The sequence below is a fragment of the Lotus japonicus genome, chromosome 5, assembly GCF_012489685.1.
Source record: "Lotus japonicus ecotype B-129 chromosome 5, LjGifu_v1.2".
Taxonomy (NCBI): Eukaryota; Viridiplantae; Streptophyta; class Magnoliopsida; order Fabales; family Fabaceae; genus Lotus; species Lotus japonicus.
The window spans coordinates 49,227,297-49,371,475 of NC_080045.1; the positions used below are offsets into that span (position 1 = coordinate 49,227,297).

At 37.6% G+C, this 144,179-nt stretch overlaps 10 protein-coding genes, 1 long non-coding RNA gene, 2 other non-coding genes and 1 pseudogene across 14 annotated transcripts in view; 9 read left to right on the forward strand and 5 right to left on the reverse strand.

Annotated features, from left to right (window-relative positions):
* The window catches only part of LOC130718632 (peroxidase 47-like), a 3,675-nt gene extending 1,067 nt beyond the window's left edge, over window positions 1-2,608 (forward strand). The window contains exons 2-4 of the mRNA XM_057569249.1: window positions 938-1,126; window positions 1,250-1,412; window positions 2,045-2,608. Coding sequence (XP_057425232.1) covers window positions 938-1,126; window positions 1,250-1,412; window positions 2,045-2,424 — 732 coding nt within the window. The 3' untranslated portion in view covers window positions 2,425-2,608. The remainder of the gene's footprint in view (window positions 1-937; window positions 1,127-1,249; window positions 1,413-2,044) is intronic.
* Window positions 2,609-7,869: 5,261 nt separating this feature from the next.
* On the forward strand, window positions 7,870-8,619 carry LOC130719702 (uncharacterized). The gene has a single exon (XM_057570313.1). The coding sequence runs from the start codon at window positions 7,870-7,872 to the stop codon at window positions 8,617-8,619; it is 750 nt and encodes a 249-aa protein (XP_057426296.1).
* Window positions 8,620-13,371: 4,752 nt separating this feature from the next.
* LOC130718473 (zinc-finger homeodomain protein 2-like) lies at window positions 13,372-14,677 on the forward strand. The gene has a single exon (XM_057569071.1). It carries the CDS (start codon window positions 13,761-13,763, stop codon window positions 14,541-14,543), a length of 783 nt encoding a protein of 260 aa, XP_057425054.1. The 5' UTR covers window positions 13,372-13,760; the 3' UTR covers window positions 14,544-14,677.
* Window positions 14,678-17,569: 2,892 nt separating this feature from the next.
* LOC130720637 (ribosomal lysine N-methyltransferase 3) lies at window positions 17,570-22,875 on the reverse strand. The gene is made up of 5 exons (XM_057571307.1): window positions 22,798-22,875; window positions 22,317-22,689; window positions 21,202-21,398; window positions 20,330-20,582; window positions 17,570-18,435 (listed from the first exon to the last, which is right to left on the reverse strand). Exons 1-5 carry the CDS (start codon window positions 22,806-22,808, stop codon window positions 17,785-17,787), a joined length of 1,485 nt encoding a protein of 494 aa, XP_057427290.1. The 5' UTR covers window positions 22,809-22,875; the 3' UTR covers window positions 17,570-17,784.
* Window positions 22,876-24,481: 1,606 nt separating this feature from the next.
* On the reverse strand, window positions 24,482-24,553 carry TRNAG-UCC (transfer RNA glycine (anticodon UCC)). The gene has a single exon. It is a non-coding gene; the product is annotated as a tRNA-Gly (tRNA).
* A 1,853-nt stretch (window positions 24,554-26,406) lies between these two features.
* TRNAG-UCC (transfer RNA glycine (anticodon UCC)) lies at window positions 26,407-26,478 on the forward strand. Its single transcript has one exon. It is a non-coding gene; the product is annotated as a tRNA-Gly (tRNA).
* A 1,050-nt stretch (window positions 26,479-27,528) lies between these two features.
* LOC130721087 (uncharacterized) lies at window positions 27,529-30,557 on the forward strand. 2 transcript variants are annotated; one of them, XR_009013338.1, is made up of 3 exons: window positions 27,586-28,666; window positions 28,970-29,086; window positions 30,119-30,557. It is a non-coding gene; the product is annotated as an uncharacterized LOC130721087 (long non-coding RNA). The 2 variants fall into 2 exon arrangements; XR_009013337.1 differs by having other exon boundaries at window positions 27,529-28,666; window positions 28,970-30,557.
* Window positions 30,558-35,241: 4,684 nt separating this feature from the next.
* On the forward strand, window positions 35,242-52,443 carry LOC130718280 (uncharacterized). Its single transcript, XM_057568814.1, has 12 exons — window positions 35,242-35,393; window positions 36,073-37,526; window positions 37,933-37,940; window positions 38,713-38,894; window positions 41,548-41,608; window positions 41,710-41,808; window positions 42,487-42,581; window positions 42,890-43,003; window positions 43,541-43,608; window positions 51,540-51,650; window positions 51,775-52,006; window positions 52,109-52,443. The coding sequence occupies exons 2-12, from the start codon at window positions 36,172-36,174 to the stop codon at window positions 52,217-52,219; spliced, it is 2,436 nt and encodes an 811-aa protein (XP_057424797.1). The 5' UTR covers window positions 35,242-35,393; window positions 36,073-36,171; the 3' UTR covers window positions 52,220-52,443.
* Window positions 43,638-51,533, forward strand: LOC130718278 (uncharacterized). The gene has a single exon (XM_057568812.1). The coding sequence runs from the start codon at window positions 46,690-46,692 to the stop codon at window positions 50,338-50,340; it is 3,651 nt and encodes a 1,216-aa protein (XP_057424795.1). The 5' UTR covers window positions 43,638-46,689; the 3' UTR covers window positions 50,341-51,533.
* A 655-nt stretch (window positions 52,444-53,098) lies between the features above and the next one.
* LOC130718279 (uncharacterized) lies at window positions 53,099-54,356 on the reverse strand. The gene is made up of 2 exons (XM_057568813.1): window positions 54,095-54,356; window positions 53,099-53,658 (listed from the first exon to the last, which is right to left on the reverse strand). Exon 2 carries the CDS (start codon window positions 53,651-53,653, stop codon window positions 53,258-53,260), a length of 396 nt encoding a protein of 131 aa, XP_057424796.1. The 5' UTR covers window positions 53,654-53,658; window positions 54,095-54,356; the 3' UTR covers window positions 53,099-53,257.
* Window positions 54,357-61,254: 6,898 nt separating this feature from the next.
* On the forward strand, window positions 61,255-61,784 carry LOC130719703 (uncharacterized protein At4g04775-like). Its single transcript, XM_057570316.1, has 2 exons — window positions 61,255-61,428; window positions 61,512-61,784. The coding sequence occupies exons 1-2, from the start codon at window positions 61,255-61,257 to the stop codon at window positions 61,782-61,784; spliced, it is 447 nt and encodes a 148-aa protein (XP_057426299.1).
* Window positions 61,785-73,109: 11,325 nt separating this feature from the next.
* Window positions 73,110-74,237, reverse strand: LOC130718698 (uncharacterized). Its single transcript, XM_057569326.1, has one exon. It carries the CDS (start codon window positions 74,167-74,169, stop codon window positions 73,270-73,272), a length of 900 nt encoding a protein of 299 aa, XP_057425309.1. The 5' UTR covers window positions 74,170-74,237; the 3' UTR covers window positions 73,110-73,269.
* Window positions 74,238-83,502: 9,265 nt separating this feature from the next.
* LOC130721565 (DNA (cytosine-5)-methyltransferase 1-like) lies at window positions 83,503-90,793 on the reverse strand (annotated as a pseudogene).
* A 29,848-nt stretch (window positions 90,794-120,641) lies between these two features.
* LOC130716994 (uncharacterized) lies at window positions 120,642-136,828 on the forward strand. The gene is made up of 22 exons (XM_057567070.1): window positions 120,642-121,257; window positions 122,261-122,311; window positions 123,106-123,196; window positions 123,297-123,438; window positions 123,559-123,658; window positions 123,737-123,814; window positions 123,917-123,976; window positions 124,096-124,200; window positions 124,342-124,452; window positions 128,312-128,353; window positions 128,539-128,658; window positions 128,737-128,921; window positions 129,992-130,281; window positions 130,553-130,674; window positions 130,820-130,862; window positions 130,948-131,039; window positions 133,177-133,225; window positions 134,041-134,111; window positions 134,253-134,372; window positions 135,186-135,283; window positions 135,859-135,904; window positions 136,382-136,828. The coding sequence occupies exons 1-22, from the start codon at window positions 121,084-121,086 to the stop codon at window positions 136,430-136,432; spliced, it is 2,241 nt and encodes a 746-aa protein (XP_057423053.1). The 5' UTR covers window positions 120,642-121,083; the 3' UTR covers window positions 136,433-136,828.
* Window positions 136,829-144,179: the final 7,351 nt, after the last annotated feature.

Genomic DNA, 144,179 nt, shown 5'->3' on the forward strand with positions numbered 1-144,179 from the left:
ATAATTAGTGCAATATATATGATGGAATGATGTGATTCCATAAGAAATGAGAAATGGAAATAAAATTTAATGTATATAAGGTGTTTGTGTTGTTCGATGTCTATAGTAAATCACTAAATTTGTGGTGACATGTGAAACACTCCAAGTGTCTCGATACTCACTATTCTGACGGTTTTAGACTGCCACAAAGTGAAAAAACTTTGAAAAAAAGATAATGAAACACGTTTTGTGATGTAAGTGTCATGGGTGTTTATAACCATATAAGATAGTTCACTGATCATTTTTTTCACTTAATAGTGGTGGCCACTCACAAACACCCAAATTTGTGACGGTCTTAGACCACGATAAAGTAAGCAGTAGTGAGTAAATTTAAATATTTTCACTTTTGTGTTAGAAGTAGTTGTCTAAAGTAATAAATCATATGGTTACCCAATCTTTAATGTTTTGCTCATCTATATTTTTGCCACTAAATAGTCGTGACCACTAGTTGTCATCCTACAATTGTGACAGTCTTTGACTGCCCTAGAGTAGTGAAAAAAATTTAACTTTTCATTTTTGTGGCGGTTTTTAAATGATATAAATGTTGATATCTAAAATCGTCTTTATTGTTTTGTTCATGTATGAATCATACCTCCACCACTTATAAAAATATATGAGGAGAAAAGAGAAAATGAGAGATATGATAGTTGATGTGATAACAATAAAAGAAAGGAATAAAAAAATGTGAGTGAAAATGAAATGAAAAAGAAAGTAAATATTAGTCCTCATCTTTATTCATTCTAATTTGTTCTTACAACCTGAGTCGCCAACATGTCAAAGTGGTTCCTCAACTATTTCTTGTCGCTAACATGTTCACCACTGAAAGATGACGTACGTTCATGTTTCTCAACTAGTTGCATCCATAAAACATTGAATTTGTTTGTTTTGTCTACTATAGGGATGTGATGGGTCAATTCTGATAGACTCCACTAAGGATAATACAGCAGAAAAGGACTCCCCTGCTAATTTGAGCCTGAAAGGCTACGAAATCATAGATGAAATCAAAGAAGAGCTTGAAAGACAATGCCCAGGGGTGGTTTCATGCGCTGATGTTCTTGCTATGGCTGCAAGAGATGCAGTTTTCTTTGTAAGATATATACTTAAACCACTGTTTTTTTCATAAGTTCATTATCCTTAACCCCCTCGTGATGTAAATATGTAATCATGAATTAGTCATTGAAATTTATGTTCATCATGAATTTACAAACAGGCTGGAGGCCCAGTGTATGACATACCAAATGGAAGAAAGGATGGAAGAAGGTCCAAAATTCAGGATACTATCAACTTGCCATCCCCTACCTTCAATGCTTCTGAGCTAATTAGACAGTTTGGGAAACGTGGCTTTTCTGCACAAGAGATGGTGGCTCTTTCCGGTAAGCATATGCCTATAATTTAAGGAAGTGATGATACATAGACATACAATTTCTAACCCACACCCTTCATAAATATTATTTTATGGCGGCTTTTAACCTCCATAGTATTTTATGGTGGTTAAAATATATATGATAAGAGATAAAATCTGAAATAAAAGCGATATGTTTGAAGCGTTTCTTGTAAAATGAATATGTATATCAATAACTTTTTATAATTTAACGATTAAGTTTTGCTTTCTTAACAATTTCACATAGTAGACCGTGGGAAAGAAAATCTAAATTCACAAGTCGATTAAAAGGGTTTATAAAATTAATTTCAGGACATAAAGAAACATTTTTGTAAATAATGTATACTACATTTCATAGTAAGAATGATTCAAGGATAAAAAATAATGTGCGTCATGTTTTACTTGTGACACTGATGACACCTGCAGTTTTGGTTTCTAATTACCACAAATTGTATAGTATTTTCACATGTTGTTGGTGTCGCAAATAAAATGATGTACATAAATCATAATTGTTCAATGATATACCACTTTTTAATATGGTACAATATAAAATTGTCATTGTAATAAGTGTTTAGTGCAGTAAACGCTAGCTTGAATATGATATTTTGCACTTGGATTATGCAGGGGCTCATACACTAGGAGTGGCAAGGTGTGCTTCTTTCAAGGACCGATTGAGCCAAGTGGATCCAACTCTGGATACAGGTTTTGCCAAGACACTGTCAAAAACTTGCAGCTCCGGCGACAACGCGCAGCAGCCGTTCGACGCCACGAGCAACGACTTTGACAACGTTTACTTCAACGCTTTACAGAGGAAGAATGGGGTGCTTACATCAGACCAAACACTGTTCGCTAGCCCCCAAACTAGGAACTTTGTGAATGGTTATGCATTCAACCAAGCCATGTTCTTCTTTGATTTCCAACGAGCAATGGTGAAGATGGGCCAGCTTGATGTCAAACTTGATTCCAATGGTGAAGTGCGAGAAAATTGCCGCAAACTAAACTAATCTATTAATTAGGTTCGTGATTGTTTTAGCTTTTACTTAAGGAGGCAGACTCATGAAGCTTTTTATAAGTTGAAAGTACATCCTATGCCACATATAATATAAATGTGTGTATGGTTTTGCTCTATACTGCTTTACTAAGGTGTACTTGTGTTTATAGTACTAGTAATCTACAAGGTACATTTTATGTGTATGGTCTCCTATATATTGCCTTTTAAGATCGATTAACTTTCCTTCTCGTTTGGATTGGTGATGACACGTAATTCAAAGCATGATAAGTCTATAAGGTACTCTTTATAGTTTACTCACTGAAATAATTATGAGGTTTTGTAGGGCAAAACCAAACATTTTTCTTTGGTGCTTGTTGTGGTACCTTAAGCCGGATTAGGATGTGGTACCCAAAATGGGTTGGTTTAATAATAAAGACTCATGTATTGATTAAAATTTTGATTTTGTTATATTATTATAGTAATGCAGTGTTCCATTCTTAGGGACAGCGATATGCGAGTTGTGTTTTCTGAGCTTTGTTCATCCATTAATCATGATCATTTTACGCGCATCTCCAACACCATCATTCGTTTCCACCACTCGTTCATTTTTCATTAAGAAATGAATTTCATGAGATAAAGTCAATTGATAAGTGAAGTAAAATATAAAGATGTAGTATACTAGTATTTACCTTGAATAATATGATAATAATCTATTAAATTACCTAGTTCGGGTGCCACACCAAAAAATAATTAAAGATACCACAGAATTTACCTTTTTCTTTTTGATGACTTAAGCGCAGCATTTAAGACTGCAAGATACAAATTTAAACATTGAAACCATTAGACATAAAACTATTACATTTAGTTTAACATCAAAACTAGAAATATATTTTTTCAAATGGGTTCGTGTGATGATCTTGCTTTGAGAGTAAGAACGTGAGAGATAATGATTGATGATGACCGAGCTTTTTCAACATTTCTAAGTGGCGAGAGAGAGTATGAGAGAGAGTGTGGCGAGAGAGAGTATGAGAGAGAGTGAGTGGATACAGGTACAGGGTCAGAGAAAGACGACGGCAGAAAGAGGGCTATTCTTCAAGGGGTCTTTCAAGGGTGCAGCTCACGAAGAGGAGAGGAGGAAAGATCTAACTACGTTCTTCTTCTCGAACGTACCAGAAGGTTGGGCTGAAGGAAGCTTATGGAGGCTGTTCCAGAGATGGGGTCGCGTGTGGGAGGTATTCATTCCGAGAAAGAAGAACAAGCAGGGCCAGAGGTTCGGATTCGTTAGATTTCTTGATGTGCAAGAGCCAAGGAATTTGGAGAAACAAATGAACAGCATCATTAGCGGGAGCCTGAATATGTACGTTAATCTTCCAAAATATCCAAGGGGAAATATGGAAGTGTTCATGAACGAGCAACGTGGTGGCGGAATGGAGAGGATGGCATTTACAGGGAGGGCACGTAGCGCTCAGTTGACATATGCAGAAGTGTTAAAGCAAGGGAGGCACAAGCAAGAATATGGAGAAAACAAGGGATACAAGGAGTGGAATAGGCAGGTAGCTGGTCGTAATCGGCAGACGAAAACCAGGTGGACTCCAAAGAAAAAACCAGCTTTGTTGGACGAAGAAGAGTGGAAAGGGCAGGTCCTCCAAATCCAGAAAAACAACCTAAGTTGGCTTATTAACAGTTGTGTGGGAACTCTTCTTGATCCGCTGAAGCTAGAAACAATACAAGAGACTTTCAGGCTGGAGGGATTTCACTCAATCAGAATCAGGCATTTGGGGGATAATGTAGTTTTGCTAACAGATATGGAAGGAGGTAACGTAAAGGAATTATTGGAAGGGGCAGAGGATTGGTTGGAGACTTTGTTTGAAGATGTAAGCCTTTGGTCACCTGATACAACGCCGGGTAGAAGATTGGCGTGGTTGAGGTGTACTGGTATACCTCTTGATGTCTGGAATGACGAGTGTTTTCAGCAGATGGTGGCAGGGGTAGGCACATTCCTATGCATGGACATCAACACAAGGTGCTATGCAAGACTTGACTATGCACGAATCTTGGTGAGGACGGGGGTGTCGGATCCGATAGCTCTGATCAAGCGGGTGAAGATCAATGATCTTGGGCTGACAGTCAGGTTGATCGAAGAACTTGGAGATGAAGTGATTAATCAATGTCCTTGTCACAAAAAGGGGATTGATTGGGAGTCGTCTTCATATAGCTCAGGTTCATTGAGAAGCCATGGAACTTTGAAGGAGGATCATGAATGGGACCGAAATTCGCTGCCTTTCGACTTGGAGATGGAGGAGTCGGTTCACGGCAGCGGACACGACGGCGATCCTTTTCCTGGCGGAATTCGGGAGGATGTGGGGGATGAAGAGGGGGGCGATCATTGGGGTTCCCAAGGACATAAAGATGATAGTAACATTAATGAGAAAGTGAACTCAAATGATGGTGGTTCAGGGCTCAAGGTAGCGATTCCCCAGGAGGTTGGAAACGTGATATCAGAGATTGTAACAAGTGCGCAGGGCGTAGGCGAAAAAGCAGTCGGCGCTGAGGTGAGTATGGATGCACGTGACCTTGAGGTGGAGAAAGTTAGCTCTGTTGAAAAATTGGGGTTAGTTTGTATTCAAGAGACTAAGAAGGAGTTAGTAGATCATAGGTTTTGTAAGTCTCTGTGGGGGTCTGAAAATGTTGAATTTGTTGTAAGACCAGCTACTAATACAGCGGGGGGTTTATTAATTATGTGGGAAAAAGGGGTTTTTAGGTTGTCTAACTCGTTTCAGGGGGTGGGCTATCTAGGTGTAAAAGGTTTCTGGGGAGATGATAGTGAACCGTGTTACATTATTAATGTGTACTCTCCATGTGCCTTATCGGATAAAAGAGAATTATGGAAGGAGTTGCTTGAGTTGAAGATGTCAGAAGGGGATGGGGCTTGGTGTGTCTTGGGGGACTTTAACGCGGTTAGGGAAAAGGAGGAAATAAGAGGTCGGGATAACACCGAGCCACAAGGAGGGGGTGAAATTAGGGAATTTAATGAGTTCATTGAGTCTATGGAGCTGTTAGATATCCCAATGGTCAATAGGAGATTTACTTGGTATAGGAGCGGGGGACATGCTAAAAGTAGAATTGATAGGTGTTTAGTCTCGCTGGAGTGGCAGATGAGGTGGCCAAATTGTGCCCAATTTGTTCTTAAAAGGTCGGTGTCGGACCATTGTCCATTGGTCTTGAAACAGGTTGAGACTAATTGGGGGCCAAAACCATTTAGGAGTCTGAATGTTTGGCTGGATAATCCATTATTTGTAAAAATGGTAGGCGAAAAGTGGAATGAGTCTGATGTTCAGGGATGGGGAGCGTTTGTTCTAAAAGAAAAATTGAAAAAATTAAAAGGGGAAATAAAGAAATGGGTCAAGGAAAACTTGAGTGATACCATGGAAGATATAAAAAGAACAGTAGATGAAATTAACAAGATAGATTTGGAGGATGAGAATGGGGGAGTGAGTGATCTAGAGCTATCTAGGAGAAAAGAGCTAATTGCAGAATTTTGGAGGTTGTCAAAGTTGAATGAATCTGTTTTATGGCAAAAGTCTAGATGTAGGTGGGTTAAGGAAGGGGACAGGAACTCTAAATATTTTCACGCAGTAATTAACAGAAGAAGAAACTTAAATTCTATACCGGGTATCAGGATGGGGAATGAATGGGTAGAGGAACCTAGTAGAGTTAAGGAAGGGGTGAAAGAATATTTTGCTGATAGGTTTAAGGAATCTAGCTGGCTTCGGCCTAGGTTAGACGGGGTTGGGTTCAAGTCTTTGAGTGAGGAGGACCGTAGGTTTCTAGAGGGACCTTTTGACCTTGAGGAAATAAAATTAGCGGTATGGGAGTGTGAGGGAAGCAGGAGTCCTGGGCCTGATGGTTTCAATTTTAAATTTATAAAGAGGTTTTGGGATGTGCTGAAAGAGGATGTTGCAAGAATGCTAAAGGAATTCCATGCTCATGGAGCTCTCCCGAACGGATGTAACTCCTCTTTTATAGCGCTAATTCCAAAGGGCGAAACTCCGGTTGGTATGAATGATTATAGGCCTATTTCTTTAGTGGGGTGTATTTACAAGATTATAGCGAAAGTTCTAGCAGGGAGAATTAGGAAGGTGATCAGTAGGGTCATAGAAGACAATCAATCTGCTTTTGTAGGTGGTAAAAACTTGCTGGATGGGGTTGTAGTAGCAAATGAGATTGTGGATGAGGCTAAGAACAGGAAAAAGCCGTGTTGTCTCTTTAAATTAGATTTTGAAAAGGCATACGATTCTGTTTCTTGGGTCTTCCTTTATTACATGTTGGGTAGACTGGGTTTTGGGGATAAGTGGATCAGCTGGATTAAATGCTGCGTAGAATCAGGTTCTGTGTCTGTCTTGTTAAATGGAAGTCCAACTAGTGAATTTAAAATGGAAAGAGGCTTAAGACAGGGTGACCCGATTGCTCCTTTTTTATTTCTGATTGTGGCTGAGGGTTTAGGAGGGATGTTGAGGGAAGCAGTGAAACAGAGGGTGTTCTCGGGATATAAGGTGGGAGAGGAAAATATTGAAGTATCTCATATTCAGTATGCAGATGATACTTTAATTATTGGGGAAAGTACATTGGACAATATCCATACTATCAAAGGTATTTTGCGATGGTTTGAATTGATTTCTGGTCTAAAGGTCAATTTTTTCAAAAGTAAGTTGACGGGAATTGCTGTGGAGGAAAGGGTGGTGGAACAATATGCAGGAATTTTGAACTGCAAGGTCATGCAGATTCCCTTTGTGTATTTGGGGATCGAGGTGGGTGCAAACCCAAGGAGGGCGGCCACATGGGAACCAGTGATCAGGAGGGTGAAAAAGAAATTGACCCCTTGGAAGATGAAGCACCTCTCTTTTGGCGGTCGTCTTTGCCTCTTGAACTCGGTACTTAGTTCTATCCCTCTCTTTTATCTATCTTTCTATAAAATTTCATTGTCTGTTGCTAATAATATCAGGAAGTTGCAGCGAAGATTTTTGTGGGGGGGAAGTGAGGATGTGAGGAAAATTCCATGGGTAAGTTGGGATAGGGTGTGTAGGCCAAAGGATCAAGGAGGTTTAGGGGTGAGAGACATTGTAGCGTTTAATAGGGCCTTGTTGGGTAAGTGGAGGTGGAGGTTGTTGAGTGAGAGAGATAGTTTGTGGGGAAGGGTCATCGGGTCGAAATATGGGGCTAAAGTATGGGTTGGTGAAGAGTCATGTTTTGGGAAAGGGTCAAATTGGTGGAAGGATCTAGGGATTATAGGGGAGTGTAGTGAGGGGGGGGCTGGATACAAGAAAATATAAAGAGGGTAGTGGGGGACGGAAGTTCAGTGGGGTTTTGGGGAGAGTGTTGGGTTGGGGATGAGTGTCTAAAACAGAAATTTAATAGGCTGTACAATGTGTCTGTGCAAAAGGATTCAACAGTGGCTGAGATGGGGGAATGGGGGGTGGCTGGGTGGGATTGGAAGCTGCGGTGGAGGAGAAATCTGTTCGTGCATGAGCAGCATATTTTTGATAGTTTACTGCAGGTGATTTCTTCAGTTCAGATTCAGAGGAACGTGAAGGACTCATGGCTCTGGAAGTGTGAACTAGAGGGGAGATATTCAGTGAAATCAGCATACTTGGCTCAATTCCCTCATGTTGACAGCAACATTTTTTTCAAGGAGCTGTGGAAGGGTTTGGCTCCTTCCAAGGTTATTTGCCTTGCGTGGAGAGTTGCTCTCAGAAGGCTGCCAACGTTGGATAATTTACTCAGGAGAGGAGTGGCTGTGGACAGCAATAGAAATGGTGCATGCTTCTTTTGTTCTCAGCAGTTGGAGAGTGCTGGACATCTTTTCTTTGGATGCAATGTCTCATATAGGATATGGATGAGCTGTTATGGATGGTTAAGGGTGGAAACAGTATTACCAATTGACCATAACATTCACCTTGCGCATCATGAAATGTGGGGAAGAAACAAAAAACAAAGGTTGTGCTGGAAAACAATTTGGCTTGCTGCTATTTGGAGCATTTGGGTTCACAGGAATGCAGTGGCTTTCAAAGGCGAACAAGTAAATTTGGAAGAGGTAGTGGATATGGTGAAATTGAGGTCTTGGTTGTGGCTCAAATCTTTGATGCAAAGCTTCAAATCATCTTTCTACGAGTGGGACAAGGAGCCTCTGATCTGCATGATGGGGAGCTAAGATTTACAATAATTATATCTTCCTTGGCCTTAAGGGATGCCCTTCAAATGGGCTGGTGCTATTGTATAGCGATGAGCTATTAGTATAGCTCTCTACAAACCTTCTGCATGCTATGTCTGTTATGATTTTCGTTTTTTCCTTGGCTGCCTGTGGTTCTTATGTTATTAGAACATGGGGGTCATGAACATTGTAATCTCTCTTCTTGCACACCTTGTGCTGTTTTATGCATCTTTTCTTTGGCTTGTCAAAAAAAAAATCATTTCTAAGTGGCAATTTGTCCTCATATGTAATTGAGATCCGTTCCCTCCGATATGAGTAGTCCTTCACTCACATAGTTATTGAGTATGTGTCATATATATTATCAAGACTGGTCGCCTCATATATTAATTAAGATCTGATGGAAGAGATAGCTTAAAATTTAAAAGTTTGGTTGTGATCGAACAAGTCATATTCATTGATTGCATGAATATCTTAGAAATCTTCTCATATATTTGAAGAATCCAAATCATGTAAATGAAGGATACCTAGCATTCACCATGCCTGCTCAGCATGCACTCCCCTCTTCTCAACTCTACACTGCTTCTCAGTTCTCATAACTCTCACAAAATTTAATATCTTATCCTTCAACATCAAGTTCATTGAGTGCGAGTTCTCTATAGGTTCCGTCAAAAAAAAAAAGATAAGCCTGTGCTGAATCCAATTTTGTAGTGATTTTTGTTTTCTTATTATCAAAGGGGCTAAAAGCCCGGAACTACAAAGAAAACTAAATTTTAAATATCAAATACTAGAAGTATCAAACATAAAAGGCACCAAACAAAAAGAAGGAAGTACATTAACTTTTTGTCTATGTAAGCAAGGCTCATTCTTATGCAAAAGCATCCGTCACAAAATTAACCTCTTTCATTGACCAAAAAAAAAATATTTAACCTCTTTCTAAATCTGCTTTCAATATATATGAGGATCTTTGTATGTCGAAGTATTGATCTCCCTAACGAAAGGGGCACTAGAGCTGGAAATTCGGCATCCTTTATCCAGGAATCTGATAGCTAGATCAGAGTTTTGACTCAATTAAGATCTTAGAGCATCTCCAATGCTAGTTATTAATTATTAGTTCTTAGCACTATTCATGTGAGTTCGTATTGCTACATGTGTTTAAGCAACTCTCAAACAATTTTGCTCTAATAATGAGTTCTTAATTCTTACCACTATTCATTTGGTCCTACCAACCACATTATTTATACTTTTTATTTTCATAAAGTAATAAAACAAAACTCATAAAGTAATAAAGTAATGGGTTAAGTCATATTGGTCTCTGTCTTTGTGTCGCCGTCTGAACCAGGTCCCTCCCCGGAAAATTTATTGATCTGGGTCTCATTTATGAAATGTTTTTGGGGCAGATCCTCGCCGGAGGGCGGAGCTCCGGCGAGTGCATATGTGGCATGCTGACTAGCTTTAATGAAGTGAGGTGGAATTAAAAAAAAATAAAAATTCAAAAATAAAATTACACCTCAAATTTTTAAACACAATTAACATAATCCTAATTAAACCCTAACTTCATTAACCAAAACTAATTCCCCCCCCCCACTTCACCCAGGACCTTGATTTTGCTTCTTCTTCTTCATACCTAGGACCTTGATTTTGACGAACCCCAACTTTTCTAATGAGTAGGCAAAGCTATTTTCCCCAATTTCCTTCATACACAGCAGCAAATTGCTCCTTTGCTCCTTTCACAAACCCTTTCAACATCTCCATCATAAAGAACCCAAATTTTATTTCCTTTCATCCCAAAAGTAGAAAAAATCCAAACCCAGATTTTCCAGATTTCACAAAGAGAACGATTCAGGTTGAAACAGAGAATGGGGCGAGAGAGAAACAGGGGATCGACGCCACCATCACCACTTCTGGGTCTCAATATCCTGGGTTTCTTCTTCCATGGCCACCACCACCGCCACTTCTGGAAGCACGATGGGTCTTCTCTCGAACTGGGACGAAGCAGATCGATGGAGATCTGAGTTGGGGATCTCCTCCGAGACCACGCCCTTGCTCCGCCGTCTTCACCATCGCACACTCTAGTTCTGGACGCTCTGAACCTTCAGTTTGGGTTGGGTTTTGGACGCTCTAAACCTTCGATGCAAGTGGGGTTGGGGTTGGGGGACCGATTGCAGGTGGGGGTTGGTTGGAGAAGAAGAAGATGAAGGAGGAAGAGATGAAACAGTTTTGGGGTTTACTCTGCTTGCTGATTTTTCAATTCACATTTTTCAGATTTTATGGATTTTGGGGGATTTATTTTTGTGGGTTGGTTGTTGTTTTGGAAAATGTTAATTTGTGGGTAAATTTTCTGGGTTTGGAGGGAGTGGTTAATCTTGATTTTAGGGTTCTTTAGTGTGAATCTTCATATTAATTTGGGAATTGATAATTTTGGTTAAGTGAGGTGAATTGGGTTAAGTTTGGGGGGGGGGGGGGAATTAGTTTTGGTTAATCAAGTTAGGGTTTAATTAGGATTATGTTAATTGTGTTTAAAAAATTGAGGTGTAATTTTTTTTTTGAATTTTTTTTAATTCCACCTCACTTCATTAAAGCTAGTCGGCATGCCACATATGCACTCGCCGGAGCTCCGCCCTCCGGCGAGGATCTGCCCCAAAAACATTTTATAAATGAGGACCCAGATCAATAAATTTTACGGGGAGGGACCTGGTTCAGACGGCGACACAAAGACAAGGACCAATATGACGCTTAACCATTAAGTAATTTAGATGAGAGAAAAATAATAATTTTTTATGGTAAGAACTCAAAAAAGTAAAACTTCTTATATAAGAATTGAGTTCTTATTTTTAAGAACTAAGAACTCTATGTCAGCAACTCCAATGGTTAAAAACTCAGTTCTTAGTTTTTAACTAAAAAATAAGAACTAAGAACCTTACATTAGAGAGGCGAGAAACCATTTCCTTTAGCAATCTTAATGCTGTGTACAATTCTCCAAATTTTAGCCTGACTTAATTTGTCGTGATTGGTGCTTAAAATGACTCACAAAATTTTGGCATCTCAAACATATGCTAAATCACGATGACTATGTGATGATTGGTCTCAACATTAATCATATCATCGTATGCCGAAAACAAAAGAAGGAAATCAAGATTAGCCGCCAAGAAAATCTACAGCCACCATTACATAACAATGTTGTATGCTTTTCCACACCATTGATACAACTATACAAGGATCATGGAAACATCAATCAGTGCCTATGACAATCATGATTAAAACCTAATTGTATTTTAATCTCCTTAGATTTTTGGCATCCTAAGCTCTAAGCTTGAAGTATTAATCTTACAAAGTTAATTTCATTATAGGGCTCAAATTAAAAAGTTAATTACTTTCTGCGCGTGCGCCCCACTTCAAAGTATTATTATCAGTACTGTTTTTCCACTCAGCAAGATCTAGCAATTTCTTTCATCCCATCAAAATGTAGCCAAAATAAAAAATACTCAGAACATCTTTCATATCAATGTAATTCATGAAACTTGTTGAATCAAAGTTTGGTGTTGTTGTACGGGTACGCCAAAATTGGCAGAGTACCCGTATCGGGTACGTACCCGGTACGGGTACGCAGTGGGTACGCCGTGGGTACGTACCCAAAAGTATCGCCAAACAAAAAAAACTGGGTACGTTTTGGGTACTCTATGAGTACGTTTTGGGTACATCGAAGGTACGCCGGATAAGTTTTTTTTTTTTAAATGAAAAATGTTCAAAATTATGTTGTTATGTAGTTTTTATGTAATTTTAAAAATTAAAAAATTTATTCTCAATTTATTCAAAAGACCAAAACCTAATTTACATTTCACTCTTTCTAACATACGGCTGCTATGAAGAATGAAGAGAGAGAGTCGCTCACGTTCTTCTTCCTCTCATCCTGCCACCATTGAATCCACCGTTCTGTGATGGCTTTCATGTTGGTCTTTGATATGAGTATTAGCCAAGAAATACGAGCATTGTACATTAGGAGATTTGATATTTTTAATTAATAATATTGTGGTCGAAAACATTTTATTTCAAATATATATATATATACCTGTTTTTTCAAAAAATGCCGTACTTCGTACCCGTACCGGTACCGTACCCGTATCCATGCAACATTGTGTTTTACTATATATTAAGCATATACTACTAGAAATTTGTTTATTACATGCGAAATTTCCAAATTTCAATTATGCAAATGAGAAAGTAACAATGATTTATGAGAATAAATCATTGTAAAGACTTCACTATTAAGCTTGCAAAATTTCAATAGCCAGGACTTTGAAATTGAAAGTGATATCTGCCTTTTACACTAAATTATTACTTTTAGAACTTTGGTATACCGATGGGGAGAAGTAGGGACAACCAACCAAATCTAGGACAGTCTAACCCTTTAAAATAATGCACTTGTTGAAAAGCAATGGACAATCTTTTCTTCTAATAATCTCCTTCATCTTCCATTAAATCTTGTTCTTTTCTTATTTTTGTTTGGTAATGCTTTTATTAATGTAATCTGAACACTTTTCAAAAGAGACAACTCCTTTCCATAGGTGTCTAACAGTGAATGCAAAGCAAAGCAAAGCAATAGTATGCACTCTAGCTTTTTAATTGTCCCTAATGACATAAACTCTGCTTTCATTATTTATTCTAATTAAAGTCTCTGATCTCTCTTGTAGACTTACTCATAGAGACAACAGATATCTAAACCATTAACATCAGAGCTATTTTTCTAGCCATGTGACCAATAAAATAGTATTTTGGCTAATCCTCCCCCTCTTTAATTCATTTTAGAATTTAGGTTAGACCTAACTCTACTCTAAAAGCTAGTTCATAGTTCTACTCTTTATAAAGATTTATTTGGTCATACCTTTAGTTAATACAGGGCTTCCTCACACCTGGAGTTTGACATCTGGAGCAGGAAGTTTGCAAGACTAATTAAACATCTGCGAGTGGTACATTTATCGATCATCAAATAAACGGATTTAGGGTATGCTCTCTACCATCTTAAAATTCGGGCTAGGCTTAATTGTTCTCCAAAAGTTATCTCAAAGATGAAATTGTTCTAACCTTTATAAAGGCTTCTTTGGTCATATTCCTAGTTCTACTCAATGTTATAGATATAGCATACCATGTCATATGTTGCTTCACTTGCAAAATTCACAACCGGGACTTCGCACACTTGTTCCATTAACTTTAATTTCTTCATAATAAGCTCACCCCCCCCCCCCAATATATCAGTCATTTCTTCTTATCTCAGTTTCCATCCAAGGCTTCCCTTTGTTCATTCTTTTATCATGAATAGTCACACATTTGTAGAAGCTTCTAAAGACATGGAGTGTAGCGATTTTCATGTTGACAAGAGCCTAGAGAAAAAGATAATAATAAGTTACAAGGAATGTCTCAAGAACCATGCAGCTGCAATTGGCGGCAATGCAACTGATGGATGTTGTGAATTCATGCCTGCTGGAGATGAAGGCACCCTTGAGGCTCTCAAGTGCTCAGCTTGCAATTGTCACAGAAACTTCCACAGAAAAGAGGTAGATTCTGACTCCAATATCCCTTCTCAACATTATGTTCTTCCACTCCTTCCCATTTTGGCTCATTCATCTCTCAACAAAAGTGGGTCAATTAGTCCTTCTGATCAATCTGATGAGAAGGACTGTGACTATGGGATTAAGAGGGTGGAAAATCCAAAGGAAAATGTGAAGAAGAGGTCAAGAACCAAGTTCACGCAAGAACAAAAGGAGAAGCTGTTGGGTTTTGCAGAGAAGGCAGGGTGGAGGATACAGAAACTAGAAGAATCTGTGGTTCATAAGTTCTGTCAAGAGGTTGGAATCAAGAGAAGAGTCCTCAAAGTGTGGATGCACAATAACAAGAACACTTTTTCCAAGAGAAAACTCTCCACTACCTAGCTAGCTAGCGTGAGACAATTTTAATTTCCTTTTGGTCATTGCCATTTATCCTAGATTTGTTTTTGTTTGTGTTTTACTAAGTTATCCTTCCTCTTGTTTCATTTATATTCTATTTTGAGAGGATTATATATGTTTGAATGTTTTTTGGTCATGCATCCTTGCATGATCCTTCTCTGTTCAATTTGGAGAGCATGATGTCAAGCAGTTTAGAGGGTGTGATATATCCAATTATTGGTAGCAAAGTTGTTGGTTATGTTAATGTCATTATACAGATGTAGTAGTCTTACTATTATCATGTTTCTTGATTGCTGTCAACTGATTGGGAAGAAATTATTGGCTGTACAGCATTATTTGCTATTGAAGATGTATAGTATAGCTTGAAGAGTATCTTGCAAAAGACATATGTATTAATGGTGACTAGAACCATTTTACCAAGAAAAATGTGGTTCTTGTTTGATGTGGGTTTTCAATGAGCTACAAAACACACTATTGTAAAGGACTCTAATGTTATGTTGCATTAATGTGTTCATCCTCCTCAAATTACAAATTATATGTATATTTCTTGTGATTTATGTAGTTCTATATTTTTTTTATAAGCATCTGTATGTATTTTTTTATAAGCATTAATGTGTTCACCCTCCTCAAATTACAAATTATATGTATATTTCTTGTTATGTTGCATCTAGTTCTATAATGAGTAATGCTTTTTTTTTTTCGAATGTCACCACCCGCCTAGAAAATAGTTGCATGTCTCTCTAAAAAAATGTTTTTCTCGATATTCAAACTTATGCTTTCATCCTTACTGAAGTCTAGCTTACTTACCACTAGATCAACACCTTGTTGATTCTCATCAGTAATGTCAATAACACTCACTTTAACATTATGTTTTCATCATTCATATAGATTTGGGAAAGTACTTCAACATAACTTTACAAAAAGAAACGAGTGAATCACAATTTTGGTCCTTAAGAAAGTAGGCACCGGTCATATTAGTCCCTAGAGATCATTAATGGTTAAAAAAATCCATGTAAGTGTTGACGTCGGTCATAGTAGTCCCTATCTAAGTTTGGCCGTTAGTCCCTGGAACGGAAAGTGCTCATGTGTCACGTTATGTGCCACGTAGGTTTCAATTTAGTCCCCGACGTTATCAATTTAGTCCCTAGGTAATTAATTTTAATTAAAATAATGAGTTAAAAAAATAAAAATACAAGAATAGAAAATCTTAATTAAAAAAATAAAAAATAAGGCAAATAATTAAAAAATCAGATGAAAACTTAATAAAAAAAAATAATCACATCATCAACTTCTTCCAAAGCTTCAACAAGTAGATTTAGTACAAAGAGAACAAAGATAATTAAAAAGCAACATCAAAGGAGACTAAGAATTAAAGTGCAGCAAAATGAAACTAATAAAAGGAAGGGAACGAATGTTGTAGCAGCTTCAGCAGCATCACGTCCCTCACATATTGGCAAGTCCTGTGTGTTGTACTTGAAAGCCTCTCCATGAAATTCACATCAACACAACAAAACTGCACAAAAATTAAATTAACTGCACCCCAGAAAAAAAAAGACAAGTGCAGCAGGCCTTAGCTACAAAATTCCTCACAACAAGTGTCAGCCGAAAATTACCCAAGAGGCAATTGTGTCATCCATCCAATTTGTCACAACACCCTGCACCGGATATGAAGTATCTGCAACCCAGAACACAAAACAAAAGCAGCAATCCACAACTCCCAAAGTCCCTCACAGCCATTGCCAAAAGACACATACCATGGAAGCATTTTACCTTTCCATCCAAAATGTCCACAACCCATCCTCGCTCAGAGAGAATATCAGAACCCCAAAACCCATCATCTTCCTTCAACAGCAAAAAAAAAATCATAAAAACAAAAACATATATCAAAAAATAGAACAGTGGAAGATGAAGGAGAAAAGCCATTGAAACCCAATCCCATCAACACTACCACCACACCGAATCGTCTCCTCCATCGATCTGCCTCCAGAACCAAACTCACCCCAACTTCATCTTCTTCAACAGAAAGGCACTAGATCTGACCAGTTGAAATTGATAAAGTTAGCATCTTTTTGTTGAAATCAGTGAAGGGTATTCTCTGGTTGAAATTCAGAAGATAAGGGAGATAAATTGGGATGATTAGAAGAGGAAAGCCTGTAGATTGGACCCAAATTTGAAACCCATCTGCTTGAGAGCAAGCTTGAAGAAACAGAGTCCACAATCCGCGACCCTTGACGAGGCTGAGTGGAGGCTTTGGATCGGTGGTGGCTGGTCAGCGGTCGCTGTAGTGAATCGGTGGCGGCTGGGTGGCGTGGAGGCTTTCGGGAGGGGATGGGTTTGGGTTAGGTTTCCAGAAGATGAAGATGATGAAAAGGATCTGGGGTTTTTTTTATATTATAATTAATATTTAAAAAAATATGGTTAATTTTTTATTTTTTGTAATTCATAATTTTAATTAAATTTAGTTTGAATTTTCTATTTTTTTTATTTTTTAACTCATTATTTTAATTAAATTAATTACCTAGGAACTAAATTGATAACGTCAGGGACTAAATTGAAACCTACGTGGCACATAACGTGACACATGAACACTTTCCGTTCCAGGGACTAACAACCAAACTTAGATAGGGACTACTATGACCGACGTCAACACTTACGGAGATTTTTTTAACCATTAATGATCTCTATGGACTAATATGACCGGTGCTTACTTTCTTAGGGACCAAAATGGTGATTCACTCAAAAGAAACATTTTTACTCCCGAAAAAGTACCTAGCAATTTAATCCCTGATTTAAATTATATTTCCATTTTTTTCTTACATTATTCAAATTCATTATATATAATCCTTTTGGCATGTTCCCTGCCCTTGTCGCTTTTCGCATAGGGATTAACACAAAACGAGTTCGAATATCGAATTTTTAAAGATCAATATACCATTTTTCTAAAATAATCAATGTGCAAGAAGAAAATATATCAAATAAGAGCGTGCAAGAAAGTAATGATCATCAACAAATTATAAAAAGGCAAACGGTTCATTAAAAACTAACAAAAGGAAGCGATACAAAATTTGTTAGCTTGATCCAAAACCAAACGGCACAAATGAGAGGTAGCTTTGCTACTTCACATAGGCCAAAGACTCAAGTCATAAAATATAAATAAATGAGACATGTAACAGAATCTCAGGGGGAAAAAATTGAAGAAAAATGCTAAAAAAGAATCAACTCTCTTTCAGTCTTTCTTTGTTGTCCTTTTCAACTTCTTCCTTGCAGAACTATGATTAGTGATCTTAGATTTATGTGACTGTGAAGCATAACTTCTGAGTTTTTGAAGGATCTTCCGTTCACTAATGCGCAGCACCAAAGAATTATACAGCTTTCTCTCACTTACTGAACTACACCTTCCCAATGCCTCAATATCATCTTCCATTGATTTTGAACCATAGAGACTCTCCCTCATATCGGCTAGCGACAACAGAGCATTACAAACTTCTTTAGTCAGCACAGATTTCTTGCTCATATTAGAAAGACTTGTTTCACTTGATTCATGACAATTTCCAGCAACTGATACTGATAGGTCTAACTTATGGTAGGCATCATCTGGTAATAGCATGATGTATAATAAAATGAGGAGTTCAGTCTGTGGTTCTCCATCAAATGAGATCTCAAAATATTCAGAGTTTTCACTGTCACTTGCAGAATAGCCTAACCTTCTCCAAAGGGAGACTCTTGTTCTACATTGGCGGTCGGAGAACAAAGACGAACACCATTGAAGTACCAGCTCCAAATCAATGTTCACAATATCAAATAGATTATCTTGTTCAGTAAATCCATATCTGTGAAGCAAAGCAGCATTACCCATTATCCCGTAAGTATTAAACACCTGAGTGGCAAGAGGAACCCATAATGAGTGACATAATTTTGCTAAGAGTTTAGTGAATTAGATAGTGATTTTTGTGGTCTCAACAATAGAAATTTATGTGCATTTGGAAGAATTGGGTAATTTCCTACTTTAATTTTTCATGAATCAACAATTCCAAAAGCTCAAGCTATTGAATGAAGACATGTGAATGGTTTTATATTGCATTTCTAACACTCTCATCACCGAAGAGCTCATTTGGCATGAAGTGTGGGTCTGCACAAGCCCACCTACATTGTACTGAGATTTAACATATTATTATTATTATTGGTAAATAATATTTCTATTTTAATATCTTGAAATTATATAGGTATTGACATATTCATAGACTTAAACACGGTAATGATTTAAGTGTAAAAATGAACTTATAACCTATTTAAATACCAGATTTGGCTGACTCACTTTAGAGGGTAAAGTAAGCATCAAAACCATTAACAGTGATTACCTGCTGCTTTCATAAAGTCAATAAATAACTCAATCAATGGTTGCCATGCTTATTTTACCCACTACTCACTTTAGAGGAGCCGGACCCTTAAATACCTCAATATGAGGTAACATTTTAAATAAGCTTTCAGGTCTTAATAAGTCAAACACAACTTCATTTATTCTCACTCTATTTATTAACATATATATAATCATGTTAGCGTATTTATGAACAGTTTCATTTTATTCTATTTTAGTTCATTAGCCTATAAGTTTGTTGGTCTATTTAAACATAGGTTTGTTGGTCTACTTAGTTTCTCATTATGGAACAGGCCTTTAAATAGGCTGGCAGGTCAGACCAGGCTGTCTAGAAGATCAGGCTAAGCCTAGAAAAAGCTTATGACAGATAACAAGCCAGACTCAGACCTCGAATTTTTAAGCAGGTCGGACATATTTACACAAAGCCTAGCTCAGCTCAGCCTATTTTCACCCCTAACAATGACGAAGAACGACTGATGGCAGAAGAATTATCAACACTGAACCGAGAGCATCACAGTGGAGGAGGAACAACACTTTAGAAATTGAAGGAGAAGGAGGAGGAGGCGGGACAGGGGATGGCAAAGGTCCAATAAACGGAGGACAAAGGCCCCGGAAGCAAAGGAAAACAATGGCGGTGTGAGATTGTGTGGGGCCCATGGGTCTGTCTTTGGGTAGGAAACCCTAAGAAAAGGGTTTTAAAAAAAGTGAACAAAAGGACGTGGTTTTAGATTAAAAGTACCCAAGGAGTACCCTGCAAAGTACCCAATAAATTTTTTAAATTTAAATCTGGTACATACCCACCGCGTAAGCAGGGCATATAGTACGTGTATGGGGCCAAAAACAGGGTACCCGAGCTTTAGAGATTCTAGCCCTAACTTCTATAGAACCTCTTTGAATAATTTGTTCTACAGTTTTATTGCACTTTATATTGTTTTAGTTCATGGTTTCACATTTAACTCTTGTATTTTACAATTTAGTTCTGGTTTTAGAGGTCAACCTTTGTTTATTGTTTGATTCAACTAGTGATATCTTTGTTGAGTTTCTAATACCTGTGGGACGATACTCATATCCACCATTGCATTACTAATAACGATTGGTGCGCTTACAGCTAGCCAATTAGTCACCAAGTTCTCTACCCCTGAGTATTAAAGTGTCTCCAATGGAAGAATAAGAGATCACCACGTCAAAGATAATTATATGTAATATATTGAATGAAGAGTATCATCATGACTAGGAGGTCATTGAAAATTTCAAAATGAAACAAGAACCATGTTTCCAAAACAATAAATAGGATATAAATAAATAAACATACACTACTCTAAGGTTCATTTCTATGAAACTAGGCAAGACTTATGAGAGTAAAGAAAACCCACATAACATGAAGCAAAATCCGTACCTCAGCTCCACTGCTGACATCTTTTATCATAATCATCTCTAGTATTGAAGCATCACCCTCAGTAACTGAAGAACACTCCGAGTCACTACCAATGCAGTTACCTACTTGAGCAGGCTCTAACTCAGACATATCTACAGAGGAATTTTCAGCCAACTCTTCATCAACAATGCCCTCATCAACATCATCGTCAGCATCATAGTTAGAGGGCATAGCAGTAAAATGCACATCTTCCGCACCCGTTTTATGATTGAATCTAGAGCAAAGGACGGTATAGACATCTTTAGAGCATGATAGCTTTCAGATCAGGAATATAAACATATAATATCACTATATGCAGATAAGAGTTTCCGACACACAGTCTCTCAAGGAATTTTTTTACTCATAAGTTTAAATTAATTACAAGATCAATTTAAACTCAAATAAGTCACTACCCCAAAAAGGTTAGACAAAAAACATTCTCATTTTACATTTGCAGCATATGGTTCATCCAGGAAAAATAGGGGTGTTATAGATTTGATTAACATCAGGGAATATTTTACATGTATATTAGAAATGCTAAGTAACTAAAACAAGACACCCATAGACTAAAATAACTGTTAGAACAGCATATATATGATAACTGTTATCCAGTTGTGCTTGCTTTGCCCTAGAAAGGGAATCTGAATGGTAGTCTGACATGAAATTGAGCAACCAACTGAAATGAATAAATCATGCATGTTTGAGATCTTGGGAGTCAAGTTGGCAGAAAAGAGCATCTTAAAGACTTAAACTCATCTACGAACTTGTATTTTAACAAGGGTAATAAATAGCAAATAAATGGTAATCTGAACCTGGAAAATAAAACCACAGTAATCACCAGAGGCTTTACTTACAGATCTGCTAAAGGGACCATGCCAGAACCATGGTAATCATCTATCTCGAAACCTCGCGAAGTAATAAGACTTTTGGCTGCAAAGTATTGTTCTACGCTAAAGAATTCTGGGTTAAGCTCTGAAGGTGCTAAATCCAACAGAGGCAGAATATTCTCTTTCCAGTCCTCATACATAAGAGTTTTGTCTTCTTGCACTGTCTGCCTACAATGGCAAGAGATCAGAAATCTCCATGAAAGGACAAGCACATAGTTTTGTATTTTGAAACACTATATTCAACTTTAGTCCCAAGGACTAAAAGAACAGTCATAAATAGAAAATTATATACTGTGCCACTCAATTTTTTCTGATATTCTTTCGGTTTATTTCCCTCTCAGTCAGCAATAAGCATCATAAGGTAATTAATATGTATCCTTTTCTTTTCTAAAATGCTTAAACTCCCTTTCAATGGACTTAATTATGAAATATAACATAATGCAGATTTCAAATGAACTCCAGCCATAGCAAATAAAGAACAGTAATTAAACTACAAGATTGTTTGACAGCATTCAAAATATAAGATTCCAATGGACTCTGGAACACACAAATCAAAAGAAAAACAAGGCATTCATAGGGAGCCGAATTAATTATACTTAGTGTGTGTTTGGTTCCCTGGTGGTGAACCTCATAATCAACTCTCACTAAGTAAAATCACTTTTGGATGACAATATAGATGTTTGGGAGTCATCTTGAAGAATTACTTGAATCAATTCTAATAGAAGCTGGAGAGAGTAGATTTTGCATTGGACATAATCAATTATGAGATTTTACAATTGGATTAGACAAACATTTCCATAAGAAAGTCATCTTTTTCATAAATTTATCCGAACATAGATCGCTTAACTTTCAACTCACTTCTACCATAATCAATTATAGCAAAATCAATTATGACAGCGTCAATCCAAACACACTTAAAGACAAAAAAATATGTGAAAACTCATTCAAGAAACAAGCATTATCACCATGCCATTATCTGTTAGCAAACAACAGACCAAAGTATATACTGTCATAATTCTATATGGTCAATTTTATTCCATCCCTCAACATTAGTATAGTTCTACAATATATATAAGGTATACCTGGTGAAGCTCAGTACCACACAAAAGGTCATTCACTTCATTGAGGGTCCAAACCAAAGGCAAGCACTCTTGTTGAGGCAAGACTTGAAGGTAGCCATACCAGGGTGAGTCCCCACCCAAGCTTCTCTCATACATGATGGCAACTGCTAATCCCAAATGACCACCCAAACCAGCACCTTCAATGATCTCACTTGCCCCACTAGTCTTGATGGTGAGACAAGCTTCCTTTGGCATCTTGGCCACAACCTCACCTTCCTTCAACTGGCTCAAAGCTCTCACAGCTATTCCCTCTTCTGGGGTGTCCACAAACTCCAGTGAGTCGCTCCACTCGAATCCATTGGACTTCATCCATCGCTTGAATGCCCTCAAACGCCTAAGCAGAGAGAAAGAGAGTTCAGAAACAGAAAATGCATGCTCCATGTACATATATATATATATATATATATATAGAGAGAGAGAGAGAGAGAGAGAGCATGTGTACCTGGTAGCCATAGGTGGAGACTGGAGAGAAACACTGTCACTGTGAGTGAGTTTAAGGTTTGGAGTTTCCACTCCTACTACCAATGTTGAGGATTCAACCTATGCGGGTATGGGCATTTCATGGCCCAAGACATGAAACCACCATTGAGTTAGGCAGAATACATTAGGGCCCAAAAGGCCCAATTTGGACCAATGGAACTTTGAGTACTTTGGGAAGAAAAAAACCTAAAATGCACACTTTTATATAACGTTTTAAAATTATATCTTTGCCGACGAGTGGTTAGTTCAGGTTTCGATAGCGATTAACGAGGTAAAGCTAAATATAGATGGGTGCATCATAGTGAATAGGCAACTGATTGGTTATGGTGGTCTCTTGTGTAATGCCTTTATTGTCTGGTTCGGTGTTAGAGTATCCACATTTATCTCGCATTTAAGAGTCATGTTGATTGATATTGTTGATACTTCTAGTCTCTTGTACAGGGGGAAGAAAAATTCACTAAAATATTTATGCAAACATATCTGAAGGAGTAGAAAAATTAAAAGAATTTATAGGTTTTTTTAATAAGATTGAAGCCGCAAAGAGAAAAATTAGAATGAAGAGAGAAATGAACGATAAAGGTAAAGGAAAATAGTAAAATTAAGGAAACTGTGTCCTTATATTAATTCTTTGCCTTATGAAAAGGAAGTAGAAATCATGGGAGATTGATTAGTACAAAGAATGAGACTCTTTGTGATGATGATTGCATCAATATATGGAATAGGTAATTGGTAAAAATATTATTCTATAGCTGTGAGCCTGGAAGCAAGGGAAAGAAATGCATGAACATTAAGGAAGAGACTAGGATTGGTCTTTGATGGTTCTTATGAGGAGGAAATTCCAGGTCTGATGCGAAATATGCAAACCAACTTATTAAATTAAGTCGGTGATTTTTGTGTTTAGAGACGAGGCGTCAGGCGAGGAGTAAACGTAATGGCAAGATCATAGCATTAGGTTTTTTTTAAGGTAAATATTTGAGGGAGGACTTTGTGCGAGAGGTGGTGTTTGCTTTATGTACTTTTTAGGATAAGTTTTTACTTTGTGGGGTAGTCTTGTTCAATGGACATAGACATTCGATTATAGTGATGCTAAAAAAAAGGGTTAGCAAAATTATAAAAAAGGGTAGGGGTAGATTGGTCACAAAATACAACGTTTCTATATTTTGTATGAATTATGAAAAATTATTTTAGGTACATTTTAGGTACATTTTAATAATTATGAAAAATTATTTTAGATATTTAATATGAAAGACATGATGAACTTTATATAAATATTAACTTGCAGAGAGAAAATCATAGAAAAGTAAAAATGGGTAATCTGTGAAAGTTAATCATTTCTTTTACGAATTTATTACTAGTTACTACTTTTTTTAATTAAAGATAATTAGGTATTTGTGACTTATATATAGGAAAAGAGGGAGTAGTTATTAGTTATTTAATGTTTTTTGTTTCAACAACATCTGTCAGGGTGCTGGTTGCGAGATTTTGGTTTATGATTTCAAAGCGGTTTTAAACTAATATATAAAACCACAAAAAATGGTTTTGTGATTATTGGATTTTAGCTTCAAGAACATGTAATTCACTGCCACCACCAACTTCCACGACTACCACTGCCATCATTGCTAATACCACAAAATATAAAACAAATTTGCGTTTGCCGGGAGTCGAACCCGGGTCTATTGCTTGGAAGGCAATTATCCTAACCGTTGGACTACAAACGCTTGTTGATTATAATTTGAGTAAATTTATTATGAAGTCTCTACAAATATTTTTTAGAAATAAACATGGATTACAACGTTTCGATATTTAGGTTATGGAAATTTATTTTAGGTATATTTTATTTCCAAAGAAATAGTTACTACATATATTTTATTTCAATCACATCAGCTTTTTAATTTAGTTTTGTTTTCGAAAATGATATATATATATATATATATAAAAAGTTGAGATATATCCCCTCTCAACAAGGTACAGTGACCAAACTAGTAAAAGCCAGTAAAATCTCAGCCGCAACAGCAAAACCTCCCACTACAACAAAACCTCCCAAGAATCTCCTAACCCCCGCCCCCCACAAGCTCAGTACAAAACCTCCCAAGAATATCTTGTTTCAGAATTAACATTCTAATGATATTTATAAAAATTAAAAGTGATTTAATGTCCATTGTATGTACATTTAGGAAACATTCTAGGAACTCAATTAAATGATGTGGCATCCTCTTATTGACTAATATTCTTAAAAATCCTACGTATGTATAAAATAAATAAAAAGTAGAGTTGATTCAAGTATAATTGCCACACTACAATAATAATCGTTTAGGGCAAATAATCGGCACCGCAATTGGCTGTGTGGCAACTCCTCTGAGCTTCTTGCTCTACTACAAGGCATTTGATGTGGGAAACCTGCATGGAGAATTCAAAGCACCGTACGCGCTAATTTACAGAAACATGGCGATTATAGGTGTTCAAGGTTTCTCAGCATTACCCGACCATTTCTTGCAGCTTTGCTATGTGTTATTTGTTTTTGCCATAGGAGCAAACATGGTGAAAGATTTGTCACCCCAGAAGATAGGGAAATGGATGCCATTGCCAATGGTCATGGTTGTGTCATTTCTGGTGGGGGCGTACTATGCAATCGATATGTGCATATAAGAAATCCTACAATTTCAACTCATTCTTTGGGCAATATACATCAAAGGGTTTTCAATTTGTTTTTAGTATTGAAAGAACTAAGAGAAGTGTTAACAAAAGAAATTAACACTCTCATAGAAGTATCAAGTTATATTAAAATTGTAATTTTTTTTCTACACGTGTGTGTGCACGCGTGCGTGTTGTGTGTGTGTGTATTGTCTATAGTGTCAATCCATGTGACAGTTGCTACTGCTAAAAGTAGTTTTTCAAAATTAAAATTGCTCAAGTCATATCTAAGGTCAACAATGCTATAAGATAGATTAAATATGTTAACTATTTTATCTATTGAAAGTGAAATGTTTTAATTATTAAACTCTAATAAATGATTTCCTAGCTCAAAAAACTAAAAGATTAATATAAAAAATTAATAATTTATATGATATATTATGTCTTCTAAGATTTCCTTAAAGAAAGTCACTCTAACATTTTCGTCTTAGACCCCAAAATGTCTATACACGACCGGGCTAATATGAAGTAGGAACTGAGAACAATTGTAAACTAGGACCATTTAAGTTTAATCACAAAAATGATAAGTTTATTACTGGATGACAGAATTTGGTACTAACAAAAGCTACAAGTAATGGATAACATTTTGCTGTTGTGGCTGAGATTTTACTGGCTTTTACTAGTTTGGTCACTCTACCCTGTTGAGAGGGGATATATCTCAACTTCCTATTTATATATATATCATTTTTGAAAAAAAAAACTAAATTAAAAAGTTGATGTGATTGAAATAAAATATATGTAGTCACTACTTCTTTGGAAATAAAATATATCTAAAATAAATTTCCATAACCTAAATATCGAAACGTTGTAATCCATGTTTACTTTCTAAAAAATATTTGTAGACACTTCATAATAAATTTACTCAAATTATAATCAACAAGCGTTTGTAGTCCAACGGTTAGGATAATTGCCTTCCAAGCAATAGACTCGGGTTCGACTCCCGGCAAACGCAAATTTGTTTTATATTTTGTGGTTTTCAATTAAAAAAAGTTGTTGTGGACTTTGTAAATTCAATGTCATCACCGTTGTAAGACATATTTTATTAATATTACTCAAGGATCGTGATGGTAGCGGATGAGAGGCGGAGGTGGATGTTACCTAGAGGCAGTGGGTGTTTGTAGTGGTGAATGTTGGATGATAGTAGGGTGATAGTGGTGGTGGTTGTGGAGATTAATGATGGTGTTTGTTGGCCCTTTTCAGTTTTAATAATTCTCAGGTCTGATTTTAGTAATGTTGCTCATGTATGTCCCCAAATGATAGCTTAATATTACTTTTCGATTTCCGCATATTTTATCACACATTTTAGTAATATGAAATACTTTATAATCATGTTTATATATTTGAATTAAAAATATTAATCCTAGTGTTGGTTTACAAATAGTTTGCAATTAGGTGGTCGGTCGTGCAACCTGTAAGACCCCGAAATAAATAACTAGTTTATTTATTTAATTTCATTATATTAAATAATTGAGTGTTTATATTCTATTATTTTAAAGTTATTTTCCTGACTTGATTGTAATTAGGAATCAAGGAAATCATTTAAATGATAATTAATTTTAAAATATTTTATTTTCTATAGTTTCATTGAAATAGAAATAATATCATTAGTCTTCTTATTTTTAATAAGCCATAACTTCTGTTTTATTCAATAAACTCAATTCAACGCTCCGTGAGCTATCTGACAATTGTCTTTTCTCTCAAATGATGATAAGTACCATTGTCATTTTTTTATAATGTATACTTAGCTTATACGCATAATATGACGACGTCATATTCGTTCTAATTGTCTCACAGTTATTCTTTAGCTCAGTTTCTACTTATTTCTTAGTTTATGAATCATTTTATTTTGCTCAAAGTGATTCAAATTTATATTTCACCATTTCATAGAGTTCCTCATAATTTTTGATATAGTAGTATATCATCTTTATATTTTTCTCTTAACTCTATGAGTTAAATCATTCAGTGTCTAAATCAATTAGTACCGATTTACAAAATATCTTCTCAAAATATCTTCAACAAATATCTCACCATCCTTATCCCTCCACCTCATGATTCCTCTCTCCTCACCATCAGCCAATCCGTTTCTTCCCCTCTCTTGCAGCAGACCCATTTTCTTTCTTCTTCTTTTACATATCATGTTTTCTTCTCCTTTCATATTCAAATCTGTTTTCCCTTTCTTTCTTATGCTAAACACATTTTCCTTCTTCCTTTTCTCCTTATTTCTCCTAGCTGCAGACACGTTTCTTCTTCTTCATGAGACAACCACGCACACTTCTTCCTCATCACCATGTCCATTTCTTTTCTTCCTTCAACGTGCGACACACACCCATCACCAGCTCCTTCTCTCAAGCTCCTTTCTCTTTGTTGCAGCACCACACGCACAACCCCTCATCACTAAAAACCCATTTTCTTCTCCTTTCTCCTTGGCAAGACCAGCCACGAGACCATCATCGCCACCATGCCACACTTCTTCCCCATCACCATCTTCAACTAATCCTTCCTCTCATCACCACCGTATCTCCTCTCTCAATGGAGCAAGCCACCACGAGCTTCTCCTTCTTCACGTAGCAGCCACCATGAGACCACCATCAAAATGGTTTTATTTTTTCCTTCAACGTGACCGCACCACAACCAGCCGCCAACACCTCCATGGAAGCAACGTAGAACAGAGGAGAACGACATCGCCAACTTCGCCCTTCATTTCCGGTGTCCTCGGGCCTCTGTTCACAGCGAGGTTAGTACGGTTGGAACCCTTGCGACGTCCACAACAAAACCCATGTTCCGAATCGTCATTCCGCCGCCGTCGACCGCTGCCGCTGCCGCCTTTGAAGCCGATTTCCGGTCAACTCCGGCGACCGATGGAGAAACGGAGTGCACCACGACGATCATTACCGCGAGGAGAGCAATAGCCCTCAATCAATGTCAGTTTTGGACAACTTTTTTCGGCGAGTTCCGCCGACCTACAATTTGACTTTCTGAGCAAACTCTCGACTTTTGGGGGAAACAGACATCGCCACTGAGTTCCTGACCGCGAAAGAATAAAGAACCACTATCTCTTTTGTGTCTCCGGCGACAATTCCTCTGTCAACCACCGCGAACCACAACTTTCTTCGCCGACAAGCTTTCAGAACTTGGATTTCGTAAGCCTTCAACCTTTGTATATGTTTTAGCTTCGGACAAGCAAGGTTTAAAGAAAAATAAACCCTTTCGTTGTTATTGTGAAAATCGAAGTTTAAAAGTTGATTAGTGAAGAGTTTTGATTTATTTTACAAAATGATTTAAATTTCAAAAGAGTTATGTACTCTATTATTTTGTTGTAACTGTTGACTGAGAAAGAGTCGTCTAAATTGCGTGTGCTTCGAGTCTATTGTCTAAAGTCGTAGTTAAGACCTTGAGTTAGTGGGTTGACTTAGTTAGTGATTTCGTTAAGTGTACTTATGAAGGGTACGAATAACGGGAGCGCTTGGCGACGAAGTCAAGGAATAAAAGGAAGCGAGCTGACACGAGAAAGCAAGATGTGATTGGATTGGAGTTGCAGTTTAGGAAGGAAATTGGCTAAGGTAAGGGTAACTCAGTTTTAGCGCGTCTTTGAGTCTTGCATGCTTTTATCGCACTGCATGCGTTTGAGATGAAGGTGTTTAATTTGATTGGCAATTGATTGAAATATTGGCATGTTTTGCAATGTTGTATGCTTGCTTATGTTGAATGTTTCTGAGGCTTGTGCCAAATGTTTTCTAGAGGCTTCGACCGAGTGAACTTATTGAGACGTGTGTCTCTGTTTTCTGAGAGGCTTCGGCCGTTTACTGGTTTCTGTCATTACTGCTTTCTTGTGGATGTTTTGATTGCTGTCGTGGTTGATGTTGGGATGGATCACATACTAAGTATATGCTAAGTAGCTATATGCTGTGTTGATATTTGTGCATATGCGTTGTTGGGTTATACTGTGTGGCCTGCGTGGCGTACTGTGTGGCCTGCGTGGCATACTGTGTGGCCTGCGTGGCGTATTGTGGGGCCTGTGTGGCATACTGTGTGGGCTTTGTGCCGTTGTGTGGAGCATGTGTGGCATATTAAGTGGCATTCAGGAGTTATCATTCTCCGTCTGTCCCGTCTATCAGGGGCGTTATTAAGTGGCATTCAAGAGTTATCGTTCTCCGTCTGTCCTGTCTTGCGAGACGCTTTTGATTGGACCTGTCTTGGTAGTAACACATAGTTGTACTACAGGGCACTTATATTGAGGATTGTTGATATCTGATTTAATGTTATGTTGTTGAAGTTTGTTGATATCTGATTTGATGTTATATTGTTGAGGTTGTTGATATCTGACTAAATGTTATACTGTTGAAGTTATTATTATCTGATTTAAATCTGTTGTTATGTTGCTCATACCTGATTTAAATCTATATTGTTGATATCTGATTTGATTTTATGTCATTGGATATATGTCATCATCTATTTGGAATTAAGTTGCTAGCTTATGTGCCATGTTATGCACTTAAACTTTAATAACATGCTTTTCCCTTTTATACGTGGTAATTGCATGGAGTTAACCCTTTCTGTTTGCTATTTGTTGCTTGGGCGCTTAACGCTATTAGGCGATGGAGAATCTTCGATGAAGGTTGGCCTTTGTGCGAGTTCGAGATGAGGACTTGAAGAATTATGGAAGACTCGAAGAATAGAGTCGGGTGTAGGGCTAGAGCCTTGGGTTAGAGAGCTTACTGTTATTGGTTTAAGCTTGCATAATGATTTTATGAATTTATATTTGAGGTTTCGGGTAGGTTCCGATGCATTGCTTTCCTGCGGTTCCCCGATGTGGAGATCGTAGGGAGTATTTCGGATTTATGGTGTCATTGCATAATAGGATCTTTGTTGAGTTGTTTCTATTGGTTAGGTTTTGTAGGTTGGGTGCTTTCGGGTTTACCTTCGGGTACTTGCCTTATTCAAGGCTCGATGTAAATTTATTTACAGTTGAGAGTATGAGTGACATGTTTTGAAAATACTTTGAAGAGAAAAAATAATACTCGTGTTTATGAATCCTTTTGGAAAACATTGCATATTTATTTTAGTATGTTGTTACCGTTACACCCTGAAAATCGGGGCGTTACACAACCAACGTAACGAATTTTTAATCAAGCAATTACTCGAGGAATAGACTATGTTCCTCAATGCAGGTTCATAAGACACTCCAAAAATCTCTTAATAATTTCTATTGAAAAGTTGTTTGTAAAATAAGTCTACTGAGCTAACATAATGAGTAAAATGAACGAATAAAAGGCTTAAATGGTTAAAAATAAACGCATGAAAGCTGAATATTTAAAGTGCTTAATTGGTAAAGGCTTGAAATGCTATAAATAAAGTAAAATGTCAAAGATAATGCGAAAAAGTTGTAGTTTGATTGATTGTTGAGTTCTGTTGTTATAAATGACCATTCCTTTATTTATAAAAGTCCAACTCAGCTAACCTACGGTAGTTGATTGTCTCATGCCACTAACCCACGTTCTCATCTCTTACAAGTGCTCATACATTGTGGGGTGATGAAATCTTATTTCTCCTAGTCAACTTAGAAGTTTTGCTTTGAGCTGATCTTCCGTGTATCAGTTGGTCTAGTAGTTGAAAGCTACTTCTCCTATTATCACATGACTAACCCATTTTTTATTTTCGCATTAAAAACATTCTAAAAGCTTGTTAGATATTTCTAACTTTGCGCATAAACTTCTACATCCCCCCCCCCCCCAATCTAGTCCAGGTGTGTACTTCTCCTAACTTTATCGTTTCATCGTGTTGTTCGAACGATTAGCTTTACACATTTGAATGCTCCTTCAACAACTAACTCGCTTTGGCGGCTACCATGTCTTTTCGGCTATTCAAGTAATCATTACATATTTTTAGATACTAACATCTGGTAATAATATTTATGTTAATATTCTCGGTGAAAAAATAACCTACCTAATATCTTGAAATAACCTTTTGTTTCTATGAAAAATTCGTTGTCAAAAATGAAAAATAGTAAATTTTACACCTTTTAACCATTTCATTTTGTAACATGGTTAAAATTTACTCGTATTAAAAATCTAAATTCATAAAAAGATATAGATTCTCTCACATTAAGATTTCATATAATTTTATTTTCCAAAGAAAAAAAAAGATTTCACATAATTCTGTCACATTAAAAGCGATGCTACATGACTCGAAGTAAATGCTTCATAAATTTGATGAAGGAAACACGTGACTATTTTTAATTATTTTTTTTAATAAATTAAAAGAATAAATGAAAGTAAAAAGTGGTTTATCAAAAAAATAGTTATGTTGCTCATGTATGTCTCTAAAGGACAACTTAAGTGGTAAGAGCTAGAGACATAAGGGTTTGGTAAGATGAAGGGTGAAGAGTCTAGAGTTTGAACTCTGAGAAGGACTAACTTACTAACACTACTAACAACTTATTAAAAAAATAGTTATGTTGCTCATGTATGTCCCCGAAGGATAGCTCAAGTGGTAAGAGTTAGAGACATATGAGTTGGTGATATGAAGGCTGAAGGGTCTAGGGTTCGAACCCTGAGGACGACTAATTTACTAACAGGGACGTATCTAGGGAGGGGCTGCCAGGGGCCACCACCCCGCCCAATAACTTTGAAATTTTCACCGACTATAGGTATTTTTATATAGATTTTTTTGTAGTCATAACTATAAAAAAATAGTTATGTTGCTCATGTATGTCTTTGAAGGACAGCTCAAGTGGTAAGACCTAGAGACATAAAGGTTGAGTAAGATGAAGGGTGAAAAGTCAGGAGTTTGAACTCTGAGGAGAGCCAATTTACTAACATTACCAACAACTTATCAAAAAAATAGTTATGTTGCTCATGTATGTCCCCGAAGGATAGCTCAAGTTGTAAGAGTTAGAGACATAAGGGTTGGTGGGGGTGAAGGGTGAATGGTTCAGGGTTCGAACCCTGATGAGGACTAATTTACTAACAGGGACGTATCTAGGGAGAGGCTGGCAGGGGCCTCCTCCCCGCCTAATAATTTTGACATTTTTACCGACTATAGGTACTTTTATATAGACTTTTTTTGTAGTCATAACTATAAAAAAAATAGTTATGTTGCTCATGTATGTCTCTGAAGGACAGCTCAAGTGGTAAGAGCTAGAGACATAATGGTTGGGTAAGATGAAGGGTGAAAAGTCCAGAGTTTGAACTACGAGGAGGACTAATTTACTAACAACTTATCAAAAAAATAGTTATGTTGCTCATGTATGTCCCCGAATTATAACTCAAGTGGTAAGAGCTAGGGACATAAGGGTTGGTGGGATGAAGGGTGAAGGGTTCGAACCCTGAGAATGACTAATCTACTAACAAGGGCGTATCTAGGGAGGGGCCACATGCCCGCCCAAGAATTTTGAAAATTTCACCGTTATAGGTATTTTTATATAGATTTTTTCGTAGTCATAGTCTCACCCCCCCCCCCCCCCCAAATTGTTGCTGTTGTAGAATTTTGAAGATGATCTTCTCATAAATTTAATTGTATATATCGAGAGTGAATTTGCTGAAAAAATCTCTGTTGTTACAATAATGGATAAATTTAGTACTATGAAAGAATAAAGAGTTGCATTTAAATAATTTTTATTATTCAAAGTTTATATAATATTCAATGAATATTTTTTAGTCTTATATCTCGGCTCCGAACAAGAAAATCTTGGATGCACCCATGTTTACTAACATTACTAACAACTAACATTTTCGCATAAAAAAAGTTGCTCATGTATTGGTTCGTCTTTCATTTTTTATTTTATTTTTATAAAATCACTTCTCTAAATTTTATGCTTATCTCTCTGTTTTGCTACATCGAAAAATATGCTTATCTCTCTACATGTATATTAAATAACTGAGATCTCAAATCCTAAAAAAAAAAACTAGATAAATGTTTATAGTAAAAGACAAATACAAACTTATTTAAATCAATGTAAATATTTCAATGCTCTATCTATTTTTATCGATGGAAAATACGATTTTCATTTAAATTGAAACAAAAAATACATCAACTAAAAGAGTTGTAGCAATTGAAGTAGGAAAATTATCCCACCAAACAACATCTGAACTATTACATGCACTAGCTACTAGTAAATGAGCTACTTTGTTACCCCCCTCTTAACATGTCCTATCTCAAAGAATGTCATACTTGAAGCTAAATGTCTACAATCAGTGATGATCGGTGCTAAGGATGGATTGTTCTTTTGTCCCAGGAAGTTATCCACCACCCCTTTTGCATCTGTTTCAATTATTATATGGTCCAATTCCAACATATGTGCCATTTGTAAAGCCCACCTCAAAGCTCTAGCCTCTGTCATAATTGAAGGGACTCGAAATGAGTAATGATATATACACACCTTACTTTTTCTTCCATCTCATTTCCACACATTTTTCTTCCTTTCTCTCTCTGCATTTTCTATCACATCACAAATCATATCACTCATTTCTCTCTTTTCTCTTCTTCTTTAGGTAAGGTGGAGGTGGAAATGGTTTGCAAACATAACATTATTCACTCGAAATGGAGAGAAGGAAGAAGCCGCAAACAGACATTCCCCCACATGATCTCGTACCACCATTCCATATCCTTGTCCATTATTGCCCTTGATCTTCAACACTCCCTCCTTAGGCTTTTTCCAACCAGCATCCCCTTCCTCCATTATCGGTTGGTGCCTTGGCTCCTTCGCATAAGCTTGCCACTCTCCCCATAGCTCATGTGCCAGTGTAATAGTTTTTTGCAAATCTGGTTGTGTTTCTTGATAGATGACTTCATTTCGCTGTTTCCATATGGCCGAAGCAAGCATAGTCAGTTGCCTACAACTTCTAGATCCCCATTCGACAGCAGCCCCGCCCACCAACTTCGATAATCATCTGAAACACCATGAATTACGAAGCATTCTCAGCAAAAAGTGCTTCACCTTTTGTGGCACAACCAATTTCCATATTTTCTTCCATGGATAGTTTCCTGCCGTTGAAGATCCTGCCATCTCTTCCACTTTCCGCTGCTGCAACTGCCAGTATAAGGATTTCACAGAGAAAACTCCATTTCGATCCATTCTCCACTTCCTTCTTTGCTCCCGATATACTCCGCCACGCATAGCTGGGATTATGACCAAGTGTCGCCTCCAGTAGTGAAGACTTGGGGAAATAATGTGCCCTCCATATCCTGTGAAGAAGAGAATTCTCATTATGCAATAGTCTCCACACTTGTTTTTCCAACAAAGCTGTATTAAAAACTTCCAGGTTCTGGAAACCTAAATCACCGCGCGTTTTTTGCTTGCAAAGATCATGCCATTTAGTCTAATGAATCTTGCGCTCCGTACCTCTTTGTTCCCACCAAAACTTGGCACACATTGATTCCATTTTCTGGTAACTATTCCCTGGTATGCGAAAACAGCTCATTATATAAGATGGTATTGCTTGAGCTACGGACTTCAATAGTACCTCTTTCCCCGCTTTAGAGAGGGATTGTTCTTTCCCCGTTAAGCTTCTTCTACATTCTATCAATGCTCTATCTATTTAAATACGTAAAAAAAATAGAAATAAAATAAAAAAAGTGAATGTGATAAAATGATGAGAAACAACGCATTTTTATTTTTGAAAAAGAATATTGTTTTTGAGTTATCATTTTAATTTTAATATATTTTAGCCCACAAATGGTTATATTGTGACGTGGCGTGGGTAGAGACAGCAGTATATAAATAAATTATAAACAAACAACAGACCAGAGGCTCCGCAAACATTAGACGGAGGAGGAGACAAACTACACAACAACAACAACAACGTTCGTAGCACAACACAACTCCGACTACAACTTCAAACACCGATAGATAACCAACGTGATTCTGAGGTACCACCACCATTTCTAGGGTTTTGCTTTTCCAAATTTCACATTGCGAATATGTTCTTGCCTAATTATACTCTTCTTCTTTTCACAATTTTTTATTAATTAGTTACTGCATCAGCATCTTCTTCCTAGTAACATTTTCAGTAGGGTTGTTTCATGTTGAAACCTTCATTGCACACTTTGCTAGTTAGTATTCACGTTGAATTGGATTTGTTTTCTTCACGTTTGGGAATTTTTTTTTCATTCTTCATCTTATTCCTGATGTTGGGTATGCTTTACATTTGGGTAATTGTGAAATGGGTCATTTGGGTTTGAGATCTGTTGCTGCTATGATTTTACTCTTAATTCATTGTGAATTGTTATTATGCACTTTTTTCTTTTGGTTAGCTTGCACACTTATCGTAAGTGTGGTTTCTGAGAAAAATTTGAAATTTTCGAAATTGAATTTTTTTATCTGGTTTTATGCTTTGATTGTTTGATTTGGTGCTTTAGTGTTATCGAGGAATTGCTTAATCAATTACTGCCTCCATGATCGATTTATCTTGGCTTGTATTTTGTATTTTGTTGTTATATGTTTATATACTATATTGTTGTGTTTAGGTTATGGTCATGCATTTCTTGTATGAAGGATCATTAAAATTGTTATGGGCTTCAATAATTTCCATTTTTTGTTGGCTTGCAGTTACCAACTTTCTTATAGCGAAGAGACAGCAGAGAAAGGAATTCTTTTGGCTGTCAAATTACTTGCTTTTGAGTTGTATGATTGTGTCGGGTTTTCATCATGAGTGGCGCACCTAAGAGACCGCATGAGGAGACTGTTCATCCATCTTCGAAACACCCACATGAAGATTCGGGTACATATTCGAAGTTGGTTTCGTCATCAGTTTCGAATGAGTACCACGCGTCTTATGATATAAGTCAGGATTCCCGCGTGGCGAAAGCGCCGCGAAACGAATTCCGTGACGCAGATAGAAGATCTCCTCTTCATTCGGTGTATCGGATGTCGTCATCTTCAAATGACTCTCATGCTCATGCTGATCATCCCGTTGGTCCAGTGAACAGGATAGAATCCAGGGACTCCAAGGACAGTAGAGATCTCCGATTTGAGAATCGCGACCCAAAGACAGAGAAGAAGGAATTGCACGGAGAAGCAAGAAGGGATACTCAGACTCAGAGTGCAAAAAATGAAAAGGATGTGCGTGTCGAAGGTAAAGGTGATGATAACAAGGATGCCAGACATGATCGGGATGGTCATAATGATTCGAAAGGTGACACTAAAACGGAAAAGGATGGTTTTAATGCGATTAGCAGCCACTTGAATTGGAAAGATTCGAAAGAATACCATAGGGGAAAAAGATATTCTGATGCCCCCAGCGGGAGTTTGGACACCTGGCATGCGTTACATGGAAATACACAAGGTTCACTTGAGGTTGGGAAGGAAAGTTCAGCGGCAGAAGAAAAGGATCACGTGGAAGCTCATGAAGCTGTTGGGGAAAACAAAGTTGAATCTAAAAGTGATGATAGATCTAAAGAAAGAGAGAGAAAAAGGAAGGACGCGAAGCATCGGGACTGGGGAGAGAGGGAAAAAGAAAGAAGTGATCGGAAGAATAGTACACAAGTTAGCAACACCAGTGGTAAAGAATCTGCCAAGGATGATAGAGATGTAGAAAGGTCAGAGAGGGAGAAAAAAGATCTTCCCAAAGAGAAAGAAACTTCAAAAGAAAGGGAAAAGGATCAGATGAAGAGGGAATCGTGGAATGCAACGGAGAAAGAGATTTCAAATAATGAGAAAGAACCTGCTGATGGATCAGTTAAACTGCCTGAACAAGAAACTGTGTTACCAGAACAGAAGAAACAAAAAGAAGTTGATGGCTGGAAAAATGGTGATAAAGAAGCTAGAGAGAGGAGAAAAGAAAGAGATGCTGATTTAGAAGCAGACAGGCCTGATAAACGCAATAGGGGCTTGGACAAGGAATCAGATGATGGATGTGCTGACGCTGAAGGCGCAATAGAAAAGGAGAGGGATGCCTATAATTATAGTGGCCAGCACCGTAAAAGGATCCAACGATCAAGAGGGAGCCCTCAGGTGCCTAATCGAGAGCCTCGTTTCAGATCCCGTGCCCAAGACAATGAAGGGTACTTTCTTCCTCTACCTTGGTTTTTCATTGTTTGCAGATTTTGTTAGCTAATAAGTACAATTTCATTCAAAAATCTTGTGAAGTCGATTATGCAAGGTTTTAAATTGCGGTCGCCGTAACAGTTGTGGCTGTGTACCATTGCATTGCGGAAATTTGTGAATATAAGTGGCTGTCGCGACCAAAATCACGGTCGCATACTTTTGTATTGCGGAAAATTTTGAATAAAAGTGGTTGTCGCGACCAAAATCACGGTCGCTGACCTTGATTTAAATCCATGATTCCATTTGATAGAAGTTTCTTTATCTTAATTTAATTGATTTAAACCTACTTTTTGGTGTTTGTAATTAAGTTCTTTTATACTATATATTCTTTTTAGTAATTATATCTGGCTATATATTTTGCAGGTCTCAAGGTATGACTGTCATTTTGTTTCACTGGCTTGATTTCATGTAAGAGTACTTAATTTGTGCCTTCATGAAGTAACACAGGTTTATGCAGAAATTGCAATTATTAGCCCATTGCTTCATATTTATGATATGTTTTCTTCTTTCTCATTTAAGCATCTCAGTATTGTTAAATAGTGGCTATAGCGGCGCTGTTGCGCTATTGCATTGTGGAAATTATGAAATTCACTATTGCAACTACATCATGTTACAGAATCTGTAAAGTCGGCACCCGCCGCTGTCACGAACGTCGACGTTATGGCGGACGTTGCGGTGTAGCGAAAATAGGGGCTTTTAATTTTTTAGGAGTGGTAGTAGCACACCCTTTCCAATACATACTCTTTTATTGGATGAAATTCATGTGGGTCCAATTTCAACCAATAAGAGAGGGTGTGTTAAGACAAGCGTATTGCTAACTTTTATCTGTTTTATTTTTACTTTTTAATAAACTGACTCGAAAAATGAATAGGGAACTTGCGGGTGGCGTTCTTCCCTTCTAAGTCTTTTTTCGCACTCATGTAAAGAGAACTCACTTCTCCAAAATTACAAGAATCTGATGTACCTCTAACTGTCATCGCTATTGATAACACTCATGCATCTCATTTCTGTAATGTGGTACTGTTACCATTTGCCAATCAGTTGCTGGCACTGTTTATTGACAGGAAAGAGAATATTAGAGCTTGATATTTTTTATTAGACTTTCCTTTGTATGTCCATTATATATAAGTCCTTGTATTTCAGGTAAAGTAGATGTTTCTTTTGTTGTTTACAAAGTTGGTGAAAGCATGCAAGAACTGATAAAGTTGTGGAAGGAATATGAATCATCTCAATCTCAAATGGAAAAAACTGCTGAAAGCTCTAATAATGGCCCCACTCTGGAAATCCGGATACCATCTGACTATGTCACTGCTACAAACCGCCAAGTAAGTCCTTCTTTTCTTATTACATTAAAATTGATGATTGAGTGTCATCATTCCCTTTTTTCCATGTTGTATCGGTGGCTCTCTTTTTTATTACATTAACTACTTTTTCTCCTGCTTATCTGATGCAAGCTAAGTCCTTGTTGCTTTTCTTTTTGTTTTCTCTTTGCTTTTTCTATTTTCTGATCTGCATATACTTGTACTTGCACGTTGCACCTTGTAATAGTATATTTTCGTTAATCGTCAAAGAAAAGTAGAAAAACATGTAAGGATTTTGGTCCATAATGGCTGATGATCATGCTCTTCAAATGATTTTGACCTTATAAAATTATTTTGCATGGCTATTCTCTCTATTTTTAATTTTTCTCTTTCCTTCATCTTATGCTTGTTTTGATGCAGTGAATACTATATTTACGGTTAATTTGTAAATTTATGGCCAGTAAGATTTAACATTATTTCATTGAAATACTAAAATTCTGATTTTATCCTTTGTGCTTTCGTTTGACACTTTGTAGATTAGTTCCTGTAATTGTGGCTTGAATTAGTCATTTTTCATAATTCTCATGCACATTCTGGAAACTATAGGAAGCCCTTTATGCAGAGATGGCTTATAAAAAATCACAAATATTCATATGTGCTCCTTAGATATGGTTTCATTTCGATAATGAAAGGTCATTTTCCTTGTTACCGAACATTTATGCTTCATTTGGTTTATCTGATAAACTTTTGATCTTTATATTCAGGTTCTTAGCTTTCCAAAAGAATAGTGTTGCCTTTGTTCATGTAACAATTTACAATTATCTTCTGATGTCTTTATATATTTTTGTTAGTTAAAGAAACAATATAAATGAGTGTTTTTACCATTGAGGTGGTCAATTTTTTTGCCAGATATGGCTTACTTTTGACATTGGCTTTAATGTTATATCTCTGAAGTAATTGCTTTTGGTTAGGTATTTCAATTGAATTATTTGAAAAGCATTGTGAGAGTCATCTCCTCTCCTTTTAAATGTAATAATGTTTGTTTTAATGTTCGCACATTCTCTAAATATGTATGGTAAATTAGTAATTTTCGATTCTTATCCATAGCATTCACATTCCTCCCCTCCTCTCTATACATAAGCCTTTCTGGGCCATTATTTTGGTGTTTAGAAGCCTAACTTTTGGATTCTGTGACCTCTAGGCACTCTAAGGTTGGAACATAGTATTAGTTGTGTGCTTTTTCAGAAATTTAGTTGTCAAATTCTTTAAATGACATTGATTCTAGTTATTTTCTTGATTTGATCTAGCCTCTATTAGAGTTAAATATTTTTAAAATGCTGTTTGTCTATTCATCCAGGATGCTCTGAGACATCAACATCCATATTCTGCCACTTATCTGGTACCTTTTGATTTATTCGAATCTTCTGCTTCTTCCATAGTTCCACCTGTATGTGAGACTGCATGATTATTTTTGGTCAAGTAATTATGCCCTATATTCTAGAAGTCCTTAGAAGATCAAGACCCTTTCTTGCTAGAGTATTTTTGCAACCAAACAACTCTGAACTTTCCAATCTGTCTTAATTGTTTTCAGTATGTTAGCCTTCCCATACTCTGTCCTAAAGCATGCTGTTTACATTGAGAAATTGAAATTTAGGTAGGTGATGATTAGGATACATGATTTGCCAACTTACTACTTCATTCCAACGGCTTTAAGCTTTCATGATTGATGCAATGAAAATTTGACCAGACTGGCTGAATTGGCCCAAATAACCCATACTTGTTCTATAGCCCAGTCCAGTCTGATCATCTGAGTAACTTGTGCCAGTCAAACCTGGTTGAAATTCCTTGAAGCTTATCGCTAATGTGGAGTTAGTCCTTAGGGCTGAACTGGGTGAAAATGCACGTCAATTTTATTCTATTATCAAAAAGAGGCTAGGTTACTTCTGGTCCTGTTATTGAAAACTAATATTTGCATTGGGGTTTGGCATGAAGATTATTTTTTGAAAATTAAGCATCTTGATATAAATCTTGTAAAAAGTGAATGAATGAAAACTTCATTCAATGATAATTAAAATATTATCCAATGTATGTTGTTTTAAAAAATAAATTGTTTCATACTTCCATTGTATCTGTCACTTCAGAAAACCAAGAATGCATTCATTATTTTTTCAACTCTACCCTCGTCTCTTCACTCTCTTGGTATCATCTCCATTAAGTAATATGAGAGAGAGCATTAATGGAGTGAGAAGATAATTTAGTCAAATTTTGCATTTCTCTTAAATTGAGGGTATTTATGAATCTTAAATCCTTGTGCAAAACAACAGATATTTTGAAAGGTAGTATTTAGTTTACCATTTTAAGAAATAAATTATACATTGCTAACTTGTGTTTTAGAAGTGAAGCAAATTCCTTGCTCTGAGCTTTAAGCTGAAGAATGTGGGTAGTTGGAGCTGTTTTTCTGCTTACATGCCATCCACTATTATCTAATCTTCCATGTTTATTTTGGGGAGTAGGGGAATTATATTTGATGTTAATGATTTGATGAGATGAAAGTCTTTTATGTCCTTCCTTTCGTTTTCCTCTATATCTTTAAAACTTAAACATAGGGTACTCTTTATATATGATTTTCCTTTTAATGAAATACCACGTAATGAGAATTATATTACTTTATGTTCAGGTCAGAGGAGGCCAGCTTTGGGGGACTGATGTATACACATATGACTCAGATCTTGTTGCTGGTATGTGTCTTGTATCTACACAAAAATGATGCCTTAGTGCTTAGATTGAAAGGGGGTCACCTATTTGACATTAATATTGGTATTGCATTTTTGTTGCACAGTACTTATGCATACAGGTTATTGTCGCCCAACAGCAACTCCACCTCCTGCAGCTATACAAGAATTGCGTGCTACCATTCGGGTGCTACCTCCACAAGATTGTATGTCCATATAGCTTTTACCTTCATTGTTCTAAATCATGAATGATAATTTATTAGCACTATTTTCTTCAATAATATCTGATTGCCTTTAAGTGGTTGTGACTCGTGAAGTAAGAAGAGAGAATATATTTATTATGAATTCTCAGAGTTTTGGTTTGTATGATACATTGACTACAACAAATGTCTTTAGGTGGGTGCAGCTACATGATCAAATTATTCAAAAGTCAAGTTTTTAGGAAAGCTTTTTGATCTAGGCTCTTCGTACAAGCTTTTGCTTACATGATGAGTATTTAAAATTCTGCTAGTTAAACTTTGGTTTGCCTTTAGATGCATCCTCAAGACCTGTTTTGCCTCCATTTTGATTTGGGAATATGCCTGGGATTTTGTTGGAAGTGGAGTTGACTCTTCTGAACTGAAATCAAATACATGTAATGTACCACCTAGCAGCACTTATTGTATCATACCGTCGTGTCTACTGCACCAGGCACCCTCTTGAATTGTAGTTAATTGTATGCACATAATGATTTTATTAATTTTATATGATTATTTAAATCTTATAGTGGTCAAATTAACCAATAGCCAGTTTTGTTAGTTTTGCTTTTTTAGTTACTGATGTTTTTTTTCCATTGAAGCTTTATTTGGATAATCTAAAGATAATAATTACGTGTTTAATATCAGGCTATATTTCTACACTGAGAAACAACGTACGTTCCCGTGCTTGGGGTGCGGCAATTGGCTGTAGTTATCGAGTTGACCGGTGTTGCATTGTGAAGGTAGTATCAAATGACTTGCAAAATCTCCTACTACTCTTTGCATTTGTCCCAAATTTATCAGTTTTATTCAGTGTAACTTCATGTTGTCATATAAACCAATACATCATTTTCCTGAACAAGTATACTGTCCTTTTTTTCATTTTGGTATCTCTGTTTTTAGATTAGATAGTAAAATTTTCATAAATGCTGTAGGTACTGTTTCTTAAAACATGTTAAACTCCCTAATGAGTACATTATATTTTGGGCCTGTTACCTATCACGATCAATGTTAAAAACTCAATATCTCACTGCTCTTTTTTTATCATCAGAAAGGAGGTGGAACTATTGATCTTGAACCTTGCCTTACACACACATCAACTATTGAGCCCACCCTTGCTCCAGTAGCTGTGGAGCGGACAATGACTACCAGGGCTGCAGCTTCGGTATGTTCAGCATCTCATGATGAGCGAAACTTTTGCCTGCAAAATTTAGTCAATTATTAATCTAGATTTTAGATTTGATCCATGCTTGCTTTCCTCATGTCAGTTAATTTGATTATGAATTCCTTTGTGTTTGCTTAACATATTGGTTGTGCTGTTTTCATATAAGCGACTTGTTTTTTCCTGCACCTGTGCTTCTCAATAGTTCAAGCATGTATTCTGTTGATTTCTTTTCAAATTGTGGTGTTTGAAGGCTGTGTTGTATTTGGGCTGTTCAATTGATTAATTTTATTTTCTGTCGTCAGAAGTTCTGCACTGTTATTTTTTACTGGATCTGATTTTTACCTTCCTGTAGTTAGCTTTGTATTGGTTGTCTTGTATGATGTGTTACAAATCTTCACGAAAAGAAGTTTTATTCATAAAAAACAATCTATTTGATATGTTTCACACATGTTGAAGTCTGGTATTTGTGATGTTAGCCTAGCTAGAAGAACCTAGTTATCAGTATTACTGTCTTACATGGCAGCTGTTATTTTTCAGAATGCCTTGCGGCAGCAGAAATTTGTTCGCGAAGTCACAATACAGTACAATCTATGCAATGAGCCTTGGTATGCTACTTTTTGTTGGCAACTTGCCTAATATAATATTTTATTGTGTTAGTGTCATATTTAGAAATCAATTGGTTTTTTTAAATTTTAATAATATTTGAATGAAGTGTGTTACCAACGTGCTCCTTAACAAACTCTTTCCAACACTTCTCTCTCTATGTTGAAATTCATGTGGATCTTACTAAATTCGGAGTAGAACCTAGGGCAGGAGGGACATGATTTAGTTCATCCCACATGGATTTCAGCCAAAAACAGAGTGCATGTTGGAAAACATGTTTTACAGGGTGTTGCTAATATTTCTCTATTTGAAAATATCTCAGTTTTTAGATTTTGATGGAGTATTTTCTAAATTAGAAAGTCACCAGATGCAACACTTATTTTTGCAGCTTATCTTGATTTTAGTTTGTACACCAGTCCATACTGATAGAACCCAGAAAATTAGCAGTAGTTTATTGATAGAACCCTAATTCCCAATTGGGGATTAGGGGAAAGATACATGAGAGAGATGCCAAACACCCTCTCTAACCCTAGAAAGAGAACCACTTCTCTCTCTAAACCCAATTCCTAACTGAATACCAAGATACCCCTAACTCTCTAATGTCTGTTATTTATAGGCTACATGCCTCAATAACATTCTAACTAACTCACTAAGTATAACTAACTAACTAACCCCTAACCTTGAGTTCCTATCAATACTCCCCCCCTGAAGATTCACCTTGTCCTCAAGGTGAGGAACAACAAGCAAACTAAAACAGTGAACAAGTATGCCTACTATACAAAAGTGACAAATTCCAGAACAGCTATTCCAAACTCCCAAGAGTGGTAATCACATCTTCCACCCGGGTCCCATAGCCGAAAGCAAAAAGTCCAAAACATGTATGACTTGGGGAAAATCTTCACTGTCCTGCTGGAACTAATGTGGCGTAAGTCCCATTGCTGGAAAAACAAGTTGCAGAAATTCCAGTTGATGCAAAGATGTTGAAATAGCACTGTAGCAGCATCTTTAAAAGCAAATCCCAACATGAAAGAAGTCGCAGGTATCTTCCCAAAACTAGCCAACAAATGCTGATTGGATGTCTTCTCAAATGACATTAATTCAGAAGGTTGCAACTGTATGGGTTGAATACAAATAGCACAATCCTCCCCTTCCCTTGCAATTGTGGCTGTAACAAAATACAAGCTACAACAGTGAACAATCCCAAATACAGCTATGCCAAAGATCCAAAAGTGACAATTCCCGTTTCCTCCTGGATCCCAGCGCATGAAGCAAATAATCACAACCATGGATGAATTGGTGATCACCACCAATTGGAATAGCAAGCCATAGAAATCTTCAAAAGAAAACCCCTCCAAACTAATATTTCCCAAATCACCATGATACTCAATGCCTGCTACAGCCTCTTGATGAATTGGTGAAAGCAAAAGTCCCCCCGGATCAATTAATAACCCAAAAATACTGTCATGCTTCTTTCCTGTACCATGTTGTAAATGGCCTGTATTGCATCTCACAATCAAAGCTGAAGTATAATTTTGATACAGCAATCCTATCCTCCTCAATGCCCACACTTGTGGTCAACAACATAGTTCCAGCAAAACCTTGAAAGTCACCAAAATCTCTTTCCCTCGGCCTTTGCAATTTCCCTTGTGAACCTCTGAGCTGATTTCTGGTTTCTTGCTGCCTCAAGTAAATGGTTGAATTGGGTTTTAACCCAAAAGCTGAAAAGTTGGCCCAATATTCATCAAGGCCCAATTCCTTCCAACTGAGATTTGGGCTTGGCCCATTTGGATTGTAAATCCAAACCTTGACATCTGCCCTCTCCGTGCATCTCTATCCCAGCCTTCTGTGCGCTTTCCCTTCCCTCACCGCTTGACCTTCCAGTGGCGCCAAGTCAAAGCCACCGCCGCCACCCCATAAATCCGGCGGTTTCGCCGGTGGTGGAAATGGCTGCGCCACCCTCCAACAACTCCAGAGCGGACACAACTCCGCCTCTTCCAGCTTTGCAATATCCAGCGCACTACAAGGTGGATTCTGTGGTTTCGCCGGCGGACGAATCGCCTTCTCCGGCGTCGAGAGATTCAAGACTAATGTCTTGGCCTCCAGAAAAGCTCGCTCTTCCTTCAATATCGCTGTTTCACCCTCTGTTTCAAGATCGAATCTCTGAATGTCGTGGCATGTTCTGTCTCCGCCGCATCACGATTGGGTTTGTGCGGTGCTGCAATCTTCGATGGCCTCTGAAGCACCTTTGCTGCCGCTCTCTCTGCCTCCGACGCAGCCTCTGATTCCTGTGGCGCTTCAACCTTTGATTCTGATAAGATTAAACCTCCTTTGATCCAAGTTTATCGCCGGAAAAAGAAGAATTTCAGGTCTGGAACCACCATGGGGGGTGGCGCAGCCACTACTGTGGCCATGGAGACTGCTGAGCAGCCAAAACAGCAAGGAGAGAGGGGAAATACGAATTTGGCAGATGGATAGGGGCAGTTACCAGTCTGTAGTTATTAGGAGTTAGCAGTTATTATGTGTGTATGTCAGTTTGAATTCAAAATAGAAACTGCACTATGCAGTTGTATAAATAATAGATGTAGCCTATTAGATGATCATCCAGGAAATTATAAGTTTGGTAGTATGGAGAGAACAGGCTCTCGAACTCCTGCTGTATTGTACTATTCCCAGTAGAGATTCTTCATCTCTGCAGTATCAATAATAATTATCCATTATTCTATTCCCCTATCTTATCATTTTGGTATCAGAGCCTTCCACCATGTCTCTGAGCTGCAAACGAGCGGCGCGGGTGGTGACGCCGGCATTGCAGTGTTCGCCCGGGACTAGTCGTGGGGCTAGTGCACAGCCAGCCCGCGTGGGCGCCGGGGCTGCGGAGCGTGGTGGGATGTTAGGACCCCATTGCAAGGTATGGGACTTGAGTCCCACATTGGAAGTATGGGATTCTAATGTGGGGTTTATAAGGCCTTGGGCTCTCCAACTACAACAGCTAGCTTTTGTGGTGTGGTTCTCCCAAGGTTCTTATCATTTTGGTATCAGAGCACCATCCAGGTGCTGTGGTACTTAAGTGGTTCACTTTATAAATGGGAAAAACTCGTTCTGAAGCCAGTCAAGATCCAATGGAGCGGATGCAAGAAATTATGGAAATGTTGCAGATTGATCGTCAACAAGCACAGGCTGATCGTCAACAAGCACAGATTGACCGTCAACAAACTGATCAACGAATTCAACGTTTGGAAAATATGATGGAGACGTTCATGCATCGGGACGACCTTGGCTCTCAAAGAGACAATCATGAACAGAGCATTAAGCGCCCAGGACAGGAAGAAGAGTCTAACTGTGATAACACTTCTGCACGTTGGCGGAAGTTGGAGGTTCCAGTTTTTGATGGTGTTGCTGATGCCTATGGTTGGGTTCATAAGTTGGAAAGGTTCTTCCAAATTCGTGGAGTTCCAGAGGAGGGGAGATTGCAGGCGGTTCTGGTGGCACTGGATGGAAAAGCTCTATCATGGTTTCAATGGTGGGAAGGTTGTCATCCTCACGCAGACTGGGACACTTTTAAGTTGGCAATTCTGAAGAGGTTCCAAGTTTCAAGTACTCTCAATCCCTTTGCTGCTTTACTAGCCCTTAAGCAAGAAGATTCGGTGGCGGAATTTGTGGTACAATTTGAGAAATTTTCCGGCATGTTGAAAGACATTGATGAAACACACTTAATGGATATCTTTGTGAATGGTTTGAAGGAGGACATAGGTGCAGAAATTAAACTTTATGAACCAACAACCTTATCCATCATGGTCCAAAAGGTTTTAATGATTGAGCAGAAAAATCTTGCAGTTAGTAAGGTTCATCCAAATTCCACTTCTGGTTCAAGGTTCAGTAATTCTTATAAGTCTCCATCCATTTCTCGAACTGTCACAGTTGATACTACACAGAAGAGTGGAGGCAAAAGTTACACACCATCTTCATCTTATTCTGGTAGTGTCTCAGTGGATAAACCATTTCAAAGAAATCGACCGGGTAATTACCGTAGACTTTCTGATGCTGATTACCAGGAGAAGATCCGGAAAGGAGAATGTTTTCGCTGTGATGAAAAATTTGGGCCTAACCATGTGTGCAAGAACAAACAATTTCGAGTTATGCTGATGGAAGAGACTGGCGATTCTGAACCAGAAGATGATCCAGATTGTCACCCCGAAACGGAACCTGTCCCACATTTATCCCTGAATAATATTGTTGGATTCACTTCCAGAAGGTCTTTCAAGGTTTGGGGAACTATTGAAGATCACAAAGTTGTGGTGTTAGTTGATTGTGGAGCAACTCATAATTTCATTTCCAAGGCGTTAGTACAGGAATTGCACTTGAAGGTTGAGGATACTCCATCTTATGTAGTTGAAGTAGGGGATGGTCATAAGATATCATGCAAGGGTGTTTGTAAGGACGTGTCTTTGCTGTTACACAATGTGCCGGTCAATCAGCAATTTTATTTGTTTGGCCTTGGCGGAGTGGACATTGTATTGGGCCTAGAATGGTTAGCAAGTCTTGGTGACATTAGAGCTAACTTTGAACAGTTGACTTTGCGGTTTACTATGAATGGCCAGAAGTTATCACTCCAAGGGGATCCTGAATTATGCAAGAAGGATGCTTCTTTAAATTCCTTACTCAAGGCTTTGCAACATGGTGAGGGATTTCTCATTGATTTTCAACAAATTCGAGCGGAAACAGATTGGAGGGCTAATGTTCCAGCAGATTTAGTTTCCATTCTCCACCAATTTCCTTCCATCTTTGAACCGCCGGAAGGATTACCACCTCACCGTCGGCAAGATCATGCGATTCATCTCAAGGAAGGGGCGCAAATTCCTAACTTAAGACCTTATAGATATCCTCATTACCAGAAAAACGAAATTGAGAAATTGGTTGCTAAAATGTTAGATGCCGGCATTATTCGTCCATCTACAAGTCCCTTCTCCAGCCCCATAATTCTTGTTCGAAAGAAAGATGGTAGTTGGCGGTTTTGTGTTGATTACCGGGCCTTAAACAAGATCACCGTGCCAGACAAATTTCCAATTCCAGTCATTGATGAATTGTTGGATGAAATAGGAGGGGCACGGATCTTTTCAAAGCTGGATTTGCGTTCCGGTTATCACCAAATCAGAATGAAGGAAGGTGACATTGAAAAAACTGCATTCAGAACTCATGAAGGTCATTACGAATTTCTGGTACTTCCTTTTGGTCTCACTAATGCACCCTCTTCTTTCCAATCTTTAATGAATGAAGTTTTGAGGCCCCTTCTCCGCAAGTTTGTATTAGTTTTCTTCGATGATATTTTGATATATAGCCTCTCCATGGAAGATCATATCCAACATTTGCACACTGTTTTATCTCTATTACAACAACATGATTTGAAAGTCAATGGGAAGAAATGCACTTTTGGCCAAGAGACTTTGGAGTATTTGGGTCACATCATTTCTGCAGGTGGAGTTTCTGCTGATCCAAAGAAATTAGAGGCTATGTGGTTGTGGCCTACTCCCAAGGACATCAAAAGTTTAAGGGGTTTTCTTGGGCTAACAGGTTATTACCGCCGTTTTGTACAGAATTATGGGAAGATTGCGAAACCTTTGACTAATTTATTGAAGAAAGATGCCTTTCAATGGAGTTCTGATGCTCATGCTGCTTTTGAACAATTAAAGAATGCCATGACTACTCTTCCTATGCTGGCTGTTCCTGATTTTACCAAGCCTTTTGTTTTAGAGACTGACGCTTCAGGTACAGGTTTGGGTGCTGTTTTATTGCAGGAAGGTCGCCCTTTGGCTTTTTGGAGTACAACTTTATCTGATCGGAATCAAAGGAAATCAGTCTATGATCGCGAACTGATGGCGGTTGTCAAAGTTGTCCAGAAATGGCGCCATTACTTGTTGGGTCATCATTTTATAATCCGAACTGATCAGAAAAGTTTGAAGTTTTTGGCAGATCAACGCATGTTGGGTGAAGAACAATTCAAGTGGGTTTCTAAGTTGGCTGGGTTTGACTTTGATATTCAGTACAAACCGGGTAAAGACAATTCTGCTGCTGATGCCTTATCCCGGCGGAGTTCTTATTGCGCCATTTCTATCTTACAAATTCATGATTTTGAAGAATGGGTGGAAGAAGTCAATAAAGATGACAAGTTGCAGAAAATTATACAAGACTTGATTCTGGACCCTACTTCTCATTCCGGATATGTCTTGCGTGATCAGAAACTATTCTTTAAAGGTAGATTGGTTTTATCAAAGACTTCCTCCCGTATACCAGTCATCTTGAAAGAGTTTCATTCTTCATTGATGGGAGGGCATTCCGGAATCTTCAGAACATACAAAAGGGTGGCCAACTTGGTTTATTGGGACGGCATGAAATCTGACATCAAGAACTATGTGGCTGCTTGCGATGTTTGCCAAAGGAACAAAAGTGATACTTTAACTCCGGCTGGCTTATTGCAACCTTTACCCGTTCCTACTCAAGTTTGGACAGATATTTCCATGGATTTTGTCACTGGTTTACCTAAATCCATGGGGAAAGACACCATTCTGGTAGTAGTTGATCGTCTTACAAAATATGCACATTTCTTGGCCCGGAAAAAGAAGAATTTCAGGTCTGGAACCACCATGGGGGGTGGCGCAGCCACTACTGTGGCCATGGAGACTGCTGAGCAGCCAAAACAGCAAGGAGAGAGGGGAAATACGAATTTGGCAGATGGATAGGGGCAGTTACCAGTCTGTAGTTATTAGGAGTTAGCAGTTATTATGTGTGTATGTCAGTTTGAATTCAAAATAGAAACTGCACTATGCAGTTGTATAAATAATAGATGTAGCCTATTAGATGATCATCCAGGAAATTATAAGTTTGGTAGTATGGAGAGAACAGGCTCTCGAACTCCTGCTGTATTGTACTATTCCCAGTAGAGATTCTTCATCTCTGCAGTATCAATAATAATTATCTATTATTCTATTCCCCTATCTTATCAGATTCCCCCTGAATCACCCTCACCGCCATGGTTTCAAGATTCTCCGGTGACGCCTCTGCTTCATAGGTTCGGTTTTTCTCTGCCATTGATGCAGACCCTGATTTCTTCTGCCACTCCTCCTCTGTAACTCGATTGTCCTCCACTAGTTCAAGATTGAGTTGCTTCATCTCAGAAATGAAAACCTCCTCTGTTTCAGACGCTTGCTCATTCAACGTAGCGTCTCTCTCTTCTTCCGCCGTTGTCTCTGTTTCACCCTCTGTTCCAAGATTGGCTTTCTGAATCGCAGAGGTTGAGTCTTCTCCTGCTTCAGAAGCTTGCCAAGCCACCGCTGCGGTCTCACTTCCCCTCAACAACGTCGCCGCTGCCACCGTTCGCTCCGCCAGGATCGCCGCCTCTGATTCTTGCCTTTCTTGTTCCATCATCTGCCTCCTTTCTTCAAGTTCCCTCCACCGATTCTTCATTGACTCTAGTTCCCTTCTGCTCTCAGCAAACTCCTTCTGCAATTCTTCTACAAGAGCAAATATCTCCCTCCTTTCCTCACGTGAAAATGAATCCATGAATCCTATAGCCATGGATGCTGTTGCGGTTAAATCTTCTTGGCTAGGGCACCTGAATCGGTGCTCTGATACCAATGATAGAACTTTGAAAATTAGCAGTAGTTTATTGATAGAACCCTTATTCCCAATTGGGGATTAGGGGAAAGATACATGAGAGAGATGCCAAACACCCTCTCTAACCCTAGAAAGAGAACCACTTCTCTCTCTAAACCCAATTCCTAACTGAATACCAAGATACCCCTAACTCTCTAATGTCTGTTATTTATAGGCTACATGCCTCAATAACATTCTAACTAACTCACTAAGTATAACTAACTAACTAACCCCTAACCTTGAGTTCCTATCACATACTCATGATTATAATACTTTTAATCATCAGGATCAAATATAGTATAAGCATTGTTGCTGACAAGGGTCTGAAGAAGCCTCTCTACACATCTGCTCGTTTGAAGAAGGGAGAAGTTTTGTATTTGGAGACACATAAATCCAGGTATTTTCACATAGAAGTTCTTATCCTAGAGCACTAGTCGGTTCCATGATATTCTTTGAAAGTTTGGAAGTCATTAAGAAACTTCATAGTAGTGTTCATTTAATCATGCATCAATTGTTTGTAGATATGAGCTGTGTTTTATTGGAGAAAAACTGGTTAAGGCTACACCAGCAAGTCAGTTGCAGGATCCTAGCACTGACAAGTCTCATAATAACCACCCACATTCTGCAAATGGTGAAAAAAGTGATGGTGATCATGTCATGATTGATGCATTTCGCTGGTCTCGTTGTAAGAAACCTCTCCCGCAGAAACTGATGCGTACCATCGGCATCCCACTGCCTCTTGAGCATGTTGAGGTAGTCTTGCATCATTTTTCATTTATTTTTTGACATGGATTTGAATAAGAGATGTCTATAGAATTTGTATAATAATTGAATTTTTTTTATCTTTTTGATTAGGTGCTGGAGGAAAATTTGGACTGGGAAGATATACAATGGTCACAAACTGGTGTTTGGGTTGCAGGAAAGGAATATACCCTTGCAAGGGTGCATTTCTTGTCAATGAACTAATTTTATTTTATTTTGTTTTTCTTGGGGGATCCTATTTATGTTTCCTTCTATTTAGGAGTGATGATGGCATGGCGTATTGCGTGTATTATGTTCTTATTTTGTAAGATATTTGTGTTGTGACTCAACCTGTTGTAGTGTAGTTTAATGACTTTATGGGGCATCCCTATAGATCTTCAATAAAAAACTTCAATAAAAAGTGCTTGATGTATACTTTTTTCTATTTAGCCCTTAGCCTGTTTCATTGCTCTGCTGCGTCTAAAATTTAAGAAATACCACTATGAATCGAGTGCATACCATTCAACAATTGTAGCCCATTCAAGTGCTAATGCTAAATTAAAATTGAAAGGTATACTCATTTTATGACTTGAGGACTGAGGTGAAGGTGATTTTACAAGCCAAACTTTAGTGACACGTAAGCTCTATAGGAAGTTTTGGATGATTTTTCCCTAAGAACGACTAGTCTACTGAGGTTCTGTTTGGTTGTAGTTTTTCTCACATGTTAGTAGAGGACTGACCTTCAATTAACAAAAAAAGGTTCCCTAGTCATCCAAGAAGAAAAACAAAGGGTAATTGAGGGTTTGACTTTTGAGTGCTAACTCAAATGTTCAGAATCAGATGACTTATGCTGTGAAGGCTAATACTGGTAATGTTTCTGTATCCTCTGGGGCTTCTGGATCTTCAGGAAATTTTCAATTCTCAGGAAATAACTTCAAAAATCGATTTCCCAAGAGGGATAACAGGCCAGCAGCAAACCGATCCCATAAAGTATACAACTTGTTCTTGTATTTAACAAGGCAACAGAATTAGGACATCAAATATGATATATCATATATCTAGTCCATAGCTTTAGAAAGCATTTCAAATTTTCAATCATGCGTAAAACAGCAATGACAGCTAAAATTTTGAAATCATGTGAAAGGGAAAGTGCTCTGTTAGCATTCAAAAATTCCAAATCTATACATAAATCCCTTTCAAATCTGTACAAAATGGTACTGTAGGACCCTATTCAACATAATCCAAGCATTTTCATAAACAATATCAACTAGAGGGGACACCAACACACTTGCCCAGCAACCAAGGCAATCTCTTGTCTCCCTTGAGAGAAATGAAAATCTCGCGAGCACTAGAGCTATTCTCAAACAAATCCAAAGCAAGAAAGTAAGCCCGTTCATCAACGCCTTGCAACTCATCCAACACCTTAATGCACTTGCTTATAGAAAACCTGTCCTCACTCTTCAAAATTGCAGATGCCCTCATCTTCGAAGCAGCTGCTATCTCCAGCATGGCATCAACTATGGCATCCCCATTAGCCTTCCGGCTCCGCTTTCGACCACCACCGGAACCAGACGGTAGAACAGGGTGAAGCTTGTGCCCATCCAACATATTCAAATCCTCTCCAGAGCCAGAAGAACCATCCACATCCACATAAGCCATTAACCCTGTAACAGCAAATAACATCAAACATTCAATGACAATGGGAATGAACAATGGCCTAAAATTCTCGCGTGACGATCCTATAAGCCGAGCTATCAGTAAAGTGAATAACTAAAGTTGCATTGCATCTACTGTGATTTAATTTATAGTACTTCACAATCTTAACCCAGAAAAAGAAAGGACTGTAAAAATCAAAGAAGTGAACTTTCTCACTTTACAAGAAAAACAAAGACACTTTAATGTATAGAACACATTGCAATTCACCAACAATGAAACAAGTGCAGACACTGAAAATTTAACACCCGAGAAAACAAAAGACCCTTAAACTAAAATTCACAAAGCACGCAAAAATAAACATACCCAGAATGAAAAGATAGCATTTTTTAAGGTTTGATTCAGTGCGCAATGTGATTAAGGAAAAGGGACAAAACATCATCGTACCTTGTCGCGCGAAACTGTTGATTCCGCGAGTTAGTGTCAGGAAAATTTAGTGGGAATTGTGATGTTGTAATGGTTTTGGTTACTGAAAAATCAAGAATCGAAGCTCAATTTGATACGAGAACGATGGTGAGTGAAGGAGAAAAGGAACACGGTTACTCTGAAAACCCTAACACGGAGGAAGACGGTAGGTCACGGAAGCAGCTCTAGTAGCTGTGGTGTTATTACTTATTAATTCCCCTAATTCCTAATTGTATTTTTGGGTGTAGATATTACCACCCACCAACCCAATTCTCCACTAATAATTTCATAAAAGGTCATATGTTTCATTGTTTATTGGGTTTTATATATTTATGTTTTTTACTTATCAAGATTTACAACCCGACTCGGGTTGCACAACATGCTTTAGGTTTTGGGTTTAGCTCTCACATTCTTATAAGTTGAAGGTTTAAATCTCCTGGGTCAGTAAAATCAAAATCTCAGTTGGTGGACAACCCTCCTTGGAGGCGCTCATTTATAGGAGTGTGTCTCTGTTGGCCTCTTCAGCATGCCATTGCCACCCTGCCCGGTAGTCTAGAGGTGTTTTCTCTCAGTTCTATCATTATTTGTAAACAAAAACACGATACAGTTAAAAAAGTAAAAAAAATTCATATTTTTATGTCTCGTACAATTTTTGTCTAAGCACCCTATTCAATGGCGATGTCTAAGATGCAATACATGTTAAGTATGGCACCGATGCAACACAAGTTTCAACCGTTGGATGAGTCTATGTCGGTGAGATCAGGAACTGGAGACCAACTCATTCTGTCTAAGTGTTTTTTATTTTATTTGAATTTTATTTTTGATATGACACGAAAGCCCCTCAACTTTCTAGGCCCAAACTAGGACACGGAAGATCACATCACTCGGTATCCATGGCTTAAAATTGTCAATGATTTCACGGATCAAAGCGAATCGTTCCATACCTCCCTGATTTGAACTGAATCCTTATTGACGTTTCCAATTCGAAATCAGAATGAAGATTTCAAAACGAACCCCCAGATCTGCAAGTAAAAGACGCTGAAATCATACCACCCACAACAACCCTATTTTTTCCCCTTTCTGGTTTTGTTCAAAGTCAGATCGTAGAGAGTGCAGTGGTTGGCGTCGGTCGTTTCCGGCGATGGGAAAGAGATGTCGTCGGTAGGGAAGGATATCTGACTTCTCCTTTTCGCACTCAACCACCAACATCAAGACTTCTCCGAACCTGCGTCAAAAACATCAACACTAGATCTAGATTTGATCTATATCAGGGTAAAAAACACCAGATCTCTGGTGGTTCCCTTCGCCGGTGGTGGCGGCGCTGGTGAGCAGCAGAGCAGGCATTGAAGGGTGCAATTGCACTCAAGGATTCCGGCAGGGAGGAGGCCGGGCTCCGGCGGCATGGTGGTGTACAAGGCCATGGTGGAGGAGAGAGGTTCAGTGCATGGTGGGGGAGAGAAGGGTAGAGAGGAGAATATTAAAGGATAGTTTTGTAAATTTTCGTTTTGTTTTTTTTTCAATTTTTTTTACAGTAGGTATACAAGCCTGTTATAACAAGTAATTTACTCTCTTGTATGGCGCAAAACCCAGTCCGTAGTTGCACCAGAGACGCCACCCTATTCAATAGATGAGATTGTATGATATGCACTCTATTCCCAATAGTACCCTGCGTGCGTTTTCTTTCACCCCTCATGTATCCTTTATTTTCTTTTTTGTGCTGAAATCTATTTGTATATTGAGTTGGAGTACCCCAAATACTCCTATTTATAATATTTGGCTTACCCAAAAAAAAAAGTAAAGCAAGAGACCATAACAGGTGATAGTTTATAACAGGTGATATTTTACAAAATCATTTATAACCATGCGTATATTTTTTCTGTTATGGTCTCTTGCTTAACAACCATATGTTGGACATATAACAAAAAAGGTCGTCCTATTCAATGGTGATGTCTAAGATGCAATACGTATTAGATGCGTATATTTTTTCTGTTATGGTCTCTTGCTTAACAACCATATGTTGGACATATTTTCCAAAATCATTTATAACCATGCGTATATTCTTGCTAGGATCATTTATAACCATGCGTATATCATCGTCCAACATAACAGGTGATATTTTCCAAAATCATTTATAACCATGCGTATATTTTTTCTTTTCAAATGTATTTCCAAAACATGTAATGCATACTCCCAACTACTAAGGAAATTACATCAAGCCTTGATCAAGGCGAGTACCCGAAACCCCAAATATAAATTTCTAAAATCGTTATGCAAGCTTAAACCAATAATGGTTAGCTCTCTAACTCAAGGCTCTAACTCTACACCCGTCTCTATCCTTCAAGTCTTCCACAGTTCTTCAAGTTCTCCTCTCCGAATCGTACGAAGGTCAAGCTCCATCGAAGATTCTCCATCGCCTAATAGCGTTAAGCGCCCAAACAACAAGTAGCAAATAGAAAGGGTTAACTTCATGCCATTACCACGTATAAAAGGGAAAAACATGCTATTCAAATTTAAGTGCATATCATGGCACATAAACTAGCAACTTAATTCAAGATAGATGACGACATATATTCAACAATATAGATTTAAATCAACTATCAACAACCTCAACAATATTTCTACTCAGATATCAACAACTTAACAACATATATGTTAATTCATATATCAACAACTTAACAATGTAACATTTATTCAAACATCAACTTAACAGCATATAACAGCTCAGATATCCACAACCTCCACAGTATAGAATCAAATCATATGACAATAATCTCAACAATATAACATCAAATCAAACAAAACCAACCTCAATCTATATCATCTAATCAGATGTCAACAACCCCAACAATATCACATCAAACTATATATCAACGACCTCAACAATATAACATCAAACCAGATATCAATAACCTCATCAATATGTCAAATCAGATATCGACAATCCTCAACAACATCAATCAAACAATGACGTCTCGCAAGACGGGACAGTCCTGTGAAAATATCCACTCCACTGTCACTAAGTAACGCCTCGAAGGACGGGATAGTCATGTGAAAATATCCACTCCACTACCACTTGATAACGTCTCGCAAGACGGGACAGTCACGTGGGACAATCACCACCACACCGCCACTTAACGCCACTATGGACGGGACAATCACGTGGGACAATCACCACCACATTGCCACTTTAGGACATCTCGAAAGATGGGACAATCACGCGGGACCACACCCCACCTCATCGCCACTGTATAACGTCTCGAAGGACGGGACAATCACGCGGGACCACACCCTACCTCATCGCCACTTTATAACATCTCGAAGGACGAGACAATCACGCGGGACCACACTCCACCTCATCGCCACTGTATAACGTCTCGAAGGACGGGACAATCACGCGGGACCACACCCCACCTCATCGCCACTGTATAACGTCTCGAAGGACGGGACAATCACGCGGGACCACACCCCACCTCATTGCCACTTAAAGCAAATCAAAACATCTCATCCAACTCAGTAGTCACTCAAACAACAATCCCAAATTCCATAATCAAATCAAGATAATCACATGTTATTCATATTATCGACAAACATAAATCAATTCAATGCATACCAGCTCAGTTCAATGACAGAAACCAGTAAACGACCGAAGCCTCTCAGAAAACGGAGACACACGTCTCAATAAGTTCACTCGGCCGAAGCCTTCAGAAAACATTTGGCACAAGCCTCAGAAACAGTCAACATAAGCAAGCATACAACATTGCAAGCATAATAATCATAATCCAATGCCAATCAATATAAACATCTTCATCTCAAACGCAGGCAGTGCGATAAAAGCAGGCAAGACTCAAAGACACGCTAAAATTGAGTTACCCTTACCTTAGCCAATTTCTCCATCCAAGCTCAACATCCCAGTCCAATCCAAAATAAAGCTCCCGAACTCAGCAAGTTCCCCGGGCGTCCTCCTCAGTTGTGAAACCTCACCAATTGCTCCAAAGTCTCTTTCCTTAGCTCAACTCGTTCTAAACCTTAAGCAAAGTATCATTGCTTAGTCGCTAAGAAACAAAACAACTAATAACACTATCAAAACCCGAAAAGAAGCTTTCGAAGCTCTAGAGTTCGACATTTAGGCACGAGTGGACAATAAGACATGTTTTCGCTAAAATGCGCATAACTCGAGCTACAGAACTCGGAATGACACGAAACCAACGCTAAAATTTCGACAATTGAAAGAGCTACGCTTGAGCTCAGGTCATAGAGACCCAAAATTTATTTTTGGACACGGTACCCTAACAAACAGGTTTCGGCCACTCTCAAAAATAGGGTTTCCGAACTTTTTCTTCGATCTAATTTAATTCCTAGGTATTTTTAGGCGATATCTAGGCCAGGGAAACTCACAGAAAAATTATCGGATCGAAAACTAGAACAGGAGTATTTTGGTCAAGATTTTTAACTCGGAAACTCAAAATCAGAATTTCGAAAAATAAATTGGATGAGGTCGATACCAACGACGATTATGACGACTAATCCTACAGACGCTAAGCTCAGTCGAGAGTTTTTGACTCAAAAAGCGGAACCTCAGCATAAAATGGGTATTTTGAGCAGAACTGAAGTTCTGCGGCGATTCGACGAGATTCGGCGAAATGTAATCCGCTAAACATGCTCTTGGGCACGCAGGGAATAAGTTTAGACAGAGAAATCAAGTTATTTGGACAGTTTTACAAAAAGCTCAAAACTTTGAGCACAAAAAGACATAGAGAAAAACGACAGAATTTACGATTAGAGGTAAGGAAAAGCATCAGTACCTCGAGGTCTACGCGTAGCAATGAACGGTGCAACGATCAGGCAAGAATCGACGAAAAGCTCTCCTCCCCTCTCCTTCCTCAAGCTCGCGGCCACCATGGGTGAATGGTGAGGATTTTTGAGTTTTTCTCCTATTTATAGGAGATGGAAAACGCTGGAAAATGAAAATTTTGCGATTCCGATTTTTCCTGTGCATTCCTCGGTGAATTATAAGACAGAATCCGTCGACAGAATTCCAAAACTCGAAACAGGCTTCTTGGAATTTAAGCAAACGATTCACTAACGGTGTTAATCGATTTAACCCGAAAAGTTACTTTTTGCAGTCGATGTCGGAAGAGAAAACTTCCTTCTGAAGAAAGATTGGAAACATCGAAAGAAATGGGTGTACGCGTGTGGAATCTTCGTTTGAAGCTCCGAATAGAAAAATTCTTCATCAACAGTTTACTTTAAGGTTCTTGAGTTATCAGGGATTCAGTTTCGGCAAACTTCCGAGAAACGAAATCGATCATTCGTACATTCCAGGGTTTCAGGTTGAAACACTCGTCAGGGAAAGGAATAAGAGAAATTCTTATAATCCTCTGAATATTTTTGAATTCCGCTTCTACAGTGCTTTAAAAGCGGATTAGCCTTTTACTAACGCTTTCGCCCTAAGACGGAAGTGAATAAAGCTCGTGCTATAACCTGTAGCGACTATAGTACTATTCTTAGTCATTTCCTGAACTTTCTCCTTTATAATACTAATCCAAACATCAACCACAAGTCAAGTTCCTTTCACGCTGACACAAAATCCTATGCGTGAGTTGGAAATTAATTATTTATTTAATTTTAAAATCCTGGGTCTTACAATGGTCATCTCCTCGAACGATAATTGGAAGGAAGATGTCTCTTTGTGTCACCTCTCAACAAAGGTGATGATCAAACCATTGTCCAACATATGGTGTGAGCACGACAGTAGAGGACATACACTTGGTCTCTAGACCACCTTAAACACGCATGGGTGATCATTACATTTCAACTGAACCTTTTTGTGTTGCTCCTAATCTTCAACTCTATACGATTCAAACAGTCTTGCAAAGTTTTTTAAATAAGAATAAGTAAAATGTAAACAAAACTACATTAACCACGAAAATAACCAAAACAATTTATTTATACCTCTAATAGCCCTTCCACAAAGACGAGAAAATGTGATATGTGTAACCGGTCAAAATAGACAACTCGCCAAGCCCTTCAAATAGTGGCTCTACCCAGTGGCGGAGGCAGCATTCTCATTTCAAGGTGACCAAACTAAAATACATATGATTTTCAAGAAAATTTAAATTCTAAATAAAGTAATTTAATCATATTATTGTGCAAGTAGATGTAGTGAAAAAAATTAAAAAGATAGCAAAATATGGTTAATTTTTTGTGGTGAAGATATAACTTTCCATCAACAAAAGCATTATCCGAGTGACCACAAAGTTGTAATAATTAACACGAAGATCATCAAATCTAACTAATCAAAAAATCTAAAATGTAGGAGAAATTAGTTGCCAACAAGGATAAAGAAAGTTACTAAAACGTGAATGGAATTGAGTAGCACCAATCTGCAGATTCAGTCAAAATTAGAGCATCTAATCTTCAGATTAAGTCAAAATTATAAGTTTGCATACACAACAATGATAGGGCACAACAAATAGCAGAAATAACATACAAAATAGAAGTGGAGAAGTGAAATTATTGATAGTGAGTATGTGAAAAACTGAATGAAAAAATTTGGAATTTGAAACATACATTAGAAGAAATAAAAAAAGGCTTAAATAAGTTTTTCGTCCCTAACCTTTCCATAATACCTGGTTTTCGTCCCTCGCCGGAGCAAAGGTGGGGTTTAGTCCCTAACCTTTGCCAAAACGTTTGGTTTTAGTCCCTCCGGAGCTCTGGGTCAACGCCGAAGCTCCGGTGGCCCATGTGGCAATGCCACGTAGGATTAATGAGGCCACGTGTTATTATTATTATTAAATTTTTTTTTTAAAAAAAGGAAAATATACTGATTAATCATTAACTCTGAAATTAAAAACCCTAATTAACCAAGGTAAAAACCCCAAACTAATCCCTCACCTAAATTAAAAGTCCCTTTCAACGTTAAAAGGTAAAATCAAGCAATTCATCTTCATCCCTCTTTTTTTCTCATCTTCATCGTAGTTGCAGAGGTGAAGAACATCTAGGGTTTCTGGTCAGTTCAGCTTCATCGCTGTCTGATTCAAATCTTTGTTCTTCTACCCGATTTCGTTTTGCCTTCCCCACTGGTTGTTGTCGTGTTCCTCTCATCCTTCGTTCGCGAATCTCCAGATCTCTTCCCCGTCAGAATGTCTCAAATGTCAAGGGAATCTCGTTCTAGTGCTAGATCTTCTTCAAGCTTTTCTGTTCGACGAAGAATGATTCGTAATGGGAAGTGTTTCTGTGGAGACAGGGTAGTTTTCCTCACTTCCCACACTGGTATTAACCCAAATAGGGATTTCTGGAGATGTCGACATTTCTTGGTAAGTAACAAAGTTGTTGAACATACTTGCTGAGTTTAATTCCCTCACTTCCCACACTGACATGGTCCTTGCTTAATTTTCAGAAACCAAATGACTGTGGGTTCTTTCTTTGGGATGATGAGGCTGGCTTAGAAGCTTATGAAAGACAAAATTTGTTGAAACTCGTGAAGATATCTGATGAATTGGCTGATATGAAGAGGATTTTGGAGGATACAAAGAGGGAATTAGAGGAAACCAAGAACAAGCTGGTTGATTCGAACAAAAAATTGGAGGATAGAAAGAATTTGACAATTTTGACTTGTGTACTGTTGTGTGTACTTTTAGTATGGGCTGTAGCTGGAATGATATTGTATTGAATGAAGGTTGTTGTAACAAAATGCTTTAACTTCAGTCATGAATGAAGGTTGTTGTAACCAAATGTATTGGTAGAATGATGGTTGGTGTAACCAAATTTATGGTGTTACCATGATAATGAATGAAGGCTAGCCATGAATGAATGTTGTTCTGATTGAAATTGGTATTTTTGGATCTAATCCTCCTTTTGTATTTACACATTTGGTTTTAGTCCCTCTATATAATTTGTTGAGTTGTAATACGTCCTTGTTAAATTTTGGATCTCATCCTTATGTATAAAGTTGAATTTTGTTTTAGTCCCTGGAATAGTAATCATGATTTGGCATGCATCCTTACATAGAATATTGATCTGTGTTTTGGTCCCCTATTGGACATTAAAAGTATGACAATTGCAAAGGCCACAACATAATTTCATGCATAAGTCAAAATATTCTTACAAAATGATAGTGGTCCATCCACAAAGACAAAAATTGCACAAGTGGCTTAACTTGGCTACATCAATAAAAATAGTGGTCCATCCACATTAAACAAAGATTAAAAGTGGTCCATCCACATTAAAGCATGAGCATGTGCCAGGCAAGGGATAAATATCTATTACAAAACAACATTCAAAATGAAGATTCCCTTGAAACAACCAAAAAGTTTTGTCCTCTCCTTGACTTATTGTCCTTGTCCCTCTGTAGTGTTTGGAACCTCTCCCTCTGCAGTTGCTTGCTGGAACTTGAGACCCCTCCACTGGATCTGCCATCTCTCCATTTCCATGAACTTCCATCACAACCTCAGCTTGCTCCACTGGATCTGCAGAACCTTCATGTTGAATAGAAAACTATGGTCAGTATAAATCAAGATTTGTGCTAATTAATTAATTTCAATATGCAGATCTGTACAAAACTTACTGGAGGGGTTGGAACTGTTGTTGGTGCCTGGTTTCCAGCTTGCTCCTGTGCTGGTTCTTGAGGATCTGTCACATTACCCTGCTATTGAACAGAGAATTATGGTTAGTATAAATACAGATTAGGCTATTTAATTTCATAAATTAGCCTGTGTGCTTAGTGCTTACTGGAGGATTTGGAACTGTTGTGGGCTGAGTGCTGACTGGGTTTGGGCAAGTTCTAACATTATGGCCTGTGCCACCACACCTTCCACATCTATGTATAGGCATAGGTCTGGCTCCCTCCTCAGGATCATCCTCATGTGGTTCTCTCCTCCTCAGCTTTTTGGGCCTTCCAGCCTTCCTCTTGTATACTGGAGGCAGAATTGGAGCATCTGGAGTGTAGGGCCACATTCTTTTGCCATTGATTGGGCTGATGGCATGGCCATAGGTTGCTTTGTATGCATCCCTTCTGTAGTAAGGATGGACAAAGTTTACTGGCTGCTGCATATTGTGTGAGATAGCTGCCACTGCATGTCTACAAGGGATGCCCACCAAATCCCACCAGTTACATGTGCAGGAATGCTGCCCGATATCAACTATGAACCTTGTATCAGGGTCAAGAACAGACTTAACCTCAAATTTTAGGTGCCCACATGCTTGTGGAAACCAGTGTTGGCTAGCTTTTGTCTCCCAAGTCAATCTCTTTAGTGGCTTGGGCATCACATCACCTTGATACTTCTGAAACTTCTCATTTAGTGCAGCAAATCTACCCATCAAATAACTCCTGATCCAATCCATCATGGTGAGGATTGGTTTGTCCCTAGCCAAGAGGATGGTGGCATTGAAGGCCTCTGAAAGATTATTCATCAGGACATCACACTTAGGGTATATAGTAAAAGCATGTTTGCACCATGCTCTTTTGGGAATAGTCATCAACCAGTCATATGCTTCTTCATTCAAGGCCTTCAGCTCCTGCATCTTCTCATGCCACATTGCCTCATAAGTGGCCTTAGCTGCCCCCATCATAAGATCCCTGATGACTACTCCACCTCCAAATCTCTTCTTAAAATTTGCATAGAGATGTCTGAGGCAAAATCTATGTTCAACTCCTGGCATTAGCTCATCAAACACTTGCAAGAGACCCTGATCAAGACCCAAAACACATGTTGTTGGTTAAACAAGTAATCTGAATGGTTAGTATAATATAGATTTGGTTTTAGTCCCTCTCATGATTATCTAGATTTGGTTTTAGTCCCTCTTATGATTATATACATTTGGTTTTAGTCCCTCTTATGATTATCTACATTTGGTTTTAGTCCCTCTTATGATTATCTACAAGGCCAAAAAACAACAAGTCAGAAGCTTACCTTTTGCTGATCTGATATAAATATCCATCTGCTCAATCCACCAATGTCTGCCAGAAGGAGTTCAAGAAACCTTTTCCAACTCTCTTTGCACTCAGATTCCACAACTGCAAAGGCTAGTGGAAAGTATTGATCGTTAGGGTCTCTTCCAACAGCACATAGCAATATACCTCCAAACTGGGTCTTTAGGTGGCAGCCATCAAGTCCAATAAAAGGCCTGCATCCAGCCACAAAACCTTTTTTGCAACCTTCTAAGCACATGAGTATCTATTGAACCTGAATAGACCCCCTTCAGCAGTAGGAGGTAGTAGATTGATTTTGTAAGAGTTCCTTGCTGATGCTCTCTTAAGTTCAGCACTAAACCTGAATAGTAGGCTGTATTGGCTTGCAGCATCACCCTCAATCATAGCCAATGCTTTCTGTCTCCCCCTCCATGCCCTCCATGTTGTGATCCCAGTACTGTAATGGATCCTCATTTCATCAACAACTTCACCCATATTCAGTTTCTTTGTATATGAACACTTATCCTTGAGCTTCTTTGCAATGAAGTCAGAGGTTGCACTCTTGTTGTTAAACACCCTAGCACAAGTGTGCTCTCCCTGCAATGTCTTGATGCTGAAAGTTTGCTTACCACCAACCTTGGAGCATAGGATCAAGAAGCCACAATTTTTCCTGCAAATCGCTCTCACTCTTATATCATCATTTTTCAACACTCTAAGTTCTCTCCCATTATACACTGAATGGTCTTTCAGAGCATTCTTGAATTGCTTAAGAGAGGTGAACTCCATCCCAATCCTGAACTTGAAAGATTCTTTCATGTCTTCTTCATGAAACTGTATGTTATTCTTAGCCTTCTTCTTTCTCTTCCTTTTCCTTTTCTCTGCTTGACCATCAGACTCATCACCCTCTGAAAAACTATGCAATTCCTCAGTGTCCCAACCATCATCCATTTGATGATCAATATGAGAACCAGACTGATCACCTCCTTCTACCACTTTCTCTGTCTGTGGAATCTCTTCTCCCTCAACTCCTTGCTGCCCTTCTTCTGGATTCTCTTCTTCTACTCCATAATTTTGTCCAGTAGCCATATTCCTCAGTTGCTCATTTAACTGAGCCTCAACCTCCCCAACTGTAGGGTTTTGAAACCAATCATTCATATCTCTAGCCCTCTCTTCCTCACTGTCTGAGAATATAATATCATCAGTGTTACAACCAGATGACTCATCAGTGAAGCTCAACTCACCATTCTCAAAGATAGCTCTGGACCTCCTCCTAACCTGTTCTTCCTCAGCACTTGACTCATCACTAGACAGAATGAGCATCTCAGGGAGTCCTTTCTGCCTCTTGGAAGCACCACCTCTAGCAATGACTCTACTTGACTTCCTAACAGGTTGTGTAGCAGGTTTTTTTGTGGAAGTCACCTTTTTTGATACAGGAGGTGGCTGAGTAGCAGAATCAGGTTGGGATGGGCCAGCTTTGTCCTCAAGTGGTATTTTTGGGGCTTCACATTGTTTGTTCTTTGGTTTAGATGGTTTTTGTGGGGCATCTTTGGGTTGAGAGATGGTTTTCGGTGGGATGGGATTCTTGGAGGGAGGAATGAAGGGTTTAGTTTTAGGAGGGTTTGTTGGGGCATTTTTTGGTGGGGGGAGCTTTGATGAACCAGTTTTGGGTAGAGGTTCAGGAGGGTTTGATGGGCCAGTTTTGGTGTTGGGGGGGAGCTTTGATGAACCAGTTTTGGGTTGAGGTTCAGGAGGGTTTGATGGGCCAGTTTTGGTGTTGGGGGGGGGGGCCTTGATAATCCAATTTTGGTGTGGGGGGCCTTTGCTGGAGCAACTTTAGTGTGGGGGGCCTTTGCTGCAGCAACTTTAGTGTGGGGGGCCTTTGCTGCAGCAACTTTGGTTTGGCTAGGCTCCGTTGGGCTAGGATTCTTGAATGAGGGATTGATGGGTTTTGGCCTGAATGTGACTCTCAAAGGCAATTCCTCTTCATCATGCTCTACAAACACCTCCACACGCTCCTTCCTTTTCTCAGCAAAAGTACCAAGCTCCATTGCTTGCAAATCATTGAATATGGGTCTAAGCTTCTTTAGTTGAACATCCTCTGCTTTCCTCCACCACAACTTGAACTTCCCCACAGTGTACCCCAAGTCCTTTACCATATCTCGAACCTCAAAATAACCCCACCGGTCAAGATCAAGGTCATCATGCTCTTTCCTTTTCCCCCCAGTGTATTCCAGTAGTGGCTTGTACACAAAAATCCCCTCATGATGGATAACAAGGCTGAAAGTCATCCTACACAACAATACAAGATGGGATTAGTTACCCATTCAAGGTAAACATCATTATCAGAGTACAAAATGTGTGCATTCATCAACAATTTATAAATACCAGTACAGATTACATACCCAACCCCAAGAATCAGAACCAACATTTCAGCCAAAACCCTAAACTTTTACCCATGTATAAATTTGTACAATAAACTCAAACAAAGCTAGAAATTGGAATAGCAAGGACCAGTAAACTGAAACAAAGCTAAAAAAACCGATAACAAACGTGTTAACCCGTTTTCCCCCTTTCACGAAATCACTTTATGGACGAACAGAGGTAAGGAACAACAGAAGAGAAAGCATAAACGAACTAACCTTGGCAATTCGTCTTGCACGCTCGACCTTCAACCTCGATCGAGACCTCTTGCACGCTACACGCTCTCAGTTCTTCGTTCTTCTTTTCTTCCCAGTTCTTCGTTCTCTTCTCTGTTCTTCGACAACAACGATGATGCTCTGAGAGTGATGCTGAGAGTGTGAGTGTGAGTTACTAATTTAGATTGGGTTTGGAGAACTAATTAAAAGGGACTTTTAATTTAGGTGAGGGATTAGTTTGGGGTTTTTACCTTGGTTAATTAGGGTTTTTAATTTCAGAGTTAATGATTAATCAGTATATTTTCCTTTTTTTTTTAAAAAAAAATTTAATAATAATAATAACACGTGGCCTCATTAATCCTACGTGGCATTGCCACATGGGCCACCGGAGCTCCGGCGTTGACCCAGAGCTCCGGAGGGACTAAAACCAAACGTTTTGGCAAAGGTTAGGGACTAAACCCCACCTTTGCTCCGGCGAGGGACGAAAACCAGGTATTATGGAAAGGTTAGGGATGAAAAACTTATTTAAGCCAAATAAAAAATAGCAACCGCACAACTCAAGTCCCAGTAGAGCACATCAGCACAACAAAAGCCAAAAGAACCCCGAATGTTCTCTGTTACCTTTCTTTAGCAAAACTAAAAGGTGAAGAGATAAAAATTAGCCTGTAAAAGAAGCTTTTCAGTAGTTTAATATAATATAAAAGATTTGAAGTGATTGGAAGTTCTGAAACACATGAATAGAGAAAGAAAAAGTCCAAAATTTGTTTGTCTTCGTCATTTTGTGAAACGAAACTAAGGCAAAGAGGTAATATCTATTTAGTGAGCGTTGTGCTGTATATATTTTTAAGGGGTATTGCCAAAGAAAAGTAGAATAGGGGGTGGTGGGGGGGGGACTATGCCATTACCAAGTTACCCCCTGACTCTGCCACTCTTGCATGTTGGTGGTGCTTGGGGTCTGGTGATGGTAGTAGCTTCTAGCCCTTTTCATGTGCAGGCTTGGGTGGAACCTGGGCAATGACACACTCTATGCACAAATGTAATAGATGATATGTGATCTCCTACTCCGCGACCACCCGCTCCGCTACAACCGCGCATGGGGTGAAGGTTCTCTAGTTCTTTCTATATTAGTACTAAAACAAAATAAATCTATTCTAAAACCTGAAAAAAAATTCAAGCATTAGTTACTACTAGGTTCTAAAACCCAGGATCAAAAATTAAACATTAGATCTTACCAGATTTTAGAACTCGATAATGTGCATGGGCTCATATCACAAGAATGTCACTTTCATGTAATCTTTCTTTTACAAGAACATATTTTAAATTTTAAATTCTATATTTAGCTTCTTTAGAATACACAAAACCATTCCAATCCTTTTTTTACACTTAAAATAAATTTCAATTCAAATTTGATTTTTCTTTGTTATAGGAGGAAAATTAATTCAAATTGATATAATTGAATTGGATAATTTTTTACACAAAAAATCGAAATAAAAAATTGAACCAATCCAAATCGGGAAGACATTATCTCCTTTGGTATACAAAGCAAGCATAAGGGTACCAAAACAATGCATAAACTCGTGCGGTTTAAATTAGAAACATATCTTTATTTAAAATATTGATCATATATAACAGTTTGGAGTCTATACATCAACCGGCCTATTAGCTCAGCTGGTTAGAGCGTCGTCCTAGTATGGGCCACTTTTTTGCTTTTTTTTCCCAATAATGACTGTTAGCTGACAATTCATTAGTGGGGGTCAAGTTTGGAGTATTAGCCACATCTCTAGCCAATGTGGGACTCTAACACACCCCCTCACGCCCAGTGTAGAACATCTGGAGCGTGGAATGAAACGGGTGACCCAAATATGAGGAGTCAACAAATTGATCTAGGATAGGGCCCAGGCCCATGGTCAAACAACCATTGGCTCTGATACCATGAAGGAGGCCTAACTTAACCCAAAACCTAGCTCAAGAATTAAGGTTTGCACAACCATATATAAGCAATTGCTTTGCCACATCTCTAGCCAATGTGAGACTCTAACACACCCCCTCACGCCCAGTGTAGAACATCTGGAGCGTGGAATGAAACAGATGGCCCAAATATGGGAGGTCTCCACAACAAATGGATCAAGGATAGCGACCCAGGCCCATGGTCAAACAACCATTGGCTCTGATACCATGAAGGAGGCCTAACTCAACCCAAAAGCTAGCTCAAGAGTTAAGGTTTGCACAACCATATATAAGCAATTGCTTGGCCACATCTCTAGCCAATGTGGGACTCTAACACACCCACTCACGCCCAGTGTAGAACATCTGGAGCGTGGAATGAAACGGGTGACCCAAATATGGGAGGTCTCCACAACAAATGGATCTAGGATAGCGACCCAGGCCCATGGTCAAACAACCATTGGCTCCTCTAGCCAATGTGGAACTCTAACACACCCCCTCACGCCCAGTGTAGAACATCTGGAGCATGGAATGAAACGGGTGACCCAAATATGGGGAGTCAACAAATTGATCTAGGATAGGGCCCAGGCCCATGGTCAAACAACCATTGGCTCTGATACCATGAAGGAGGCCTAACTTAACCCAAAAGCTAGCTCAAGAATTAAGGTTTGCACAACCATATATAAGCAATTGCTTTGCCACATCTCTAGCCAATGTGAGACTCTAACAGTTTTGTTGATACTAGAAACTCACATGAAAACGAAGGTCGAAGGCGCAATTTGAGATACCCTTTTTGCTCTTTTGTTTTACTCGCCTTTAACTCACGGTGATGGGTTTAATTTGATCCAGCTAGTTGCAACTTGCAAATTAAAAGTGATAGTTTATAAGTTTCAGGAATCTCATGAGATTGAAAGCTATATATGCAATGCAAAGGCTGAAAAATTCACAGAACAGATAAAGCATAAAGTAGCAAAACATGTCTCAAAGTGTACAAGAACTAAATTTCTAATCTGACGAATTCCCCTTGTTCAATGCACTCAGTGCTTAGTAGCAGTCCATGAACCTGATTCCAGCATATGCTTAAAGTTCATTTCCCTTCCGCTGGAGGGTGTTCACAATTGAGGGTACTCTTCAGCAACCATATTAGTGAGGAATATGAGTTCAGAATGGACAGCACATGGACCAATGTCTTTATCAGGCTAGTTGTAAGAAATGAGAACTTTTCTGCAAAGAACCATGAATGTTTTCTATCTTGTCTCATTCTCATTAAAAATGGTTTCATACATATTTTTTAGTAGTGCTCTTTAGCACACATTGAACTTTACTGGAATCTTATGGAGGTTCAAATATAATCAATCAAGTGGGCTTGAGAGTGGAAGAAATTGATTCTGTCATTTCCATACAAAATGTGACCACAATCTTCTTTCTTTTATAGTGATGTGCTTTTCAATGACTTTGTTTTTGTACTTGTTAAAATTTTCCTATACAATTTGCATTCTTTCTTCTGTCTATTCTCACTAATCAAGTAAGTATTATTAGGCCAGGGGAGAGCAATAAACACCGAATTATACATTCAATGAATTAAGCAAAGATACATCCAAGTATTTTAATATTAAATTTTGACCTCAACTGAAATCTTTAGGTTTATAAATCTTTCTGCTAATATAATCTCTACTTTGTTAATTTAATTTCTTTTATAATGGCAGGAATAGATATAACAGAATTTAAAGATGAACTTACAAGGTACTTCATTTCTCAAACCAACCCCCCCTGAAGTGTTATCTATCCTTTATCTGCTGAATCTCTATTGGTTGTTTCTGAACTCATGTCAATATTCTCTGGCAATATAGAAGCTCTATAAAAACTTTTCCACCCACATATCTCACTAATACTTAAGTTCCAAATGTATTTCAATGAGTCAGAGTCTTAGGCTCATTCATTTGTGTAATATAATTTTTGGATTATGAAATGGGTAAAGCATTATTAAGCAATATAATGGATTTTATTTATTAATCATCCAAATAAGAATTAACTTGCTAGTTAAAACCTTAATTTGGCAAAATTACAGATATATAACAGGGTTTTAAACTGCATCAATGGATTTCAGAGTCCCGTATCGGCTTCAACCGGAATTTATCCGAAATTCTATGACGCGTCAGCAACCGCAATTTAAAATCTAGCATTAGCCAACATTACCGCCGACTAATTATTTAACTAACCATTAAGGGTCACAAAGTGGAAAGGAAAATGATCGGTGAATTACTAATTAGGGTGGAATCTCTGAGAAATATACATAAGATAGAGAAGTGATAAATATGATATATTATTTAATATCACATAATAAGAAAGATATAGAGAAAGTTGATGTGTAGATGTAAGATGTAGAGATAATCTTGGACTATATAAATATCAGGGAGATAAAATCTTGGATGCGGCGGGATTGAGAGGTGGTTTTACTTTGGATTCCGAGAGATTGTAACAAAGCTGCAAATTGGCCGGCTCGGGAAGGGGAAAGATCCACACATTTTGGTGCTACTTTGATCGAGATGCCTTCTGTTGAGCTGGAGACTCTCATGTTGAGAGATACCATACATCTTCCTTAGTTCTTTTTGCTCTGTGTCTAATTTTCCAATATATATTAACAAAAGCATAAAGTAGCAAAGCATGCCTCAAAGTGTACAATAACTAAATTTCCAATCTGACGATCGAATTCCCCATGTTCAATGCACTCAGTGCTTAGCAGTCTATGAACCTGATTCCAGCATATGCTTAAAGCTCATTTCCCTTCCGCTGGAGCAAGGTCACAATTGAGAGTACTCTTCAGCAACCATACTAGTGAGGAATATGAGTTCAGAACGGACAGCACATGGACCAATGTCTTTATCAGGCTAGTTGTGAGAAATGAGAACTTGTCAACAAAGAACCAAAAATATTTTCTATCTTGTCTCATTCTCATTAATTCCCTGTTATGAAAGGAATAAACTTTATTTCTCTCTTCAAACAAAATAGAAAAAAGGTTTCATACATGTTTTTTAGTTGTGCTCTTCACTCTTCAGCACACATTGAACTGAACAGGAATCTTCTGAGTTATGAAGGTTCAACAATAACCAATCAAGTGAGGCTTATGAATGAGCAGATTGAGGGAGAAATTTTTCTTGCCACTTCCGTACTGAAAGCGACCACTTTCTTCTTTTGACATGTTCTTTTCAATGAATTTGTTTTTGTACTTATTAAAAAATTTCTTATACTACACTTTCACTCTTTCCTATCTATCCTCTCTAATCTAATATATATTATTAGGTTAGGGGATTGCAAAAATCACCCAATTTCATTCAATGAACTAAGGAAAGAAACACCAAGTTCAGATTTTGACCTCAACTTTGAAATCTTAATTTAGTGTCATGAGGGTCGATTCCAATGACCACCCGAGAAGGATCGGAATCACAACCCTTTCACCAGCCTAAGATACTCTACGCCAATGTCAAAGCTAGGGGACTACTGTTCCAGGGGTCAATTTATTTACCCGAGAAGGATTGAAATCGCAGCCATTACCTATTCGAGACGACGATATATCATTAACCGGCCACATCTCTGACGTCAGAACTCTTGCTCAAAACACGACATTGTCCCATGAAGCACCTTATCCCATAATAGACACCCCATTTAGAGGTTTGCGAACGACTCCTCAGCACATCCCATCAGGGTCAATGACGCCCTGTGCAAGCCCCAAGCTTTGCGTTTAAGGAACCCAAGAACGCACACAACTGTCTTCGGGACCACAAAATGGAGCAGAAGTCAGATCAATCTTGTGGTCACCCGATATCGAGGGATTCGAGGCCCCTCTAGTCATAGTAGCGCTCTGAAATGTCATACCCCGCTACTTAGGAAGGCACAAACCCCGCCCCTATATAAAACCGCATCGGTCAAGTTATAGGTAACTTAACTTCATCTCATTCACTCGCTTATTATACATCTCCTAAATTGGCGTCAGAGTGCTAATGTGCAGGTCCTTGACCGCTCGCCCTGTGGGGAAGGAAAGAGTCCATCGCTACTCAATATTGTTGCCACCCCATAACCCCAATGAAACCCCAGTTGTAGCCCTTTCTACCGTCTCATACCTCATAACACTCTTCTGGGTGATTTGATTGGACTTGGTCCGATCATTTCGGTTTATAAATCTTTCTGCTAATATAATCTTTACTTTGTTGCTTTGTTTTCTATAATGGCAGGAATAGATGTAACTTAGAAAAAGATGAACTTATATGGCCCTTCATTTCTCAAACCAACACTCTCCTGAATTGTTATATATCCCTTATCTATTGAATCTCTATTGGTTTTTTCTGAACTCATGATTTATTCCTGTATCAATATTTTCTAGCCATATAGGTTTATCCTTTTATAAAACTTTGTCACCCACATTATCATCAACTTATTATTTAACTAAACATTAAGATTATTATCTCAGAACATGAAAATAACTACAGATAAGAAGAGCTTATAAAAAAACTACAGATAATAAGTAACTAATTACATAAATTATTGGGATTAATTACAGTGAATACATCTCTGATTAAATCTATACATCAGTAACTGTTAGCACAGCACATTGCATAATTCCTAAGTCCTAACCATACTTCCCTAGCTATTCTAATTAAATCTAACAAAACTTAGGCTTGGGAAAGAATTCCCAAAAGAGCCATCCTAACATCAATCAAACTTCTATACAAATCCTTCACTCTTCCCTCAATAATCTCAATCCCATCCTCCAATCCCCTGCATCTTTTCTTCAATCTCTCAACAGCAGATTTCATCTCCTTTTCCCTTTTACCCTTCATGTGCACCTTCAATTCTCTAGCTGCAGTCACTGTCTGCTGCAACTCATCAATTGTCAACAAAGACGATTGCTTTGCCATCTCCTCCAATAATCTCAACCATGAAGATCTCACAGGCTGAGACTGCTTCACTGAAACCAGTCCACTTTTTGATTCAAATGACAGACCAGTCTCAAGAAAGCTGCAACACATCAAAGCCATGGCCTTAGAACCACACATGATCTCACCAAGATCTGTTTTTTCATACTTTTGCCGCAACAGTTTCTTCAAACAAGAACCACTGTTCTTCTTCTTCCTCCCCATTACTCTGCATCTCTTCTCACATGACTCCAAAAGTTCCAATGCACGTTTTGCTGCCACTGAATTAGGCTTAGAATCATCAACCAAATGTGCAACCACTCTCAATGTGTCCACATACTTGTTGATACCTTCCATTTTTTCCAGAAAGTAATTGCATGAATCAAGAAGCTCAGTGTTGTCTTCTAGGTACTTCTCAACACCGCCACGATCAGCACCATCTATGCAAGAAATGTTCACTAGAGAATCCAAGGCAATTTTCTGAGTGGTGATGGCAGCATCAAGAAATTGAGCCAAACCAACCACACCACCTTTGCTTTGTGACAAAAGGGTGTTAAGCTCCTCTGTGAGTTTCCGGTCGAATTGGGGTTTTTCCGGCAACGGGGCAACCGCCACCATCTGCTGCCGCCAGGGGAGACTCAACAGGATTGATCTCATGATGTGTAGAGCTTGTGTTTGCTTTGCTATGGGAGACTAAAAGTTCAAAGGACATGAACAATTGTACATTAACATGACCAATTGATTATGCAGTGCAATACACATATATATAGGCACATAAGCACATGTGTCAATATTACATTGAACATAAAGAACAACAAAGTGAATACGGTAAAGGGACAAAGTGTGGCCTAGTTAATTGAAGTTTATTGTTTTAGCACCGTTGGAGGGGTTCATGAGGGTCCCATGCCACTTTTGTTGTGCGGTGAAGCAAATAATTGGGTGTTGATTGAGGTTGATTTGGTGAAAGTGAGCTAGCTGTATGAGACTGCGTGGAGAAGCAGGACAGCACCACGTAGTACGTACTGTATTAGTCTGAGTGTGAAGGAAGGATTGCTTACAATTATTGGGACACCCTCTTCCATAATATCATTAAATTTTGTCTTGTATAAATTGTGAAAAATCTAGAAAGTCCCCATTAGGGGCCTGTTTGATAACTGTTTCCAAAACAGTTTAGTTTGGTAAAACCTGTTTTCAAAAAAACAGTTCTCATTTTCAATTTTTAAAACTAAAAAACCAAAACAGATAAAAGATGTTTTCAGTTTCAGTTTTTAGTTTTCAGATATCAGTTTTCTAAATGTTCGAAAACATGTCATTCAAACTGTTTTCTTTTTCTAAAAACTGTTTTTAAGAATTGTTTCTGAAAACTATTTTAAAAACTGAAAACTAAAACTGCTATCAAACAGGCCCTAGGTCTTTCACATGTGAAAGACCATTTTTACATTAAATTATAGGTTTCTTTCACCTAGAAAAATAGTCATTGTTTGTTTAATTATATTTTGGTACTTTACTAAGTATAGATTCTCTCCAAGCTTTTATTTCACTCTCATTTTAACCCACCTTCATTTAGCCAAGCTCACCTAACCCTAGACAACCGTCGCCTCCAACCAGTCACTGGAAGCTCTTCGTCATGGTCGGGCACAACCTCGCCTTTGACCACCAAAGCTTCGAACCTCCATGAACAATGCACCCTTTACGCCTCTGTCATTGGACACCAACCCAACCACTATGATCTGTCTTCTCTATCGACGCTCTCACCCGATCCTCACTCTCAAGTCTCAATCAATCACAAAGTCAACCCAACCCTATATTGAGGAATAAAGTCACTTCCTCAAGCAATCGTTTCGATTAGAAAATCATTCAGCTGGTTGCTCGACTAATCCACATCGACTCAATCTTTAATCCATTTTATTTGAACCAACAATAGTATAATTTAAACATTGAATCAATTAATGGCATATTATATTAAAATGCTAAATATATAGCCTCTATATAATAATTTAATAAATTTTCAAATTATTTTAAAAGTATCCCATGACAAAATTTCCATAATTTTTTTATCAGCCTGAATCAATCAACTAATCAAATAAGTGTTTGTGAGGAGGGCAACGATTGTCAAAGAATGATTCTCAGCCGGCTTCGAGGGTGTACCTGCAATAAAACTTTGTGCTCAAGTCTGGGATGTTTTATATAGGAATGAAGAGTGTGAGAATCTGTGTACCTAGTATGCGTGCTCTCTACTTTTATAAGGTCGAGTATGTGGAGTATGCGGTACGGTTGAGTTGCCTGTGATGTGAATTTGAGGTACAATCACCTAGGGATTGCTTGATTGCCTAACACAGGGAACTAAGCGCCAATGATTGAACAATGTACAAGAGCTTTGTGTGTGAGGCCTTTCTCCTTGAGCTTTACGACTTCTTCTTGGGCAGAAAGTCGTTGACCTTCGTAGTTTTACTATGAGGGGGAGCGTTTTGGTGCACTAAAGTTCTAAGAATTGCTTACTCGTTTGGCGGTTAGTAGTGGTTTTGTAGGTGATTGTGTCTCCTCAAGATCAGTCATATATAATAGCGTTGGATGTCTTCCCTATGTGAATGTGTAATTGCTCGGGTATCTCCACGGTTGGTGGACAAACTATCGGGAGTATATCGAGGTATGCAACTCAGATATAAATTAGGTATATTTGAGATAAAAAACGAGAAACAATTATCGACTGCTGAAACACTTGGGTGTGTTCCCCATGGTACGGGGTGTACCTACTTGGAACGACAAATAGCGTATGCTCAAAAGATTTATGGTCAGTAGTAATGGGTGACCCCCCAAAATAGGAGCCTCTCGGCTCTTGCCATCATTAGAAGTTATGGCGAGAAGTATGTAAAAGTCTTTAGTTGGTGTGAGTGATTGGTTCCCAGTGGAGAGTACCGACGAACAAAACAATTTTAAACCATTTATATATATAAATTTTTTTTCACACCCACTTATATATACTGGGCCAATCAAATGTTGTCACGATTCGAACCCCACATGGCATGCACTACAAATCCAACATTTGCTTAGATTTGTCCCTCTGTTTGCCACGATTAAGATGGACCTATATTTTATCATTTGTGTGCATATTTTTTAAGGAATGACGAAAAAGAAGAAGAAAGAAAATGATGAAATATATTACATAACTTAAACATGCGTATATTCTCATTACATGTCTCAGAGTTCTTCGACCTTTTGAAGGGAATATATTTTAGGTATATTTTTCATGTTATGTGTAAAGGCTGCAGGGTTTGATTTATGAGTTCGGATCCCCAACAGTATAAAAAGAAACTGAAGTGTACGCACTACGCAGTAAACATCCTAACCATAGAAATAATTAAAATAATTAGCAAAAGTTATTAAAGGAAATCCATTTGCATATATACAATGACATTATTGAATAATTCATCCATTCTGTATCATAATTGAAGCAATAACTTCTTCAAGTACAAGAAATTGTACCAGCCTTTAAGAGGGACTAATGCATGCATATGAATTTAAAAATAGTTTCTCAATCTTTTGGATCTGCATTAAGATCTAAAATCCATCTTCAAGATATGCAGCTATTGGCAAATCTTCTGAGCAGCTAACCTGCAACCTTTTGTCTCAGCTTTGTGCTTTTTTGCCTTGGAGAAGAGAACAACACATATGTGGTGGCAGGAGCAAGTTGCTTGCTAATTCTGTATAATTTCTTTGTTGCATTAAGATTTTTTTCATTATAAAATTAAGTGGCCATGGGCAGAAGCTGTGGCATTGTAAAAATTATAACTGATAGAGAATGGAAGTTATTAACTATTCATGAATGAGTTGCCTAATTTGATGGAATGATACATAAGGAAGGTATTGACTATGCTATGAATAGGTTTCCTAAAGTGAGAAATATAGTTTTAATACACAAAATAATTATATGAATATTCCATATTTTATCCATAACATCTCATAATGTCTGATTTTTTTTAAAGTAGGGAAGGCACCCGCGTAGGAAGGGATCGAGGCGTCTATACACTTTTCATCCCTACATCTCATTTATCCTCATTCATATCATCATTCCCCATGACGGAGTTAATTTTTACCCTATCACCAGTCCTCGCCTCCTCACAGGTCCCACAAGAACCCCAAATATGTCATTAATTTTTTTAAAATTTAAATTAAACATATATAAAAGGGGAATGCTAACTTACTCCCACTAGTTTTTTAGAAGGAGTAAGTTAGCATGTAACACCTTTTCAGTTATGACAAAAATAGTCTTTATCTTGTGCTTAAAAACAACTTCACCTAATGGGCAATAAGTAATTTTGCTCTCCCTTTATTTATTTTTTCTTAGAAATCCGTGTTGTTTTTCTTGTTTTCTCTCTCCCACTTCACTTTCTTCAAGCTTCCTTCCCCAACATCTTTGTGCTCATGAAGTCCTCCAACATGTCACCATTTTTTTTCTCCGTCCTCTTGTTTCAATCTATTTTTTCAGCACTTCCCTTACTCAACAACCCCATGACACTCTGCTCAATTTCCCAAATCTAGATCACCTTGAATCGGTTGATGACTATGCCAACTCGGCAGAGGACACACGGGTGGAGGGTTGTATATTTGTTTTGTGTTGGATCTTGGAACTTAACATGACAGAAACAGAATCACAGCAACAACAAATTAGAGGGAGATGAAAATCAATTCAAGCAAGAAGATAGAAGAAATGAAAACAAATAACCTTTTTTTTTAATTTAACCTGAAACATGACGTATTGAGTCCATGAGAGAGAATTAATGCTTGAAAATTGGAATGGTGGGGTTCAGGAGAGAGAAAATGTTTGAATTTAAAACTAAATAAAACTGAAATTACACAAATGCCCAGTATTTAAAGCATTGTTAAAGAAGAGAAAGTTAGACTTTTTTTGTCAAAATGAAAAGGTGTTACATGCTAACTTACTCCTTCTAAAAAACTAGTGAGAGTAAGTTAGCATTCCCCTATATAAAATACATAAATTTAAAAATCACAAGTGTTTATGCAGCTACAACGAAATCGTGGGTACAAAGACGTGATCTGCAATGTGGATTGTAGGGAATTGATGCACGCTCTGGGAGATACAAAAAGCCGCCAGTTCATGTCCATCCTTGAAGATATTCAAGAACTGATGAGTAGACAATGGTTGGCCTCTCTAACAAGTATTGGAAGAGAGTGCAACAAGCCTGTAGATTGATTAGCACGAAAGGGAGTATCATCACCATCTATGCCTCTTTGCTTGATTGATGAGCCAACCATGGAGTTAGAGACCCTCTTCATATCATGTTTCATTAATAGTTATTACGATTGTTGTAAAACTTTGAATGAGAGAATTTAATTCAAAATTTAAGAGAAACAAAAATATGGGATCGTTTCTTTGTTAGTTAGTCCTTTTCTTTGTTTGTAGTTTTCCAATGGGAAAAAAAGCTACAATAAAATCAATACAAATATATGATAAAACTTAAATAATATTAAATAAAATTCATCACACAATATATGAAGTCTAGAAATTAAGCAATTTGAAATGTAAAGTCCAACAATCAACATATTCAAAATGTAAAGTGTAACACACTAAATATTTCCTACAGCATTCCTTATGGGTTGGGTTTAGGGCCCTCTTTAGTATCTATTTAATTTTATTATTAATGTTGTTATTGTAGAGGGGTGGAACTCAACGGGGCAGGATAGCGGTCCCCATCTCCATCCCTAGATTTTCCACATAGGACTTTGGTCTTTGTTAGACCCCGAAAATTCAGTAGCAGGATTGTTAGGACTGATCCGGGGATGGGCTTGGAGGGTGACATATTGGTGCATCATAGGATGAATGGGCCTAAGGTTTGGAGGGTATTCTAGAAGGGGTAGAAAGGGGAATACTTAGTAACTCTCTAACAGAAATGTGAGAGAGGGAAAGGATTGTAATAACCAATATATAAGAAGGTTATAGAGAGGTTGAGAGGTTATCTTTTGGGATCATAGCTTATTGAGAGTATGAATAGGAAACTCTAAGCTTCCTATAGGAGCCTAGCTCTGGTCAGAATAGGATTCCTATCCCTTTCTGTAATTGTTCTACAATCATCAAATAAACCATCTACTTCTGTTTTCTATGCAATTTACCTCTAATTTCCACTGTTAGGATTCAGGTTCCTAACAAAATGGTCCGACCTGCCGGATTATCGAGGGAGAGCCAGTGCAAACCACCGGAGAAAGAGAAACAAATGGAAGCTAGGGTTGATGCGCTGAGAACCGTGATCTCGGAGTTTCGCACTACTCTTGCTGATGTGCAGGCCACTATGAAGGAAACTCACGCGAGTTTGCTCGCGATGCTTGAGCGAACCCTGGGAAAGACGATGGCTGACGAAGGCAGTTCAGGTGGAGCGGTGAAAGGAATGCCGGCGAGGGATCCTCAAGCAGGGAGGACAGATCCAAAACTGGCATGGCAGAAGGAGTCGATCACAGCGGAGAAAGAACGGCGAGGTGAAGCTGTGGAAGGGGAAGTTGCAGAAGTCGCAGCACAGGCATCGCTGAGAGAAAAGGACAAGGCGTCGCCGGCCAAATTGGGAGCTACGACGGAGACAGATATAATGATGGAAGTTTCTGCAATGCAGAAGTTGCAGATCTGTAACAATCAAGGGAGGAAGAGGGAAGAATCAGTCGTTGAGGCTGAAATCAACGATTTAGGGTTCGATTGGGAGAAGCGGCCGCCGCGAAAACCGCCGGATTCAGATTTTCACACGGCAGCGTACCAAGCGAAGACGGTAGCGGCGATACAAGTGACCCACGCCGCTCCGAAGGAGGAAACAAGAGAGAAGACTATTGAAGGTTTACCACTTTCAAATGCAAGAGATTGGAGGACGGCAGCGCTTCTACCTCCACCACCGGCGAGGTCGCCGGAGTTGTGGCAGGGTGAAGGCTTCTTGGCAGCGTTTGTTCTGGCAAATGGCGAGCGGTTACGTCGTGGATACAGAGGAAGAACGGGTGAGCGGTTTTGGATCTGCATCACACATGGGTCAAGTCCAAGTTTGGGCCAAGCTAATGATTGGGCCCAAATGACAGAAAAGACACATGGTCAGAACCCTGAAAGGAAACAAGAGTCACGTGCTGGAATTGGGAATGAGTGGAGTAAATGCTTAAGTCAGCAATGTGCTAGGCTAATGGGCCAAGCCCAACCTATTGAAGAAGTTCGGATAGCAAAGGCATACTATTACTATTTGGGCTCATTGGGCCAGGATGAGATGAAGCTGAAACCCATGATAGGGGAGGAGCACACTGCTGTTGATGGTAGCTGGACATTTGTTAGTCAAAGGAAGCAATGTCACCAGGGTGGGCTGCATGTTTTTAAAAGAGACACTGGGCATTCAAATGGGCTGGGCCAACATAAAAAGGGTGGAGTTGGAAGCAGTAGCAAGACAACGGCCACCAAACCAAAGGCACACTCTTTATGCGTCCTGGCTTGGCCTTTTGATCCTGGTAAATTGAACGCTATTTATTTTCAAGCATGTGGTATCTATGCAATACCTCATTATACACCACCCACAATTCTCTTTCTTCCAGCCAAGAGTGAATCTACTGGTCTAGTTCCTGAATTGGTCACTGCCGCAATAACAGAGCAAGAAACTACTCAAAAGGCAGATTTTGTTGTAGAACTAATGGAAGAACTAAATTCTAGCTCTGAGATAATTTCAACAGCGGTTTCTCAATTACCTTGTGTACCACGCTCATTTAAGGAATTATACAATACTGGTATTCTTGTTCAGGGGCTGTTTGCATCATTGCCAATAGCTCATAAGTTCACAAAGGGCATCACAAAACTGAAATTGATCCTGAGAGTGTTTGATCCGGGAATTGTTTGGCCACCACAGGGTCAATCAAGTTCTGGGTCATACCGGGTAAATATTTCTGCTGAATTGATTGTTGGGTTTCAACGTGTGGACTCTCCAAGTGATGAGATTAATGTTTTGGGTTGGAGACATGAGCAGAAGTGGAGGTATCAATTTGATGGCCACAATTCAGTCCTTGAGTTTTTTCAAGGAGAAGCGGGTAGTAGAAGAGATAATGGTTTGGAAAATATCAGTTTGTGGAGCCTAGCTGTTGTGGATTGCACTAGCGGGCTACTTCAGAGGTTAAGGGACCATTTTCAAACAGCTAATTCAATGCTTACTCTTGGAGAAGGTGTTTCAAGGCTGTTTCAACCACTTTGCATCAACTGGAATTGCTCCAATGATGAGGAATTCTGGCCCAACACTTTATGGTACTTTCTCCAGTTGCAACAATGGGAACCAGGTAGAAGCTGGGTTGATCACCTTGGGTTTTGTGGCAAATCTTTCGATGCAGCGCCTTGGGAGGACGTCCTCACTATCAAGAGTCAATCCCCATCCTTCAACCTTGAGGACAAGGTTGATTTTTCAGCAGGTGGTATTGTTAGACCCCGAAAATTCAGTAGCAGGATTGTTAGGACTGATCCGGGGATGGGCTTGGAGGGTGACATATTGGTGCATCATAGGATGAATGGGCCTAAGGTTTGGAGGGTATTCTAGAAGGGGTAGAAAGGGGAATACTTAGTAACTCTCTAACAGAAATGTGAGAGAGGGAAAGGATTGTAATAACCAATATATAAGAAGGTTATAGAGAGGTTGAGAGGTTATCTTTTGGGATCATAGCTTATTGAGAGTATGAATAGGAAACTCTAAGCTTCCTATAGGAGCCTAGCTCTGGTCAGAATAGGATTCCTATCCCTTTCTGTAATTGTTCTACAATCATCAAATAAACCATCTACTTCTGTTTTCTATGCAATTTACCTCTAATTTCCACTGTTAGGATTCAGGTTCCTAACAGTCTTCGTCCCCATCCTAACGGGGAGAAATTTCCTGAGATCGAGGTCCAAACAAAACAGTTTTGTGGGGATTTCATCTTCAGTTGAAAATTGACATTCCTACTCTTTATTAGTAACCCATGTTATTCGAGTTTTATGCATAGAAAAAAAAACTCACTGGATGAATCATCCACCACCATGATGTAGATGTTTCTACTTGATGAGAAACCAAAATAAGGAAATGTATCACAAGTTTTGCCAATAACATCAAACTTAAAACATTTTAAAATATGAGAGGTGATTAATCAAACTTAGACAAAAAATTCTTCAGTGTCTAAAACGAAACATGTGCCTCTAAGATGAAGCACACAGTAGTCTTATAAATCTTAATCACCTCTATATTTCATTAACAGTTATTACGATTGTTGTAAAACTTTGAATGAGAGAATTTAATTCAGAATTTAAGAGAAACAAAAAATATGGGATGTCTTATATTTTCTATCACTTGATTGAATTCAATTTTTTTTAACAATGTAAGGAATTTCTAATACTTTTCTTTTTAGTGTAAGACAGTCATCCTTCTTCGAAGGAAATCCTGTTTGACACGGGAACATTCACATCAAGATAGGGCTAACTCTCCCCGCGGGAGTTTTGTTCATCCACAAGATTCGAATCCGAGATCTTGCTTAAGGGGAATCAAGCATGTACCACTTGAACCAACCACCCGATGATAATAAATTTATAATATTGAGACTGCAACAATCAGGTTCACACCGTAGTAAGAGTAAACAATAATCGGTTGGAAAGAGTAATTTGAAATAAAGATTCTTAAAAACCATAATGGTAGGTTATGATTAGAACTTAAAATATGGTAATAGATCGATCAGATAGATGATGATACTGAAATTATTGAAATTGATTCAATGGATCTATCGTACAGCAATTTGTACATAGATTTTTATGCATGATTACTAACAGAGTACGATGCATGTATGTGAATGGTTTTTAATTGGCTCATTGATAATAATTAATAACTAAACATGTCATTTATGGTCTGTGCTCTCAAAGGTTACATATAAAATAAAAAGTGATAAATTTGAAGTTAGCTTTTACAAGGTTAGTATAAACCAATATAAGGCTACAGTGAATCAGATAGAATTCTTTGTCTATTATATAATATAATAATTTAGCTATTTCATGGTTCAAACTTCAAATGTACAATTTAATTTTTTTAAATAATGGAGACAAATCACTTGCAAGAGCTAAACTATCACCTGATCATGAACATCAAAGTTGATGTGAAATGAGCCTAAAGTAATCCAGGGAATGGCAGGGATGTCACGGACTCTGTACAATTTACAATGACTAGATGTTTGGACTCATGACTAAGATATTTTACAATATTTTGAAGGCTGATTCCATCCTGTAACCCAATCTTCTACTTGGAGCTCTTGCTCTTGCTATCCACAGCTACCTTCAGCTTTCTCCCCAGTGCAAATGCTAGAGGAGGAGGAACAGCATTACCAATCTGCCGGTGTTTCTGTATGATGTTACCACAAAACTGGTAGCTATCTGGGAAGCCCTGGATTTATGTATGAATAAGAAAGATGTTAAGCAAAAGTTACACCAAATCAGATTATTTATAATCTAACTATTTCTGGCGCAAGTCACAGCTTCCTAATTAAGGATTATTAATGCTCTGTAACTAAAAATTATCATATATTACATTCACAAGTTAATTATAGACATTCCTAGCATGTTAGGACTGTTGTATGTGAAACCTTCTGAGACAAGTAAGTAAGAGATATTTTATCTTTGACACTGAGCCTCACATCCTGAGGCTCACTGACAAATTAAAACCTACCCAGTTAGGACTAGAGGAGGATTTAAACTTCTTGCCATTAGAGAAAGATATTAATTCTAGCTCATTTTGAAATCAAACCGAATGGTTAATTACACGTGATTAGCTAAAATAGATTTAGTTGATGTGCCATCACCACACAGAACCTTAATAAAAGAATTTCAAAATAGAATAAATATGTCAGGTCCAGATTGAATTTAATAAGCTTCCTACTGAATCTAAATTAGTTTTAATCCTCAGAGTAATTAGTTTTAATATTATTGGGAATTTATTTTTTATAATGGAATTTGAGTTCAGAGTGATAGCTAACTCCAGTTAAAGACTTACTTGAGATCGGGCACATTCACGAACTGTAAGAATCCTATCTTGGTCAGGATGAAAGCACATTCCAACCTTCCCCATTGGTTGAGGGTCTGTAATGGAAGTTGGGAAATTCCCTTCCCAATCTAACCTACCAAACAGTCCCTTCCAATGATTATGCCGCTCAGCTGTGTTTGGCAGGCACCATGGAATCAAATCAGCTACTTGTCCTGTGGACAATGTTATCTGCATTTTCATTGGACATTATGCCAAGTACACGTGACAACCAATGGGTAAGCTCAAAACATATAAATTGTTAAGCTTAAATCTCACACCAAAACTTAGTTTTACCTTTTCATCTGGAAGATCACGCCAGTCAGCACCTGGCCTCTTAGGAATTCTCTGACATCGAATCAAATTCAACTCGTTCATCTCTTTTGAAATATGATCCGTCAAGACAGCCATGTCCCCACGAACCTTCTTTTGGTACCATGAGACAGGATCACTTTGATACTGTGCAATACAAAACCAGATGATTTATGAGTCATGGGAAACTCAAATTCGCTAAGTGTAAATTGACATAGAATCCACATTTTTCCTGTTTTACTTACCTCCATGTTTATTTCAGAGGCTCCATTCTTCACAGTTGGGAGATCACCAATGGTATCGCGAACCGTTATTGCACGGAATGGGGCCCCGCTAGCAGTGCTGCGAGCAGCAGCATACTGAACATTTTCTGAAAGCTTAATTTTCAACATGGGGGAAGAAAAGACATGCATTGGCTCTGGCCATTCAGGGAGAACATCCTCTGGAGAGGCTGCCCAAATAAATGCACGTTTTCTTGATTGAGAAACCCCATAAGCTCCAGCCTCTAGGATACCGAACCTCACCTTTGAATAAGCAAATCGGTGTTTGTATATTAGTTTCTCATTCTTCTACATAGCAACTGAACTTAAGAGTGCAGATGCTTGCATGGAAAAATTATGCAGTAATAGAATTTTACCTGGTAACCAATCTCAAGAAGTGAAGCCAAGGTTAACCGGAATGTCTGTCCTTTATTGAAAGACACAAAGTTCCTCACATTCTCTAACAGGAAATACCTTGGCCGGAAGTAATCAGCAAAGGATAAAAATGCTAATATCATCTCACTCTGAACTTTACTCCAACTGCTACTGTTGAATCTATTCATCGTAGAGAAGCCCTGGAACACGAGACTTATTCAATTCAATCACTAACTAAAGTTTTACCATCTTTAGAATAGCAACAAAGCAAACAGCAAGACGGACCTGGCATGGAGGCCCCCCATTAATGAAATCCACTTCCCCTGGCATGGGTAAATTATTTATTTCCTTCTCATCTAGTGAAGTAGCTAATTCGGCAGCCTCAGATGTTGAGATACAGTCATCTACGTCCCCACACTTCTCCATCACAGCCCTGCATTACAATGCATTTATAGGTCACTTACAAATGGGTTCCACTTTTTCAGGCTTGGGGAAGGAGATTTTATCACTGTAATAATTTACCTAAGGATAACGTTGCAGTTGTTAATAAACACCAATGCTTCAGGATGATTGGCTTTAAATGCATTCCCAGCCGGCTTTTCGTACTCAATAGCCCATTTAGTTGATGAAATGCCTGAATCATTTGAGAAGCAACTCAAATTAAACATGCATTCATAGTAGATCTAACTATCTCTAGCTATAATAGCGCATTTAAGATTACCTGACTGCTGAAATCCCTCTGATAAACCACCACAACCAGCAAAAATATCCAAGGTTGCTAAGCGTTTCTCGTTTGATGTCTTTCTTTCCTTATCAGGTTCTGTTATTCTTTCTCCGTCATTACAATTCTCTTTTCCTTTGATAGCTGCAGCATCAACTGTATGTCCACTTGAGTATCTTACTTTGACATCAGCTGGAAACTATCAATCAAATGGAGAAATCAGGATGCACTCACAAGCACATTATACACATACTCAAAGGGGGTGAAGAATACAATACCTTCTTGAGTGACCCAGTGGCAGGATCATACAAGTGCTCACAGAAAAACACATGTTGGAAGATTCCAGGGGCACTGCATGTGGGAATATCATTCTTCTTTCTGACTTCACATTTACCTTATATGGATTCTACAGAGATTAAATGTGTTTCTCCACTGTAGTATACCTAAAAGATATAAATCATGGAACCTAATTCAATATAAAAACTTAAGACATATTAGACAGTACAGACCAGATACAGAAACTGAACAACTCTCAAAATAAAAGCAATGCACAATGAAACTTATCAACACATGCAAACAGAGGAGCTCACTTAATATAGTTAATTGAATAAATTGTGAATGGTTTTAAACCCTTAGAAATTTTAAAAAATACAAACTCAGTTATAATATCATTTTGATTATTAATGTGATCGTTTGCTTGCTCTTTCAACAAACTAATGTGTCCATGTGATAGTTTGTGTGAAACTGTGCATTCTTTTATTGAGTTCAAAATAATCAGTTTCTTTAACCTCTTGAATATCAGAGCGGTATGCCTTCTGATTTGATATATCTTCTGGTCGGAAAAACCTTCGGATTTTGACTTGGGTGGACTTCATTTCAGCCTGATTGGTTTCCATTTTGACAATTATTTCCAGAATTTGGCACACAACATAAGCTTTCAACCCTATATTCCTCCCACTCTTGCAAGTTCCCTGCTCTATCCTTTCGTCAAATTCAAATGGACTTACATAAACATAATCGTCAAGAGAATATTTAGTTCCTCTCAATAGGAAACCATTCCGAGATGATTTTACTTCAAATACATCCTCCTCCTTGGCTTTCTTTAATTTGCAAGCGTGACAAATGCCAGAATCTAGACCTAAAGTATCAAATGAAAGGCTAAAGAAAGCACCTCTTTCAGGCCAGTACAAGCTTTTACAGTAATATTCGGTAGGTAAACCTTTCTTCTTCCTCTCTACTGCTCTATCCCTTGCAATTTTATTGGCAGTGATATTATCCTTTCGATGCTGATGTCCCCAATGCATTCGCCGAGTATCTACAACAGCTGTCTTCCTAACATCTCTCAGTCCCAAATCCTTGCACTCATTTGTCAAAAACAACTCTGTCTCATTAGCAGTGTTTCCAAGAACAGTATGGCATCCGTGCTGCATCAGTCTACCATGAAACATTTTGCTTCCATCCAGTGATTCATACATATACTCAACATAATAAATGGCAGGATGCTCATCTGTTTCATCAAATCCCACCAACACAGATCCCCCCACAGAAATAACATCTGCATGAATAATTGCGCGCTTATAAAGAACATATCCAGAATTTGTTTTTCCTACAGGCTCCCCATCCCATCTTACTTCTCTGTCTGCAGAAAATATTTCAGGTTGTTTTGAAACTGAATGTGATTTTTGGGTTCCTTCCAAAAGTAATGTCTCCTCCTCAATTTCATCACCGTCTTCATGTTCCTTTTGATCCTCAACTTCATCATCATCATTTAATTCACTAGCAGTTTCCTCTTTTGAATCCTCTGGTACGTAGTTTGAGTAATACTGCCCCCATATTCTGTTGATCAACCTTGTTGTTGTAGCTTGCATGGCTTTCCTCTTGGACTCAAGAGGAGCAACTGCTGCTCGAGGATTCAGATTTAGTTCACTCTTTCTTACAACTTTACTCTTTTTTACCAACCATTTTGTGTGGTGTCGCTCTTCCATGTTCCTCATAAGACCAGTTAAAAACGCACACTTTCTGATATTTTCATCTGGAAACTCCGCAAACATTTGTAGAACTATTTGTCCATGGACAGTAACATATCTCTCAACAGCTGATAGATCAGATGAAATGTACGCAACATCGTTTTGACTAAACTCAGATATCTTCCTGATGACATCTCCAAAAGAAAGTCTTGACACTCTACTTTGTTCCTTTAATAAGGTGATAATACGAACAGCAAGCCTTGCAGTTTTCAAAATTGCTGCATGCCAAGGAGCATACTGCTTTGATGGCTTCCCGAGTCTATACCTGAAAGGAATGAAATTGGTTGGAGATAGTTCTTATTGACATATAGAGTATAGACTAGTAAAATATGCAAAGCACTTATGTGGCTTTCCAATTCACTTAAGATAACCCAATTTATTTGCAATATTTCTGTTTGCAGATAACTTCCATTAATAGTTTGACATAGAAGTTCCTCAACAAACTGTTAGCCAACCTCCACATGCTAAGGTGTACATTAGGAGAATGCATAGGGGAAGTAGAGGATCAGCACCTCAAGTAAGCATGGAAAGTAACGCAACTAAATAACAGCTACAGGCATGGCAAGTGGGGAGATGTGAAAAGAAAGGCAGGAAAAAAGTGAAGAGAGAGAGAGAGAGAGACCAGACCTATTGAAGTGTACGGTTTATATTGTATCCTTTTTTTAACTTTCTTTGGGTGATCTTATACTAGTTTATCTATAATAGTCTGCATTGATTCTGATAACATACTAATGCATATCAGAAGAGTAAATTCAGTATTTTTTTTATATGATCTTCCAAATTTGTATCAAATGAAATTTTCTAGTCTTATTGCTTTAAATAATATTTCCATAAAAATGATAGGCCACATCCCTAATATGCATTAACATAAATAAAAAATTACTAATTCTTTTGAAATCAAAGGAATGTAATAAAAAAATAGAGTTTATTCAGAACAAGAGACACCATACCAGGACATGTCTGTTCTGATGGATATGGAAATCATAGATGATCCAAATTCAATCATCCATTCTTTTATTGCACTCAAATAAACTCGAAGTCCATCAACAGTCTGTGCTCCTGAACTAATGGAAGAAGTTTGACTGCTATCAGTATCCAAATGGAAACAATTTCCGTCATCAGAAGTCATTATTCCTGATCCGAAGATGGTAACATCAATCTCTGAACAAGGTTTCATAGGAAGAAGTTCCAAAGAAATCAATCTTGTATCTGAGTTGTATAAAGACCAATCATGCAGCATGCTTCTAGGAAGATTGTCAGTGTCATACACATCATAGTCATCACCAGAAACTATTAACTCATCTGTTTCTTCGGAGGAGGTTTTATAATAAGCAGGTAGAGGGTAATCATTGGCAATCTCCCCTTCATTAATTTTAATATAGTATTTGCTAGGAGCAGAAGCTAATCTGTGGCTTTTCTTCTTCTGCATTGATTGCCAATACTCTTCTTCCTGAAACAGCCTTGCTAATTTTGCATCCCCATCTTCCTGTGCAGAAGCCCTAGAATTCAATTCACTATTGCTTTCAATCCTTAAACTTTCACCTGAAGGCATTACTGTTGCATTTACATAGTTTCTAGGTTTCTTACTCTCATCTCTAAGAGCAGCAAGCACAGGAATATTTGCAAACATCCTGTCATTTTGCTTGGATGTGACATCTAATCCTATCAGCTGCTTATGAATAAACTCACCTTGAGAAATGACAAAATCCTTTGCAAATGCAGTTCCAGAAAAATACTTGCTACCACCCATAGACCGTGCTACGCTGGCAAGTAACTCATCAAGACTTATATCAGGGTTCCCACCAGAAGACTTGGCAAGTTTTTTGTATACTTCTATACATGCATGAGCCTTTTCAAAAAAGTAATCATAATGCCTTTTGTATTTAGTAGCCGGTTTAAAGCATTCATAATCAGCCATATCAGTTGAAAGCCATATCACAGGAGATCCATCTTCATAACCAGATATATCCCATGATTCAATGCGTCCAAAGCCTTCACATCTAATGCGTTTCTCTTTTTTCTTTTCAGTACTTACTTCAAGTGGCAATATAACTCCAGAAATAAACAAATCCTTCACTTCCAGCATCTCAAGAGGTTGTCCTGTGCCACTTTCATCATGCAGAACAAAGTCTGTAATTCTTCTATTTGGACGACCATCATCCTGATCAGAAGTCAGGAGGACAGCCAGTTCTTCTTCCACAACCTGATCCTTCTTTATTTCAGTAAGACAAGACTTCTTAGATGTGGAAATGGATCTCTCCTTCAAATTATCACATGACACAGCTTGTTTTGGGTTTCTGCAGGTATCGGAAAGCTGCTCACTTCTCTCTGACATACTTCGCTTCTTTTTTTTATCTCCTGCCATAACTAACTGTTCAACCTTGGAAACTGCAGATTTTTGTTGATCTTATCCCTTAATTTGACAGTTAATAGAAACAAACAGAAAACTCGTAAGTTTTTATGAATTTCATAAGGAAACCAAGGCAATGATTAAGAAAAAGTTAAGCAGTATAATGGTCACAAGGAAACTGAGACAGTCATGAGACAGAAATAAAAGAGATCTATGAACATCATATGACCTGTTTGCTTTGGAGTTCTATGAAATAGGAAGGCAGAAAGTAAAAGAAGACAGGAATACCACACATGGATAGTATAGGGAGCAAGTTAATGGAAGTAAATAAATGAATAGTGTGTGTCATAAACTAGCACCTACACACAATCGCACACTAAGAGAAAGATACTTCTTTCAATTTTATACACAGATTTTGCTCCTCTAAAATGTGAAGTGCACTTTAGAGTGTAAAATGAAAGGATGGCGGTTGATTGAAAAATCAATGATTAATAATGACAAAAGACATCCACATGTATATTAAGCCATGTATTAGAATTTGGGAGGCCTAACTCAACCCAAAAGCTAACTCAAGAGCTGAGGATTTCCTACCCACTTATAAACATTTCATTAGTCATATCTCTAGCCAATGTGAGACTTAACATCCCCCTCACGCCCAGGACATCTGGAGTGTGAAGGTTAATGATCACGCCCATATCCCTGTCCACCATGGGATATCGTCAAGGCGATCTGGATCATGCTCATATCCCTATCATGGGATATATCATCGGACGATTATAATTTTCTGCTTTATCATTTAAAGTGTATCCCTCACTTTACAGTAGTCAAAACATACTTCACATGTCAAAAGATACAAAAAAATTACGAAAGACAGATATGATTAAATTCAAATGATAAATAAGTAAAAACAAAGAAAATGAGTAACAGATCACAACATAGACAGGAAAGATAGAAATGGATACAAGTTGTAATGATGCAAGTGATCTTAAGTAAGCATAATAATTAATTGAGAAGTATGCAGTCACACCAGCTCCATTAATTAAAACCGAACCTTACCTGAATTGGATGCCTGCAAAATCCAGTGCTTATTTTATGCATGCAAAAAGAAACAATGGCATTCCCTTCAAAGAAAATACTAAAGGTTAACAATTTCATCAGACAGAAGACAAAGCATTTCCAAAACAACAAGAAAAACAAAACTCCATATAAACATACTAACCAAAATCTCAGGAAAAAGAATCCAAGGTGGAAGCTTTGAATCAAAAGCCTGATCAGGAACCTGGGAAGAACAGATTGATTGAGCTGGGTAGAGTAAGTCCATTAAAAATCAAAATTTTAGCACAAAATTCACATGCAAAACAAAAGGGGTGTCTGATCAAGCAGCTAACTAAAACTGATAGAAAAAAAAAAATTCAATTGTTGAATTGATGTAATGTACCTGATGAGGATTGAGCAAGGAGAAAAATGAGATTGGAGTTAGGATGCAGAGAAGTAAAGAAGAGGAAAGTGATGAATTGTGATGGGAAAGGATTAGAATGGGGTCAAAAGAATCAAATGCAGAAGTAGAAGTCATGTGTGCTGATGAAAGCACTTTACCTGAAACCAGGGAATGAGGACACTGAACAAAGCTCAAAGTAAGACAGTTGGCAGTTACACAATCAACCAAATCAATGACAAAACCCTTCTCTTGATTCTCAAACATTGTGTTCAAACTCCTAAAATCAAAACATAACTCAATCTTAGGAACACTAACAAACTCTACTGGTTTTGAAACTACTCACTTGGTCAATGGTTGATTGAACATTGGCAAGCGGAAGGACCATGACCCTTCTCAGATTGAGGTCGCCGGAGAGCAACCCGAATCTGAGAGGAGTCATGGCTCTTCCGCTTGCATGTCCGGAAGATCGGCGAGGAGGTTGAACAATCTGGCACAGCAATGTAACCGGAACATGGCAGCGTCGAAGGTATGTGCGGCTTGTCGGGATGTGTAGGAACATATCCATATGTTCTGTGATGTTGAGCAATGCAGTGCAGAGGTAAGACATTGCGCGTGTTTATCTCTGTTCCTACATCCTACAGACCTACACACTCACTCAAATCTTCTACCCTTTATACTTATCCCCTATGGATGATTTGACAGACATTTTGTGGGCCAAAGAGGATAATGATTAATGGGATTAAGAGGTTCATTGATCCCTAAACACTAAAGTGATTCACTCTTAATTGAAAAGAGAGATGAGAAGAAACCTCATAAAAAATAGAATGTGATTGATTGGTAATATGATTAAAAGAGAAGATAAAGTGAAGATGTATATGAATTATAACTTAATGATTAATTGATATCTAACTTTTTTTATAAGGGTTAAGTATGTTTTTGTCCTTTAAATGTATGATAATTCAACTTTAGTCTCTTGCCAAAAAAAAATTCATTAAGGTATTTATGTAGAGAAGTGTTTGATTTTTGTCTTCATCTAAATTTGAGCTTAGATGAAATGTTTACATGTATGATATATGCTATGCGACATTGTCAACATCATTTAATGAAGTTGATATGGCTTTAAATAGATATAATTTTATACACCTTGGCAAATGATTTAGGCTTTGTTCACGGGGTGGTTTTAGTTTATGTTTTGAAGTTTTTAAAAACCAAAACTAATTTTCACTTTTTTAAATTTAAATTAGGCCCCATTTAAGGTGAGTTTTAATTTTATACGTTTTAATTCTTAAAAATCATGACTAGTAATTTTTTTTATATATTTAATGTTAATTTTGTGGTTTTCAATTTTTAAAAAAGGTGTTGTGTGAATTTACAATAATTAGCACTCTTATAACTTATAAGATATTTTCTATCAACTTTACCTAATTGTGGAGGAAGACGTAACTGTTACTAGCAGCGGCAATAATGGTGGATGATGGGTGGTGGTGGTAGACTGGTAGTGTTAGTGTTACATAGTGGTGTGGCAACGATGGTAGAGTTGAGGGTAGTGGTAGCCTAGCAGGGTTGTGACATTGGTGGCGGCGGTAGAGGTGGTGGAGGTTGTTGGTGGATATGTGGTGATGGAAATGGTAATGGCAGTGGGAGATGGTTGCGATGATAGTAACAATGACAATGCTAGTGGTGGTGGGTGCTGGTTGTGGTGCTGGTTGGTGGTGGAGGTATCTTCCATGGCGGCGGTGTGGCTGTTGTGGTGGCAGTGGTGATGGTGGTGTTGAGGATGATGGTGGCGGTGAGGTACATGTTCTTGAAATTAAAAGCTATAATCACTAAATCATATTTTGTGGTGGTTTCAAAAAATTAGGATTAAGCCGTTTTGAAAACCAAAAAATAATTAGATCTCACCATTTTATAACATCATAACTAAATTAAAAAAAAATAACATCATAACTAAATTTTAAAAAAATACTGAGATGTAATTAAATGTAATGTTTACCAAATTGTAAATTTCAAAAAAAGTTAAAAAAAAAAATTAAAAAAAATCCCAAAAGAATTAAATTTTTAAAAATCTCGTTACTGTATACATTTTATATTTAAAAATTGCATTTCAATTTTCTATGACCGAATTTGACTGTTAAAAAATCATAACATCGTTACCCTACACTATTTGGTGAATTGGTTGCCTCCCCTTCATTGACCGGCATTGGCACCGCTTCCACTTTGTTCCACCATTCTGGTAACCGATATACCCATCTTTTGTTTCTGAATTTTAGCGTAAATTTATCATCTTTACATTGATACAGTGTCTCTCCTGTGTTTTTGGATTATGTAAGTGTGTGATGCTTGATGCTTAGTAATAGACTAGCTAGCATTTACAATACATATCAACTTTTTTACTTGAATGCATTGTAGCTTTTTGGATTGGTCACTAGTTCTAAGTTGCTTTAAGAGTCAACAGGGCCTTTTGTAGCATAGTAGGATAGACTAACTCCATCACATATTCTCATATAGGGATGAATCAACATGAAGATTTTCAACAATTGCTTTCATTACTTGACAATGAAACCCTTCATTTTCTGTGCTTTTATTGTTGTCATTTTGCTACAATTTTTTCATATTAACCATAGCTCTTTTCTGTCATCAACCTAATTCCATATCTAATACTGCAGATATTAAGTTGGTTACTTGGGTCTAAGGTTTCTGTCTTCTCTCTGTCATGGCAACTAGTAAGTGATTAAAAATTTCAATTTCCCATTTTCCCTATTGTTTAGTCTCCAATTTCTAAGGAATATGTTTGTATTAGTTATCTTTAATATTTAGTATATCTTATCTATTGCTATAATGGCCTTCTTTTGTGGATTTTTTTTACTCTCTTTTGAATGATATAGTCAATGACCATGAGTTGAGTTTCCTGCAGGTTCTTGTGAAGTTGGGGTCTTCTCAAAACTTACCAATGCCTATTGTTTGGTTGCTATTGGAGGCTCTGAAAATTTCTATAGGTACTCATTCTTTTTGGACCAGTAGATAGTTATATTTGTACTAGGTTTGAAGTGGCTTGGGATTTCCATAACAGTTTGAATAAATTAATGTTACAGTACATTTGAATCTGAGTTAGCAGGTGTTATCCCTGTGGTCAAAACCTCCATTGGTGGCACTCGTATTGTTGGTCGTCTTTGCGTTGGTAAAGCTTTTTCCCTTGGTTTCTCAAATCTTAATGAGTATTAGTCCTTGCCTTGGACTGTTTCAAGATTATTAAGAGACGTCACTATGCTCTTTCCTTGCTTTGCAGGAAACAAGAATGGGCTTCTCTTGCCCCATACCACCACAGACCAAGGTGATTCCTATCAGTATTTGTTTGTATTTGTACTTTTGTAGTACTACCTGATGCTATTTCAGTGACTTGCAATATAGCCTGTCAAAACATCTTTATACCCCCACCCCAAAACACCACCACTAGAAGGAAATATCAGTGATCAATGTAATACTCCAACTGTTGTTTTAAATAGTATTGTTAAACTAATCTAACCTCATATTTTTGGCATTATAAATGGTGAAACACCTGCGTAAAAGGTTCATATGCCCTTCTAGTTGACAAAGGAAAAACCAGAAAAAGACAGTTACTATGAGGTGATCTTCATGTTTTGGTTAAATAACTTCATGTTTTGTGATGGTTGTGAGAGTGATCAAAAGTTAGTGCTGAAGTTTTGATTTTGGTGTGTCACATAGATGCTTGGTTTTTTTTTTGTGAAATGGTAACCTTTAATTTCTTAAAAAAAGATTATGTTGAAACTTGAAAATGCCAACTTGCCAAGCCTAATATGATCCTGTTAACCATTTTCATCCTTTCCCCCTACAAATTTAAATAAACTTTAAATAGTGAAGATTTAGGAACTACATTGGTATCTAAAATTTGTTCTTCCTATTTCTGTCTTAAAAAAATATCCATTCATGCAAAGAAACTCTTTGGGTGTTAAAGGGTATTGGAATGATGACGTTGTCTGTTGTTTACACGAATGGGACCATGAGATTCTGAACAATTTTATAAGTTATGATAACCATTTATGTGACTTCTGTATAAAAATGTCGGTTTGGTGATTTAGTCATCAAATTATAAAGAGGTTACCCTGCTTTAATAGTTGTCTAGACTCTAGAGGCTTATTCGACACCCTGAGAGCCTTTCAACACTTTCATTATTTGCTGTGGTATGATCAATTTATTTGTCTCCTTCTGCAAAAAAGAACACTCTTCACATGTAGGCTGTCTAGGATTATTTGCTATTATTTTCCTTTTATATGGCATATTTATCGTTTAATCTTTGCTGGTAACATAAAAATCGGTGCCAATTGCGATATTGTACTGAGTACTGACTTGTGGTGGTTGATCTACTTGTCATGGCTATTGTTGAAGAAATGCAACATTTGAGAAATAGTCTACCTGATCACGTTGTTGTTCAGCGCATAGAAGAGAGACTATCTGCTCTGGGAAATTGTATAGCATGTAATGACCATGTGGCCCTCACGCACACTGATCTTGACAAGGTATTGCTTTATTCTAGATTTTAGCTTTTCTTGCTGTGCTAATCTCTTATAAATTATAATAATTTAGCATTGGAATTTGATCTGCAAAGCACTCATATTGTCATGTTAAACATGGATGGTAAATAAAGAAATGGAAAAACTGTCACGTATCCAGTGCTTGTCATATTGAATCTGCTTAAATTTTTAGGTTATGAATTATGATCCCAACTCATGTAAATTGTAACTACTTTCTTGAAAAGAATAGACAAATTTTAGTTAAAAAACTTGCTATTATGTGTCAGTAAACCACTTAATCCCAAAAGCTTAAGCTGTTGAGTAAGGGTCATTTTAATGGTTTTATATTATATTCTAACACGCCCTCTCACGCAAGAGCCCTTTGGGCTTGAAGTGTGGATAAATGCACAGGCCCACCTACCATGTGCTTAATTAAATTACACTTTTTAATCAGAAAGTGAGGGGAGCAAGGATCGAACTCTAGACCTCTCGGCCATAGAGACTCTGATACCATGTCAAATAACCACTTAACCTAAAAGCTTAAGCTATGAAGCGTCTATTGCCTCACTATAATTTAGGAGAAAATACCATGTCAAAAAATTCTGGTAACAGTTCCTGAGAGGTATGAAGCGTCTATTGCCTCACTTGAGAATACGAAGGATCTTTCTAAAATCACTTTGGCAGAAGTGATGCATGCATTGCAAGCCCAAGAACAACGAATGCTGATGAGAGAAGATCGTGTTGTCGAAGGTGCTTTTGCAGCAAAGCATCATGATAATGGATCCAAAAGAAATAATTCTTTTAAGAAGAACCAACCAACCAGTTGTGAGAATTTTCCAAACAACCAAAACAATGACAGAGGTAGAAAAAATTATCCACCTTGTCATCATTGCGGAAAGATGGGTCACCCACCATTCAGATGTTGGAGAAGGCCAGATGCAAAATGCAGCAAGTGCAACGAGATGGGGCATGAAGCTGTAATTTGTAGAGACAAAATCTAGGAAAGTGCAAATGAAGCAAAAAATGCGCAAGAGGAGGAAGAAGACGTGCTATTTGTTGCTACTTGCTTCTCTAGTAATAATTCTTGTGAATCTTGGTTGTACTAATCACATGCCAATGACAAAGAGTTGTTCAAGAGTTTGGACAACACCAAAGTCAAATGGGTCAGAATCGGGAATGGTGAAAAAATTCCAGTAAAAGGCAAGGGGACAGTAGCTATAGAAAGCTACACAGGTACAAAAATTCTCTCTGATGTTTTGTATGTACCTGAAATTACTAAAAACTTGCTTAGTATTGGACAGTTGCTTGAGAAAGACTTCAAAGTTATCTAGAAAGGTTTAAATAATGTTGCTAGAACTGATTTGATTTGATTGGGAATGGCCAAGGTAGTGTTACTATATGACAGAATAGTTGTGAAGACTTTGTTATAGAAGGAAAATGTCTATTGATCTTTCGATGCTTGATTACATGAACTGGATGCCTATTTTATAGGCTGTGAAACACCGACTCTATATGTCGGTTCATTAACTTTTTAATTATTAGAGAATTCTAGATAGTTTCTAGACTTTACAAGTAATTACATTGTCTAGATATTTCTATTTCTATAATGGTATTATGTAGTAGTTTCTAGAATTTGCAACAAAGTTTAACACTCCTCCTTGATGCAAATTTCTCCAACTCCAAGCATAGTGCGTAGCTCTTCAAATTTTGGTCTCGGTAATGCCTTCGTGAATATATCTGCCATTTGATCTTCAGTCCTACAGTAATTGAGCTGAATCTCTTTTGTTGTCTCAGCTTCTCTGATGAAGTGGTATTTAATTGCTATGTGCTTTGTTCTGCTGTGATGCACCGGATTCTTCGCCATAGCAATAGCTGATTTGTTGTCACAGTAGAGTATAGTAGGCCCATCTTGTTTTTCTCCCAAATCTTCAAGTATTCTTCGTAGCCATATAGCTTGACTTGTTGCTTCAGCAGCCGCCACGTACTCTGCTTCAGCTGTTGATTGTGCAACTGTAGCTTGCTTCTTAGACGCCCAAGAAAATATTCCCGATCCAAGTGAGAAAGCATAGCCGGAAGTGATTTTCGTGTCATCTACCGAACCTGCCCAATCACTGTCGGTGTAGCCAAGCAACCTTGAGTTGGTTGTAGTTTTGTAACATATGCCAAACTCTTTTGTTCCTTGCAGGTATCTTAGAATCCTTTTGCCTGCTCCAAAGTGTATCTGACTTGGGCTCTGCATGAATCTTGATAGAAGACTTGTAGCATACATGATATCTGGTCGTGTAGCTGTCAGATATAGAAGACTACCAATTAGACTCCTGTAGCGCGATGCATCAGCTTCTGGTGCTCCATCATCCTTCTGTAGTTTCTCATTTGTCACGAGTGGAGTACTTACAGGCTTGCAGTCATACATCTTGAACTTCTTGAGTAAGCCTTCTATATATTTCTTTTGTGAGATAAATATTCCATCATTTCTCTGACCGAGGAAGTAGCTCATCAAGCCAAGATCAGTCATCTCAAAGGTCTTCATCATGTCTTCTTTGAACTCCATCATCATTTTAATATTGTTTCCTGTGTAGATAAGATCATCTACATACAAGGAGAGTAAGAGAGTATGCTGACCTTGAGTCTTGATGTACAGTGTAGGCTCACTCTTGCTCCTCCTGAATCCTAGATCGATGAAGTACTGATCAATCCGACTATACCATGCTTGAGGAGCTTGCTTCAAGCCATAGAGAGCTTTTCTAAGTCTTAGCACTTTTCTTTCATTTCCTTCGCACACGAACCCTTGTGGTTGCTCCACATAGATCTCTTCTTCGAGTACACTGTTGAGGAAGGCTGATTTGACATCTAGTTGATGAATGCTCCAACCTTTTTGTGCTGCAAGAGCTATTAGAGCTCTTATCGTATCAAGACGAGCTACTAGTGCAAATGTCTCATTATAGTCGATGCTAGGTTGTTGTGAGTAACCCTTCGCTACTAGCCTCGCCTTGTGCTTCTGTATAGTGCCATTAGGGTTGAGCTTTGTCTTGTAGACCCACTTAACCCCAATGATGTCTTTTCCATGTGGGCAATCTACTAACTCCCATGTGTTGTTTTTCTCTATCATCTTTATTTCTTCTTCCATTGCCTTGACCCATACGTCCTGCTTTGATGCTGCTTCAAAGCTTTCAAGCTCAAGTATGGCCAAGTTGCAGGTTTCATATACATCCACTAAGGATCTTACCCTTCTAGGAGTAGACTCTGGTGATGAATCTTGTTGTTGTGGAGGTGAAGTAGGCTCACCTGGATTTTCTACTTCTTCTTCAACTTCTTCTTGAGGTCGTTTCGTTGGTATGAGAATGTTCTTCTCCACTTTTTCTTCATCCCAATTCCAAGATGCATTCTCGTCGACTTCAACATCTCTGCTGATGGTAAGCTTCTTAGTTTGTAAGTTGTAGACCCGGTAGTGTAACACCCCGATTTCGGTGGCGTCACTTTAGTAACCAAAATAAACTTAATGCGGAAAGACGTAAGTAAATATTTTTTTTTGTCGATAATATAAACAAGACTGAAATAAATAAAACCCAAATGCGAAAGACAACAGAACTAATATACAATATATATAACATCCCCCGTTGTAAGTAGCGACCTCGTCACGAGTAACCTCCAGTGACGGAAAGTAGAAGAATGTAACGCCCGTAGGCAAAATGTACAATCCCAAAATGATAGGTCAAGTGTCAGCAACACAAGCCCTCAAAAATAAGAGTAAGTCAGAGCTATGAGACTAACACCCAACCTTAGTAGACTCTAAACACCCATCCCCCATACTTCCATCATCGACTCTCATCTGGTCATGCATGAAGTCCGGGTCCACGTCGAAGGCTCAGTAGTAGTCATTTCGCTCCGGGTTTTCCCCGAACGACGAAGAATCACGAAAGAATCCACCGACGACATCTGACAAAAAGGGCATACATAGCCCCCCAAACACAGGTAGCACGTGCAAGGGTCAACTTACGGAATACAGTATGGAGAATACAAGACATCAGGTAAAGTATAAGGGGTATATATATATATATATATGTTGTATATATACATATAAGTTCTGCATTGTCTACCCTAAGGTTTAAACATAGCATGTTATCAAATCTGTAGTACAATTCAATCATCAAAGCACATAACGATATTTATCAACATCTACTCATCAAAACACATAACGATGTTTATCAACATCAACTCCTATAAACCCATAACGATGTTCATCAACATCAACTCATCCAAATCCCCAACGAATATAATTAGAGTGCATGATATGTCAATACAACGTCAATCTCGACGATTCCGGAAAAAGTAGGCTGGGCACGATCGAGTCGGTCCTAACACTGGCATTGTGTCGACCATAACCCTCGGGTGTCACTTACAACCTTGACATAGCCAGATCAGTCCTAACCCTGCGGGTCGACTTTTCCCTCCGCTATGCCCGACAATCAACAGGTCGATCCTAACCTCACGGTCGATCATATCCCTCGTCGATGTCCGAATTACCCGGAGGCATAAACTGTACCCGAAGGCATAAACTGTACCCGAAGGCATAAACTGTATCTCATGATGATCTCCAAATCATCCGACTCATCTCTATCCGATGGTCAACACTGCTCAACGAGCAAAGAGCATCAACATGCTCGGAAACTACCCGTTTCCCGGCTTATCTCTCAGATAGCCCAACAACACAACTGCTCCCAGAGCACAAGAGTATCAACATACTCAAAACCTCTCAATATCTCGACACTTGGATCCGACGACACTTCTCGTTTTCCAAAAACTAAGATTTGACTCCTAAGCTTTCCTTCGAGATTATTATCATTATTAAAAGGTTTACAGGTTGTTTAATGTCTTATGAGTTTTCCTTACCAAATAGTTTCCACTTTATCTTATCGCAAATCTTATAAGTTCTCGGGATCTCCTAATCCCAAATGACTCCAGAGAATGTCTCGATCCACTAAAACCATACAAGGCCCGAATCCTCGTTCGTCCTATCAAACTTCCTCAAAACTCAAAATAAAATCGGCATGACCTGCCCGCTATTCTCACTCCTCAGAATCTCAGATATGAGTGAAAGCATAGTTAAATCAGTACAGTCAACCAGCATGTCATATATCCACATATTATGCAATAACCACGTAGCACTTAGCATATAAAGCATGCACCACACATCCTAAATTACCCACTTAGCACTTAGCATGAAATTCAATCTCAAAAGCATTCAGTAGATGAATCATCTACATTGTCAGCCAAAGCCTCAGAAAACATTTTACCAGTCAAACACAAACAAGTGCATAAACAATAAATCAAGTCGAATTCATCGACACCTAAAGCATTAACTAGCAAGGTAAGTTGCCCTTACCTCTAGTTATTCCAGCGTTCTCCTCAAACGTTCCTTCACAATGAGCTCCTTGATCTTCAGGAAATTCTTCAAAAGAACCTTTAGAGTAAACCACAGAATTCCATCAAAATCTATCGGAAACTAAGCTATCAATACTCACTAAGGTTACACGAAGTAGTACATACTCCGAGGTACGATAACCTAGCGCGAAAGGACAAGTTTTTGAAAAAGGAATTTTCCCCCTCCCCCCTTAGGGTGCTCGGCCACTATTGGTAATTGTGGGGTTCGATTTTTCTTCGATCAAACTTGGTTCCTATGCTATCATTAGCCGTAACTAAGGGTATTCTAAACTCGGAAAAATTATCGGATCAAAAACTGTCGCAGGGGTATTTTGGTCACTATTTTTAACTTAGAATTTCAAAACTGAAATCCCAAAAAGCAAATTGGATGGGGACGTCACCAACGACGTTTAGGACAAGTAATCCTACTAGCACTAAGCTAAGGCGATAGTTTTCAGCCCAAAGGACGAAGCTTTACTCCAAAAATGGGTATTTGAGGCATAAATTGATTCCGGCGGAATTTCGGCGACATAACGGAAAAACTAATCCGACAGAAGTGATCTTGGGCACGTAGGGAAGATGTTTAGAATCAAAAATGAAATATTCAGGATAGTTTTGCAAAAACCTCAAAACTATCAGCTCAGAAAAGTCTAGAGAAAAGCTATGGAAAAAGCGATCAGAGGTAAGGATTAGCGACTATACCTCGACACCTTGAAGTAGCAACTGTCGAATCAACGATCAAGCAAGAAATGAAGAAAATCTCTTCTCCTCGTCCCCTATGCAAAGTCGCGGCCCTCTTGGTGGAAATGGGTAAGATTTTGTGATATTTTCTCATTCTTGGCTATATATAGAGGTTGGCAAAACGCGGTAAAATGAAAGTTTCGCGAATCTGATTTTTCCGGCTTCATTCTCCGTGAATTCTAAGATATGTTTTGGCGAAAGAATTCCAAAACTAAAATGAGGTCTCCTTGTATTTTTGGTAACTAATGCGAAGTCGGTGTAAAACTATTTTACCCGATAAGTTACTTTTTGCATCGGATGTCGGAATAGAAAACTTCCTTCTGAAGAAAGATTGAAATCATCAAGAGAAATGGGTGTACGCGTGTAGAATCTTCATTTGATGTTCCGAATAGAAAAAGTCCTCATAGTCGGGTGATTCTAGGGTTTTGAAATACCAGGGTTTCAGTTTCGGCAAACTTTCGATGATTGGAATCGGACGTTCGTAGATCCTAGAGTTTCGCCTTGAAACGATTGTGATATATGGAAAAAGAGAAGTTCTAACATTTCTCTGAAGATTTTTGGAATTAACTTCCATCATGCCTATAAGTGAAAACTAGCTATATACTAGGGTTTCTGACCTAGGTTTAAGCGTATAACGATCGAGCTATAACTTAAATCGACTTCGATACAATCCTTTGACTTTTCCTGAACTTTCTCCTTCATAAATTTATTTCATTTGGTAAACTCTAGTTCAGGTTTCCCTTCACGATACATCAACCCTAATCGTGAATAGGATTCTATTTAGTTGGCATAAGTTTAAAAACTTGGGCCTTACATTACTACCCTCCAAAAAGAAAGTTTCGTCCTCGAAACTTAGGGTTCAGTAAAAGCTCCGGATATTATTCCTTGATCTTCTCCTTAGTCACCAATCAAATTAAAACTCGACTTGAGTCTTAATACCTCGTACAGGACAAGACTGACTCCCTTAATCATAAATTCATCAACCACTCATAAGCTAATCACCCTCTTACTATCTAACAATCCATTATTGTCGTCTTCGTCATCAAAACCTTCCTCACTCAAACCAATTTAGGCTTACTGAAATCCCTAACACTTCGCATAAATCGAGGTTTATCCTCTAAAAGATCCAATCATAACTATACCTCAAGTATTCATCTTGATACGAACACTTCCCTTTCTGTAATTTGATCATCCTCCAATCATCCCAATACTTAGTCTCTCGATCAAAACTTGACAAGACTTCATGTCTCACGCGTTCGTGATCAAATCGATTGATCTAAAATCTAAGCCTTCACTAAGTTTGGACCTCTAATATCCTTTAATTCTTCAATACTTCTTAAATGAATATCCATTTCTTAAAACTATAACTCCTTCGCAAGAAAACTAATACTTAACGCGAACTTTTACTTCCAAACTCGACTAATCTTCGATCCAGTTCAAATTCATCTTACACATCCTTCTATCAAAGTCCATCGCCAGTTGTGATTCCGAATATCACCCCCTCAATATTAAGTTGATCAGGCCTAATACATCGAAGGTGGAAATCTAGAAAATCTACTGGAACAATCAATGAGTTCCTATCATCCAATAGTCACAAATATCCCGACATCACATCCTCAACGATTCCGCTACGGAACTACACGCCCTCGACATCATACGTATACTATCCATAAGAAATCTCTATGAGATTCATTCTTCAGCTTCTAGCTTCCTTTTAAACGCATCGGTAGAAGACTACTTTCTAGGCTTAGCGTGTCATTCTAAACCTCGTATAATTTCTATAGCTAAAATACGAGCTACGGTCAAATAAGGTATCAATAGGCGTAATAACTATAAGGTCAAAGCTTAGACAGTATAAGTAAGTTAGGTGTGTTTGCACACGCTACGAGAGTAATGGAATATATTATACTGAGATGAGAAAGAATGGTTAGAAGGTTACCATCGTTCTTGCGCTCTCCTCTGGCTAACTTCTTCGATCCTCCTCCGTCCATGATATAAACTCTTCCCCTAGTAGTGAGGCGCTTTCCCCTTGCAGTGTTAACAGATGGCTCCCTCTTGGGCGCCTTACAATCCACAGCTAGATGTCCCACTCGGTTGCAATTAAAGCATCTTGGTCCAGTCGCTGGGCACTTGTCAGCAAAATGTCCAGTCTTCCCACACCGGAAACATGTCACATCCGTGTTGCCGACTTGATTCCCTGCACCTCCAGTAGCAAGGGTCATCGGTTTGTACTGTCCTAGGGTATAACCTTCCCCCATAGGGCGCTGATAAGGCTTCTTCATCTGAAACCTTCCTTTTCCAAGATTGTCTTGGGAGCTCGACCTCATCGGTCCCCCAGTTCCTGCTCTATTCATCCTTCTATTTTTCATCAGCTCCACCTCTGTGGCCTTCTTCACCAAAGCTTGAAATCGTATAATCCCCAACGGCCTCACTGAATCTTCGATGTCTGCTCTCAGTCCATTCAGAAACCGCTTACACATGTAGCGTTCATCAACATGGTTGTTGAAAAACTGGAAGTGCTTAGCCAATGATTCCAGCTTGGAAGCATACTCAGGTACGGTCATGCTCCCTTGACAAAGGGTCAGAAATTGTGCTTCCCGCTCGTCTCGAGCGCTAGTTGGAAAGTACTTCTCTAGAAATGCAGCACGGAAAGAGTTCCAATTCACCTCTTCGTGGTTAGCTCCCATAATTCCTCTGGTACCCTTCCACCAGTACTCAGCATCGCCCAGCAGCAGATAAGTTGCCAGGCCCACCTTAGCCCCTTCAGCAGTCTGCAGTACTTCGAAAATCTTCTCAATTTCTTGGATCCACAGATCCGCATTATCCGGGTCAGTCCCACCCGTGAACTTGGGTGGATCCTGCCTTCTGAAATCATTCAGTCCCCTGTTCTGGTCCAGGGCTACTTCTCTCTGAAGCCGGTGTAGCTCGCGTGTATCCTCAGTAGCACGCCGATGTGCATTGCCATTCGTCTGTACAACCATTGCTTGGACCAAAGTGGCCACCATCTCAGCAAGTTGGTTAGAGTTCACCATGTTCTGTTAAGTTAAGCAAACAGTTAGTACTCATCATAAGATAGCATCTAGCATGACTATACAATATGATTAAGCAATAACTTCAATCAATTCTAAGCGAAAAATCGCTTGCAGACAATCAATTTTTTACTCTTTGCAGAGTCACACAACCTAGCACAGAAGACCTATTCCCCAACAACTCCCGAAAGACTCGACAAGCTCTGATACCACAATGTAACACCCCGATTTCGGTGGCGTCACTTTAGTAACCAAAATAAACTTAATGCGGAAAGACGTAAGTAAATATTTTTTTTTGTCGATAATATAAACAAGACTGAAATAAATAAAACCCAAATGCGAAAGGCAACAGAACTAATATACAATATATATAACATCCCCCGCTGTAAGTAGCGACCTCGTCACGAGTAACCTCCAGTGACGGAAAGTAGAAGAATGTAACACCCGTAGGCAAAATGTACAATCCCAAAATGATAGGTCAAGTGTCAGCAACACAAGCCCTAAAAAATAAGAGTAAGTCAGAGCTATGACACTAACACCCAACCTTAGTATACTCTAAACACCCATCCCCCATACTTCCATCATCGACTCTCATCTGGTCATGCATGAAGTCCGGGTCCACGTCGAAGGCTCAGTAGTAGTCATTTCGCTCCGGGTCTTCCCCGAACGACGAAGAATCACGAAAGAATCCACCGACGACATCTGACAAAAAGGGCATACATAGCCCCCCAAACACAGGTAGCACGTGCAAGGGTCAACTTACGAAATACAGTATGGAGAATACAAGACATCAGGTAAAGTATAAGGGGTATATATATATATGTTGTATATATACATATAAGTTCTGCATTGTCTACCCTAAGGTTTAAACATAGCATGTTATCAAATCTCTAGTACAATTCAATCATCAAAGCACATAACGATATTTATCAACATCTACTCATCAAAACACATAACGATGTTTATCAACATCAACTCCTATAAACCCATAACGATGTTCATCAACATCAACTCATCCAAATCCCCAACGAATATAATTAGAGTGCATGATATGTCAATACAACGTCAATCTCAACGATTCCGGAAAAAGTAGGCTGGGCACGATCGAGTCGGTCCTAACACTGGCATTGTGTCGACCATAACCCTCGGGTGTCACTTACAACCTTGACATAGCCAGATCAGTCCTAACCCTGCGGGTCGACTTTTCCCTCCGCTATGCCCGACAATCAACAGGTCGATCCTAACCTCACGGTCGATCATATCCCTCGTCGATGTCCGAATTACCCGGAGGCATAAACTGTACCCGAAGGCATAAACTGTACCCGAAGGCATAAACTGTATCTCATGATGATCTCCAAATCATCCGACTCATCTCTATCCGATGGTCAACACTGCTCAACGAGCAAAGAGCATCAACATGCTCGGAAACTACCCGTTTCCCGGCTTATCTCTCAGATAGCCCAACAACACAACTGCTCCCAGAGCATAAGAGTATCAACATACTCAAAACCTCTCAATATCTCGACACTTGGATCCGACGACACTTCTTGTTTTCAAAAAACTAAGATTTGACTCCTAAGCTTTCCTTCGAGATTATTATCATTATTAAAAGGTTTACAGGTTGTTTAATGTCTTATGAGTTTTCCTTACCAAATAGTTTCCACTTTATCTTATCGCAAATCTTATAAGTTCTCGGGATCTCCTAATCCCAAATGACTTCAGAGAATGTCTCGATCCACTAAAACCATACAAGGCCCGAATCCTCGTTCGTCCTATCAAACTTCCTCAAAACTCAAAATAAAATCGGCATGACCTGCCCGCTATTCTCACTCCTCAGAATCCCAGATATGAGTGAAAGCATAGTTAAATCAGTACAGTCAACCAGCATGTCATATATCCACATATTATGCAATAACCACGTAGCACTTAGCATATAAAGCATGCACCACACATCCTAAATTACCCACTTAGCACTTAGCATGAAATTCAATCTCAAAAGCATTCAGTAGATGAATCATCTACATTGTCAGCCGTAGCCTCAGAAAACATTTTACCAGTCAAACACAAACAAGTGCATAAACAATAAATCAAGTCGAATTCATCAACACCTAAAGCATTAACTAGCAAGGTAAGTTGCCCTTACCTCTAGTTATTCCAGCGTTCTCCTCAAACGTTCCTTCACAATGTGCTCCTTGATCTTCAGGAAATTCTTCAAAAGAACCTTTAGAGTAAACCACAGAATTCCATCAAAATCTATCGGAAACTAAGCTATCAATACTCACTAAGGTTACACGAAGTAGTACATACTCCGAGGTACGATAACCTAGCGCGAAAGGACAAGTTTTTGAAAAAGGAATTTTCCCCCTCCCCCCTTAGGGTGCTCGGCCACTATTGGTAATTGTGGGGTTCGATTTTTCTTCGATCAAACTTGGTTCCTATGCTATCATTAGCCGTAACTAAGGGTATTCTAAACTCGGAAAAATTATCGGATCAAAAACTGTCGCAGGGGTATTTTGGTCACTATTTTTAACTTAGAATTTCAAAACTGAAATCCCAAAAAGCAAATTGGATGGGGACGTCTCCAACGGCGTTTAGGACAACTAATCCTACTAGCACTAACCTAAGGCGATAGTTTTCAGCCCAAAGGACGAAGCTTTACTCCAAAAATGGGTATTTGAGGCATAAATTGATTCCGGCGGAATTTCGGCGACATAACGGAAAAACTAATCCGACAGAAGTGATCTTGGGCACGTAGGGAAGATGTTTAGAATCAAAAATGAAATATTCAGGATATTTTTGCAAAAACCTCAAAACTATCAGCTCAGAAAAGTCTAGAGAAAAGCTATGGAAAAAGCGATCAGAGGTAAGGATTATCGACTACCACACACGTCCGTATGGATCAACTCCAACACGTCTTTTGCTCTCCATGCTTTTCCTGTTGAGAACGACACTCTGTGTTGCTTTCCGAGGAGACACCCTTCGCAGGCTTCATTACTCTCCTTTAAGGATGGAAGGTCTCTCATCATATTCTTCTGATATAGTAGCTTTATGGCTTGTGTATTGAAGTGGTCAAATCTTCTATGCCAAAGCCATTAATCGTCAACTTGCGCTTTCATGGCAATGTTAGCTACATATTTTTAATTTAGAGGGAAGCTTATGTTGCTCTTCTGGATCTTAACTTGGGCTATCTCAACCCTTTTGTCATGTTTGTCATAGATTCGGCATACATCCCCTTCAAAATGAAGAGTGTAGCCTCTTTCTAGCATTTGGCCAATGCTTAAGAGATTCTCTTTTAGGTTGGGAACTAGTAAGACATCACTGATGAGTCTCATACCTTTCTTTGTCTCTACCATGACGGTGCCTTTACCTTTTGACTCCACCACAACGCCATTTCCTAGACGAACTTTCACTTTGACAGAGTCATCAATGTTTTTGAAGATACTCTCATCCTTGGCCATATGATTGCTGCAACCACTATCCAAGTACCAGCTTCCTCCAGTTTCTCCGGCTGAGTCTTGGGTGGCATATAGAAGATATTGATCTTGCTCTTCTGCAAGGTTAGCTTGATGTCTATTTTTACTGTAACAATATTTCTCCACGTGCCCAATCTTCTTGCAGTAGTTGCATTGTGGCTTATCAAGGTATCAACAATCTGCCTCGGCGTGACCTAACCTTTTGCATATGCTGCATGGAGGGTTTTCATCTTGACTGTTCTTGGAGAAATTTCTAGAACTTTCTCTTCTTCTAGAAGTTTCTCCATAGTTCCTCTTCCCTCCATATCTTTTATTCTGTCGAAATTTGAGCTTTGATTGGAAGGCATTTTCAAGTGTATCTTCATCATGCCTACACAATCTTTGCTCATATGCTTCTAGAGAGCCCATTAATTTTGTCACTGATAGAGTAAACAGATCTTTGGTTTGTTCAATCGTTGTCACGATTGAGTCATATTTTCGGGGAACAGTAATTAGAATTTTCTCGACAATTTTCTTGTCAAGAATATCTTCCCCAAAAGCTCTCATTTGATTTACTATTTCTTTAATTCTAGAGTAGTAGTCTTTAACATTTTCAGACTCCTTCATCTTTAACAATTCAAAATCTCGTCTTAGAGTCTGTAGTTTGATGGCACGTACCTTGTCGCTACCTTGGAACTCCTCCTTTAACGTATCCCAAGCCTCTTTTGCACTTTTAGCACCCAATATTCTTGGAAAAATTGCGTCGGTCACTGCCTGTTGTAAAGTGAATAGCGCCTTTGAATATTTGAGCTTATTCTCATTCAACTCTTTCTTTTGTGTTGCAGTGAGAGCTGAAGTATCTGCAGGAGTAGTATATCCTTCTTCTACGACATCCCAACAGTCTTGGAAGCAAAAATATGTCTTCATTTTTGCACTCCAATAATCTTAGTTTTCTCCATTGAAAATAGGGACAAAGATAGATGAAGGTTGAGAGGTGTTAGCCATAGCTTAGAAAAATTATAGAAGTGGGTTATGAGTGCAAGAGAAAATTTTAGCAATACTTGGGATAGTTTTGAAATAGAAGGTGGGTAATATAACTACGCCCAATTTATGATCAAACGTAGCTCTGATACCACTGTTAATATTTGAGATACTAGAAAGGTTTAAATAATGTTGCTAGAACTGATTTGATTTGATTGGGAATGGCCAAGGTAGTGTTACTATATGACAGAATAGTTGTGAAGACTTTGTTATAGAAGGAAAATGTCTATTGATCTTTCGATGCTTGATTACATGAACTGGATGCCTATTTATAGGCTGTGAAACACCGACTCTATATGTCGGTTCATTAACTTTTTAATTATTAGAGAATTCTAGATAATTTCTAGACTTTACAAGTAATTACATTGTCTAGATATTTCTATTTCTATAATGATATTATGTAGTAGTTTCTAGAATTTGCAACATAGTTTAACAACTTCTCATCCTATGTTGTACTGGTTTTTGCTAATGATCTTTCAGTTTGATGGTAGTTTTATTTTTCTTTTTTTTTAGTTAACAGTTTCTGGAGAAATTTAGCATACACAAATAGAAGCTTGTGTAAGGTTACACAAGTGCCTTTTGACCTATGATAGCAGGTTTAGCAGGTTTTTAAAAGAAAATCAAAAATATATTTAATAATCACAATATTTAATGTACTAATTTTATTTATCATCATCTTCTTCTTGAATTTCCAGAAAGATCCAGACATCCTTTTCTCCACCGCCGTCCCTTCCTTCGCCACTGCGCCGGCGAAATCACCGGAGAAGAGAAAACATAGATATGGGTTTCTCTTTCGTTTCTCCTTCTACAGCCCAGAAATCATACAAAACCCACAAACCCAGAACCCACCCCCCATCCAAGCCTCAACCCCAAAACTTTCAAACCCAGAACCCACCCCCTTCATCCCTGCAAATCTGGTTGTTCCATCTCCGATTTTCAGAGAAACAGAATTCATCTTGGTTATGCTCTGGTGCACAAACACAGAGAGATGAGAATCAGTGGTCCAACAAGAAGCCAACCATCACCTCTCGTGAGATCTAGACTGTTGTGCGTTTGGTTCTCCCTGGTGAATTGGCCAAGCATGTAGTTTCTGAGGGACGGATGAGGCCGCGCGTGCGATGGACGACGCGGCGGCAGCCGCGTGTCGCTGGTGCCACGCCCAGACAACCTCACTCCACGCCGTGTCGGCCCTCCTTGCCACGCCATCGTCCACCCTCTGCGATGCCTGCGGCTGGGCACGCGGTTGGAAGTTCTCTTCGCCGCCGCAGCTCCAACTGCGTGTGCTGGAGCTGTCCGTTGGGGTCTCCCTCAACCGGATTCCGTTGTCGTGAAGCTCGCCGGCGGCGGATGAGCCTCCGATGTCGAACTCCCTCATGGCCGCCATTAAACGCTCCCAGGGCTGTGACGAGATTCACCAGCTCTTAGATGATTTAGGGTTTTGTTGTTGATCGGTGGTTAGATCTAGGTTTTGCTGTGAGCTCTTTTTGAAAATTGACATGTAAATCTGATGTTTATGTAAGCTCTTGTTTGGAATAATCATGGTATACTTGGTGCTTGATGGGTTTGTCGCTTAAAGAAATATCAGGTAGGGAACTTTACTTAGTATGCTCTGTTCTGTTTCTCTGTTTGAGGATACTTCTTTTTGTATTCCCTAAGATTGTGTTGGGCTATGATTCATGGATGAATTTTTTTGTGTGTTTCTGGGTTTGTATGTTGGAGAAGATGAATGATGATTTTGGCTATGTTGTTTCTGGATGATCGGATGTGTACAGGGTCCGGTGGTGTTAGGCGGAGAGAGAGGAGATGAAGGGGGAGAGAGAAGAGGAGCAGATTAAGATTAAGGATAAATATTTTTTTTTAATTAATTAAAGATAAATGTTTAATTAAGAAAATATCTATTTTGATTTTTTTTAAAAAACCTGTTATAGTGGGTCAAAATAGTTTGGTGTAACCTTACACAAGCTTTTACTTGTGTATAGTAAATTTTTCCACAGTTTCTGTGATAGTTTGTCTTCTAAAATATGATCTTTCGTAGTTCAAGAATTGGACAAGACTCTTATGGTGCACCAATCGACCATGATGGACCATGGCGCAGTAGGCCTACCGTAAATGTCAACATAAACTTTATTTAGTAAAGCTTTGGGCTAATTGGAAGCAACCATGCCTATTAAACTAAATCAGCACTGACGGATATTTGTTATTTTTGTTTGTTAACCATTGTCAACATAAACTTAAAACATGGGTTCCATAGGTAGTTTCACTCAGCTAGGAGATTGATAGGTTAATAACTGACTTTTAACACCTAGCATGAAATGAACGACTTAATATATAAACAAAACACCTTAGAACAAAAATATTGACTTAATGAAATTATACCTCTAGTATGTCTTTCCTTTTGTTATCTCTATTCAATTTGAACGCATTTCATCTATTGCATTTCTAGTTATGAAATAATGTTCAAATCAACCCTTTTGTTCGTTTAAACAATATTTAGCTAGTGAAATAGGCACTTAATACATAGTCCTCCATAAGGACAATACCTTTATATTGAAAATGATGAGTTTTTACCAGATCTAGTGATATCAGAGATTCATCCTAGGATTTTCTCGGCCGGTACTATCACTCACCATGTTAACTCACAAATGTTTCTCTTTTGTGTGGAACTTTGAATGCAAAAAGAGTTTCTAAAACCATAAAGTTACGCCAACCACCGTCTGATGCTAATCATTCTTAATCCATTGAGAAGTATATTGTGGTTCTTTTAAGAACTAGTGCGATAACCCGTGCCCTGCACAGAATTTTATGTTAGAATTTTATAATAAATAAATTATTTTTATATATATGTAATTTTTAAATTATAAATAAGTCAATCATGTATAAGTCAAACGTGCAATAATATATGAAGAGAAAAATAGAATAAATAAATGAAATTATGTTGTATACGTACTGGTCTGTTGTTTGCCCGACTCATCCGGTACACAAAGTTTAAGATCCTTTCTTAAGCGTACTCTAGATAGAGCTACATATAGCTGACCATGAGTGAAGATGGGTCTCGGAAGGAAGAGCCCAACCCGAGATAGTATTTGTCCTTGGTTTTTGTATATGGTAGTAGCAAAACATAATGCAATTGGAAATTGTCTTCTTCTGAATTTAATTGAAAATTTGGAATCAGAAGAAACCAAGTCCATTCTTGAAATGTGCAATTTTTCATTAGCATTTGTTGTCGTGACAATAAAACGTCCACCAAGTTCATCAATCGTCTCAGCTGTGGTTAGCCGCATGTTGTTAGACAATTTCATAACTTTGCAATGCTTCCACAATGATGAAGAGTGTAAAGTAGCTTCCTCAACTTCTTGTCTGCTTGCTCTAGTTACTACAGAGGTAGTATTTTTCTAAAATCACCTCAAAGTATTACTACTTTTCCTACAAAAGGTTTATGTATGTTGTCTTCATTTTTCAACCTCATTAAATTTCGGAGTGTAACGTCTAGAGCTTCGAAACAAAACTTTTTCAACATTAGAGCTTCATCCCATATAATAAGGGTTCAAGCAAAAACTTTGCTCGTAGACTTCCATGATTTATATTACATGTTGAGGTCTCTATAGCATATAATGGAATACAAAATTTAAAATGAGTTGTTCTGCCTCCAGGCAAGAGTAATGATGCTATGTCACTAGAAGCAACATTAAGCACAATTAGTCCTATGGATCTAAGTACACTCAAATGATTCTAGACAAAAGTCTTTCCGGTTCCATCGTAGCCATATAAAAAGTAGAAGCCTCCTGAGTTTGACAACACATATGTGACAACCCTCTCATTTCTTGCAGACTCAACTTTACCACCCATTGACGTAAAAGAAAATGCACTGTTGTATGTTCTTATATCTTATTTGAAGTGTTTAGACCTTAGATCGACTCCAGTCATTGGATTAAACAGTAAATCAGGTGGTATTTGCAAGAAAGGTAATTGTACTTTTCCTTTTAAGCAGCATAATGAAAACTCCGGATTCGGAGTGTTTTTATATCTCTCACTCATTTCTCCCCGTGAAAGACGTACCTTTGTAATTTGTATGATAAAGATAGTAGATTATATGTTACAAAATAAACTTTTGACATGAAATTTTACTGTAGAGGCAGTGAATTTTTTTAAATTTATTTTTCTATTAACTTTTACGTGAAACCATTTTCAAGTAATTAATATATTCTTCCCGTAGGAACTTTTAAATTTGCAATTTAAGAATAAATAAAGGAAAAAATGCAAACTGCTACACTGAGGTTTGGCTCCCGTGCGACTTCGACCCTAACCTTTTAAAAGGTGCATTTATCTCCCCAAACTTACTAAACTATGCAAAACGACCCTTCTGTTGACTTTATTTTTAAGTTTTAATATTCTTTATCACTTTACATGTTTTCCCCCTAAAATACCCCTTCAAAATTATTCTCCCTCTCCCCTAATTCTAGCATTTAAAACATTCCAAATTTGGATAATTATATCTTCACACCTCACTTTTGAGGTGTGAAGAGGTGGAAGAAGAGAGAGATAGGAAGAAAGGAGAGAGAAAGTAAAGATGTAATATGTGATTTGATTGATAAAAAGGAAAGAAATAAATAGAATGAAGGTGGAAAAGAAGTGGAGAGGTGTGTATATATCATAACTCTCCAAAATTTTTTTAGTAATATAAACTAAAACACATTTTAATATTTAAAATTATTTTTATCAGCAATAAAATAAATAAGCATGTACAATATATTATTGTTTATAAAATTAATTAATACATGTGTTGAATAAGAGGTGAAATTGGATTTGCATTATTATACATAATAAGAGTTTTTTTATTTTTTTTCCAGCGTGATTGCGCATAATTATATAAAAGAAGTTTTCCACTTCAGAATTTAAAAATATTTTTATATAATATAATACTCAAATTATGTTTTAATTTATTTTATTAAAAAAATATGAAATGAGGGTGAGGATGAATAATTTAGAGGGGCATTTTAGGAAAGAAAGATGTCATGTGACAAAGTCTATTAAAACTTAAAAAGGAAAATCGACAGGAGGGTTAGTTTGCACATTTTAGTAAGTTTAGGGAGATAAATACACCTTTTAAAAGGTTAAGGTCTAAATCGCATGGGAACCAAACCTTAGGATCGTAATTTACATTTTCCCATAAATAAATGGTGATGATTTTATCCTAAAATTTAGGTAAGCATATAAAAATTCATAAAGCATAAAGCTGACTCCTTAAATTAAGGATTTGAGGCACATATACAAAGTCATAAACCATAGATTCACTATATGAATCAAGCATTTTAATTGTCCCATTGTTAACATATTGACAACACAATATTCAACAAAAGCACTCATAACATAGCTTTAGATGGTGTTGGGAGACTTGAGTGAAGGGTGCATCAATTGAACCTCAAAACAGAGCTAAGTGAACAACAAATTGTATTCGATTCAAGTAGAAGTAGAAATCATGGAGGACACAAAAGTATAGTTGCAATGGTTGAATAAGAGTGAAGAACGAAATACGAAAACTACTCTATTATTGGTTCTTGTTCTTAATATATATCTTGTCATTATACACAATAAAAGAAATATTAGAACTCTAAATTACCCAGGGAAGAAAACACTAAGCTGAAAAGGAAAAGAATGCACTAATTAGAGGTGCTTGCTTGTATATGCACATTCCGAAGTAAGAATTTTTCCTCCCTGAAATATGCAAGCATAGGGCGACTACATTGAGGTTGTTTTTTTTACATAAAAAATTCTAGAAATCAAAAAGAAAAAGAAATTGAAGAGTATGTCATGACCATGACTCATTCCTGACAGTTCTTGACCTCAAGCTGGTGGAATTACGTCCTCAAGAGCTCGACGTGTTTCTGCTTCAAGACTTGTTAGGAGTGTTGTAGTTTTCTTCTTCTTTAGTCATTTTCCGATTTATCAACAAAAAAAAAATTGGATTCCATAAATTGAACAAAACACTTGGCCAACCACTGAGGACAGTATCTACAATGAATAGAGAAATATAGATAACAACTTGGATGGAAATAACATGCATGACTAAAATAAGAAAATCCAATAATATAGAGTAAGTCTTGCCATTAAATGGAGGGCTTGAATGAAGATGACATTAAACAGTAGAATAACTCATCCCTGTATAAACATATTTTTAAGAGCAATATATCAGAATTTCATATAAGCATAACATGAATTTGCATAAAAATAAAATTAACAGGCACCAAAATTAGAAATATAAAACTCAAAGACAACACAAATAGAGGATTGAAAGAAGATTGATTTTAATATAAAGAGTTAGGATTTATTTCTAGAAGACTGAAGACCTCTTTAGAAAATGACGGATGAAACATGCGATCTAACCTTAGGTATAATAATTTTGCCAAGTGCCAACCCTAATATTTATGCTTGGATGATGAGAAGCAAATACTTGAATGTTGCACAACTATAATAGTAAAGAAGGATTCCAACTATTTTCACCATTGGCGAGAATGGAAACCGTGTAGCTCCAATGAGGTGAGTTGTTCCAAAAATCTTAATCTAGATACATTAAATTTTTCCAACAATATTTAATCTTTCGGTTTCAAAAAAAAAGCTCCTCCTTCGGATATGCAAAATGATTTTTTTTATCCATCCGTGTTTTTTAAATTTGAAGTTTAAAAATAGTTGTTTTCTAAAAACCCTCCTTTAATTCCGCACATAAAAGTCGCAATTTTTGAAAATTTTAAATTTTTTCAAAGAGATCAAACAGGTTTCGTATTTTTCAAAAAGATCCAATTTTAAGATTTAATATTTGTTAACAGCTCAAACATTAAATAAGAAGAAATTATAGTGTGCATAATTTCTTAACAGCTTTTGAATAATTTTCAAAAAGGTTTTTAATCTTTTTTTAAAAAAAAAGGTTTTTCATACACATAGAGAATTGAAAGATAACCCAGTTTTTAAATTTATTAATTAAGTCCTGACTCAATAACACGATGTGGGCATATTTTTTCAAATGCATTATTTAATACTTTTGAGATTGTGTACTCATTAAAATAAAATAAAATTTTGTTAACAGTTTTTTTTTTTTTTTGACTAATTTCACCTTCCAAATTCATCTCCATGATTTATTGTTTTCATTTCCTAATTTATTGAGTGAATGATTTAAATTTTTAATTTATTGAGTCATCAATTTGGACCAATGAAAAGTCATCAATATGAACTAATCAGAATAAGACGTTTGGAAAATCATTGTAACAACCAATAAAATAAAAATATGTGTCATTTAAGTTGCAATATGACTCACTTTGGTGGATGAACCTTATATATTATTAAGATGGTCTAGGTTATGTGTTAATGTAGAATAAGAGATTGACATATGTGCTTCTAGAAAACTCATCCTATGATGATATTTGCTCTACCAACCAATGATCTATACCTAATGGTGATAGTGTTTTCATTAAAAATATAGAGACATTATCTTTACAAGATTAAGTCTGAGGTGTTTAGTGACCAGAAAAACTCAAGGTACCTTTTTTACATTCAACATGAGATAAATAAAGTGGATGATGTTCCACTTGTGATTTTAAGTTGAATATTATGAATGTAAGGCCAGTGTGCTTACTAATGCACTGAGTAAAAAGTCCTTGCATGTGTCCTTAATGATGGTACACAAGCTAAAGGAGCTCTACTATCTATCAAATGTATTGTGACTTAATGATTAATTTATTTCATCTAAATATGTTGATTTAATAAAATTAATATTTCATCTTTTTTATAAATGAATTATGTATTTTAAGATAGATAACTTAATATTACTCCTTTTTATACATTAATCTATTTTGAATATACTCTAAAATTACAATCCCTCTAGATACTTCATCCAAACACATTGCTACAACTTATATTTTTGAAGAGAAGGGATGTTAGGGTAATCATCTTTCAATAATTGAGTTTGCCTACGACAGTAGTTACCACTCCATCATGGACATGATCAGTGGCAGAGCCAGAACTTTTGTAGAACTTAGGCCAATTTTAGAACTGCAAATCAATATTAGTAAAAAGTGAAATAATGAAAACTAGGGACAGATTCACATTGGTGGTTTTGGGGGCAAATGCCCCCACAATTTTTTTATTATTCTCTAAATTTCTTTTAAATACTTTATATATTGTTTGTTTGTATAGAAAAAATGTATGTTATTTGTATTATTTGCCCCACTAAATTTTTTATATGTATGTGTGTGTATTTTTCCCCCACAATTAAGAAATCCTAGATCCGTTACTGATAAACACAATACTCATAAAAATGTAATTTTAAAGTGAATTAATAGACACAATATATAAATAGTTTATAAATTGAAATAAAAGAGACTTGCCAGCCAGTCGAGACGTCCAATTCAATTTGGCACCGAGTTACAACGGCCAAGAGGGAAGAAGAAGGAAAGATTGAAAAAAGAAATAGAAGGAAAGAAGAAGAAACGAAAAAGAAAAAAGAAGAAACGAGAAAGGGAAAGAAAGAAGAAAGGAAAGGCAAAAGAAGAAACAGAGGGAATGGAAAGAAGAAACTAAAGAAGAAAAAGAAAAGCTATGCGTTGTTTTTTTATTTTCGCAGAATCAGTTTTCTTTATCTTTTCGCAGAATAGGGTCAGTTTTGTTTTGTTTTTTCGTAGGGCCCTAGATTGCAGTAGCCCAACTCTCTCTCAGCATTGGTTTTTAATTATTTTGCCCAAAAATATAAGGTTGTATATTTCCAGGTCCAACAAAAAAACCAAGCGGTCCAATGAAAATGAGCCAGGGCGATTGCCCAGGCTTGCCGGGCGGTGAATTCGCCCCTGGACTGGACATGATACCTAATTAACTTTTCACAGGAGGTATAGATCACACTATGTTGGTTTTAAGCACAGGAGAGACAAACATTTTAGGGCCGAGATTAGTGCAAAGAACCATATAAATTATCAAATCAATAAGAGATAAGTTGTCAATTTCCTAAGGCTGACAAAAGATCTATGCTCTCAGGAGAGGTGACCTCTAGAGTTTGATAAAAGTAACCATGCGTTTGGAGCTTAATCCTCTTTTGCGGTGTTTATTTGTCTTGTGTTGTATTCTCTTTGCTAGAGAGTCTCAAGCTTTCTACTTTCTTAATATATATTATTGAGCTTTCTAAAAAAAAAGTAACCATGCATTCTTGAGAAAAACACCTACCAGTGGTATGGTATTGGCTGAGCCATTAGGATCAAGAATAAAATTCTCATTTCATTGGCCCTTTCAAAATTCTTAAGATAATAAACCTGTTGCCAACCAAATTTTCATATTCAATCAGCAAGTTTTGAATGGAATTAGACTTCGAATTACGAACCCATAAGAACATGTTCATGTTTCCTAAAAATACACCCTTAGGCAATCGAATCAATCGCCATAAAGTGGCGTAATGATTTTTTAAAGCGTATCAATTGTTTTCGAGAAAATATAACATCATTAACTATTTCGATTTAATCACTTTGATTAAATAAATAAATGAATCAAATTTACACGATTTAATGAGAGTAAGATGAGTTTGCTACTCTTTTCAAAGTTGAGAGATGAAACTTAGAATCAAGAAAAAAGAGAGTAAATGCTACAAGTCTTGGATAAAAATCTACAACGCACTAGAATGCCCTTGTTAATGATCTCTTATTCTGATAGCATCCACGTAAGACCAACTTGAAGGCACATTGATGCCAACAGAAGCGAGATGGTCCTTTCATATTCGCTTCATTAGAACTAGTGTTTCTCATTTGAAATTTTCTTGTAATGCTCATGAACTGTAAACCAAACACTCACTAAACCTCTAAGCTGTCATCAAATAACAGAAGACTAAACCGCTAACATTGAAGGAAATAAGAAAACACGTGAGCGAAAGAAAGACCTATAAAAAGAAGCAAAATTTGACAACATATTTTGACGTCAGTCGGTTGTACATATCTGTCATAGAAATCACATTAACTCATAAGCTAATCATCACATCTTATCTCAGAATCACACAATTCTCATCATCGCACTGACGTGCAAACAAACAAACAAACATTCAAAACGAGATTAGTTCCCATAAAACTCATATTCCCATCAAGAATCCATACTCAACAATATAAGAAAACTATCAACACAAAAAGAAATGAAAAATGCAATCACTCACTCTTTTTTAAGAAAGGACTAAAAGGATAAAACCTTGAAGTCGTGGATTGCACTTCACTCCAAAGGAAGTATCATGATAATTTCCACCTGGAAAAAAATCATTGAAATGAAATTGCATTAACAAGAGAGAGTAATAGGAAAGAACCAACTAGGTAGAGCCAAATACAACAATGAAGAAGAGGTCTAATCTAATAAACTTGTATATAAATATGATTATTATATGTAAGTAGAAGACAAAGCCAACTCGATCCTATGAAATGAAATGAAATGAATCACAACACCAACACCAAACACACACAAACTTGACCACAACAATCACAGTCACCACTCTCTCTCTCTCTCTTGCATCGTTCACATTCATCATCTCACACCCTCTTCTTCTCTTCCATTTTCCTCATACCCTTTTGTTTGTTTCTGTCTCCTTTTGTTCTAGGGTTTCAAAAGTCTCCAACTTGATTCCCAATTCGATTCCATCTCCTCTCGATTGATCCAATTTGATTGAATTGGAATCAATCGTGAATAGCTAAAAAGAACGGTTTTTTTTTTTTGCTGTTTAGGAGTGTTTTGAGGTTCAACAGTTTGTGGGTTGTGGAGAAGAATCTTGGGTAGCTGTGTTGTAGGTTCATGGTATTTGGTGATTGATTGGAGAAGAAGAAGAAGAAGGGCATGGAGAATGGTCACGATGGGAAATTGGCTGAGAAGTTCTCAGGGTTGGCCATTAACCAGCAGCATGGTCAACAAGGTGTGCATGATCAATCTAACCTTTCTTCTAACCACAATGAGAGCTTGTATCAGGTCATGAAGGCTGTTGAATCTGCTGAGGTTACCATTAAGCAACAGGTACTTATGATTTCAAATTTTCAATGCATGCTTCGTTTTAAGAATGATTGATTGGGTGCTGCGTGTTCTTCACTTCATTTTTGTTGGCATAGGAAGTTGTATTATTATTTATATGTGTATTGCTATGTTGCTACTCGGTTGATGTTTTTAATGTTTTGATTATAGCTTATTTAATTGTGTTATGTGCCGCGGTGCTTGCTTGGTGTATGGACATGTTTAGTGAATGAAAAGGGTAAGAGACTCAAATTAGGTTCCTTGAGATGAGACCCGAGTTTTAAATTTCGGTCGTGGTAATGGTTGAGATATGGTTGAGATTGCGTCACGGCTGCGGTGCTTGCTTGGTGTATAGACACGTTTAGTGAATGGAAAGAGAAAGAGAACGTACTTTTATACTCAAATTGGGGTCCATGAGATGAGACCCAGGTATTAAATTTCGGTCGCGGGTAATGGTTGCGATTGCGTCACGGTTGTGTTGCGATTATTCGCATTGCGGAAAATTGTCAATAAATGTGGCTGTCGCGGTTTCGGAAACCTCTAAAACCTTGACGTAGCCGGCTGAAATCGCGGTTGCGGACTGTGATTTAAAACCATGGATAAGACATTAGGAATCCCGTAGAGACTGTTGTACATGATAATATGACATGTAGTATGACTGCTGTCGCTGATGGGGTTTTAATTTCTTTCTTAAAGGAAAATGTTACCGTGGCTATTAGAAGTATAATATAAAACTATTTACACGTCCTCACCTATCTCCTTAAGCTTTTGGAATAGTTGGTTCACGAAATGGTATTGAAGCATCTATGACCAAGTGGTCTAGAGTTTTTTTCGTTCTACCCCCATTCTCCTAATAAAATGTTAAATTTAAGCACAAGCCAGGTAGGTTTGTGCCCTGTCAAGCTTCAAGCCCAAAGGGATCTCGCGTGAGGGGTCATGGTAGAAGTATAAAATTAAATCATTCGTGGTTAATTGAGATACTAAAGATGCAACATGTTGCTTTTGACAGGCAGAAGAGAATAACCAACTTAGGTGGAAAATTGAGGAACTGGAAAAACATGTAAGTTCTGTGATGGCATCTGCTCAATTATTTCATATTGATTCTGTCTTTGTTAATACACACACAAACATATATATATATATATTATATTATACTATATTATATATATTTATATGTTACTGTGGAATGCTTGGTTGTTTGCTCAATTCTCTTGTCATTCTCTGCTCTTAAAATCAGTCTTTTGTTACGGTAGGAGTTGCTGATTGAAGCATTTTTAGTAGAGATTGATTGCGATTATTCTGTGGTTTCTAGGTGTCCATGATTTAGATTCTAGGACAATATTAAACCACTAATATATGGAAATAAGGATGGGAGCATGATAATAATTTGTATTATACGATAAGAATCTTTGGGAGAAGCACATCAGAAAAGCTAGCCGTTCTAGTTTGAAGAGATCAATGCCTCATAAACCACACACCAAAATCTCACACTTCCGATGTGGGACTCAAGTCCCATACCTTGCAATTGGATACTAACAATATATGTGTGCTTTGTACAAACAAAGAAATTCATTAACTCGGTGAAGATAATTACGAAGTTTTGGAGTATAAGTGATACTTCATAATGTAAAAAGAAAACATACGCATAAACAATGGAAGGGAAACATGTCCTCTAATTGTAAAGCTTTCCAACCCCTCATTATATACCAAGATTGTAATATAATATTGTGGATATGCAGTTCTAATTGCCGTAGTAATTTTTAAAATGAAAATTTATATATACAATTAATCAACTTAATTTTTTTTTCAAACAAACTAATAAAATCTAATTGTACAATTTGAACCTCTTGACAGAGGCGCAATGAACAAGTGGATCAAAATTCCCATCCATGGAAGGAGCAAGTTTATGGATCTTATGAAGCTCGTCAATCAATTCCATCATCAGGTAATTGAATATATATACTGAAAGTTACTGGGGCCTCTTTTCTAGCTGATCTGACTGGTAAACCGGTCACCCATCAATATTGAATGTATAAATGATGCAGCCATAAGCAATACAAGTAACTATTCTGGGAGCAGCGAAATAAATGGAACACTGAGAGTACAGCCAAATGAGCGGCTCCCTGTGGAGAATACTGGAAACTCTCAGTTGTCTTCACCATTTACAAGGTCAATCTCTCCAAACAGGTATGTGATATCAAATATCAATTATAGTGCTCGAGCTACAATGTGAGGCTATATTTATTCTATGTGCAATTAGTGTTGAAGAAGGATTTGTCTAATTTTCTAAACCTATCTTTGTCATAGGCATCTACTAGGAGGAGATCTTGATCCCCAATTTAATCCACCTCGGCAAGGCTTGACGCCAATGGCTGAAACAAATAATTCTAATACCTCATTGCAGCAGGTACATCCTTTGGTTCTAAAAATCTGTCTTCAATTAGAGCTTGATATTTATGGAGTCATATATTTTGTGCACATATAGGACCTGGCCATTAAGGTTCGGGAACGTGAAGAAGAGATCATTCTATTGAGGAAACACCTTGCAGATTATGCTGCAAAGGTAAAAGGTTTAAAGTATTTTTATCAAGTTGTGATCGATAGATCTTTCAGATATCTTTTGCTTTGATGTCCATTATGGTGACTAATTATTTTTCCATGATAGGAAGCACAAATACGAAATGAAAAGTATGTCTTGGATAAGCGCATTGCATATATGCGTGTGGTATGTATGCAATTTTTTGAAGTCCTTGTGAATCTTTATGTCTCTTATGTATTTTTCACTTTTTCCTTTTATTTGATTGAGATTATGCTCATATAAATGGTTTCTAATGTTGCTACTAGGCCTTTGATCAGCAGCAACAAGACCTTGTAGATGCCGCATCAAAAGCCTTATCGTACCGGCAGGACGTAATTGAAGAAAATATACGTCTTACATATGCGTTACAGGTTATTTTTTCTCTTATGTTATTGATCTTCTATGTTGAATTTTGCATGATGCTATATTTTTTTAATGAATCTCTGTTTAGTACTTTGTTTCATTGTGTTTCACAGAATGAATTATTAAGTTTTTTTTTCTTTTCTCGTCAGGATGCACAACAAGAAAGATCAACATTTGTTTCATCTTTGGTGCCTCTTCTTGCAGAATACTCTTTGCAGCCTAATGTTCTTGATGCCCAGTCTATTGTTAGCAATGTCAAGGTCAGTTTTAATCTTTTCCTTTTTGAAATAAGTGATGCTACTACCCTTGCATAAGCACTTTCTAGTACAACCTACAAATATGATAGCTGGATGTAGTTCAACATTTTCATCTTTCTCTCTTGAATGGTACTGCATGGTGGAAACTTCAAAACTAATCTATGGTGAAATAAGACTTCTAAAGGGTAGTTGAAGATATTTCTTGTGAAGGGTAGTCAAAGATATACCATGAATCTCACTTATCTTGTCATATTTCAATAGCCACTGTTGCGGCCGTGTGCCGCTTCAGGGGTCACCATTGCGTCGCAGTTCACTGTTGCAGCAGAGGTGTGCCTTTCGCGTGCTGCTGCGCCACAACTGCAAATGCGCCCTGAAAAACCCAAAAGTTCAGAGATTAAAAGGGATCAAAAGTCTGAAAAGCCCTCGACAAACATAGTCTTGCCTTCACTCACTCATAGTTTAAAACTATTGAAAGCCTTTGACAAAAACTATGGTTACCTTGTGACCCATTGTTCCTTATGGCCAAGCCCTATGTTTTCCTTAGTTTCTAGCATTTATTGGGTCCACCTAATGTGCACCAGTTGTAAGCTAGTCCAGCTTTGGACTACCTAGTTTTGCATACTATACTAAATTGCCAGTTATTTTATCTTGTTTTTGTGATAAACATAATAAGTAAAAAAAGGAAATGTTGATTGTTGAAACAGAGGGTCTGTATGTGAAACCTCTGGCATGAAACATGTTGTGTTTCATAATCACTCCATCGTGTCGCCTCTTTCACTCCTCAGTCAAACCATCTTGCCAAACCACCATTTAGGAAGCCAAGTGCCACTTCGTCTCTGCCCACACCCGCCTCTTCTCTGCCCTCACCGTCTCCTTCCTTAGCTGGGTCCTGCAGATGGCCTCTCCCTCCTTCTAGGCCAACCCCACTACTGATCCAAATTCATTTTGTTAACAACATTTCGTTTTCTAATTCCGTCTTTTTCTCCTTTCTCGCCACTTCCTTCACTTTGCCAACCTCCTGTTGCTCTTGCCTGACGGTATGGAAGACCTTGTTACCCATTCTGGTCAATCTGAGCCGTTCTTTAAGGGTGCGCCTTCTCCGGTGGGCTCTATCCCCCGTCCATCTGGTCCGTTAACAAACCTTGAATGGTTTTTGCTTCACTTTGCATGTTCAGCGATTCCTGCAGTATGAGATCGAGTTGATTCATGTTGACGCTGACCCATAAGATGCAGTGAGGAAGAAGTTAATAGAAACAAACCAAAGAGCACCGAAATCCCGCGAAGGACATTTATAAGCCCTCACCTCAAAGGAATGCAACTTAGAGTAGACATTCGAAATTGAAGACTCAGAAGGGTGTGAGTGAGATAGAAGATCAAGAATCTGAATTGAAAAAGGAGGGTGGAGTGAAGGACAACAACGTTTGTCATCGTGAGGGAGACACCAAAATGGAATTTTTTTTTAACGGAAAAGTATTAACCGGGGTGACCATAGTGGTTCAAGTTTGGACCATTTTTTATTGGACCATATTAAGTGAATTTGCATTTATATTTATGTAGTATAAATGATATAATATATATAAAATTTCAAATGTAGCGTTATCCCGCTGTAGCAGTTTTGGGGGTGGCCGCTACGTGCCTCTATTTGGGATTGATAACTATGATTCTATATATACAAAAGTAGAATCTATTGAATTAGGGAAAATGGGAAATAGAATAATGCAAGATTTCAAGACCATATATTCTCGTAGCATAATAGAATAAGTGAGCAATCAAATGGATTAGAAATTCTAAATTTTGAATTGGAACATGTGGAATAAATGAATTAATTGTTTAGGGAGCATAACATAAATATGTATAAGTTAAAACAAAATTCTTAGAATAACGTTATGCCAAAATTCTTAGAAAATTAGTTGTTTAGGATTGGGCATCTTTGCTGGATTGATTTTCTCTTTCTTTCTTTGTTGTTTGCTGTTTTGCTATTCAGTCAAGGAGAATTCTTTGTCCTCCCTTCCGTTTGAATTTTTTTCTCTATTTCCCGATGAATTTCTTGGTTTATGGCATAACATGATGGCAGAGTTTGATCTAAGTGTCCAACCCTATCCATTGGAAATAGATTTAGTTATTTTTGTTGTTGTCTTAATGAATTTTTCCTTTTGTAAAATAACGACAACAACAACCAACCAATCAATATTTTTCCCATTGAAGTCTGTTACCCGATTCATGTGACGTCATAAAACTGTGTTGTACATTTAGGGTTTATCTGATGGTCAGGATAGGATAAAAAATGATATGATAGAAGATTTGGATAAAAGTATGATATGATAAAAGTAGGATAGATTCCTATCCTATCTTGTGTTTCAGGTTGACTAGAAGATAATGATACGACAAGGTATAAATAATAAGAAAATGATGAAATTTCCCTAAAGAATAAAATACACATTTTTTTAAAGAAAATGATGAAATTCCCTAAGAATAGAATACACATTTCCCTTAACATTTTTGTCTTTGCCCTCTTACTCCTCATCTAGCTATAGGGCTATTCTCCATTTGGTAAACTCTCCGAGAGTTGTGTCTACAGGTCTTATTACATGCCTGAAGCATCAAAGATGAACCATCTTTTTTCTACAATGGAAGTTACTCCATTTTTTCTCTAATAATTGTATTCCGAACCCTATATTGTCTTGTGCATTCACTTATCCGTTGTAACATGCTCGTTTCTACTACAGTTAGTTCACTTTCTTGTTGGTGTCCAACATTATCTGTGGTACAAAATTGCAGGTCGTATAGCTATGGTAAAACTTCCCTATAAGCTTGAGTATTTCTTTTCTGTCACAGATCACACTTAAAACACTCTCGGAACATTTCCGTTTAAGCTTGAGTATTACTTCTCTAGTTCTCTTTCAGCAAAGCTTACATGTTATAATATAAAAGCTTACGAGAGAGCTTGTGGCTGAAAAAAAGATTTTCTGTGTGCTGCAAATTCAAAATAATATAATCCAAATATCTAAATCCTTTTGAATTCTTAGAACTCAATTTTACTGCTCAATTATGAGTGATGAGCACTGCTCATAAGTCATAAGTAAAGGTAACTGCCGTGGAAGGAAACTTTTCCCCCCTTTTCTGATATGTTGACATGTCAATTAAAATTAGCAGCACTATAGGAACTAAAATTGATAGTAGAGATCACGAGTACAGAAAATGACAATCTTGATTATAAATTATAGAACTCAATACACTGAAACTGTAAAGAAAATATCAGAGAAGAAACTCCTTTGCCCTGCTCCCAAAGCCTTCCCTTCCTTCTCCCCTCCAGACTCTTAATATTCAGTCTTCTTGCATGCTTCCAGCCTCTCCATCACCAATCCCTTTTTGATTGCTGTCCATTTTATGAGATCCGTCCAATTCTTCTCCCACTGTCTTCTTATTCCCATTTCTGTCCCTATGGATCTTCTTTCTTTTGTAGACATGGACAGGAGGCCCCTCCACCGTGGGCCCATCACATCATACTCAGGTGTGCGTTTTTCTTTACTGGGGGTTATTTGTTTCAATCTTCTCTATTGATGCGGGAAACTGGGAATCTTGATTGATTGAATGAATACATTTTGCAAGAATGTTTATTCTGTCTTCCATTCTTTCTGGCGGGTACTGGGTTCTAAAAAAATATTTAAATTGTGCTCTGACCTTTGCTTAATCAGTTTCTTGATATCTTGCATGGAAGTCTGTTGAATCTCTGTTTAACATTCATATTGGTGATACTGAAAGCTGGATCTTGCATGGAAGTCTGTTCATATTGGTGTCTGTTTACTTTCGAATTCTAGAACCTCACCATGTTGAAATCACTCTGAATTATGCTTTTTGGCAGGTTTTGTTCAAACATTTGCAGGAGAAACTACTTCTCACTGAGGTAAGTTTGGAAGACACTTGGTTTCTCTACATTCCTGTATACATTAATATGATTTGACATGTGGCTATTACAATAGAATAGTCTTTAAGTTTAACTAGACTGGATATTGTCAAAATTGAGGACTTTTATATTTACCTTTTACTAGAGGAATTGGGTTTATTAGTTATATTTGTTCTTCGTTACAGTCGAAGCTAAAGGAATCACAATATCAACTGACGCCTTGGCGCTCAGATATGAACCAGAACCATGCAACTGCTGCTACACAATCACCATCTCATTCGATTGGTGCACCTTTGGCAACTTCAGTATGCTCACTTTGTGATTTTGTCCCTTTTCGTTGTTATGCTTAAATTATGTCCTAAAATAGTTTCATTTTTTTTCAGAATAAAAATGGCCTTGAACTGGTACCTCGGCATATCTATTCTCAAGTAAAGACTCAGGTCTCTGTTGATACTCAGGCAGGCACTGATTGGGGTATGTTGGGTCATCACCAGAGCGGCTTGGGTGGTGGGGTGGCATCAAATGTTGATGCTGATGATTTGGAAAGATATTCACCTCTTGCAAGCAGGTGAGCCTGATCAAATGAAGACTGCTACTCTGAACTGAATGTATTGGTGGGTTCCGTTTTCGTGGAATCTTTGTTAAAATGGTCCCATTGAATGCAATATTGTTCCCTTCCATTACTATTCTTTTTAGGCAACCTGTTTGGCACTATGCTCAACTGATGGGGGATCTTATTATTTAAGCAGAACCTTGTCTTTTTAATCTGTTCCTTGACATGTATTCTTTTATAGTCCCATCATTATCATGTTACGGTGATATTCGATATTTGTGGCTCTCAAATGAAGCTTTTGTGTGCCATACATCTTAGCATCCTTTAGATGGTGATAAGTACAGTTAACTGCTCAGTCAGTTTTAGATTATAGAGCAGGAAATAAATTCTTGCGTTACTTGTGTGATTTTGCCAAGTGCCAACATACTATGGTTAATAATGCTGTGCTAGCAGTATAATTGGCCTAGTATCTAAGTTAAAAGCTGGCCTAGAATATCAACTTTATGAAATCTATGATGTAGAGTTTGGTTGCTGACTTCCTAATGATTATCTTTGTTGCCTGTTGGAGAAAATCTACTCTGGAACAGGTTCCTTCACTCATACTGAGTCTCAATAGCAATGGGTGCTCAGGAAGGGATTTTTTTTTTTGATTCCTTGGGTGTTTTGATATAGATGAAATGAATTCCTGCATGATTGAAATAAAAATGTTTATCTATCTGTGCTTATTTCATTGCACCTGGAATTCATGGGGTCTGTTGCAGCTTTTGTTACAAATTTTAATGATAAAAGTAGGAATTCTCTTTTGGTTTTTGTCTTTTACAATTTGAGAACGGCTGTAATCTATTGGGGGATCTTTTTATAAATGAGAAGTTCTGATTGATATAATTCCCCTCCCTCCCTCTTCCATTTTCCTTCTGTGTCATCAGTTCCTTTTGTTGAACTAAAACTCACAACCAGGAGAGTTGAAACATGATTTTTTGAGGACTGTGATACTTCAAACAGTAATGGTAAAGGAGTGATAAAATTAAACATTCTTGGACTGTCAGAAGATGCATATTTGCTCAAATATATTGGTCATTTCACAGGAATTCTCCAGCCCATGATGTACCTTCCCATCTGGTTGTTACTCAGGGGGATACTCGATCTACACATTATGGAGAGGAGATGACTAACAAACAGGTCACATTCCGTGACCCTGTGAGCAACAGTGAATTTGATGATCCTGATGGAGATGGAAACCTTAGTGAGAAAGAAGCATCTGCTCACTGGAATTCAGGCAATCCTCCATATTCATCCACTGTTGATGATCCCATTTCCTCATATTCTCCTTATTTACCACCTGTTCTTGAAGAACCTTCTTCTTCATATTCTGAGGGTAAGATTTAGGGCCTGTTTATTTGCGACTTTTTTAAAGCAGTCTTTTAATTACAAAAAATGTATTTAAAAGAAGTTATAGTTAGTTTTTTTTTTTTTAATTGAGCAAAGCCTCAAAAATGTTATTTTATGCTTTTCTCAAAAGCTAAAATAATATCTTCTAGAATAATTTTTTTAAGATCAAACAAAAGGTTGTTAATCACCTTTTGAACTTTACTGAATTTATAAAGGTATGTTGTTGACTATTCCAAGTTGAATAAATCTTTCTGCAGCTGCGGATGATGATCCATTACCCGGTATAGAGGGCCTTCAAATTTCAGGAGAAGCCTTTCCAGGAAGGGAACTTCAGGCATGCGGATATTCCATCCATGGAACCACTAGTTGTAATTTTGAGGTGAATTTATTTTGTCTATAATGTGAACTTGTTTCTTGTTGCTTTATTTCCTTAAGGAGTTTTCCATTATACATAATATTAATCTTTTCTATCTGTCCCAAGAATTTGACATTGGCTTTTGTGTTTTCTCTTGTTGGACTGCCAGTGGATTCGGCATTTAGATGATGGTTCCTTTCATTATATTGAAGGTATCACTATACTTTTAAGATCGTGTTCTCCCTTTCTTCCATCCTTATATGATGAACTTAATCATAATATTTGTTCAAACTATAGGGGCAAAGCAACCCAACTATCTTGTCACTGCTGATGATGTTGATACATTACTTGCCATTGAAGTCCAGCCGCTGGATAACAGGAAACGCAAGGTTCTTCTTTCCCCTCACTTAGCATATTATCAGTCATACACATGTTTGTGAGAATTTATTGAAAGTGTTATAAAGTGACTTGTATTTAGTTACGGCTTTATTTGATATGCAACTCATCCAAAAAAGGCAGCACAGTGACCTGACAAGGAAGTAAGAATGTCAATTTCCAAGGAGAGTAGTGGTGGTGGAATTTAACAACTAGTATTCTTCATTGATCGTACTACTGAGATTAGGTTTTGAGATTTGAGTGGCTACTGGCTACTCCTTGTAATCTTTGTTGATCATAGTGAATTTTCTATCTCTCTTTATCACTCTGGAGGACATTGACCTATAGTTTGCTGTTGGTTGAGCATTAAGCGGATACTCCTTGTATTTTTATTTTGTTATCGTGTATTTTCTCTCTCACTCTTTTATCACCCATGGACATTGGGTAGTTTTCTTTAGGTTGAACCACATTAAACTCCTTGTCTATTTTATTCTTCTTGTTCTGTGAGTGAATCTGGTTACAGAAGGAAAATTATGAGATATTTGTCTCTTTGCGAAAACATTCTACTTGATAATGCCCCTGAACCACATTTGGCGGGCTGGGTGTGTGTGTGTAGGGGGCGGGGGGTGATCATGAAAATCTGTCATGAAGAGACTTTAAAGATTAAGTGGGCCCTATCTTTGTCTCTTTGCTAGAACATTCTACGTGATAATGCCCCTGAACCACATTTGGTGGGGCAGGTGTGTCTGTTTGGGGGTGTGATCATGAAAATCTGTGATGAAGAGACATTAAAGATTAAGTGCACCGATTGTCATTGGTTAATCAATTAAAGTTTTCTATGTAATTGAGCATGAGAAGTCCTCTGAAACTGAAAGTAACATGGATATCAAGTTGTAACTTGGACTACATTTTTGTGTAAGGGCATGCAAATTACTTTACTCATCAGCTTAGATAAGAAAATATTTTACTACTGCTGGCATTATTATCATGCTGTAAATTACTAGACCGAAAATTCTGTAGCAACCTCAACACAATATGCAATCACATCTTTTCAATAGATGTTATTAAATTGAAAGCAAAAACTATTCAAAGAGGATAAACTGCCATTTGCGCAGGGCATTTGGTCTCTGTTATACGTAGCTACTTCATTGAGTCTTTCACTGTGCCCTGGTAACATGGATGCAATTTGTACAGTTATATGGGGCGCATATGTCTTAGTTGAAGATGAGAAAACTAAAAAAAAAGCTATAGAAATTTGGAGAATGTCAAAGCTTTCCCCCATCCGACACTCCTGAGAAGAGTATATTGGCAAGTTAGTGCCAAAATTTGCTCTGATTCTTCTGGCTGCCTGTGACATCTGATGTATACCGTGGTTTTTCTGTTCAACCTTTTCAGCATTCTTCTGCTTGTTATATTTTTTTAATTAAATTTTCTTTTCTTATCTCTTGCAAAATTTTAGGCTAATGCATACCTAGTTACCTACTCATCAGTTTGAGAAGTCATTGGAATAAGTAGTTAAGCTTTTGTTCACCTCCTATTGTTCCTGTTGCTTTTGGGAAGTTCAGTTTCGTTCTTTGTTCCTGTTCCCTTTCTGTTCCCCCAGCCTCTACAAACCCACCATTTAGTTGAAGAAGTTGCTGAAATGTGTGACACAGGACCCTTCCGAGGAATTGACTTAAGATTCAAGACTTGACCAATGTTTGCCTTTGAAATGCACTTTTGATGAAGTTTTCGTGTTCTTTTGCTGAAACAGATGAAAATACATGTTCAATTTGCCTACTTTTGGGAGTAGGGCTTGGTAGCTGTATACTTACTTTTTTAGTTGAACGTTAAATTTTTCATATTTTTTAGTTTTCTTAATATGGTTGTTATTTTGAATTATTCTAAATATTTTTTATGATAGCACTATTCTTTTTTGTAAAAAATGGTTTTGAATTTCAATTTTTTATAATGCCCTGCAAATGTGATGGCTCAATGAGCAATTTGCTCAACAGTGCACTATGCTTGTTAAGTAACTTTAGAAATGTGAAGAGGTATGCTAAAACAAAATTTATAAATGTATGCTTAGTATATTGAGTTAGGCTGAGCTTGGTTTTCTCTTCTTGTTTTTTCCCCCTTAAAACTAAATCTCATGCTTTTGTGTGATTGTAGGGAGAACCTGTGAGGGTTTTTGCCAATGATAGCAAAAAGATCACTTGTGGTGAGTTGTATTGTAATTAATGTTTTTTGAAGCATTGCTGTCTTCTGTTTTAATTTGTGAGATAGGCAGTTAATGATTGCAAGTTTGCAATTTTTCTCAGTATTTTTAAAGCGTTGTTCATAGGGGTAATCTATGTAGCTTTTTTGGGATTAAGTTCCTATCATGTCACATGTGAGCTGTAAAGATAGAGAAAATATAAAAGTTCATGATGGTTGCTGTGAGAAAGAAATACGTGTCGTTTTAAGCTCACCAAAGCATTTATAAAGCAGTTAATTTTTGATATCTTCAATTTAAAGTTAATTTTTCTAATTCTCAACATATGCAGCATAAATTCTTTTTTTCGGGGGGGGGGGGGGAGCGGGTGTAGTGCCATTTAGGTTGTTAGACAACTTAAAATGGTGAGTTACTGTCTTATCAGTTTTTTTGTACTTGAGGAAATGTATAAAAAAGAGAGATCTAGGTTCAAATTTTTGCATTCATCATGCTGAAATTGACAAAAATAAATAATTCAACAACAGAAAATATGGTTACAACGACAGAAAGATATCATCCAAAAAAAGTGATGGTTGTTTGGATACTAGTTGAGTGTAACTTGAAAGGACTTTCATCTCAATCTCTATTTTTTGTCTTGAAGTAAGTGCTAACGTCTGTTTGTAATTGTGCTAACGGGTATCCAAACATAAAGTTGAAAAGCATTTTAATCTAAACTCTAAATCATCTCTTGTCTGCCTTCTTTTCTTCAGTTTTGGGCTGCAATTGTGGGTGAGTCACTATAATAGTTTATTGAGTTATTCTCTTTCGTTATTTGTTGTCAGATCCAGAAATGCAGAGCCAAATAGAGAGAGCTTTTTATAGTGGACATGCTTCATATAAAGTCTCACTTTCGGTAATTCAATGAATGTAGTTTTCTTAATTGTTGAGTTTCCTTTGACATTAGTGTCGAAATCTATTTTTACTTTTTACTCTTCTTTATGAAGAACTCTCACACCAACAGTTACATATATATATTTTTTGTATGATATTGCAGATTGGATATCTTGATATCTGGGAACCAGCCACATTGGCCATCAAGAAGGAAGGCTACAGTATCAAATGCCATGGACCAAATGGAGTTGTAATCACAGAAAAATTTTCACCGTCCACCACCGTATGATTTCTTATTCTTTGATTTTTTGTGTGTGTGTAGATTTTGGCTAGTTGGAACTGTGATCAAGTTATTGGTTGGTTTAGGGAAGTAATTTAAAAAAAATTCTAGAAGTTATTCCGTATCTGTTTCTAAACAATGAACATAAATTTCTCGGTATTATGGCATGAGCTAAATCTTGGAAGTGACTCATGGTCTGCCAATATGGCCTAAGGTGGAGAATCCTAGTTGTCATATTGAAAGCAACTCACCATACTTATGCACATGGCATTCAGTTTATGAAGATATATTCCCTACCTCGAACAAAATTGTTACATTATAATTACAAACTGTCTGTAAAGTTGTAAGAACTAAGCATGGTATTGCATTTTTTTTATTGTGTGTTAAACATTATCAATTGTGATGAATAAACTGAATTTCTGGAACTTCTTTATTTTTTAATAATAGAACTTATCTTAAACATTTAATTGAAGTTTGTAAGAAGTATTATATTGCAATTTTTTTTGGTTCTGTTGAACTTGCTGATCTTTGTTTGAATGAACAGAACTATCTCACCAGATTAATATCAGGAAAGGGAGAAAGATTTAATGTACTTGACAAAAGTTAGTTTTTGGACCTTTATAATTTCTCAATAACAGTAAAAAAATCACTGCCATGAAATTATATTAATAACAGCTAATTAACATTGTTGGCTTGTTGCTTGTAGGTTTTCCATGAGATTTTTGAAAACTGTTGTGTGTGTGTCGGCTCAGCAGAAGAGTTGGTTTTGAGTAGTTAGCTAATATTTTGATCTCCCTTCTCAATATACTTCTGTAGGTTTTGATTCCTTATGGACATATTTCAGAGTTTATTATTGGTTCTACTAGCGCCGAACATCTGTTAAGAGCAGACAACAACTCAACTGATTTTAGTGGGTAAGTATTCTTACAGTGGTGCACAAACTGCCTGACAAAAAAAATCAGTTGCACGTGTGATAATGTTTCATGTGCAGCAATTTTAGCATTGGAGTAGTGTTCACTTATCTAGCTGAGCTATGTATTATTGTCTATCTGCTAAATTACAAATTTATGTCAAGTATGTGTTAATAATTATTTATGGATATGCAGTAATTTTTCTATGGAAATCTTGGATGCAGTTGCATTTTATGCATAATCTGGGTTGACTTCACATAAGATAATAACTCATTTTTTTAAGCCTGATCCTTCAGCTGATCTTGAAGTAGAGCTTATATGAGTAATAATGCCTAAGCCTATATGGAGCCTCAAGTAGAGAACTAGAGAAGTTCATATATTAATTTGAGTATAATGCATTTAGAGTTAATTTTTAATCTCTAACCAATAAAGAGAAACAACTCATTTTCGTCAAGAGAAGTACCTCATGCCAAGTTGTCAAATGGTTGCATATGTAATTGGAATCATGAGATTCTTCTCCCCCCCCCCCCCCTTTGGTTTCTGCTTTTCATAATATTACTTATATGCTTCTTTTACAGTGCTAGAGATGCTATTGTGCTCGTTTTGAGATTATTCATCCTAAAGGTATATAAATTTTCTCCTTACTTTATGTACTCCTGATTATCGTAAATGTTGTAACTTATATGCTAGACTCTCGTTTGCTAGACATCATGTTATTATTATTTCTGGATCCGTTCCTTTGTTGCTATATATGGTTCATTCCCCATGCACTTAGCCTACACGGCTACACGTGATAGAGACATGAAAAGCAAATAATGCTGGAGAGAGGATAGTAGAGCATTGGAATCCAACCATCATAAAATTTTGTTTTAATTTGAGCCAGTCATTTTTATTTACTATGAACTCTACTACTCTATAACCTATTTAGAAGCTATAGATAACTAATTGCATTTATTATTTATGTTTGTTGCTTGGTTAGAATGGGCATATTTTCTTAGATTCCTTTAGTTCCCTTAATTAGTTATTGAAATTAGCTGAGCTTTGTAAAGTTATAATTCTAATCTTTCCTTGAATTTAATATCTAGCATTCTTATGCTGCAGGCTGGGGAGAAAAAGAGAGTGAAGAAGAAGGGGTTATTCTTTAACAAGTAAGCTAAAGGCAGCTGGTTAGCAGAAAATCTCTGCTGTAGGTGGTGTCTGGGGATTGACATAGGAACTGGGAGGGAGTTGGTGTTTTGCGTGGTACCAAAAATTTTGGTCCTTACATATTCTACAATAGGGCAGAATTAGTTTGAGCTGTAACTGTGAATTTGTACTATCATTTCTTTTCTTTTTTTAATATTTAAATTTTTTTAGTTCTTTTCCTGGCTTTGTAAGTCAATTGTGCTGCATGTGATTCTTGTCATTTTTACATCCAACTTGCATGAGTCGCCAACACATGTCTTAGATTTTTTAAGTCGAAAATACAGTGTGCTTAGACATGCTATGTTCCCTGACTTTCTTTGACTAAAATGGTTTTTAGGAAAATGATATATTTGCCCGTTTGAATTTAGTGAACATGTACACATGTTAATGGTCAGGTACTCAGGTTATGTTTTTAAATGAAAAAAAAAAAAAATCCTCTTCAAATCTTAAAACAAGTTTGTCCAGAGAACTTATTGGAACTATTTCAACCTTGTACGTAACTGTTCCATTAGCCATTTTATAGTTTTCAACCCTTATCACCTTGTGCCAGTGTGCTGTATCAGCCATTATCTTTAGGTACCAGAGATGATAGGCTTGTAGTGGATACATGATAAGCTTGATGACGGAGTATAGAGTTGTGATGCATATAGATATGGGTGTTATGTGGATGAGTTTGGTAGATGTTAGGGGGAGCGTGGCAAGGATCACATTCCCTTTTTTTGGTACATCGGAAAGATAATTAGCGCCCTTCAAGAATTGATCTCTGGACCTTCCCCTCCCCAACTTATATGTCCTTATATGCCCTCAGCTCTTACCACTTGAGCTATCATTCAGGGACTGATATGACATTCTTAGGAATATTTTTAATTATAAATTATAAAACTCAAGTAAGTAAACGATAAAATGTGGCATGATGATTATTTTATTTCTGAGAACAATTTATATTCAAGATTTAGCGTTTTCAACCTTAAACCAAACATGAGAGTATTATTTCCAGCCTCTTTTCTCGGAATTTGTTATATCATAACTTGAAAGAAACACTATAGTTATGACTACTTTTCTTTTAAAGCAAAATAAATATTTATTAATTGATGAAAACCTTGAGGACAAACCCCTTAATATGGTTCATAAACCCCTGCCCAAAACGTTAGTGAATACTCAACAAAATAATAGAGATCCAAGAGGCAAGAGCAACTATAAGACCTTCCTTGAAACCATATCACCAAAACCTTAACTATTGCTTACAGAGATCCAATGTTGATAGGGGGACCACCAAAAGACCATAATGAACTAGACCTGGTCAGGAATCTATCTCAAAAGACATTCCCTGTAACACCCTGTAATAAAAAGTACTAAAAGTATCAACACTTATTTGGAGGAAGACCAGAAGATACTTTACTTTAATTTTATATGTGTATATGTATGCATACTAGTAACTCAGAAAAGTAATAAAAAGGCCTTGTCATGTGATGTGGGAAAAGAATGGAATGAAAAAAGACCGAGTGAGAGGTGGGAGAGAAAGGAGAGAGAATCTTGGATGGTTAAGGAGTGGAGTAGCAGCAAGGCCTGGTGGTCCTTTCCTTTCCTTCCACTAATGGTGGGATTTGGAATACTACTAGGCCGTACCTCAGAACAACGTTTATTTATCCCATAATCTTATTTAACAGACACATATCTTAGTTCACTTTCTTTGTTTTTACTTCCCCAACAAATAAAACTATAACCACCATATCGCAGAGTAATGATAGACTGATGGTAGGCTCTAGCATAATGGTTGGACTGAGGCAACTGCATTTCCTCCGATAACATGTTTGCATTCATTCTTCTTTGCTGACAACTAATTCTGAGATTGCATCAACTTCTCCATATAATTAATTAATTTTACTTTTAGAATTTACAATTTTTTTTAACTATACATACCAAATGTTTTAGGTGTGAGGACTGAGGTTGTGACAAATAATTGATTGTTTGCTTAATTGATGATTATAGTAGTGGACTATTGTTCCCATGCATTCTGATTACAAGGTTTACAATTTTTTAAAAGCAAAATAATAATAATAATAATAATCCTTATCAAAAGAGAAAAGCAACCAATTAACCGAGGTCAAACCCAAAAAACAACCAACCCGACAAAACTCTATAGAGGAAAGAAAGAAACTATCCACAACCAAACCGCACAACCAAAGCAACAACTAACCACTAACATTTACCTATCAAGAAAAAAACAACCAAAACAACAACACCCCATAACCACCCAGCAAAACCACAACCAAAAACTCAAACAGTGACACAAAATTGATAACACCAGCACTGCAAAAAGCCACAATACAAGCAAAATAAACCCATCAAGCTAGACGAAGAACAAAACTTCTTTGGATCAGAAAGCGTCTCAATGACCTCCTTTCCAGAGCTAAGAAACACCTAGAAAAACCTAAGAAGACCTACATGCACGAATTTGGACCGCAATCTAGTTCATAACAATCTCATCTGAACAATTATACTCCACACCCAAATATTTACCCATCAAAAGGGAACCCCTTGGCCTAGTCAATACATCCTGAGGCTCTGAAAACTCTGTGGCAAAAGCATATATCAACCAATTCCCTTCGTTTGCTTCCACCATAGCCGTACGTGACCTCCGCTAAACAAATATATATCACGGGAAGCCCCAACTTGAGCCTTCATCCTGCTTCTCTTCTCAACTTTCTTGAGTTTCCCCATAGGCCTTGTGCTTTTACAAAATTTCTCCATTTCACAAAGTATAAAACATTTAGGCTAGACGATAATAGTCTATTACTAGTAAAGATTGTCGCAACTAGGGTTGCGGCGCGATCGTGGCCCTCGTTGTGACAATAGTAATAAGTTACACAATAGTTATAACAACAATAACCTCGATTGGTCGACTGAAGCATTATAAAGTTGGGTATTTAATAGGTTTTAGGTTCGAGCATCCACTCTTATACTTAAGGTGAGGTGAATTTAACTATTCTGCAAGTGCTCTTTAATAGAGGAGCGCACTAGGGGGAGAGTAAATGTAAATTTATAATCTAACCCCTCCAAAGATTTTGTATTTTTTATTATTATTTTATTTCGACCCTACCAATAAAAAAGTACTGGATACATCCTTTATCCTTACAACTTTCCATATTTTTTAGTGGAGCACCATTCCCTCATGCTAATTTTTGTTTTTTGTAATTTTGGCTATTGAAAGAATTTCAATTATGTTTTATACTTTTCCAACTAACCAATTTTTTTTCTCATATTTATGTCGTGCTGAAATCCATTCATATTCTCTCTTTTTTTAACTGTAAATCCATTTATATTCTCACTTTTCTTTTTCACCATTTTCTTTGTCACTTTCATCTTCTACAAGACTAGCTACCACCAAACATACAATTAGGTAGACTGGATAAATTAAATGCACCAAAGAATGCACGCTCATTCATCATACATATATTTTATTTATGTACTATTGTGACGTATGTGGATCCCACACAAGCACACCAAGATTCTGAAAAATAAAGAATCATACTAGTAGTAATAGAGTCAAATATATTTTTAGTAAGAAAATAGAGGTAAATTAGTTTTGGTTCCTAAAAAAATATAGTTTTTAGTTTCTAATATTAATGAAAATATGTAAAATTAATTTCATTTTATCCAATTTATGTTTAACCAGCAGTTTTGAACCGTCACGATATATATTAGTGGTGGTTTTATTTTTGTATAATTAATGACGGTTTCTAGTTGCCACAAAATGCATGAGAAAGACTAACTCAACCCATTTTATTAATATCAAAGACTAAAATCTATAAAAAAATTTTAAAGTTCAAATCCGATTCACCTCCATTTTATATACACTACAAATATATTAACCCATAACAATTATTCTCCATAGACAACATGATTAATACGACAATATTTTACCAAATAAGCCTGCGAACTAGTTGCGGAATTGAATTGAAGAAGGCCACTTCCCACCCACTGAATCCATCCAAAATTAAAGAGTATAATAATAATTTCTTTTCTAAGGTGGCTTGTTTTTTATATTTATCTTTACATTATATTCTGTCATCAGTTATTTTTAAATTAAATTAATACAAAAGATGTTGTAAGGTAGCGTTTGGTAGACACATATGAACGGGACGGAACATGGCATATGAGTTATGTTCTGCGTTTGTCATGTTTTTAAGATGGAAAAGAACAGGACAAAAAGCTCCTGGAACGGGACATTTTGGTTCCGTAGAAAAGGGTGGAACGGAAGAGAACAGAACAAAACACTTTATTAAAATTATTATAAAGACAATACTACCCTGAATTTATTTTCATATTTCCATTTCTTTACCCCTTTCCTCTTCTCTGTTTCTCATCATCATCCTTATGTCTTTTTTTCTTCTTCTTCTGCATAATCATATATTTTATTCAATTTTTTTCGGGTGAATGGTCACTTTCGTCCCTAAAGTTACTGGCGTCGGGCATATTAGTCCATATTCTTCAAAAATGCCTCCCGTAGTCCCTAATGTTTGCAAACGTCGATCACGTTGGTCCCTGGGTTGGCTTCCGTTAGTAAACGTTAACGAGAATGATGATTTGACACGTTATATGCCTCAGTGGACCTGCCACGTGGATTTAAGCACTTGTATTTTCTTTTCCATTTAAATTTAGACATTTCCACATCATTAAAACTAAAATAACTAATTAAAATACAATATAAACAAAAACTCTTTTGATTTATCTCTTTGTTCTTCATCTTCCTGATTTGTTCTTCATCTCATCATCTTCATCTTCATCATCTTCCAGATCTACCACATGAAGAATAAAAGATGAAAAAAATTTGAAGCTTTCTTAAACCCATATAACCTCTCCTCTACACGCACAATCATCGGCCACAACCCCAAACCCATCACTTCAACACCTTGTTCTATCCCTTACCAGCCACCATCCCAACCCTAAACTAAGTTCTGGGTCTCGAACTGGGAGACATCCATGTTGTGGGAGAAGCAAATCTTCCAGATGAAGAATTTAATGATAGGGAGATTAACAGAGGAAAAAGTTTTCAACTCCAATCCCTCCAACTTGGATGTCTGGGTTCAAAGCTATGACCATCAACGAGTTCTGGGTCTCAATCTAGGTTCAAATCGATCTCTGAGCTCGAATCAATAGACTAATTGCGAGATGAAGGAGGGAGATCTGATTCTGGGTATAAAGTTCCTCCTCCCCTCTCTCTCTCGCGATCTCTTTTTTGGGTTGGGAATCATGGGTTTTCTCTGTTTTCATTTTTTTGGATGTGCTTGCAGAAGTTGAGAAAGATGGAGGATCTTATGAGGGAGATGATGCAAAGGTGTGCTGAAGTTATGAAAAGTGAGGAAGAAAGAGATGAAGAGGGTGCAGTTGCTGAAATTGACAAAGTCTCATCTCATGTATGGAATTGGAATGGTTAAGTCTTCATCTTGGACCTTTAATTGGCTTGTGGTCCTTGATTAGTGATTTATGTCCCACGGTACTATATCTGGTTGGAGAAAGCGTGAGATTTGTTGTTGCAGGGTGTGTTTGAGATTCTAATGCTACAGCTTTTAGCAGTAAATGGTTGGAAGGTTTATGAGGGGTTCTATCTTGCCTTGGTTCTGTTTATTCTGTTTTTCCCTCCCCTGCTACTTGCTACTGTGTGCTCTTGTATCTTTTTTTCTTTTTCTCTTGTTGTTTGTTACATGGGTGGCACCCATTGTGCCTTATTATTAATAAAATAATGGCTTATCAAAAAAAAAAATTCTTGTTCGGTGGATTTCATTGCTTGCAAGGTGTCCAGGCTTGAAGTTTCGGTGCTGGGTTGGCTTTATCATGGAATTGTGTATTGGCTTGGTGGGTTGTCTTTTTGTGACTTTTGTTTTGGCTTGTTCTTGTTTTTGCTGGGCAGGGAATTGTCTTTGTTGCTGTATTTCTGCAGTTTTATTTCTTTTGTATTTTTGTTTAGTCTCTGAGGTAGAAATATTTCTGGAAATGATTGTTTTTGGGTAAGATGATGAGGAGGAAGAAGATGATGAAGAGATTGAAGATTTTCTGATTTTGGGCTGGGACTAAATCGAAGTTTTTAAGTTTTCCAAAAATTTCCCAATATTTAAATCCATGTGGAAATTCCACTAGGACACATAACGTGCCAAATCACCATTCCCGTTAACGTTTACTAACGGAAGCCAACCCAGGGACCAACGTGATCGATGTTTGCAAACATTAGGGACTACGAGAGGCATTTCTGAAGAATAGGGACTAATATGCCCGACGTCAATAACTTTAGGGACGAAAGTGACCATTCACCCATTTCTTTCTTTTGACAAAAAACAAATTGCCTTTTTTACCATCAGTGCTCTCAGATCCCTCCATCAATTTCTCTTCCAATTTTTCCTTACTCCATTGTTGTGATTTTTCTCAATCATAGCCACAATCAAAGTTCATGGAGCCCCCAAATCACATGGCGTCACAAACAAATGATGGGTGACAGAGAAAGATGAAGGAAGAGACAAGAGAGAGGGGCGCACGGTGGAGGAAGAGATCAGAGGCAGCGGTAGATCCACGAGGTGGCTCCGTTCGTGGTGACCTGAGATCCACGGCGGCGGATCCGGCCACTGAGCGTGATGGCCCTTAGGCGCGGCGTGGTGGAGGTCTGGTGGCGGCTTGGATGTGTGGGAAAACAACCATGAAAGGGGAGGAGAAGAACGTTCTGAAATTGTTGTTGCAGGCTTGCAATGTGTAATTCAGGTTCCCTCTGATACGATTGTCCTGCACGATGCTGGGACAAGAGGTTCGACAACCGCTTAACAGTAAAACAAAACTTAACAACAGAAACAATAACACACAGTAATTGTTAACCCAGTTCAGTGAAAACTTTCACCTACGTCTGGAGGGTTTGCACCCAAAGAAAGGAAATCCACTATCTCAAGATTCAGGAATTACAGACACTCATGAACAACTCAGTTCATAGTTCACTTCCTAATCTACCCAGTGTATTTCTACCTAGAATCTCAACCTAAGTATGAGAGCCCCTCTCACTTTCTCTCAATCACTGCCACAGTGATTGGTGAACACAATAAACAAGTAGAGTTTGAACGCAATCAAACACATAGAATCTCTCTTTGCTTTATAGAATCAGTGAGCAAAGACAGATTCACAACCAACAAAGACAAAGCACAATTAACAAATCCTAAAACACTCGATCTCACTCTATCAGCTTCGACGCCTTCATGTTTTAGGTCTTCATCCTTTTATAGACTTCAGCAGCGGTAGCATGGGCTTTAGGGTTGGCACGGGCTGAAGAAACAGATTGCAGTAACAGCAATTCAAAACGCAATCTTGATAGATTCGGTTTCTTATTGCACAAGTAAAGATAGAAACCAATCTTTTAACAAAGATTGTTTCAACAAATAACAACCCAACACATAAACCCTTCTGGAATAGCTACTTGCTCCTCAAGTAACTCAAAAACATATCTTCAGTAAATCTTCAGAGGGCCCACAACAGAAACACAAGCTGAGGACTGATGCCCTAGCTTCACGAGGTCAGATGCCACGGCATCTGCTTTGACAATCGGTTGTTTTGACAAAATGCATGGCAACATGTTCTAACAATCTCCCCCTTTGTCAAATTTTGTCTAAAACAACTCACAATCAGAGAGGATAAAAACTAGAGAAACAATTCTCCCCCTTAGTCAGATCTCCCCCTCAAC

Bases quoted from the DNA above. Each gene is read 5' to 3' on its own strand.
- LOC130719702 (XM_057570313.1), top strand. From the start codon at position 7,870: ATGGGGGAATGGGGGGTGGCTGGGTGGGATTGGAAGCTGCGGTGGAGG.
- LOC130720637 (XM_057571307.1), bottom strand. The intron at 21,399-22,316 runs GTATACCTTATA...CATTGTAGGCAG, and splicing joins GTGGTACTGAGCTTCACCAG to ACAGTGCAAGAAGACAAAAC. The intron at 20,583-21,201 runs GTAAGTAAAGCC...CCTTTGCTCTAG, and splicing joins ATGGTCCCTTTAGCAGATCT to ATTCAATCATAAAACGGGTG.
- LOC130716994 (XM_057567070.1), top strand. From the start codon at position 121,084: ATGGAGAATGGTCACGATGGGAAATTGGCTGAGAAGTTCTCAGGGTTG. The intron at 122,312-123,105 runs GTAAGTTCTGTG...ACCTCTTGACAG, and splicing joins TTGAGGAACTGGAAAAACAT to AGGCGCAATGAACAAGTGGA. The intron at 133,226-134,040 runs GTGAGTTGTATT...ATTTGTTGTCAG, and splicing joins TAGCAAAAAGATCACTTGTG to ATCCAGAAATGCAGAGCCAA.
- LOC130718698 (XM_057569326.1), bottom strand. From the start codon at position 74,169: ATGAGATCAATCCTGTTGAGTCTCCCCTGGCGGCAGCAGATGGTGGCG.
- LOC130719703 (XM_057570316.1), top strand. From the start codon at position 61,255: ATGTCTCAAATGTCAAGGGAATCTCGTTCTAGTGCTAGATCTTCTTCA. The intron at 61,429-61,511 runs GTAAGTAACAAA...CTTAATTTTCAG, and splicing joins GGAGATGTCGACATTTCTTG to AAACCAAATGACTGTGGGTT.
- LOC130718473 (XM_057569071.1), top strand. From the start codon at position 13,761: ATGTCATATGTTGCTTCACTTGCAAAATTCACAACCGGGACTTCGCAC.
- LOC130718279 (XM_057568813.1), bottom strand. From the start codon at position 53,653: ATGGCTTATGTGGATGTGGATGGTTCTTCTGGCTCTGGAGAGGATTTG.
- LOC130718280 (XM_057568814.1), top strand. From the start codon at position 36,172: ATGAGTGGCGCACCTAAGAGACCGCATGAGGAGACTGTTCATCCATCT. The intron at 41,609-41,709 runs GTATGTGTCTTG...TTTGTTGCACAG, and splicing joins TGACTCAGATCTTGTTGCTG to TACTTATGCATACAGGTTAT. The intron at 41,809-42,486 runs GTATGTCCATAT...GTTTAATATCAG, and splicing joins GGTGCTACCTCCACAAGATT to GCTATATTTCTACACTGAGA.
- LOC130718278 (XM_057568812.1), top strand. From the start codon at position 46,690: ATGGGAAAAACTCGTTCTGAAGCCAGTCAAGATCCAATGGAGCGGATG.